The sequence below is a fragment of the Leishmania braziliensis genome, chromosome 36 (genome assembly GCF_000002845.2).
Source record: "Leishmania braziliensis MHOM/BR/75/M2904 complete genome, chromosome 36".
NCBI lineage: Eukaryota > Euglenozoa > Kinetoplastea > Trypanosomatida > Trypanosomatidae > Leishmania > Leishmania braziliensis.
In genome coordinates this window covers 1,093,588-1,202,888 of record NC_009327.2, presented here as the reverse complement: position 1 = coordinate 1,202,888, position 109,301 = coordinate 1,093,588, and the positions used below count along the sequence as shown (strand labels likewise).

Genomic DNA, 109,301 nt, shown 5'->3' with positions numbered 1-109,301 from the left:
GACTCCCACGCACTTGATATGCATAGACGCAACCCAACGCAAGCCGCTCTCTGAACTCGAGCGGAAGTGAAAGAGGGAGCACTGAGGTACGCGTTCTTCTCGCCCTACAGACGACTGCAGACGAGTACAGAGGAAGGGTGTAGAGCGCCACCAGGAGCAGCTCTGCAAGCGACATGTCTCTCCTTTGCCCCTTCTCTCTCCACAACTCAAATGGTGCGACCAACCACCACTGTGCATGGATCGTTACGGTGCTCTGCGTACAATCCTCCCAACTCTACTCCCCCGCCTGTCTCTCTCTCTCTCTCTCGCGCGCGCATCTCCATCAATGCTGCATTCATGCGCAATTCAAAAAGGAAAAGAAAAGCGCCGGCCGCTGGAAGGCGACAAGATCAATTTTTTCTGTCTTCGTGTGCGTGTGCGTCGTGAAGTAAGCGCAAAATAAAACGAAAGTGTGTAAATTCAGCATACGACACCCCTCCTCCATTCGCTCTCTGCGTTCCTGTTGTCTCTATATCAGCATACGCCAGTGCGAGTGCGACGCAGAGACGCCATTTGTGCCGGCGCCCATACCCAGACCGTTTCACCTCCCCAAATCGCTCACAGAGACGCAATAAAGCAAGACTCAGGTGAGGTTACGCCGATCAAGAGCACGCAAAAGTGGACGTGGAGACTAGCGTGCACATGAGGCACGCACACCCGCACTCGCACCTGCCTTGCGTCACTCCCCCTCCCCCCAAACCCAAAGGGACGAAGAAGTCAGTGCCATGCACGCGACAGTGCCGATTCTCACGTTGGGGCCGTACTCCCTCGCCTTTGTGGTGGGTCTCCTGCTATACTGGAACACCTCTCTCATCGTTTCGCGGGTGCTGACAGCCTTCATTGTCTCGATGATCGCCATGAAGCTGGCCCTCTTCTTTCACCTGCTCTTCAGTTGCTGCTACCGAGTCGTCTCTCTTCTGTTCCGCTTCCGCACGTTCTGGAACCCGAACGACGCCCTCGACTTCTTCAGGACTCAGTCACAGTTCTACACCATTGCTGACATGGCGAGCCTTGCACTGATGGTCGGCAACTCCCTGCAGTTTTGGACTGCCACCTTGGTGACGCGCGTCGCCCTCTCCACTCTTGCCGCTCGCACGGAGCTGAGCATGCGCTGGTGGCAGTCGCAATCGGCAGCCGAACATAGCTTTTCGGTGGTTGTGTGTCTGCTGCTCTGTACAGGGTGCGCGCTGCAGTGGGCCTACTATACACTTCTCCCACAGGAGGAGAGGACCCAGGGTGGAACAGGCTCACTTCTGATGTGGTACACGTCAATTGTGTACATTGTGGAAGCGGGGCTGCGCAGTGCCTGCATGCTGGTGACGGCGACGATGCGGATGTGGGGCTACAGAGTACTCCAGTCTCTGCTCAGGCAAATCAATCCTATCGCCGTGCGAGCGCTTGAGGACTCCGGCTTGAACCCGTTCTCTGAGGTGCACGACCTCTACATGCAGTATCTCTACTCGGTCGCATGCGCCGCCACAGCGTGGTACTACACCTTGTCCTCCACCACAATGTGGATGCAGTGCTTTATGCTGCTGCGCATCTACCTTATTGCACTGGCCTCCGGCAAACTGCGCCACTATCGCCACGTGCTCGACCACTTCCCCTCCGTCGCCGCGGACCCGACAAAGGCGTGTGGTATCTGCCTGGACGACTTTGTGGGTGGAGAGAGTGTAAAGTCGCTACCATGTGGGCACACGTTCCACGGAGCGTGTGTCCGCTCCTGGCTCATCCGCGCTGCGGTGTGCCCGACGTGTCGGCAACCCGTTGCGGAACTAAGCTATCAGCACTTCGCGGTGGCGCACCCTGAGCGCATTTCACGGCAGCCGCGTGTTTCCCTAGATATGCGTGTACCTGCAACAGGCGGTAGCTTCACTGGATCGCTGCAGCCGCTTGCCCCACGACTGCCAGCTACAGCTCCCTTGGCCCGTGTATCAAGCCAAGATGTGGTTCATAGCGGTCGTGACGTGCTGTCGCAGTCGCCATCCTTGCCAGTTGAGCTTCGAAGGCTGCCACATTATGAGGAGCTGCAGCGCGTCGATGCCAAGCGTCGGTCACTCGCCCTTCACCGCCAGCAGCAGCAGCAATTCTTCTCAGAAGGCGCCCGCGCCGCCGCGTCACAGGAAGACCGTCACGAAGCAGAAACGAAAAATCGCGTGAGAGACCAAAGCGCCGGTGTCGATGACCTTCTTTTCAAAGAGCAGTCGCTCCTTCCGGTTGAGTCAGCGTCGCTGCCGCTGCATAGCAGTACTTCATCCAGGCGTCGCAAGAGGCAGCGACCGCCGCTGGAATGCACCTCTCGCAGCGTCACAAGCAACGCGAACGCAGTTTTTATTGAGGCTCCGGAGACAGAAGACCTGCAGCCGCGACGGAGAATGAAGTAGGAGTGCTGATATGCGCGCGTCCAGTGTCGTGCAAGTGTTGTCCCTTGTTGCCCATCCTTTCCCTCCTACCTTCTCCTACGTCGTCGTTGTTTCCCCTGCCTCGGAGCCTCGTATAACACCGAAGAGAGACGATCTACTCCCTGCTTTCCCTCCCTTTGGGGGGGTACGTGAGTGTGTAGGCGTCCTTGCGCCAGTTGCGGATACTAGCCGACTCGCCAGCGTCCACGCACCCACAGGCTGACTCACTTGCTCAAGGAGGACCCGAAGAGAAGGCATCTGATCAGCATCTGCAAAGGAGTACGCAAATCACTGAAAGAGAAGGAAAGCCACCCTAACGAGGAAAAGTCTGGGGCAACGAAAAGATGCAATGACAAGGGGGAGGGGGCGATGGCGTGTGCTGGTGGAGGTGGTGCGGTAGGGTATCACTGACGAGGGCTTTCTGTCCTACAGACACCTAATCTGCGCGTCGGTGCATCGGGGGGGGGGGGGGACGGGATGCAGCGTATCCCCCTCTACTCTGTGCCCCATCCCGCCCTCGTTTCTGTGATATGCTGTTCTATCCTTGCGCAAACGGGGCACCGCGGCCGCCTTTGCTTGGGCCGCGTTGCTTTCCTTTGTTGTTGTTGTTTTTTTGTTCGCCTCTGCAGTATTCATTCCCCTATGCTGCTGCTGCTGCTACTGCTGGTGTGAATGTATAATGAACAGGTTTTTCTCTTTTGCCCTTTTTGCTTCCTCTTTTCGCTTTCGGCATGCCTCTAGCTGCCGGTGCGCTAGGATGGGGTCATGAGGAGAGAGGGATAGATGACGCTGCCCGTGTCATTCCTCCACTATCACCACCTTTTCCCATTTCGCGATTCTTTCCTCCCCTCCCCCATCCGTCCCCTCAAGAGAACTGGCCATCTTTAAAAAGCAAACGCGAAAATACTCGAGCAGAAATGATTCAGTTGATGGTCGTAGATGCGTGCGTATGAGTCGGAGTGCTCCTTGAGTGTGAAGCAGTCGCTGTCGCCGCTGCCGTTCTGCCTCGCTTCCCTCTCCAGGCCTCTCCGCGCGCCAGAATCCACCACGTGCATGCACGTGGTAGTCGTCCAGGCATCTCTGTCGCTGCCGCATCAACACGCACGGCTCCAGTGGGCGTTACTCACTTCATTGTTCGATGTGGCCGGCTATGCGCCACACATTGGCGCCACCTCTAGATGTTGGTATTCTCGCGCGCGCACTCTCTCCGCCTACACATTGCATTCAACTCTCCAGGCCCCTCCTCTTCTCTTTCCTCTCTAATTCTCTTCACCGCGCTCACCAGCATTCGTTAGTCGGCAGCTTTGTCTGTCTCGTGCTCTCTCGGGCTTCGCTGCAGCTTTCAGAGAGCGAGAGAAGAGAGGGCAAGAGCACTGAGAGTGCTGTCCACATAACCAATAACGCCTGAATTGTCGGAAAAGGAAATCTAGAACGCAGCAATGCTTCGCCACTCAAAGGACTTGCAGATGTGCCGCAAGACAGCCGGTACCGCACTCGGCTACGTGTGCCACCTGCACGAGGGTCGCTGTGTTATATGTGACCTACAGTTCAGCGAGATTGTGGACACGATGCACGAGGCTCACCTCTGCGAAGACTGCAGCGTACTCGCTACCGAAGGTGAGGAGGCGTGCATCATGTGCGGCTCTCGCCGAGTCACTGATGTGGCCTACTACTGCCACTATTGTGTAGCCTTGGAAAAGGACAGAGATGGCTGCCCACGCGTGTTGAACCAGACGCGCCAGCAGAGATTGGCCGCTCTTCGTGCCGCTGTATCGCAGTGATTCAGGTGGGGAAACACGAAGAAGGCCCCATTGCATATTGTGCGTGGGGGTAGGGGTGGGTGGCACCTGCCCCTGTTGCCCTTTCCCCGCTGAATTCACATAGGCTCCGTACCACCTTTTGTTGTTGGCCGTTGTTGAGTTTGTGTGTGCGTCTGGGGGTACTTCTCGCGCGTCCTGTGAGGGATAGCCGGGAAGCGGAGTAGCGTGCGCCGTCTTGCAGCGCGCTCCGTTACTCCGGAGGCGGCATAGTGGTCAAGCAAGCAAGTCCGTAGCGATGCAGCCGCGCGTCTCCAAAGTAGCTGCGCAGAAGCGCCGAGCGAAAATGTTATCATCACAACGTGCAAAAGTCAGCGGGTGTGTGTTGCCGGGGAATCTGCTGGACAGGTCCAGCAGATTCCCTCTATGTAAAGGTTTAGAACCTCTAACAGCGTTCGAACCCAAGCCAGCATAGAAGTGGCCACACAGTGCGGCCGCACCGCGTGGAGCCGTGAATGGAGGGAAGAGACGGTGCATGGGCCACACCTCGGCGCAGTGGGGAAGCACGCTATCACTTGCGCGCAATCCGCACCTGTCTCCCTCCCGTTCTCCGGCACTACGTCCACATCCATAAGTCCTCTGAGAACTCACCATACCTCCTTCGCGCCCCATCCCGTATTCTTCCTTCTCTACTTCCTCTCCCCGGGGCGCAAGCCCTGAAAGGTGCGCGGCTGCGAAGGTGGCTCTCCTTTGCTTCTCCTCCGTCGCCGTTGGCTCGCCAAGGCGCTTCGCGTAGCACACACACACACACACTCTGTGTGTGCGAGGACGAGGGTATTGCCGCTGTGCTTTAAGTGCGCTTCTGTGAAGACTGCTGTTCTTCTGATTGTTTCCCCCATCTCTCCTGGCCTTCGAATCAGCCTGCATAATGCAGCTGTTTAGTGCGCACCGTGGTGCATTGGCGCGGTCCACCGCTGCTCTCCAGACTCCAGCGCGCAGCTTTGGGGCCCACGCGACACGACTCTTGCTTGGGCTGGAGCAGGTGCAGGACGTGCCCACCTCAACTGACCGCAAGCCCACCGGGATGCACCGGGGTCCTGGCAAGCGCCAGACCGCTCCCAAGGAAGCGGCGCAGTACCAATTCATAAGAAAATGGGACTTGCAGATGCGCGAGACATGGGACGAACTTGAGCCGTTCAAGGGGCTGCCGAAGCCCAAGGCGCAGTTTGGGAACGAGGCCGCTGAGGTCATCTGGCCGTACGTGCTGCTGCTTGAGAACGTCATCAAGGTGCACCCGTACACCAAGTCCATTTATGTGTACTATAGTCAGCGGCAGAGCACACCGCTGGGAAAGCTGGCGGCACAGGTGGCAAAGCGTGTGTCGCAGGCGTATCTGATCCCCATCACCTTCCACAACTCGCAGGTGTACGTGGAGGCGGAGATGCTGCTCGAGTATAGCGAAACGCCCTGGGTGGTTGTCAACTGCCTCGACGGCACGCACAAGCTCATTCCTGTAAAGCCACAGGCTGGACAGACCGTGAAGGCGGGTGCTGAGGAAGTACTCGACGACATTGTGAGCGCCTGCAACAACATGGGCAACGCGGTGAAGAACCCGAAGGAGGTGATGCAGGTGCTCGGTGAGCGTCCCCTGCAGAACCAATACGTGCGGGTGAACTACCAGTGGTATGGCGACACGCCTGAGGAGCGCATGAGCCACCTCGTCAAATGGGACTACGAGCCGGAGGAGGTGGTACCGCAGTTGCGCAACCGCACGCAGCATGTGTTAGACTGGATGAACTACGACGGCCAGCTGCCGACACACAACTCCGTTCGGGTGAACATCCACAGAGAGGCTGCCCGTATGCGCAAGCCTAACATTTCTGCCGGGCCAAAGACCTTCTTCAACTCCTCCGGCTCTCGCGCCAACGCCCGCACGGCTCGATTTAATAATTCTCGCAGCCCGCAGTCGTAAGGCACGACGCCCATGGACCGGATGAGCGTATTTCAGGGCGGGCGCGAGATCGCTGATGGTGGCGGAGGATCCCCAAAGAATGGCACCCGTGATGCGTAGAAGAGTGCCTTTGGGCACCGCATCCCCAGTGGAGGGGGGTACCTCGCATGGGTATGTGTGCCGAACAAGAACGGCTGTGCGCGGATATGGTATCTGCTGCTGTTCTCTTGTGGGAGATCGCCGTTTGAGTTGTGGGATGTAAGGGGAAGAAGCGGCAATCTAGAATGCGTGCCTCAAGTTACTTCGCCCTGTGTTGACACTTTGCGTGACAGGTACCTTCCACCCAGCTTCTTCGCGCGGGTAAGTCGATGCTTGGAGTTCTTTTTCCCCTCGCTACAAACTGAATCACACGCGCATACCCACACGGCGGCACACCCACACATATCGCAATTTCTTGTGTGTTTCTCACGCGCCCTTCATCAGAGTGGAGTGTGATGACCCAGTACGGCGTACGTGTGCGTGGAGCGTTAAGTTCTTCGTCACGCTTGTTCGGTAGAAGGGGAGGCAGACAGAAAAGCTTCAGCGCGTGACATTGGCCACGCAGCCGGCGCTCCGCTTGACGTATAGTCGCCCCCCCTCTCTCCGCGCGTAACGCGTTTCGTGCGATATTAAGTAAGCTCCTATGCCCCCATTCCCTTCTCCATCCCCTTCCCCTGCATCAGTCCTGCCACTGGCTCCTCCACCCTTCTTCGCTACTCGAGAGCCTTTGATGTTTAACAAAAGGTGCGAGAAAAACACCTTGCTAACCCTGCTGAGCAACTCCACCGCCACCGCCGCACAAAGTGCCAATGAGCAGTGCACCGTTTGAGGATCAGGACCTCGTCATGGCCTCGCGTGAGAGCGCGCAGCACACTATTACTATTCGGAACGAGGCGTACCGTCAGGCGCTCAGCGAATTGGCTGGAGAGTTGTATGTAGAGGCATACAAGCATTCAATGAAGCAAGCTCTCCGCAAACACGCTGCTCAGTGGAAGATGAGCAGCGACGCCGGCGAACACGCAAAAAACACTCCGAACCTACGCACGCGCTGAGAGAAACAGAGGGAAACAGGAAAGTCCTCCTCCTCCCCTCCCCCTGACGCTGCCATGCTCGCCCTCGTCGACTAGGCCTGTCCTTCATGCGTCTCCTCGAGTGTCTCTCTCGCGCCATGGGAGTGGGGAGGAGTGTGGACAGGGGTGAGTCCCTTCCGTGTGTGTATTTGTCCGGGGAAGCCGCAATGGTCTAACAACAGCCGCACATGCGCCTCTGTATGGGACACTCTACTTCACTGCATCGAAGACGAAAAAAAAAAAAAAAAAAGATAGAAGAGCGTAGCAAGCCCGGCTGTCCATGGCTGTTACTCATTTGGGACTCGGCATCTCGTCGTTGGTGGGACTCCGCCACAAGCCTGCATACAAGCTGTCCTCACTTCTGGTAACTATTCCCCCCCCCCGCGCGCGCGCTTCCATCATGTACCCCTGTTTACTGCTCCTTCTACCCCGTTGCCCCTGGCGCTTAATTATTTGATCCGGCATATATTGAGAGACACACGCACGCATGCGCTTGTAGGCACAAATCGAAAGACGCAGAAGGAACAATTTAGTCAGCGACCAGAAATGTGCACTTCAAACCGTGCAACATCGCAGTGCGTTGCGACGTGCATCCGGTGGCTTGACTACGCCAACGCAACCCTCAACCCGGATCGACTACCAGAACACACGGTCCATCTGGACGAGATGCTTACCCTCATGCGAAACACGCCGCCGCCGTCAACGCTGGTAGATGAGTGGAGCACTCAGGTGTGGTCCATGGCAGAGGAGCCGTACCCCGTGTACCTTCTTCGCTGTCTTGCTCACCAGAGCGGCCTGACGCAGCTGTCGCCGCACTTTGCCGTGCCAGTCACCGATATCAGCAGCAACGATGAAGTGGCCGTTGCTGTGGCTGCAGGGGCCTCCGCAGGCCATTCGCCTCGCCTGTTCTGGGAGCGGTGTATGGTAGTGGGTGTGCGGATGGAGCCTACGACGAAGAACCTCCTGCAGACCGGCTGGGAAACGCAGCCATGTCCAAATTGTGCGGTGCGAGACAGAGCAGCAACAAACGTGCATGGTGATCCCAACAGGCAGTCACAACTATCGGTGCTGCCACTGCTGTACGGTGGAACTCAATGCGGTGAGTGCGGCCATACACTTCCCCTAGTGCCGACGTGGACTCGTGTGCTCTACTTGGTGCTGCAGCGCCGTGATCGCAGCCGCGCAGCAGCCGTGGCGTACGGCGAGGAGGTGCACGACTACCTTTGGCTAGGTGCGTCAATCGATACTCTCCTGTACACATCCACTACGGAACAGCAACAGCCGCTTCTCGTAGTGCACGCTGCTGCAGTACAGGCCGTAGCTGCCCAGCCAGCCATGCTGCCATGCACCGAAACTGCGAAAGACGCATTTCACCTCCTTTGCCAGAAAGAGAGTGTGAGCCGCCTGGCCCTGAAGTGGGGAGACGGCGCTGCCTTCACTGCGGCAGCCGACCTTCATGATGTGGCCCGTCGCATTGCCCCGCAACTGCAGGGCCAGATGCACGTAAAGGGGCTCCTCTTCTTGGTAGTACTGCACCTTGTGTACTACGCGAACCATCCAGCGGCGGTTGGATTGCATCGGCACCCACTGCACGTGCTACTCGTAGGACCAGCCAAGACGGGCAAAAGTGCGTTGTTGCGAGAGGTGGCGCAACTTATCGGGTATGAGGCAGAGGTGCTTGGCTCCACCGTAGTACGAACTGGCGGCAGCACCGCCGCTGCCGGCGACTCGGCGTTCTCCGCAGCCCTCCCTATGCGACGCAGTGCCGTCCTCGTGGCAGGCCCCGGCATGACCGCCTCCACACTGGTGCTTGACCAAATTCCCTCTACCGCAGCCGGGGCCGCTGCTACGGCGCCGCTGCTGGAGGTGATGGAGCGTGGGCAGGGCTGCAGTGCGGCGGGCAGTGGAGGAGGAAGCATCGCTGCTGGGGTCCCCGACGTATACCCGCTCTCATCCACCATCATTGCTGCCGCCGGTGAAGAAAGTGCAGCCGCCGTGCAATTGGCGCCTTACTTCTCGCTGATTGCCGCCGTGACGCCAACGAGCTCGCTCGATGACACTGCGATCATCAGTCAAGACGTCGTCGCGGCGTCGCGAGCGAGATCGTCGCACAGCAGGGAAACGTCGCGCAGCACGTCACGGCCAACGCAGCTGTCATCATCATCGCCGCGCCACTCTCAGCGCGGCCCATCCGCCCCGCAACGGACTCCTCACAGAACCGAGCCCAGCGTTCTATCAGAGCGACTGACGAATGACGACGTGTGGTATCTTGTCCGCCGCGCCGCTGAGCCTGCTCTGCTAAACAACGTGGTGAGCCACGAAGCGTGCTACAACACGTTCATTGACAGGCTGGTGGACTGCGCGGGGCTACTGGAGGAAGCACAGCCGTCAGTTTGCCGCGACCTCCCGCCTCCCTCTGCGTGCCGCGGACAGCATCACAGCGGGCATCCTTCGGTCACCTGCAACTCCCTGCGTGCGACGCCTCTGACCCTCGAGGAACACCTGCGCGTCTTGCGCGCCCTCTCCCGGGCTCGGGCAATGCTGGAGCCCGTGGAGCGCCTCCGAGAGGCTGGCTGGACGGCGCAGATGGGCAACGAAGTGTGGACACTCTATCATAGGCACCTCGTCGCGTGTGCTGACCTCATGCAGCACCGCAGCTGCGGTTCAGGGGTCATGGCATCGTGCGTCCCCGCTGCGGCGCCTCACATGGCTCCGTGGATGCTCTCCTCTTTTGCGACTAGCGGCGGTAGCATAGCCGCAGCGGCGGGCTATCCGTCCCCCAGTCGGCTCAGCCGTGATGCTGCGGCTCTGAAAGGGGAAGGGGAAGGTGTGATGTGGGCGATACCGTCACGCGGGGGTCGGAACCTTTGGCGCTCACAGAAGGCACCCTCGAAAAAGCGATGCAGACTGATGTTTGTCGAGGAGCTCCGCCAGCGTCAGCGTCAGCGTCTCTCAGGCCAGGTGGAGAGCACCGTTCCTCCGTCAGAAGTAGAGCACCTCTTCGAGCTCCTCGGCGGTAACAGCGCCTTTGGTGATCCGCTTGATGTCGTGATGAGTCAGATGCAAGAAGAAGGACTCCTCCTTCGCCGACCTGGGGGGTGGCGTTCGATGTAAGAGTGCGGTTTAGGCATAGTTGTGCCGCACATGCCCATCACGTCGTGCCACCGCTACCAACGCAGCTTGCCTGATGTCTGCTACAGTCGCTTCGGTTGCTGTTTCGTTACCTTTTTCTGCGGTGTGTACTGGGTGGCTCTTGCCATCTCTCTGCGCACCTCCCACCAGGCTTTGTGCGCTCACCACACATGCGGCCCTCGACCTCGTTTCTTCTCCCCTCTTCCGCCCCCTCCCCCCGCCGATCCTCCCCACCCTTTCTGCGCAAGCAGCGGGGGGGGCACACCCATACATGCACGCTCAAGTTTTCCCGTTCTCCTCCTCTTCTGCTGTCCACCCTTACCCTCCTGCTCTTGCGGCACCTCTCAGCGCAGAAACCCGAAAGAAAACACACAAGGGAAAAAAAGAAAAAGACAGGCAATTGTGATGCCCGAGAGGGGCGAGAGTGAGAAGAGGAAGCCCGAAGTACGCGTTTGACTCGCACGTCGCTCTCTACATACTCTCGCCCCTCTCCACTACTAGCACCCGCCACCGACCAGAGACGTGGACCCTTCGCCAGTGAAGCGCTGCCATGGGATCAGGGCAGTGTCGTTGAGCCAAACGGCCTCAATAACGCCGCTTGCTTCTTCAGGTGAGCAATGCTTCCTATTGCTGTCAACACTCACTCTGCTGCTGCTGTTACCTCCTTTCGACCTTCCTACGGCTGTTTTCTTCTTTGCTTGCTTTGTTGGCCACGTCTTTGCCATGTTGGCGCGTCCCTCGGTCATGTCGCACAACGGCGACACGATTGACTGCAATGTTCTTATTGGTTTCCTATCATGTTCCATGACGCTGTCCACTCACCGGCGCACATGCTCACCCACCGCTACTGAGGGCAACACCGTCCCACGCGACAACGACGATTGTCCTTTCATCCATGAAACCTATCGATGTTGCTAGAGAGACCAGCTAAGGGGTAAATGAGGCGACAGTGGACGTTACCTTCTGCCCCTTTCCATCACCGCTCCCCTCGCTACACCTTTGCCACTATCACAGCGCATACACGCGTAGAGTTTCCATAGCTGGTGAAAAGGCGTGTTGCAGTAATCACCGCACCGACTGTGCCGTTGTGTTCTTGCTTTGCTTTGGTGTATTCTTACTTTATCTCTGGCCCTGGTGGACCGTATCCGCCCGCTTGCCTGCCCACCTGCTCCAGTACAACTCATTCCTTCCATTCTCATAAACGTCACTAACCTGCCGGCACCCCCCCGTACCCGCCCTCTCCGCCACCGTTCTTCTTTGTGCTCTTTCTGTGTGCCGTACTAATGTCGTCTCCAGCGCCGCCTACCGTTCGCGCAGACGCTGGGCTGCTGCGACACCTCTCGCACACCTCGCCGAAGTCGTTCATGCCACCGCCAGCCTCCTCGCAGCACAAGACCGTGCTCACCTGGGAAGATGTCAGCTATACCATCGGCTCCACCGAAGAAGGCGACAGCCGCACCCTCATACGGCATGTCTCCGGCTACGCCCAAAGTGGCGAAATGCTCGCTGTTCTCGGGCCCTCGGGGGCGGGCAAGACGACGCTGCTCGATATCTTAGCTCAGCGCAAGATGGGTGGCAAGGGCAGCATTACCGGTAGTATTCTACTGAACGGCGCGCCTATTGAGTCGACCGCATTCCGGCGCTGCAGCGGCTACGTACAGCAGGACGATCTTATGCACAGTTACGTGACCGTCGAGGAGGCGGTCCGCTTCTCTGCCACCCTCCGCACCCCACAGACCGTCTCGACCGAGGAACTAGAGATGCGAGTGTCACGGGTGCTTCGGCAGCTGGGCATCGACCATGTGCGCCACAACTGCATCGGCAGCGCATTGGTGCGCGGCATCAGCGGGGGAGAGCGGAAGCGGTGCGCCGTAGCAGTAGAGATGGTGACGTCGCCGCCTCTGCTCTTCCTGGATGAGCCGACAACCGGGCTTGACACATTCACAGCGCTTCATCTCCTCACGCTTCTCCGCTCGCTCTCCCGTTCGGGGGTGGCTATCATCTTCTCCATCCACCAACCACGCTTCCGCATCTACGAGACATTTGACCGCATTCTGCTGCTAAACGGGGTTGGGGAGGAGGCGTACTTTGGTCCCGCTGCTGACGCGATGGGGTTCCTTGCCGAGATCGGACTCTCCCCCAGCTACCTGGGCAACCCAGCCGACTACCTCATCGACGCCGTCTCCGTTTTGCCAGTTGAGGAAGAGGAGTGGTTGTCACACCAGCAACAGCAGTCGGTGGCAGTGGAGACGATGACAGACGGGAGTCAGCTCAGCCTACCCCCGCCGCCAGCCAGCTCCAAGGAGAGATTGGAACGGCTGTCGTCGGCAGCGTCAACGCAAAGCCGCGACATCGCCGCCGCCTTTGCTTCTCTACGTCTAGCCGCTGTTCTGCGGCAAATAAACAAGCTGCAGCGCTCCTCCAGAGCGACATCACTGGCTTTAACCACGGCCGAATCCCCAGCCCGCGCCTACTACCGCAGTTGGCCCACACAAGTGTCGTGCATTGCCATGCGGTATCTGCGCAATCGTCGTCGTGACCCTGTCGCGACGTACGTCTCCATTACGTCTGCCATCGTATTTGCCTTTCTCACGGGCACCATCTACTACCAAGTTGGGAACTCGCAGGACAGCATTCGCAGTCGCATGGGCGTTCTCTTTTTCATAATGATGATCAGCACCTTCTCCTCCCTGGGCAGCTTGGAGATGTTTCTGACTGATCGTGCCATCTACGCGCGGGAGCACCGCAACGGCATGTACAGTACATCGGCCTACTACGTGGGAAAGGTCATTCAAGATATCCCTATCGGGGTGTTGGTGACCTTCGCCTTCAATGTGATCGTCTACTTCCTGGTTGGCCTGCAGCACACTGTCGCAAAGTTCCTTATCTTCAACGGCATCAGCGCCTTAGTCATGCTGAACGGCTATGCTCTTTGCCTTCTCATGTCGAACCTGGCCAAGGACTACTCCACCGCCAACATACTTACCTCGCTGCTGTTGGTGCTGTATCTGCTGCCAACAGGCGGCATGCTAGTGAGTCTGAACAACATCCCACTCGTGTGGTCCTGGATCAAGTACGTCTCATTTGACCGTTTTGCTTTCTCGGCGCTTGTAGCGAACGAGTTTGAGGGGCTGTCCCTCGTCTGCGACCCGGTGCCGTCCGACCTTGTGCCTTGCATCACATCTGGGTCGGCGTACGCAGCCTCCCAAGGCATGTACGCAAAGGACATTGGGCCGCATGCGCTGATTGTCATGATCAGCATGGTGGTCTATCTTGTACTCGGCTACCTCGTGCTGCGCTGTTGGCGGTCCACTGAAGGGAAGTGAAGGCAAACAGAGGGAGGGTGCCAAACAAGAGAACAGCCACAAAGTCGCTCTCAAGCGTGTTTCCTTAGAAAGGACTCCGACCGTGTTATAGCGTATCGAAGGTGCTGCAGCTCGGGTTTCCTTGATCTGCGCTTCCTCCCCCCCCCCTCCTCTCCCCCTTCTTGTACTGTTAGCCTAGTGGAAGCGACCGCATGCTTGGTCGCTGCACCGCACCTCTTTTTTTCGTTTGATTCGACCTCTTACGGCTGAGCTCTGCTGTGTCTTTTGCTGTGGTTATTTCTTTTCTGTTGCTGTCCCAGCTTGTGTCTCCCTTGGTACTGCGGCACAACTCATCGTCTCGCGCATCGACCTTGCGGTCTCCGTGTCTCTATTGATGCTGAGGTACGATTCTCTTTTTGTCGGGCGATTGTTTTCGCGTCAACGTGCCCTTCTACCACGAACACGTGAGCAACTACCCGCCTATAACCACAGCTCACCTAATGCCTCTGTGCCCCACCACGGCTGTGTCAAGGAGCTGGCCCAGTCAGTACCGCTTTGGCGCCGCTCAGCCCACTGGAGTTGTGCTGCATATAGCGCAGACGAGGTCCAGGATTACGCTCGACATCACTGCAGAGTAGTAAGAGCCCCCCCCAAAAAAAAAAGAAAAGTGGTGGGGTGCGTTTATTTATTGCATAGTCGGCCCGATGCGTAGTGAACTGGTCTAAGCCTGATCGTGGACGCCATGCTTCTCCCGCACAGCCGTACACCCGAGGATATTCTGCAGGCCCTCGGTTTCTCCACAAAGAGTGGGTACTGGACCCTGAGATACCACACACTGAGGTGGCTCACATCAGAAGGGTGCTGTGGTGACACCGAAACAGTACAAAATAAATGAAGAGGAAGAAAAAGGTATGCGCGGTGTCGCGTAAGTTACCTCGATCAGGGGACAGGCCTTCTCTGCTGATGCGATTCGCTGTTTTGGAGTACGATGGAATATAGGGAAGTGACGAAAGAACGCGGAAAGGGGGGAGAGACGGACATCAAAATACATCAAATGTGGTCTCTCTCCCTCTCCTCTTGGGCCGCAACGACCTCCCCCCAGTCGCTCAGGACATTGTTCGATGTGCATTTCTCCTCTCCCTTCCTCCCTCTTGTGTACTCGCATGCGTTCTCTCCTTTACTGCACCGACTTCCGCCGTGCGCGCGTCTGCTCAACTCGCAAGCGCACGCATTTTTTCTTTCCTTCTTTCTGGGTGAGCCCACACACGCACACAGAGCCCATTAACATACACATCATCCCACATCACTGAGTGAGCACGCGTCAAGGTTGTGGATCTCATCGTGCCCTTGCGCAGCGACGCAAAGAAGGGCGAAAAAAGCTCTGAAGGAAGAAGGAGAGAAGATACGCTCATCCACACAAACCTGCGCATACTCGCGCACTGGTAATCGCTGACGAAGAGCAGCAAGATGTCGGAGCTGCCCGGGAGAAAGGCGCGCCGCGAGCAGCGGCAGCGAGCCCTCGGGGTAGACTGCGTAGACCGCCTTACATGGAAGGAGTGGGAACCCGGAAAGGAGTACAAGCGCAAGATCCTTGTCAAGAACGTTGACCGTGCCTCGCAGAGCATTCAGCTTTCACTGCCAACGAACCGCAAGATCTTCCTTACTCCTTTTCCGGAGCCAATCATGCTGAGCAGCGGCGTGTCGCACGAAATCGCTATCACCTTCCGACCCACAGAGCTGGTGGAGCTGCATGATGCCGTCACCATCACTGTAGAGGGTCGAGGATCCTTCCAAGTGCGGCTGGACTGTCTTACGCCGTACGCGAAGCTGACACTTCCGTCCACCCACGACTTCGGCTACTGCGCCGTCGGCTCCACCGCGCACGCGCAGGTGCAGCTGCACAACAACGGCACCGCCCCGGTGGAGTTCAGCTGGGAAGTCCCGGCGCCGTTCTGCATTCTGCCTAGTCACGCCGTACTGGTTGAGGGGGAGATGATCCACATCACACTCCTGTTCACGCCGACAGAGGGCTGCACAATGGTGGCGCGGGCCGTGTGCCGGCTGACAGGAACAGACGACATAATCGCCACCCTCACGATATCAGGCATTGGCAAGCACCCGTACATTTGTTTCCAGGAGCCAAGTACGGAGGAGGGAACGCTGGTGGTGCAAATGGAGGCGCAGCAACACAGAGGCAGCAACAGCAGCAGCAAGCTGATCCACCTCTATAACCCCTCGCCAGTACCCGTGTCAGTGCGGATTCGGCGCGTGGATGAAAGCCTTATGTGCGCCTTCCGCTTCACAGTTGAAGGAAAGGTGGCGTTGGAGAAAGACGACCCGAATGACGACGGCACCTTTCTCGTGCCACGCGGCGCGGTGCAGCCCGTGCGCATTCACTACGCCCCTGGAAGTCCCGGAGTGATCGACTTCAGCACCTTTCACATTGACTGCGCGCACGGCAACTCTTTACAGGTGGAGCTTAGTGGGATCGCACTTGGTCCGCGCGTGACGGCGTCGAGCAGCAGCTTTGACTACGAGGCTGTGAACCTCGAGCATATGCCCACCGTGAAGCAACGCACGCGCTATATCACACTGCGAAACACGTCGGCGACGGACGCCCCCTTCACGTGGATGAACACGTTGCCTGGAGCAGCCTTTACTGTAGTACCTCACAGCGGTGTCGTTGCAGCGCAGTCAAGCCTGCAGGTAGCCATCACCTTCCAGCCCACGCACCCCATCCTGTACTACCGTCGCCTGTACCTGCTCATCGAGGGTGCGAAGGATGTGGTAGGGGTCGATGTACTCGGCAGTGCCTACACTAGTGCTCTGCGGCCGCCGACGTTGACTCTCGTGGACGTCGAAGCGGCGCGTCTGCGGATGGAGCGAGGCTTGGGGCTGCTTACCCCGGAGGAACTTGCGAGCATCGCCGCGGCGGCAGCCGCAGGGGACGAGTCGATAGACAGCTTGCAGAAGAACGGCCAGCACAACTCTGTGCCTGCCTCGACGCTGGACATTTGGCGACGTATCGAGGAAGACGTCCGCAGCCCAGGCGTTGTCATACGTGGGGCGAAACGCAAAATGCGTTTCCCGCTGAGTAGCTTGGAGACGGCCAACGGCAGCGTTGCCATCGACACACCTTTTGGGGTCGACGCAAAGCCTCTCTACACGTTTGGAGGTGGTGGCAGAATCGGCAGCGACTCGCGGGGACACCTGGTGACGGTGATGAATACATCCAGTGTGACCGCTGTGGCTACCTGGAGTCTGCCCGCCCCGCATATGTGCCCGTACATGATAGCGCCCACGCAACAAGCTGTCCCCCCGCACGGCTCTGCCGTCTTTCAACTCCAGTGCAACAGCTCTGTGAGCGACGAGCTGCCGCCCGCCTGCACGCTGGAGTGCTATGTGAACTATGAGTCTATGTCCGCCTTCTACTTGGCGCCGGATGCGTGCGTACTGCCGCCGCAGTGCTTCACGGTGACCTGCACGAGTGCCAGCATTGACGTCCTCACTTCAGCCAAGCAGAAGCCGCCGTCGCAGCAGTGCACATCCAACCAGATCAGCTACGCGCGTCAGGTCTCTCTGCCGGCGTGCCGCCTCGGCGGCTCCTCCTACCAAGTGATAGCATTCCACAATGAGGCTGCTACGCCGGTGCACTACAAGGTGGCCGGTGTCATGCTCAAGCAGGTCAGTGCAGTCGTTGCGCCACCGAACACGGCACTTGTGACACCGGAGAGAGAAGCCTCAGCAGCTGCGGTAGCGGCAAGAGCGGAGCAGCAAGAAGCCGGTGAGGCGGGCGAGGGTGTGTTCTCAGTATACCCGGCCGCCGGGGTGGTGCCAGCTCTGAGCCGCCAGCTGCTTGTCGTGAAATTCAGTCCCAGCGCCATGGCGCAGTACGCTGCAACTGCGAGGATTCTGTGGGATGAAAACCTGCCACATTCCGCCACCTCCACGACCTCTGCCGCTGCTCTCTCATCTGCCGCAGGCACCACGTACCTTTCCCTCTTTGGTGAGGTGTGCCTACCGCAGCTACAGTGGCGCCAGGCTGGCGAGGGCGTGACGACGCCGCTGAGCAGGCTTTCATTACCGCCGTGTTGCATCTCAGGCGAAGCGCAGCACCGCGCCTGGGTGCGCAACCCTACGGCACTGCCAGTTGAGTTCCGTTTCGACACGTCAACGGAGCTTCTCGGGGTGCTTCGAATGGAACCTGAGCGGGGGGTGGTGCCCGGTGGCGCGCGGCTCCCCGTAACGCTCTTCTTTAGCCCACAGCAGCCTCGTGTGTTCGACGGCTTTCTACAGTTGTACGTGCAGGACGGTACCGAGGAGGCCGCAGCGCCGAGCACGATGCAGCTGCAGTACCGTCAGCAGCTGCGCGTGCGCGGCGAAGGAGTCTACGCTAACGTCGAGGTGGAGCCGCGAATCATCGACATCGGTGAGGCCGCTGACACGCGAGAGCAGCAGGCCGCCCTCACGCTCTACAACAGCGGCTACTGCGATGTGCAGTACGATGTGCGCGCCATGTTAGTGCACTCCGGCAAGCCCGGAGGTGCTGCAACAGTGGTGCCGCGTCTTCACAACAGTCGTGGTGTCCTACCGGCGCGCACGCACACAACAGTGCTCGTGGCGGCGCAGCCTGCACCAGGCTTGACGGAGTTCATCGTCTATGCCATCGTTAGCGGCTTGTCCACAATCGTGGCGGACGTGCAGGACGCGCCAACCGCAGAGGAGGCTGAACGACACCCCCACTGCCGCTGGCGTCTGCGGGCCGCACACCCAGCAGTGCAGGTGGTGGACGTTGATTTCCCTGGCGTGCCGCGTCCACTGGCGTGGCAGCAGCTCAGCCTCAACGCCATCAATGCACAGCTTGCTACGGCTGCTGCAGAGCCTGGGGACAGAAGCAACGGTGTGAACGCCTCGTTCCAGCACTACGTTAGCGGATTGGACCCGATTTCGATGGATCTTGGCGTTGCACACAAAGGTGACTGCAGCGTATGTCTCACGGTGAGCCTCCAGAACACCGGCGACTGCCCTGCGCCGTTCGATGTGATGCTGCCAACACAGCATGAGGCAAACACCGAGCGCTGGTGCCTGGATAACGCAGAGCTGGCAAGCCTGCACTACATCATTGATCACGGACTCGTGACGGTGGCGCCGCAGCACGGCAGCATTGATGTTGGGCAGACAATTCAGCTCGAGGTGCGTTACGTGCACGATGAGGTGGGCGTACATCGACTACCGATGCTGCTGCGGGTTGGCCGCGGTGGGCGGCGCGTCGCCGTGGTGCTGGAGGGACGCACGCTGCCTGCTGAGGTACGCGCGTTGAACTTCCATCACCAGAAGGTGTACGAGTTGATGCCAGTCGCCCTGGGTGACATGGAGCCTCCGCTGCAGTTTATCACGGCAACAAATCCGTTCGATGTGCCTGTCGAGTACTCGGTCGATTTGATGGCGCTGCAGGAGCACGCACGAGAACACTACGGCTTCCCTGTGTTTCAGTGCGCCGACCCGCAGGGCATGGTGGCGCCGCACGGTACGATTCACATCGGCTTCTACTTTAGGCCGCTGGAGGCGAGAAGGTACCACGTGAGCGTGCTGGTGCAGACAGCGCAGGGAGAAGGCTACTACGTTGATCTAGTCGGCTGTGGCTACCACCCACACAAGGTGGCGGCGACGTCCGTAATGCAGTGGATCGAACATGCGCTGGTGCAAGTACCCGCCATCCCGTCCACACTCGCCGCGCGCGTGCACCCCGCGTTCTTGTCCGACGACGTCTGCACGCTCGGCGCCGTCCCCTACTTCACACTCTGCAGGCGCACCTGCACACTGCAGCTTGCTCCCGACTGCTCAACTTCCATGCGCTATACCTGGCAGGCTGATCGCCCGCAGCGGGGGGATGCACAGGTCGTCGTGCGCCCCTCCGAAGGCGTCTTGCAACCCGGTGAGAAAAAGACGCTTCAGGTACTCTTCTACGCAGGTAGCACCAGTCAAGTGCTGGAAAGACTTATGACATGCACCGTCGCGCCTTGCGCTGAGACGCGCGACGGGGAAGAAAAGCAGCCCGGCGGCGGTGGAGGTCGCCCAGGCCGCCGCGCTACGGCAACACCGCGTCCTAGCGCCAACCCCTCGCGTCGCGGAGGCAGTGGTGCCACGTCGCTTAGTCTGCTTCTGCAAGTGCGAGTGATGCCGCGGGACGACTACGAGGCCCTCTACGGATCAAAGAAGCTCAACGCCGCCTACACCCCGATTCTCTACAGCAGCCATGCTGACCCGAAATCCTTCAGCACACCGTCATCAGTCGCCTCGCAGACCACCGCGGCCCCCGCCACAACGACAGAAGTTCGCTTGGTGAAAGGGGTGATGGATGAGCTCATCCGCTCCGTTGTCGCTGCACCCGCCGTTCAGAACTCCTTCATAGCCCTGTGCGCCCCTCGCCACGTCACGTACGCCAAGATGCGCGTGCTGCATGCTGCGAAGGGCACCAATGCTAAAGTCTTTCCCACCGCAGAACCGGCAGTCGAGGCAGCACCGAGCTGGGGAAACGCCAGCTCTGCCGTGGCAACGGAAGAAGTAATCGAGGAGCTCCTCCGCAGCGTGCTTGCCAAGACAGTCGCTACCGTTTAGCACATGCGGCCAACTACATGTCTGCTAGGTGCGAAGCCAGCGATGAAGGTGAGCTGTTGCCACAAAGGGCCCCGTCCGTGTGTGTGCGTGTGTCTCTGCAGAATAAGGGAGGAGGGGGGGGGTGAAAGAGGTCATCCTTCCCCCTCTCTCACTCCACGCTCTCCCTTCTTTTATCGACTCTCCCACTTTGCCTCTATATGCCACTACGCAAACACTCTCTCCCTTCTCTAGTCTCTCTTCCGCTTTCTGCTCTGATGTAAAGCGCAAACGCTCAGCATGCACAGTCTATTACATGTAGACTTGTTCCAGTGTGTTTCTTGTTTGCGTCTCGGTGTGCAGACTCGTGCGTGCGATCGTTGTCCTGGCTGATTAGCGGCGCCTCTTTACTTTCTGGATGTTTTCTTCAGTCCCTTCTTCACTTCAATCTCTTGCTTCTCTCCCTCTCTTCTCAGGACAGAGACTGGTGCGTGAAGTAGCAGCGTTGTGCCAGCTGCCTCATTACACACTCATACCTCGTCCTCCACTCCCACCTCGTACGCACTCGCCATCTCGCGAGAAGGCAAGTCGGCGTGAAGTAGCTGGGTGGGCTCCGATAATCCGGTGTTCGTTTCTTTTCCTTGTGTGTGTGTGGCAATCACGCGCAGCTGTGGATAGAAGAGACCGTCTTGTCACGGGTTCCTGGAGAAGGTGCAACAGCCCCACAAGTGGAAGCGTGCATCCCAACAAGAACGGTGGAATGCACATGGAGAAGGGCGCATATAAACACACGCAGGTATCCTTTCTTGGCACAGCAACGAGACGATCGAGAGAGGGGGAGAAGGATTGCCCTGTAGTTTGTGGTGATCGTGCAACCTCGATGCCAGTCACAGTACCCTTCTCACCCCGCACCTACGACAAGAAGCATCTTCGCAAGGGCTATCGCTTGAACGTTGGACATGCACGCGACCGGAGATTAATACGCTTCTTTCCCATGCGCTTGCAGAGCTCCCTCCCCTTCCTCCTCGGTTGAGTAGGCGAAAGTCACTCGCAGCAGTGTCAATGATGTCAATTCACCATTGATACCGCTCTCCCCCTCTTGTCCTCTCAATCACGCCTGTGCTTTGTCCTCTGACCCTCTCCCTCTCCCCCTCTCAACGCGCGCCCCCCCCCACCCATAACATCCGTCGTCAATCATATCAACAAAACACGTGGTTGTCGCGGGCCTGCATGTATAACAGAGAAATACAGTAGGAATCATGGTCTTTCAGAAGAAGAAGGCTGAGGTGTCCATCCGCACCTCCCAGTTCAAGGTGAACAAGCTGCTCAACCGCAAGCAGTTCGTCGTGGAGGTCAACCACCCGCACTGGTGTGGTACCGTGCCGACGCAGCTGATCCGCAAGAAGCTGGCCACGCTGTACAAGGTTCCAGATGAGAACCAGGTGTCCATCTTCGGCTTTAAGACGAAGTTCGGCGGCGGCAAGACCACCGGCTTCGGTCTGATCTACGATGACTTCGCGTCCCTGAAGCGCTACGAGCCCAACTACCGCAAGACCCGCATGGGCTTTGGCAAGCCTCAGCTGCCGGCCCGAAAGTCGGTGAAGGAGCGCCGCAACCGCAACAAGAAGCTGCGCGGTAAGGCGAAGGGCAAGCAGGTGGCCAAGAAGAAGTAGAGTGACACGTCGTAGCTGCGCAGTCGCACACATTGCGCCTCACCCCTCTACCCGTTCCCGGAACCCCCTCTCTTGTTCTTACTCTCCCACACGCAGACGCATGCAACCTACCATCCACCCCAGCCGCTTTGGGTCACCGAGTGGTCTTCTCTCACTTGGATGTCAGCGTGCGTTGCTGGGCTTTCTAAAGGCTGTGAGAGGAGGGCTAAATGACGTTGGTAGCAAGGAAGGGGGTCTCCGTGGGTGGGTGTGTGGGCCTCTGCTATGCCGGCCGCAGTCCCAGCAGCCGTGACGGACACCTCGATTCCCTTCTCGTTGATTTCTCCTCATCCACTGTTCTTTTTTTGTTTTCGTTTTGTCTCTCCGTTTTACTCGATTCCCAACACAGGAAAACGACGCGCAGACGTCCCACACATCGAGGGAGAGGGAGGCACGGCGGAGGGCAACGTGCTTGCGGGGTGCCGTTACAGGAGGAGGCAGTACAGTAACTCACCCACCCACATGCGCATGTACGCCGGGAATAGTTGCACCCGCTGTACGACGGTGTGCTCTCGCCCTTTCTGCGGATGTGTCTGCCACTCACCTTCGCCCTCTTTCGTTCTACTGCTCCGAGAACGTCCATGGGCCTCCCTACTTGCCTGCGAACATGCGCTCGGAGAACACTGATCAGCTGTAGTCGCAAATCTCTTACCCTATTCATCCTCTCCCTCTGTACTTACGTCGTCTTTTCTCTTTTGTTGTTGCTGTTGCGTATGTGTGTGCGCGTGTGTTACTTCACTATTCCTCCTCCTCTCTCCTCTTGCTCCTCTACAGAACCGTTCTCCTCTCACATATCTCATTTTCTTCTGGACAGAGCCACACTGCCCTCTCTCTCTCCGGCTTATACAAGGCAACGCAAGTATCGCCTGCTCCATCACACGCACACGCTACGGTGCACAGACGCCGAAAGAAACGGGGAAAAGAGGGCAACTCGCTCCTTTTTTTCTCTTTGCGGCCTTCTCTGTCTTACGGGCATACACGTCGCCTCCCTCCCTCCCTCCCCCCTCCACTTTCTCTCTCGTCTCGTAGGCGTCTTTCTCGCCGCAGCCGGGCGGTGGCAGACCGAGCCGAGATACAAAAGTACAGAAGGAGGCTTCGACGTGAGGCGCTGAACCTTTTCGTACGCATTCGAAAAGAGGGGAGGGGAGGGGGGCAGAAATAGGAAACCACTCTCCTCATCGGGTATCACCACCAGGGTGAATAGTTGATACCTTCTTCCCTCTCGTTCTTTCCCTCTGTATAACTCAGTGCATATTTTCTCTATCCCCTGCCTTGTTAATCCTCCACTAGTTAGACACTCCACCTCCACTTTGCTCAGTCCCTCCTTGCAAGGAAATGATTCAGATGCCTAAAGTGAGGAAAGGTGTCCCGAGCCAAGGGTCGAGCGAGACACACGATTTCATCCCCACAGACCCCGCGTCAAGTGCCTACGTACCCACCACGCCGAAGAGCGTCAAGAGTGTGACCTTTGAGTGGTGTCAGGCCTGCCCCATCTACACCATCAAGGGCAACAGCGCCTGGCACAAGGGCGGTGGTGAGCTGCCGTACCGCCCTGTCATTGGTGATCTCGCGATGCGGCCAAACACTGGCAAATACTTCTTCTCCTACCGCATCAACACCGACAACGCCCGCGTCGGCTTCTGCACCGGCTGCACTTACGCCAGCGAGGAAGAGCTGCAGAACGTAGAGTTCGGAAAGGCTGTTGCGCTGGACGCGGAGATGAGTGGGTCGCTGCTGGATCAGGGTCCGGCGCAGCCGAGCTTTCTGCAGACTATCGGTGCCGTTCCTACTCCGCCTAGTAAGCGCTGGGAAGCTTACATGGATCTACAAACCTCTAAGGTGTTTGTGAACGGCGTCGATACGCACAAGCTCTGGCGTCTTTTCGTGCCTGTCTGTGGCGGCAGCGTTTCCTTCGTAGTGGACACCGATGCCGGCGCCGTGCAGATGTTTATGGACAACAAATATGTGGGTATGATGCTGGGCCCGCAGAGTGGGTTAAAGGGCAAGACCGTGTGCCCTTGTGTGGGCATCTCCGGGTTCGACATGGCCAATCGCAGCATCGGGAGTGGGTATATGGGTGCCTTTGTCGAGCCAGTCCATCCGTTCGCCTGCCTCTACTAATCACAGGTCGGCACTCTGTTCAGTGTAGTGTCGGTGCTGTGTTTGTTGTGCTTTTCCTTTGTGTGCTCGTTTCCTCTTGCTGCCGCTCTTGTCACCGCAGCCATTCTTACCTACTCCTCCTCGCCTCAGTCTCTACGCTTCTTCTCTTCACGCGTGCAGGATGACGCATCTCTACGCGTGCGTGTGTCAAACAGGAAGGAAGAAGGCAGTAGGCTTGCGTGTTGTACTTCCGAAATCTATTGTGAAGACGTTTATGGGTGTACTTCAGTGACTATCCTTGAGTATACCACATTGCAGCCAGCAAGAGACCGTGTGTGTGTGCGTGCGTTTCCCTTCAGTATTTTTCCCCTTCATATCTTGATTGTCGCCTTGGGTGGTCTGGAGAGCGGGTGTGTGCACCAGCAGCCCTCCTCACTCCCTCCCCTACCCCACCTTTTCTTTCCAACATACTGTGCATCTACTCTTGTCTAACACCATGTCCGTGCATGTGTGCGCTCATTCTCTTGGTGGGAGTGGGGGTGCATGAGCCGTGTGTGAGGGGCTTTTGCACTCGTATATGCGTACATATGCCCTGCCTGGGAGGAATTGCATGCTTGTCTCTCTCTCTCGATACTCATTTTCTTCTTCGCCTACCTTGTAGGTAAGAACGATGTACTCGCCTTTGCTTTCCTTCCACTTCGCTCCTTCCCTCCCCGGCCCACGCACGGACACGCGCACACGCTCCCCCATCGTCATTCTTCCTTCAGGAATGCAATCGTCTGTACCGGCTGTTAGAGGGGCGCGTTATCTGATGTACAGCCATCGCCTCCCCCCCCCCACTCACCCTCTTTACCTCTATTTTTGCTACTTTTGTGCGTTTCTGTTTCTGCTTTAGCTGTCGCCCTTCGGTTCTGTTCTTACTCCCAGTCCCTTAACCCACCCCTGTACACTCGCCTCTGTGGCTTGAGCTGATTGACCATGTGAAGCCACCGGCGTTTTCGAGCGACATGCGTGTATGGGTATGTGCCGCACTGTGGCGGGGGTGGTTAGCCCCTCCCTCTCTTCTGTTTACCTTTTCCTCTGTCGCTTTTCATGACTCTCTGCGGGCCTCAGGGCTTCTCGTTTTATGTTTCTCATTGTTGTTTTTCTGTGCTGATTCGGTTGTTGTCTATCTGTCTGCCTATCTTTCCTCAACCCCAATGAGCCCTCTCTGTTGGTTCTCTTGCGACACAGGCCTCTCTTTTCCCCATTCCACGCACACACAGATGCACGGTATGAGAACGCAAGCACTTCCAACGATGGCCCACTCTCTCCCTCTTTCCACTCGACGCCCCCTCCCCAACTTTCACATCATCTATTCTGTATCACGGGCGAGTGCCCGTCACTCGGTGCGAGGAGCATCTCAATCACAAAGAAAATGCAAAACATGCAGTCGAGGTCGCAGTGACCGAAATTGTAGCGGATTGCGCTTCCGGTGACACGAGCGCAGGTGCCAGCGGAATCGCCGTCCCTTCTACTATCTCGTTTGCATACTGCCGGCTGTACGGCACGCACCCACCGCATCTCTATACTTGGGATATGGTGCATATGCTACACGAATGCTCGAAAAGGTTACTCGTCCCCCCTCCTCTGTTGGGGGCGAAATGATGGAGTCAGACATCTCCACTCAAGTCCTTCTCAACCATACACGCTGACATGCAGCTCTTCTCTGTATGCACCCGTCGCCCACGTGTTCTCCTCCCTTTGCGTCTTCTCTTTCCGCCTATCTACTCTCTCTTTCTCTCTCCCTCCGTAACAAGCGTACCGGTGCCGGCGGCACTCCGAGTGTATGAGTGAGTGGATGGGTAGGTGTGTGCGTGCGTGAGCATCTGTGTCCATGTGACGCGTGGCATTGTGTGATGTCTGTGCGTATAGTGAAGATCACATTTCCAAGCGGAGAGGTCGGTTTCATCTACGGGGGGGGGGGGCGGGGAAGAGGGCACAAGAGAGGTGCAATGAGGACCAGAGAAAAGGGGAGTACACCCCTTTTTCTCTCTTCCTCACTCACCCCCTCTCCGTCCTTCATACCTCTGTCGCTAAGTGCAGTGATCTGAGACGTTTGTCGTTTTTGCTTGTGTTCATGCGTGTAGAGGCATCACTGTGGACCTGCATGTGTGGGTGGGTGCATCGCGACGAGGCCCACGCGGTCCTGCTAGAACGCTCCTGTGCTTGAGTTGCTCTATGGAAGCAGGGATTCTTCAAGGACAGTCACATCATGTCATCTTCGTAGCTTGCCTCCCTCCTCCTCCTCCTCTCTAAATTATATGCAACGGTACACTTAAGGCGCCTTTAGATAGGCTCTGTCACACGCACACACACACGCGCGCTCACATGCAGAATCCTGCCGTGTCTAAGGGTGTGTGTATATGTCTGCATGGCAGGGGGAGGGGGAGGCAAATACGTGAAGGCAAACTCGATCGATAGTCTCGATTCATCTGACGTATAGGGACTTCGAGGAGAAGGAGAAGTAATGCGTCTATGAGGGGGAGGGATGGAACGGGCTGTGGCGGGTATCAAGTGCTGCGACGGTGGCCCTATTCTGAGGGCTAAATTACTTCGACAGTTGCCGAGTCACAGATTTGAGCTTGCGTTGGAATGACGCACCCCCTCTTGTGCTGGTTCGGATGAAATGTGGTCTGCTCCTGCGAAGGTGTCCTTCTCTGTGTGTACTCAAGTGGGAAGGGGAGGTGTTGACGCCCCTCGAGGGCGCAGCGGTGCTCTTCCCCCCCTCCCCCTGCCATTTCTTATATATAACTTTCACCTGAGTAAAGCAGCTCGTACGCGTGATGCCGCGGGTTGAGGTGCGATTCAATGAGCAGCGACTCACGTGCTCTCCTTTGAATGCACCCGTCTTGCTGCTCTGCTATGGGCTGTAGCTCATATGCACGAGCCAAGGTACCTTTTGGTTCATCGCTATGGACGAGTCTCAAGGGTCCACCACTACGCTTAGAGACCCTCAGGGATCACATTATCCCACTCTCCTTCACTCACTCCTTTTCCTCGCGCCTTTCTTTCTGCCCCCTCGCTCACACTGTAGCTACTCCTCAACACCACCACCGCCCACCCACCTCGCACTCCATTCACAGTTCTTTGGATTTCCTTCCACTCCTTCCTACTGAACCTTCATCGAAGGTGAAGGAAAAACAGACTCAGCGCACACAGTAACGACGAGCGAGCTCATGAGCACCGTAGCTGAGTTGCAAGCTGAACTAGAGGCGCTGCGCGCCAAAAATGCGCAGGAAGTAGAGGCGGCCCAGGCCACACTCGCCAAACTGCAGCAGGACCTCAACTATATGCAGGAAGACACGGAGTCCCTCGAGAGAGAGGAGGCAGAGCTCTGTAAGCGATTCGGCAAAGACCGCGGCACCGACACCGCGTCGTCGATGAATCAGCACACCGACATTATCGCCCAAGGTCTGTGTGGCCTTGTAGACTGCGACGATAGCAAGTGCTGCTGAAGGAGCGAAGGACACAAGAAGCGCCACTGCGGTGAGGCTCACGTTTCCCCCTCTTCTCCGCCTCAGGCCGCTCCCGCTCTGAGATGCCCCTTCCTCTCTCCGCTTCTCCACCTCCATTTCACGCCAAGCCCCTCTCTCTCTCTTTCTTTGGGCGCTAGCGCGTTTGTGTGTTGTGGGAGACTCGATGCTTCTCCACTTTTGTGGGCTTTCTGCTGACGATGCAGCAAAGAAGTCCAATGAGAGAGGGTAAAGAAATGAAAGACGCTTTCGGAGTGCATCGCAGTGACGCTCACAGCACAAAATGCGGACGAGTAAGCACCTGTCACTCTTGTCGTGGTATTCATCAGCAGTCGCCACACCACCGTGGTGCTCTGCTTCTAGCTTTCTCACTCTCTTCGCACATTTCTCCCTCTGTCGCGTCTGATGAAATGGTCGCTCATCTCCTCTTTCATATTCTCTTTCCTCTTGTGTATCCCGGCTTCGGCATTTCCTATCGACGCTACTGCTTTGGTCTTGGATATTTCCAACTGTTTTCTGGTTGTGGGCTCGCCTGCCCGTCTACCTCCCCTCCCCACCCCACCCCACCTCCGTGCTGCATCGCACGTTTCGGTGCACCCATGCACACTGCCACAGAGAAGAACGCCATTCTCGTGAGACCGCAGAAAATTGCAAAATAACCACATAAGCGCGCACACACACACACAACGGCAAGCGCATTGTTTACGCCGTTTTTTCTTTCTCTTCTTCGTGGAAGTGTCACCACCACGGCCACAGTGCGCGCCTACGTACTTGCAGAGAGACGCCGAGGCTCTCTCTCTCTCTTTTCATCTCTCTTCTCGGTGGCAACTCGCCCCTCCCTTCCCCTTAAATTTTCAGTAGAGATAGGGCAATCATGGGTAGTGGGCCATCGGTGCAGGAACACCTGCACAAGTGGGAGACCGCGCTCGGGGAGCTCGAGCACCTCTGCTCGGCCAATCGACGCTTCATGGACCAGGACCGCATCTACGGCAGTGGGGCCGCCCTGAACGACATACAGAGGGCCACAGATGACGAGGCCACCTCCGATCGAGGAGGAGCTCGACGGCCATCGTCACTCGTTTCCTTCAGCCCAACCACAACAGCAGTCACACCAGAGGGGGGTATGGGTGTTAGCGTGGGCAGTCTTCATCGACAAAACCGCAGCGGTGCCTCAACGGTCAGCACAGCACCACTGCAGGAGAGCCGCACTGGCTTTGGATTCACGGTTTACAACGGCGTGTCTGGCACCTGCCCGGTGAACTCGAACTCCGTGCAGGGCGGCGGCATCGTGCTCTCTGGCAACGCCACCAATGACGCGACCAACAGGAGTGTAGGATCTGCCTCGGTGGGTCAGCAACCCAAGCACACGCGCCAGCAAGTTCTCGAGATTCGAAAAGCGCGCATGAGCCTCTTTCGAAGCTACGAGGCTGAAAACTCGGATGCACTCACCGACCTCATGCAATGCAGCCACTTCGGTGCTGCTGCTGTGGCTCTCTCCTACCTGCTTGGTGGTGACGCGAACTGCAAGGACCGCCGGCGTCGCGTCACTCTCGAAGACATCTTCTTCGCTACGCAGTCCCCGCTGCACATGCTGTACTCCGGCTCACCACATCTGCCGATCATGGCAGGCATCATCCGTGAGTTCCTTGACGTTGATAACCGGTTCAAGGGCGATTACAGCCTGGAAGCGGTCCACCTTGACGTGTCGCCGACGATGGGACAGGTGGAGCTCGGCCCGAACGAGGTGGGTGACCGGCAGACTCGCATGCAGCTGCCGGAATTCCAGCGCCTCATCACGCAGGACTGCGAGGACGAGGCTCAGGCGATTCGTATCGTCAACTATGACCCGTACGTTTTGGAGCAAGCGATGCTTGTGGACGCCTTTGAAGATGAAGACGACCTGAACTCCCCCCTGGCAACCTCTGTGCTAGGGCTAAATCCGCACCACACGGAGCGGCAGTACTCCCCACGAAACGAGGGTGCCTATGCAGTTGTAGTCGACGTTCGGAATGCTGTACAGCTTATGGTGACCATCGCCGAGGGCGTCGTGAACGACTCGCTGCACGTGAAGCTGAAGGAGGTACCCGTGGCGTCTCTCTTCAAGGCAATGATGACGGCCGAGGAAGGCCATCGCGCGCGCGGCTTCATTCGCGTCTTCAAGAAGGAGCTCAACCCAGAGTTCACCACGGATGAGATCAAGACGTTCTGGACGCCGGAGCTGTGCAGCGGCAAGGTACTTGGCACAACGCAGCTGGGCACGGACGCCATGGCCATCTCCCACCACATCAGCCCCCACATCGTCGGCGTGGCGTGGGCGATGCATCTGCTGGCCGGTGTTCGCCCTGGGACGCACGGGTACGGCAATGGCCTCCCAGTCTCTGACATTATCCGCACCATGAAGCTGCCCGCAGAGGTGTTCGTGGATGGCGTACTACCGCTAGAGCAGGTGTACGAGTATGCCTCCGGCTACGTGCAGCGGTCGAGGCGTGACATGGATGTGCGCCTCTACCCGGTGCTCACGAAGATCTTCCGCGAGGACGCGGTGCCGACGATTTCGGTGTTCGACCTCGAGTCCATCCTCATCAACGTGAGGGACGCGAACACCGACCCGGAGTCTCCGGTGCATGTGATGGTGATAATGTACAACGCATGCGTGGCGCACAATGTGCTGTACATCGTGGAAGAGCCGCAGTGGTGTGTGCTGGCCGGCTACGATCAGGAAATGCAAACGGCCGTGCTGATCGACGCCCACCCAAAGACATTTTCCCGCACCTGGTCATGCCCGCTGGATCGTCTTCACAAGGCCATGACCGGGAACGGATACCTCATGTTTTCAAAGCGCAGCACGAACCCGGAGTCGCGGCGCATTGGTGCTCCAGCCACGATGGCCCCCACAGTGGAGAGTCGACTTGAGCTGGTGGAGCGCCAGCACGAACTGGGCCGTGCTTGGGAAGGCGAGGCCGCGTTTGCCGTGCCGAAGGCGTTCACCTTTCCCTCGCTGCCTCTCATGCCGACGATGGTGGCCATGACGTGCACCCGACTCGGCGTCCCAACCACATTTGACGATGTGGTGCTGCGCCTCCCGTTTGAAATATCCGCCCTGGTCATTCGGAACCTGACACTGGAGATCATGCACGTGTGTCTGACACAGTACTTGCGTGTGGCGGGGTTGCAGGACGAGGTGCAAGTGAAGGCGTATCATGGGGAGAGCAACGCACGCGGGCTCCTCATGCTGCCGCTGCCACTGCTCGAGGAACTCATCCAGACATCACTCGACGGACACAATGTCCTGCTGCTGCACTTCGACCCCAGCCACCTACTCGTAAACGGGGCCTCGCGCCCGTTCGGTACCCTTGGCATGGTTGTCGGCTACGACGCGGAGCTCCGAAGCGTGCGTGTGGCGGATGCGAACCCCAACAGCTTCCTGCGCGAGTGGTCGGCGCCGCTGCTAGAGGTCTTCGAGTCCGTACTCGATAGCGACGTCACGCGGAAGCACCGCACTCGCGGTGTACTGCTCGTCTCGCGTGCCGCAGCGGCTGGGGGTGCCACAGGTCCGGTGTTTGCGCCGCCGTGCAGCCGTGCTTTCCGCCTCGAGCTACTGCCCGTCTTGAACGTCTTCCTTGTTAGCCCCAGCCCCCACTTCCAAGGGATGTCCTTCGCCTTTTCACAGCTGGGCTACTACTACAGCCCGGAGGAGATCTTCTACGAGGCGTACCTGAAGACGATGGATGATCAGCGGCGGCGTGGCAGCCAGGCCTTTGCGTGGCGCGATGTCGAAGTGTCGCTGTCAATCATCAACAAAAAAATTGATGCCTTTTTCATGGCAGAGGGGTGCCGGAAGTTCCTCGAGTCGCGCAATGGACATCAGAATGGCACCCAAGAGACTATCTCGGTGCAGGTGCTGGAGGACATCGATGTGGACGAGGAGCTGGACGAGCTTCTGGAGAAGTCTACGCAGTCCTCGGACACCGTTCTTCTTCTGAACTACGACGTACTACGTACGCACCAGCTGCCGAACCTCGGCCGCAGTGTGGCTACCGTGAAGAGCTACAACAAGGAGAAGCAGCTGGTCGAGCTGTGGGACGCCGAGTACGCCGTCTTTGGTCTCTCCTTTGTAGTCACAAAGCAGCAGCTCATCGAAATGGGAGATCTGGAGAACGTCGGCTCCAGCCCGTACGGCTTTGTTCAGTTCAAGCGTGTTGCAGCCGGTGCCGCCACCAAGAAGCTGGGTCTTATGTCTGCACCATCGACGCTGGAGGAGGAGGAGGCGGAGCTCGAGGCGGCCACCGCCGCAGCAGAGACAAAGTGACATCTTTGCAAAATCGGTCACCACTTGCTGGACGTCGCTTGCATTTGAGGTGAGTGTAGATGGTTGTTTGCTTCCCATCATCACTCCGTCCCACCCCTTCCTTGGCGCCGAGTTGGAGAGAACTTCTCTCAGTGCTCGTGGTCCTCAGTATTCTTCTCACTGATGCCATGAGTTTCTAGTAGGTTGCTACTCTTCGTCGCAAGTATGGTGACGCGTATGTAGCGCACACCATTACTCGTGCGCCTGCCCTCTCTCGCTCGCTCTCTCTTGTGGACCACAGAGTGAAATGCCTCTTCATGTATATTGAGCAGCAACGGCGATGGCACCGTGAAATGCCGCGGTAGTGTTCGCCTCTTCCTTGCGCCCTTAGCTTTTTATTCTGTCTTTGTTCTACATCGGCCACGCTCCTTTCATTATATTTTTGTGTGTGCGCGCACTTGCATCCCCTCTGATGTCCGAAGCGGGTGTAGGATGGCGGAGAGACGGAACGAGGAGAGAGGGGGGAGAGGGGGGTCGCAGCTGACGGGGTACGTCAGCCAGCTGAAGAGGAAAAAAAAGACGCTCCGCGCACGTTCTCCACAAACGCAAAAGTGTCCAGCAGAAAACTGAGAAAATGGCGTGGGTGTCCTTCTCTTTTTTTCCTCCCGCTTGCTCTTGTACGCTTACGTGGGTCTTCTTTCCGTGTTGTGTGCTTCTCTCACGCATCCCCGGCCGTCGCTTGTCCGTACACCAAGTTGCTGTGTGCGTCTTCTCCCTGTGTGTATGTGTGGGTGTGTATGTGTGTATGTGGGTGTGTGGGTATGTGCTCTGTTTTTACTTCAGCTGCCCTTCCTGTTCCCTTTTTCGCTCGTCTTTCAACGCTTCAGGGACCCTGTGAGCCTCTATGAGTGCCTCCCTCTCCTCCTCCATCTACAACCCATATCTGTTAAGTGACACTGACTCGACAGCATCAACGGAAACAATAAAGCGACACCCAAGGCAAGAGAGAGGGCCAGCCACCCCTCCCCCCCCCCCTCTAACTGTTGCGCCCCTTTCACTCTGAAACAGGGCAGCATGCTCGTCTCCATCACTCCTCACAATGAGCCCCTCTCCCTCTTCCTCTCTCTCTCTCTACAACACACCTGCTGCACTATCACCTCCCCATTCCCCATCTTCCATCCCTACCGCAGATCACCTGCTCTCTCCCTTGCGCGTCAGCGTTCTCGTCTAGGCGCAGCAGAAGGCTTTGAATTGGAGACGCAGTTGCCCTTCCTTCTTTTTTTCTTGAGTGCTTTACTCTGCTGCTGCCATCTACTACGGCCACCCCTTGTGTCACACTGCAGCAGCCCCACTTCGGTGGGTGTGTCGCACTAAGCACCTCGTCTTCCACCCACCCCCGCGCGGCTCTCTCCAGAGCTCCCATCCCATTATTCACAGACTGAGTGAGCGGGAGGGAGAAGGATGAACACTGGCGGCGATGATGACGCCGTTGCCGAGCAGCAGAACATGTCGTTCCTCATGCAGCTGCAGGAGCTGTACTGCAAAACAGCTCTTTATGAGCAGCTGGAACAGATTATGGGCCATCCCGCCACCCAAGAAGAGAGCGACGGCTACCTTGACGACGTGGAAGGGCTCGTCGAGCTCTACTGCTCTGAGAGGGAAGCGGCGAAGAAGACGGCGCCACCCGCTGAGGGGGCTGACGCCGCTGCTCAGTGTGAGGAGGCGACGAAGCAGCACATCCTGAAATCTCTCTCCGATGCTATCAACGGCGTGGCCGAGGCGGATGAGGAACCCGACATACCCATGTCAAGCATCCAGCAGCTGTACCACGTCCTCCATGATTGCCTCACCATAGATACGGTGGAGACAGGACTCGCTGTCGGGTCATTGCTGCTGGCCGATGATGCCAAGCGCAGCGCTGAGGAAGCGTCCCGCCTTGCCTACCAGCAGCAGCAGCGTCACATGCACAGCGGTGTTGACACGGCCAGCATGACCACCTCCACTGCGGAGCGCAAGAATGCCATGAAGGTCTCTCCGGAAGAAATGTTCCGTCTCGCTCAGCACGTCCGCAGTGGTCTTGCCGACGAGGCGGAGCTGCTCAAGTTGCGTTCCGAGGACAACGAGGAAGAGGGCAACGGCGAGCAGGACGTGGAGTTGAACGACGAAGAGCCCCGCTTCTTGCGCAACATGGGCTTCTCCTCGATGTTGCACCGTCGCATCAACTACCGTGCACCACTGCCGTCGCAGCAGCTGCGTGATGCCCGCACACCGCAACACCGGCAAGCCATCTTGGACAGACTCGCCCAACGTCAGCAGGGTGATACGTCAAAGCTGAACAGCATGGAGAAGGCGGCGCAGATGCAGGAAAAGATAAACATGGATCGCCGCGTCATTGCCCGCAAGGCGCAGCGTACCCAGCAGGAGTCCCGTGAGTACGACTTCGGGGCAGCCTTGAGCGTTCGAGATGATAGATCAGTGCTCGACGAGAGCCGCTACGAGTGGAAAGGCAGGATGCTAGAAAGTGAGGAGTACTCGACACAGCCCACCCTTCTGCACTCGGAGCAGAACACACTGCCAGAGGAAGGCGGCTTCCGACCACAGGATCTGCCGACGAAGCTGGCGCCATGGATGAAGCACAGCTTTGGACGCAAGCCACGCTTTGGCCTGCCTGAGACGCTGCAGACGATACAGGAGCAGCGCATCTCCCTCCCGATTTACGCGAAGAAGGAGGCTCTGCTCAACTTTGTAGATGCACATCAGGTCACCATACTTGTCGGAGAGACAGGCAGCGGCAAGACGACGCAGATTCCACAGTACCTGGTGGAACACGGGTACGCCGATCGAGGCATGATCGCCTGCACGCAGCCCCGCCGTGTCGCCGCCGAGACGCTTGCCATGCGCGTCGCTGAGGAGTACGGATGCCGTCTTGGCGAGGAGGTCGGTTACACCGTTCGCTTCCGCGATGTCACTTCGTCGCTCACAAAGATCAAGTACATGACAGACGGCATGCTGCTGCGTGAAGCGCTGCTGGACGACAGCTTCCAGCGCTACAGCGTCATCATCCTCGACGAGGCACATGAGCGCTCCATCAGCACCGATCTGCTCTTCGCCATTGTGCGGCAGGCGCTGCGGAAACACGAGGGGCTGAAGGCTATGGTGACCTCCGCCACCCTCGAGACGGAGAAGTTCTGCGCCTATTTTGGCGCCTCGGAGCCTTTTCGGATTGAGGGCCGCACATTTCCAGTAGAGACGTACTACCTCACCGACCCCACCACCGACTACGTGCGAACCGCCCTGCAGACAGTCATGATGATTCACCTGCAAGAGCCTCCAGGGGACGTTCTGGTCTTCTTCACGGGGCAGGAAGAGATCGAGCTGGGTGGGGAACAGCTGTTTCGCTGGATGGAGATGCTGCGGCGGCAGGTGAGCACGCCTTTGCCCGACTTGATGGTGCTGCCTCTCACGGCCACCATGCCACAGGAGGTTCAGTCGAAGGTGTTCGAGTCCACCCCACCGGGGTGCCGTAAGGTCGTGCTGGCCACGAACGTCGCTGAGACGTCGATCACTATCACCAACCTTTACTATGTCGTTGACAGCGGCTTCTGCAAGCAGAACATCTTCGACGCCAAGCACGGTATCGATCAGCTCAAGGTGATGCCGGTGTCGCAAGCGCAGGCGAAGCAGCGCTCCGGTCGTGCGGGGCGTATCGGGCCTGGCAAGTGCTACCGGATGTACACAGAGAAGCAGTTCACGACCGACATGGTGCCGGAGACAGTGCCAGACATTATGCGGACAAGCCTCTTCCACGTTACCCTGCAGCTGAAGGCCATGGGGCTCGATCTCCTCAATCTCGAGCTCATGGACTGCCCTCCGAAGGGGGCCATTGTGTCAGCACTAGAGAAGCTGCGCTACCTTGAGGCGCTCGACGACGACGGACTGCTGACTCCGCTAGGGAGTCGCATGGCGCAGTTGTCAATCGACCCCTCGCAGAGCAAAACATTACTCACCGCGGTTGACTTGGGCTGCAGTGAGCCGGTCCTCACGATTGTCTCGATGCTAGCAGTGCAGAAACGTGGCGTCTTCTACCGCCCTCGAGATCAACAAGAGGCGTCTGACGCGGCGCGGCGCCAGTTCATGCAGCCGGAGGGTGATCAACTCACCCTCATGGCGGTCTATGACGCTTGGGTGGAAAACGGCATGTCGGAAGACTGGAGCAAGCACAACTTCCTGAAGCACCGCATGCTGGTCGAGGCGCGTGACACACGCGACCAGCTCAAGGAGATGCTGGCACGGCGCAACCAGCACATATCGCACGAGAATGACACAAACATCGACGAGGTGCGCAAGTCCATCACGGCCGGGTACTTCTTCAACGCGGCGCGGCGCGTCGACTCACACACCCGCTCGTACGTCACATTGTCTGACAGGCGTGAGGTGTACGTGCACCCCTCCTCGGTGCTCATCGACGATCCGCCCAAGTACGTCCTGTACGATGACCTCCGCATGACGAAGCGGGAGTACATGACGGAGCTTCTGGCGATCGAGCCGAAGTGGCTGGTGGAGCTGGCGCCAGCCTTTTACGCAAAGCCGAAGGAAGGGCGACTCACCAAGGAGCAAGCTGCTGAACGCTTCACACCAATTCTAAAGTCGTGGGAGACAGGCAGTTCCTGGCGTATCTCGCGTCTAAAGAAGCAGCGACGTTGAAGGGGAAAGGAGACAACGCAGAAGGGGAGCTGCGCACAACCGTGAAAAGACAGGCTCTTGTAGGGACGTCAACGTGGAGTGCTGAAGTAGAGGGGGGACTCTGTGCACCTGATGTGGATGGCATGATGCGCCTCCGCTTCTTCCTTGTTGATTCGTCTTCGCTGCACGAGCACTGTCTCTCTCCCCCAAGCTCATACATGCGTGGGAGTGCATGCGGTTGTGAAGCGTGGGTCTGCCCCTGGGTGCTGACAGTGGAGGACAGGTGGTGGTGGTAGGTCGGCCTATCGAATGGGGGTGGGGGGTGGGGGACTGCAACTCCGGAAAGTCGCATGCGCACGAATAAAACAAAAAATTAAGGTGGACTTGGAGTGCTGCAGATGCTGTCGCCGGACATTCTTGCCAGACTCTGCCATTTATGCTTTTTCCTCATGTTGCTGCGCGACAAAACTCGCCTCCAGCGTTTTTCTCTTGCTTTCGTAAACAGTGGCCTCGCCCTGCGTTTTTTTTTTTTTACTGACTCCTCTTTCTCTCTGCCTCGCCCTCTCTCTCTCTGTCTGTCTCCGACCCCTCACCCACCCATCCGTCACGCAGGAGCACAAGCACACACAAGTACATCGACTCCGCCCCTCCTCCCCTCACTCAATCATATTATTCTGACGGGCTACACATGACTATTGTGTCATACGGCTCTTTTTCATCTGAAGATTGTTTTCGTCTGCTACACCTCGCGCCTCCCTTTCCTCTTGTTTTGCCTACCCCCTCCTCTTCTCTCCCGCCTCCCTTTGATCGCCGCACCTGCTGACCAGGCGACCGTTCCAGGTGCCGACAAGGACAGCGTTTTTTTTTGTTTTTTTCGTTTTAGCGTGTGTATGTGTAGGTGCGTGTGTGTGTGTGTGTGTGAAGAGCAGCGAATCGCGTAGTAGCAATGTTCTTTATCTACCCCACCCCGCAGTACCCGCGGCGGACACTGGAGTTCGTCTTCAAGTCCCTCTACACGCTCGCCAACGCTGTCCACTTGGCGAGTTTGGTGATCTTCATGTCTGACTTCTTCATCCGTCTGAGCAATTCGATGCCGTCATACTACCGCAACCGCAACCTCGTCATATCCGACAGCATCCTTTTGGTCATGGAGAATTGCACCTACAATGGAAGCATCCTCCTGGGCAATGTGCGCGGTACAGTGGAAGTGACGTCAGGCAACATCGGCTATGGTCTCATGACGATGGCACAGTACGTGACGGGGATTTTCGTGCTCGAGTTTTTGCTCCTCGCCAACAACCTCGTTGCTGCACTCAACTACACCAAGGGCAACCGTCACCTTCGCATCTTCGGCGTACACGTCCCTCTCTACCACATCACCGTCATGCTGACACAGGTGTACTCCATTGCCATCGTTGTGCTCGTGTGGGCCTTCGACGGCAACCGGCAGCTCTTTCAGCGCGCGCTGCAGTACTGTGCAGAGCAGATGCGGGAGACTAACTACGAACAGCTGCTGAATAGCGAGTTCGACAACTTCACCATCTTCTCTGCCATTGTGTACTTGCCGTTTGCGGCGACGTGTGTGTCCGAGCTTATTTACATATCTGCGGTCATCGTACTGTGCTACTTCTCCAGCGACGAGGGGATCATATTGCTCTCCGAGGCAGACGCGCCGTGGGAGTCTCGCGGGCTCCTGTGCAACACCTCCAAGCCGCTGCTGAAGCTGCACACGGCACAGCGCAACGCCATCATCGAAGACGCACGCAACGCGATCAAGAAGGGGCAGAAAGTGCGGATTGTCCGCTCCTACCAACTCACCACGGAGGAGGCCTTCGTGGCGCTTGTTCAGGCAATGCGAGAACAGGTGGCGCGGGCGTTGAAGGAGAAGCAATTTGAGCAGCTGAAGAGGACCTTTGGTGACAACGAGTCGCAGTTGGACAAGATGGGGTTTGCATGGAGGGAGAACCTGATGGCTGCCCGGCCCGATGAAATGAGCGGAGGCGTTGAGGGTGAGTTGCCCAGCGGCCTCGAAGCCGGGCCGGGAGATCAGTTTTTCGACGTTCCCTTTGAAGACTACTTCACAGAAAACGAGGCGAACGGCATCGATCGCGGACGCTTTGGTGACAACGACGGCGCTGTGGGTAGGTCGGAGGTGATCTACAGTGATGAGCCCCTTTCGATTCATGAGGGCGGCTTCGGCGACGACGGTGATACCTACGGCTACTGGAACAACGCCTTCACACTTGACCCTGCAGATAACAGCGGTGCCATCCAAGATGCATGGTCGCCGCAAGAAGGCGAGTACACAATGGAAGGCGCTGGCGAGATCTACGACCCGTCACAGTCGCAGCAATACTCCCAGGGCGCGTCACACACGCACCACCGGCGCCGTCATCGCCGACGACACCGCGATGACGCGAAGGACGACATCGACGACAGGGCAGAGCCAAGCCCTCGCATGCCTCTGCAGGGGCAACAAAGAGTCTCCGGCAAGGGCGACCTTCACGGTGGCGATACGTACGTAAGCCCTTCGAACTACTACAACGCAAATGATGGCATGGCGTATGGCGGCGGTGGCGACTACGCCCTTGGAACCGGCCAGGGTGGCAGGCTTGAGAGTACGAATAGCAACTACCCGCTCAGCACACGAGAAAGCGGGCAGCGGCGACAGAACCGTGGACGGCAAGCAGGGCTTGAGCAAGAGGATGACGTAGCCGACGAGCTCTCCGACGAGTTTGGCTGAGTACACTGGCAGCAACACGCACAATGTCGGCTTCTCTCTCTCACTTTGTGGACGTGGCTGTCTGTGTGCGCGCCTTTCCTTAACTTCGATCTCGCCCCTTTTTGCTTCCTTCTTCTCTACACCTTGGGTGGTGTTTTGCTCCCCCTTTTCACGTTTGTATCTCCTTCCCCCCCCTCTCGCCTTTGTGCTTTGCGCTTGACTCTCTAGATGACATACTTGCTCTTGCGTTTTCTCTTTTTCTGCCTCGCTTCGCCTCTCCCCACTCCATTCACGCACTCACTTCCACCTCCTCACGACGTTGTGGTTTCCACTTTCTCTTTTTCACTTAGATTTTGCTGACCTCCATCCCCTGCCACATGCCGAAGCCCTTCGGGTTCTGATAGGGTCAGGCACCTAAGACGTGAGGGAAGTGTGAGCAGTGTATCGCTCCTGATGTCTGCGGTCGGGTCCTGAATGACGTTGCGTCAGAGCGACCTGCAACAGTAAACACGCTTGTGCCGTCCATACGATGGGCAAGGTGTCCCCGTGGCTCGAGCGTATCCCACCCAGCCTTCGCTGCCTACTGGTGTGGAGCCTGCGCCACCGCAAGGGATCGGCCAGGTGGAGGCCGGCGAAGCGGGTGGGCAGAGTTTGAGGCAGGGGTCATGCTCCGATGGCTGAGTCGGTGTATTGCTGTAACGCGCGTGTTTACGAGTACTTCGCCCCACGCAATTGGGCCTGTGGCAGGCCGGGGGGTGGAGTGGAATTGAACCCATGTTGAATGTCAGAGAACGGGCACGTTCAACCATAAAAAAAAAAGAAAAAAAAGCAAACAGCCTTCTCCTTTCCTCCTTCACTCCTCCTCTCCTTCTTGATGGTGCCAACACCGGCGTGTGGGTGTAGGCGCATCGCATCGATGTGCACGCGGGCACACGTCCTGTATACGTTGGGGAGAGGGGGGATTTTTTTTGTGGTGGTACGTTTGCCGTTTTTTGAGGGGGGTGTTCTTTTTATTTATATATATATTTCCATTTTTCTTCTTGGCCCTTTGGCTGTCGCCGGAGGAGGGGGGAGGAGGGGTTGCCCCCCCCCCCCCACACACCTTTTCTTTTCGCTTGTTTGCCGTCCCCTCCTCGGTGTGCTTTCTCTCAAGATTAAGGCAGCAACGACAACAACAGAAAGGCGCGTCGTACGTGCATGCTCAATGTGTCACGCACACACGAGTACGTTGGTCAAGGTCGAATGTGCGGAGCGGACACACACAAATTCAACAGGCCACTGCACGAAAAAACAATGAACGGGGTAATAACGCACGCGGCAAAGGCACATGGTAACCGCACAGCTTTGGCAGCGTCTCTCCTGTGTCCCTCTCACATACCACCTATATGCTCGTTCTTTTCTCTCCTCCTCTCTGCTCACCCAACCTCTTTTCCTTCTGCGCTCTTTGACTGCATGACGTAACTTTTTTGTTTTGCCCGCTTCACCGGTCCGCCGTTCCATCAAAGGCAAGGGTGGAGAGAAGCAGCCACGTATAGCGCAAATCCCTCCTCCCCTTCTTGCCAGCTCTAGGCCAAGTAGAAACTTGAATCTCTCCTCCTTTCCGCTCTGTCGAAGTTGTAAGGCGCCACGTCTCATCGTACCCAACACCCGCGTCCATTCTGAATTTAGCGCGTCAACCGATGCGTCCTTCACTCATTCAATGCTTCCCGCACCCGTTCACCCGGCAATGGCCTGCGACCGGCAATCCAGTCACATGTGAGTGCCGGCAGCTTTACGCACTGGTGTCTGTGTGCTGCTGCGTGCCGAACACGCACCTCCTCGTACTCCACGAGTCGGCGCGCCTCAACACAAACCTCATCACATCGATGCCGAAGGGCCCAAAATACGTAGACTTCGCCATCACCCCGCGCACCACCCCGGAAGACCTGTGCGGGTTTCTTGTGAGGGCTGAGATGGCGGCAACAGGGCTTCCGCCCACCACATCGGCTGGCAGCGGCGGTGCACTCGGTGCGTCGACTTTGGAGGACGTCTCCGTCTTCTCCCCTGCGAACCTGGGCGAGAACCGAAATGAGGCGTGCGCTCCCGCAGCCGTATCTACCAGCGCCTCGCAAATCGGGCAGCAGTGGCCTCCGCCGCCGCGCAGCACGGGTGCACAACGGCAGGTGGTCATAGTGTGCCTGCACGGCATTGCCGACGCGTCAGCCGCAGTGCAGTCGGCCCTTATGGACCTGCTAATGTTTGAGCAGGTGCGAAACCATCATCGTACCGTGCGAGTGCCGACTCTGCGCATCGTCGCCTTCTGTAGCAATCGAAACTACGCCATTCTTCTCCCCGAGCCGCTGCGAGCGCTCTTCACACTTTCCACTTACGTCTCCACACACGCCAGTGATAGTGCCGTGGTACTGCAAACAGCGACTGTGTTCTCCTCGAGCATTGTGAACAAGCGCTTCATGATGGAGGTTATGACAGCGTCCGATGGGCAATCCCTGCTGGAGACAGTCACCCTCTCCAGCTCTGTCATGCGCTACTTGCGCCACCTGCTACTGGTGCTACGCGGTAGCTTTGCCGTTGGGATGTCACCAGGTACACTTGCCCTCCGTCGCATCCCGCGATGGATGACTATCTTGAAGGCACTGGCGATCCTATTTATGCCCGACGAAGAGCTGTTGCGCTCTCGAGTGCAGCACACCCGCTCGGGCTTGCTGCAGTCCTACACGCGGGTGACATCACACGTGGCTCTCGAGCGAACGCCGCGCGGTGCAACGCATCGGGAGGCGGCGGCGGTGCACCGCTCAACACCATCCGAAACACGAGCTGCACACCAGCATCCGGGAGGGTCGAAGCCTGTTGGGTCTGGCGAGCGGCAGAAGGTTGACCAAGCTGAGGCTGCTACAGAGGATCGCAGCGAAACCCATAAGAGCGGCAGCAGCAGTACGGCGATCGAATCTTTCAGCAATGTCGTGGTCTCACCGTCGGATATAGCGTGCGTGCTGCACTGCCTGGTGGGCCATCTAATGACCATACCGCGGGAGATGGTGCCAAGTGAAATCTTGTCTGCCATCAGTACCACGATGGGCAACTCCGCCGTCTCCGGAACTTTCGTGGACACGTATGGAGGGGTGTTGGACGTGCATCAATATGGCAAGGTGGGGTTCTTACTCCAAGATCCGGCCATGTGGGACGCGGTGGCGGCTAGCTGGACTCTGCGCAACCTGCATGAAATCGCTAACCCCACTGTCGACCCAGCCAACGGCCTCGACAGCTCCATGGTCAGCAGTGGCACACACCGAAACCAAAGCGTGACTCTGTGCTCTGTGGAGAGCGGGGAGGTTATAGGTGAAACGGACAAGGGTCCGCACCGCGGCCGCCGGATGCGCTCCAGCTACAGTCCGGAGCAGGATGCTCGGGCACCCTCCCCGCACACGTCCTACGAGCAGTACTTCCAAACACTGAACAACAGGCCGCTCTTCTCGGTCGCGGAGGCGTGGAAGTGGACTGCCGTAAACAAATTCGGCATACTCGACGTGGCCTCCACCCCGATGTTAGATTACTGGGAAGTTCGAGAGGCGATGCGGGCGACGCTGCTGGGTCGTAGCGCCCCTGCACCCGGCTAACAAGCGCACGGTGTCGGTGGTCTGCCCAGCGCGCATGTCTTTTCGGCTATGTGAGCCACGACATTCAATTTGCGTATCATCCTATACCACTACCAGTATCACCTGCCAGGAATTCAACACAAAGACGCACCATTCAGTGGGTGGATCAAAGACGCACACTATTTTCGCGCTATTCCCCCCCCCCACCTCCACCACCAACACCAACCTGCTCTGTCGCCACTGGTACGACCAGTCCAAAAGTGACAGACGCAGCGCTGTTGCTTCGTAACCCACTGCGCCCTCTCTCTCTCTACACACACACACACACCTTCCCCCGTCCTTCCCTGCGTGTGTAGGTGCTTGGTTCTCCTCATATGAGCCTCTTCGACACCGATCTATCGATCCCTCTCCTACCCTTCTCGCTTTCCCTGTACTCAACCTTTGTACGACGTCACACGACGGCCCCATGACGCGCGAATTGCTCGAGTGCCGACTCGATAAGACCCTTTGCTCTTACGTTCGCCTCTTTGCCCTCTTGGCTTACCAAACTTAGACCTCTTCACAGACGCGGCGCGCACACGCCAATGTACTCCCCCTACGATGCCGTATACGGCCACGACACGACGTACATCCGCCGGATGACAGTAGAAGAGTACGTACAAGAACTGAAAGAGGAGGAGGACGATATCTGCGGAGTGACACCGCCGCAGCGTGCTGCGGGGCAGGCAAGCAAGAACAATGCACCAGCCACCTCTACACTGTCGACGCCGACGCGTCGCACCACTCGCCAATATGAACAGCGCCGCTTAGCGCTCTCCTCCTGCAATCCCAATGTCGTCTTTTTCTCCAAGTATCCAATGTACGACCGGCTGGGACGGGAGTTGTGTGTGGCCTTCCAGATGCAGGACATGGCCGTTCAGCAAGAGCTACGACGTCTGGAGAAAGAAGAAGGCCGCGACTCACGCCGATCGGGTGTGCGGCTAAGCGCTGAGCTGCCAATGGAGTCAGACACGACCAGCGGCAGCCGTCCGATGTCCGTGCGTGCTTCAGAGGCCACAGCAGAGGGGCACGAACTCACACAGACGGAGGAAGCGTCGCACCTCTTGTATCCCAGTCACATAGACGGCGATACCCTTGTCGACATTGACGTCTCTGTCACCTCGTATTACCCATCCGTGTCTGCAATTTGCACCTCCTCTTGCCCCGCTTCGGCGCGGCCATCCGACTTCTCTATCTTTCGCGACAGCAGCGGGACCGCTGCGGCAGGAGCCAGTCGCGGAGGTCTTATCAAGACGCGCAGCAGCGTCCCGGTGCAGTCCGTAGTGGAGGAAGAAGGTATCCTCATCCACCGCAGTGACGGCGGGGGCGGTTTTCTTCGGGCCACGTCGATGCCTCCGGCAACCACGGCGGCGCAGTCGGACTATGCAGAAGGGCACGGCTCGCAGCGGCGGTGGAGATCAGAGAAGCGTCACCGCAGTCGCAGCAGCGGCAGCAGTGGTCGCCACAGTCGCGTCCGCTTCGTCAACGATGATCAAGTCGCCAAAGACATTCAGCGAGGGGAGCAGCCACCTCAGCAACCCGTACATGGCGCCGTACTGCTCCCGCCGCGCCCACCTACACCACCACCAGTACCGCTCTCAGAGGCAGACAACACGAGGGCAGAGGAGACGGCTCTCGAGGACGCAACGCGGTGGACAGCGACGTCACGCGCGTCCGCAGCAGTGCGAACCACCAAGCAGCTCTTTCGCAGCACAACACACATCGACACCTCCACTGCGTCGCGCGCCACCACTACCCCCTCGTACAGGCAGCCCATTGCAAGCAGCGTGTATGGACTGTCAGCCACGGTCATCGCCGCGAGCAAGGTACGAACGGCGGTGGAGCACAATGTGCAGTTGTGCGCCACGGCCATGCCACCCTATCTTTACTCGGAGGAAGAAGAAACGAGTGCAGAGACGACGCCAGAGCTTCAGTGTGGGTCGGAAATTCGACTCGGTAGCGCGTGGTATCGACTCGTGCACTTTCATCTTGTGGCTGAAGTGTATGTGGCGGTGCGAATCCGTGCCCCCGCCCGAACAGCAGGGGGTTCCAGTAAGACAGAGAGGTCTACCGAGACCAGCAACTCAGCCACCGTCAACGAGGCGACAACAGTGGCCGATTTAGAAGCCGCGCCAGGTCAGCGACCCGCTGGTAAGGACCCGACGGTACAAGTTGTGACGGCTACAGCACTGCAACAGGACTGCAGTGTCGCTGCCGCTGCGCCAGAGTTGCCACTGCAGACAAGCGTTGGTGAAGAAGAAGACCGCAATGTGGCAGCGTCGACAGCTGCGCCGACTGGCTCTGCCGCCGAGGAGGAACGAAACTACGCACAGGGCACGGATGATGCAGAGTCCAGCCCATCGCCAACGTTGATGGATGATGAATGGGTGGGGGCGGCGTCATCGCAACAGTATTTTGTGTACCGGTGGCGAGCGACGAGTCTTCCCCAGGGTGGCGATGAGGCCCGTCGGGCCGCACTCGGTCTCTCCTTGTACACATCACAGGTACACGTGCACGGAATTCGCTACGCTGATGGAGGCGGTATCACGGTGCTCTCGATCCCGCTTGGCTACCGCGCCGTCCCCATGAGCGGGCTGCCCTTGTCACTTCGGAGCTACACAACCCTTCTGCGTGTGGTGCTGAAGGCCTTCTCGACGATGGTGACACGTCGCACAGTGCACGGGAACGTGTCAGCCCTCGGGGAGCTGTTTCTCGCCTGGCCAATGGCACCTGAGCAAAGGTCTTCACCGCTGAGGGTGGAGGAGAAGCACGGCGTCGACCAGGGAAACGGCAACACTGTTCAAGGCGCCACACGGGAACCATTCATGCTACTATTTCACTGGGAACGCTGGGTGGACTTTAGCATGTTTGTGGACCGAAACGCTGGCCGCACGATCCCGTTCGACTTTGAGGGTGGCACGGCGCCGTCCCTTATCACCTATGGAAAAGACCTGTTGGGGAGTCTGCAGCTTTTCCTGGAACACCCTCTGGCCGCAGAGCTCACATCGGAGCAGTATATATTTCTGCAGAAACTTATCGTGACTGCCACAGAGCCCACACAAGTGGCGAACTACCTTATCCAGATGAAGAACCTGATGCTGTCCCTGCCGACGGACACAGAAGCGCTGCATCAGAGCTTCGATGCTGCAGTTATGCACCATGCTCTCTGAGGCGGTGCACCCTTCTTCTTTATCTTTCCTTCCAGGAAGGGTGAAGTCCAAGGAGGTGCTCGTGCTGGTGGACAAGATACGGCGAGACGCGAGCCGTTGCCATCCTTGTTTGTGTTCTGGTCAGTCGTGGCATGGACCAAACGAACACCGATAGTCGAAGAGTCGACCCTCTTCCAACCTCCTCGGCGCCCCCTCCTTTACTGGCGTCCTCTCTCTCTCTCTCAGCATCTTTTCCGTTCCCGCTGCAATCTGTGCAGATGAGACTCCTGGTCGAGGCGCCTTCGGTGCAGCTGTGTTGCTCTTTTTTCCGTTTTTTTTTGGTGTGTATGTGTGTGTGCGATGGCTTCCACTCGCCGACATTGTGAGAGCGCACGCGCATCACGGCGGGAATGGAGTGTAGAGCCCTTTACTACTCCGCCCACCACCATTCTCCCCTGCAGACAGCAGACTTAGATGCAACTCGTCATGACGGTTGATAGATTTGATTCTAGGCTAGATCTACGTTATTATTTGCTTTGCTCAATGTGCGTGTGTGTGTGTACACACACTCATGTGTTTTACAGAAGAGCTATGCGCAAGTTTACCCAGATCTTGGGAGAAGTCGAACCAAAAAGAGAAATAAAGAAGAGGCACTAGCTCACCTCCAGGACCAAGCGCAGCCTGCCCAAGAGTCTTGTGTCTAGCACGTCGTACATCCTAGTCGGCACATCCTCCACATCGCTCCCTCTCTTTGCCGCATCACTGTCAATGTGTATCCCTGTATGATCAAACAACGACACACACGTGTGCATGTTCCTTCTTCAGGTCTGTGTGTGTGTGTGTGTGTGTCAGTCGGTCTTGCTTCTCTTTCTTCTGCTTGGCTGTTGGGGACAAGCTGGCGGCACTCGCTCTCTGTCTTTCTCCATTCATCGTTTTCTTTTTCCTCTCTCTCCCCATCACCTTACACAGGCACAGTCAGCCAAGTCGACCACATAATGCGTTGAGAGAGGAGAAGAGAACCATCGTCACGGAGGAACCAGCGACCTTTTTGTTCTTCGTTGTGGACTGCGACCACGGTCTAGTTTGCATGTAAACTAGTGACAGCTGTGCACGAGTCGCTCGTACGCATTGCTGCCTGGCCACCACCACCGCCGCCGCACCCTCCACACGCAGGGCGTTTCCTCCCTTTGTTTTTTTCTCCTGCTTTGGCTCTTCTTTTCTCTTGGAACCCACGCACGAAGACCTTCACCTGCGACCTCTCCCACGTGCAACAGGCCCACAAACCGGCGCCCCCTCCCCTCCCCTCCCCCCTCCTGTAGAGAACCCACACATGAACTCCATTTTTGTCCTGATTCGGCCGCAGGCATGGTCGCCAGCTGTCACTGATCGCGTACGCACGTGCCTCGCGAACGCTGGCGCGTGCGTTGATGCAGAAGACACAGTCTCCGCGAGCTCACTACTGTGCACACCGTCTGTGGAAAGATACTTTGGCAGCACTCACTATTGGGCCGTATCTTCGACAGACGCTGCCCTTCGCTATCCGCTTTCCGCCCCGCATGGTGCCACTGGAGAAGGGGAGCCAACGTTTTGTGCAGCCGAAGAGGACCTCAAGTCCCTTTTCTACGAGTTCTATGGCGAGCTCTGGGACTCTGCCCTCGACGACGGGCGGCTGCGCACAGCGCTGGACGTCATGCGAGCAGACAACGTCTCAGCTGCTGAGTTGTCGTCGCGCTGTACAGCGACCGCCGACGACGCCGTGCTTGCGCTGCCGTTGGGTATGACTATCACAAAGCTTCTCAGCTCTAACGAAAGGGGACACGCTGCGCCGCTGCACTATGTCGTGAATGGTACCTACCCTGCTGTGCTAGAGGCATTCCTGCGAGGAGGCGGTGATGTTAATAATAGCGCTGCCGTCTCTTGCTGGTGGTGTGCCGCCTCTTGGCCCTCGCAAACCACACAAGGCGTGTCACAGGAGACACAAGAGCGAAGGATTCAGCTGTCGCGTACGCTGACAGAGATGCTTTCCACGCCCCATAGCATTGATGTCTTCACAGGGGCACTCGAGGCGCTGGCTTGCCGCTCGTGCTGGATGAATGTGCCGCTTTACGACGACCCATTTGTCCGGTTGCTGGTCCAGCGGGGTCTACCGCTCCCCTGGGTGGCGGCGCTCCTGCGTGGCCCTACACTACACGAGCACGGCCACTTTACAAGCGTGTTTGATATGGTGGCTGGCAAAGACGAAGAAGATACCGCTCTCGACCTTGTAGCGCTGTATGATGAGCTGCGTTCTCCCGACAATGGAGCACAGGAGAGAAACGCGCCGGATGGTGCCGCAGCCCTCTACGACTGGCAAAACGGTTGTGTGGTTATGTCAGCAGCAGCAGCGGGGCCAGTCGCCGAGGACTCGATCTCTTCTCGCACCTATGCAGTCGCTCTTTTTCACCCTCGCCTGTGGTCTCGCAAAGACCTTGTTCAGTCCATTGAAGCACAACTGGAGCAACTCGAAGTCCACGTCGAGGCAGTACGTGAAGTCTCCGAAGAGGAGCTGGAGGCAAAGCTGGATCTCCATCACGGAGATGTTGCCCGCTACGCGCTGGACCAGGAGGCGCTCCGTCGACTTGCAGTCGATGAGAACAAGGCCGTCGCTGCCGAAGCGATGACTCGATTCGAGAAAAACTGCGGCGTTCCCTGGGAGGTTGCCATGCAGGAGGGGCGCATTTGGAGCGCCTCCCTCGCTGAGAACCTGCTTGGTGTGAAGCTAGCTGCCGCGCTACTGAAACACTGTGCCACAAGTGCACACACGACGCACCAACTGTCTGCCACGTTGTCAATCACGGAACTTTCGCGACAGGCGCTCATGACGCAGCTGAATCCAGAGTGTCCGGTGAACGTCGTCTCGCCAGTGAGCGACTCCACGAACTTGCAAGGCAAACAGAAAGAGGCGGCAAAGGCGCACTGCCCCTACAGTCTCACCTCACAGTCATACTTTGTCGCCAACGCCGCGTACGCCGTTTACCGCCGTGACGCACTCAGGACCTCTACAATCGCATGCAGGGCCAAAGGCACCAGTGGACTGTGGCAGCTGTCGTGGCGAACCGACGCAGAGCAGCCAGACATAGCCGAGTGGTGCGCTGCTACTTCTGAAGCCCTGCTCTGCGCGGCAGAGCCGGTCGACGCTATTTCGCACGGGGAAGGCGATAATAAAGGCTTCGGCGCTGAGGGCACTGCATCCTATAAGGCTGCCGTCATGGAGTCGGTGCGTGCGGTGTACCCCCTTTTGCAGGTCTCCGCCGACGCCTTTGGTGCGATGCGCGCGCGTCATCTCTGGTGGGGCACCCCGTACGAGGATGATGTGGTCAGCCGCGACCTGGTGCGCTCACAAGGGCGATCGTGGGTGACACTTCACACGTCATTCAGTGCGTCAGCAACGGCAGAGTCTACTGTGCAGGAGGCGGTGCTCGCGCTTCTGCCGCCGGTCGCCGCCACTGCAGAGGCCATCAAGCTCACATTGGCCACACTCGAAGAAAGCGGCGTGCTCCTTGTTGAGGAAGCAGACCTTTTCGGTTATGACGCTTTCGACTACGTCTTCAGTAGCAGTACGGCGTTGGCAGTGGCTCGACAGCTGGCGCAAGAGAGCGGGCCTAGCTTGTGGGCAATGATGTCGGGCGACATGCAGGTGGCCTTCAGAGCTGCAGCTGCAGCGCTAGCAGACGGGGACCCCCAGCCGTTTACTCCCGCAAGCCTCTACGGTGGTGCCATGGTGTGTGCCGCGCTGCAAATTCCACTCAGCGCGCTGGAAGAGGGGTGGCATTGCACCAAGCCTCTCTGTGTCGGAGACAATTGCTGGCTCGGGTACCTTGCCACGTACGAGGCTTGGGTAGTGAACGGTCACATTCCACTCTTGGAGCGCCGCTACAACGCAGAGGCAGCACGTGTGCACCTGCTTCGAGTTCAGTGGAACGTATCTATCGCCTCTTGGACCAAAATGCGAGATGTGCTCGTTGGCCGATGCAGCAACGACGGCGAAGGGGAAGCGGAGTGTCGCGACAGTCCCGACGCAGGATCACTGACTAAGTTGCTCTCCCACATTGCCGATCGCAGCCCCGTAAACGCGACCCGTCTAGGTGGCGAGCCTCTGCAGATATTCTCGGCCACAGCGCACCATGCGCTAGTCGATGTACTGCGGTGGCCGCGGGCCGGCTCGAGCGGGCCCCTGAGCTCTGAGGTGGCGCTGGAGGACTGGCTCGTGTGGCAGCCGAGCGTGCAGCGCCTTCTGCAGCGGGGCGCATGCACCCTCGCCATCGTGGTTCAGCAGGTGCGCGAAACGCTCAAAACCGTGCTGCCACCGTTGTTACCGTTACAACACTCCTCACCCTTCACCCCTTGCTGGACGTCACGCTTCGCCCAGTCGCAGCGGGCTGCGGAACTTCACCACGGCTTCATCTGGCTGCATCCCTCTAGCACCACCCCTGCCGTACGGGATGCTGTCACAGAGCTGCTGCTCGCGCATCGGGTGCGCGTCCGCGCCACCGGCTCAGTACCGCTGGACGTGGCCATCCAAAGGGAGCTCCTCGATGTCTTGCACGACTCTTTCTTCAAGAACGCATACGTACGCAGAGCTGCCGAGGTGCCCATCACGGACGCCGAGGCGCAAACCTTCGCACGTCACTTCGACTTGGACTGGACGAAGGCAGTGCAGCTTGGGCTAGTGCTGAACGTGAAGGAGGCGGAGCAGAAGTATGGGACTGTGCATGTGATGATGTGGTGGGAGAGTCTGGCACCTGAGCATCAGGCGAAGCTGTCTGACTCGCTCTTTGTGGGTCACATGGCCAAGGAGGGTCTTTATGTGATGAATGCACCGTACAGCTACCGACGTGCCCGCCTGCACGTAGGAAGCCACGAGGTTGTCTGGTACGCGGTTGAGTGGAATGCCGCCAACATGTCCTGGAATCAATTCCTGAGAGAGGTGATTGGGGACGCCGACCCGGCTGCCGCGGCTGCTGGCTCTCTGCGTCAGCACTTTGGCGCGCACTGGACACGGTACAGCCTTACAGGGCAGCCGGACGAAATCGAGTGCGTGCTGCACGCTTCGGAGAGCCCCCTCGCTGCACTGGCTGAGCGCTGTCGCTGGCTCGCTCAGTTACCGAGACAGGACCCGTACGGCTGCCTCCTCCTCCAGTATGGGGTTCACCCGTCGCTGCTGTCGATGCTTCTTGCCAACCCCAGCGTGTACAGCCGAAACACCGGCGTCATCATGGAGGCATTCCACGCATTGCCGCAGGAAGACGTGCATGCGCTGGTGCGACACCTGCGCGACCTCCAGTGTACGCGTACAGCCTTGATATTGCCGGAGAGAACGCGACTCGTGCCACCAGCCACGACCGCCGCCACACCCCCACCACCGGATGCGCCACACCTGAGAAAAGCAGAAGAAGAGAGCGAGGGGTCGGCAGGCCTACAGACCCCCGAGCAGCTGCGCTCCTACCGTCATGTGGCTCTCGCAAGCGCCGTCGATCCTTTTGTTCATTGCACCTTTTCGACGGCGCACCGACAAAAGTTACCCTCTCCCTCCTCACCCTTCACGTGTTCTGCAGTCCTCTATCTGGACCCAACGTGCGTCTCCGTGGCGGAGCCTATCCCCTCCAACTACCGTGCTCTTCGCAGCTTGCTTGAGCAGCAACTGCGCGTCAATGGTGTTCATGTTGTGCACGAGCGCGTGGTAGTGTGCGCCAGCGCGGCTGAGGCGTCCGCACTCTACCGCTGCCATCACCACCGCCAGTACCGCTACGGCGTAGCCATTCCAGCCATGGAGAGCCTCGCCAACTCGATGCAGTGGCAGGTATGCTTCAAGGAGCGATTTGGGGTGTCCTATCAGCACGCCTCAGTGACCCTCTACAACACAGCAGAGATGTCGCGAGCCATGAAGGTTACCGAGCGCGAAGTAGCCGCTCTCTGGCGCCGGAGCAAAACCCGCCATCCGCGCGACACGGCCGTCTTGGGTGAAGGGTGTGTCATTCAGCGACTGCAGCCCGGCAAGCCGTTTTACGTGATGAACGGCGACGTCATGGAGGCAGAGCAGGAGTTTGTAGCAGCGCAGGCTACCGCAGGTGTGCAAGTGTGGTTGGTCACTTGGGACTCCGCACGCGTGGACATGGGGTACGAGAAGCTGCAGCACCTCATTGCTGAGCTGCAAGCGCCTTCTGGTGCAGTGCAGCAATACTGGGCATCGAAGGGCGGGGAAGGTGATCTTGGCCTTACGTCCGCGCTTGCCACCCGGGACCGCGACTCCCCTTTTCTGCACGTCTCGGAGAGCGCCCTGGCGGCGGTGCAGCAGCGGCAGCTGTGGTGGCGGCTTCCGGTGTGGTCGGATCCCACGGTGGCGACGTGGATGAACGGCGCAGCGGACGATGAGACAACCGGCGGCAACGTCGACGTCGCGCCTTTGACTGCTCGTACGGTGGCATGGGCGCTGCAGGATCCGCTCATCTCTGTCGCCTCTCGCGATGATGACGGGTCTGTGTATCTGTGGGACACCGTGGTCGGTATGGACGCGCGAAACGCATGTGCCCGCATCCGGCGCTGTTGGGCGATCAGCATTGCAGATGAGCACAACGATGAAAGCACTCGCAACACTGCAGTGCTAACTCTGGCGCCGCAGGTTGCAACGAACTGTGCCGTTCACCACTTGGTGCGCTCTGTGCTCCTCGACAAGGGCCTCCGTATCGACGCCTACGGCTTCATTGCTGATCATGGCGAAGACGTGGCGACGTCGAGGTCCACCGTGCAGTATCTGTACCCCGAAGACTGGTGCTACGCCCTCGAAGAGCCGAGGGAAATTCAACTGAACGCAGACGAGATGGAGCGCGTCGCGCGCACGTTCGGCACGCCATGGGAAGCGCTGCTTGACGCCGGCCGGCTACTGCCGGCTTCCCGCGCCACCAAGCGACTAGGCGGCATGACAGCGCCGCAGCTTCAACTTTTCGTGAAGATGGCGAAGAATTCACTGTGGGTGCGGCCGCACCTGCACGTCGCAGAGCTGAAAGAGTACGGTGTCTACGTGATCAACGCCCACGTTCCGTACCTCGCTCACACTATCGCCGGCACCATCACCCAGTACCCGTTACCGTATTACGTGGTATCGTGGAGCCCTACTCTGTGGAACTGGAAGGCGTGTCTCGCAGAGGTGTTCGGCTGCGCAGAGCCCACGCTGGCTGCGCCTGGGAGTATTCGCGGCCGCCTCTACGCGTCGTGGTCGGCTTTCGGCTTGCACTCCGTGCCGGAGAGGGCTGAGGGCGGCGGTGGTGGTGTATGTGTGAGCGAGGGGCCCCTACAGAGTCTACTGAGTCGCCTGCACGTGACGTGGCCTCCGCTGGATTCTTTCGACAGTGACGCCATTGGCAGCATCGTGCTTCGGCAGTCAGACCCATCAGGTGCCACAACGGTGCTGCACGCGTGGCTGCGCAACCCGGCTGTCACGTGCGATGGCATCAGGGCCGGCGTGTTTTCGCATCTCGCCTGCTGGGACACCCGAGAGGCGCTACAGCTTATGGAGACCGTTACGGCGACACACAAAAAGTCGGCCACGTCTGCAGCGCGGCTTCTCCCCTCTGACCTTGGCACGGCGCGCAACGAGGTGCAAGAAGCCGAAGCGCGCCGCGCTGCAGAAGTGTCGCGGGAGGCAGCGTTTCAGCAACGATACGATCTCCCCCTTCTGCTCACCTCTTCCGGTGCAGTGACGCCTAGTGTTCAAATCTCGGACAACACAGTGGAGAGCGCGCTGCTGCACCGCAACGTCAGCACGCTGCTTTTCTTCAGCCACCAGCTGGACACAGCTCAGCGCGCGCTGCTGCGCCAGCACCTGCTGCAGCACGGCGTGACCGTCACGGCGGCAGCCAAGTATGAAGACGACGAGCAGGAGTGTACGGCCGCCCTCCTTGACCGACTGTACGCCACGGAGGCGTACTTTGCGGATTGTCAAAACCTCGCAGCAGTGCTATCAAAGAGCGGTGAAGTGGCTATCGAGGATCAGGCCCGCTTCAATGCCGTATTTTGTGATGAAGTGCCATGGCTAGCGCTACTTGCACACTCGGCACGCTCACCAGAAGCGGACCACGACGCGGATCCCTACCTGGAGGTCTCCGCGAGCGACAACTTGCACCGGCAAAGGCGCATCTACAGCGCTGTCGATGCCATGAAGATCTGGGGTCTCACACCCCACGAGTTGTGGGCTGAGATGCGGCAAGGGGTGTCGATGCGGCTGTCCGAGGGGTTGGAAGTCACGCGTCTCCTCAGGGAGGGGGCTGGGTACGCGAGTGGTGCAAATGCGTGCGCTGTGGAGGCTGACACAGAAGCACCATGGAGAGGGCACTACGTGGTAAACGGCTTCTACGCAGCAGTTCGTGCCTCTCTGGAGGCGCCAGCAGCAACACCTGACACGAGTGGGGCATCCCGCCCCCATGCGCCACCGTCTCTGACGAAGTGGAATGTTACCTGGGACGCACGGACGCTCTCCTGGAACGATTTCTGTCAGCGCGTAATTGGCTATGCCGACTGCGCTCAGGCTGCCTCACCGTCTTTTAACGCTCGACTCGCCGAATCAATTATGAACACGAGAACGTCGCCTGAAGGAAACAAAGATGAGGCGCCGTCGCCGCTGTCATGCGTTGGCGTGATGGCGGCATCAGGCCCATTGGCTGCGTTCGCTGTTCGTCGCTATTGGTGCTGGAACGCGCACCATCACGACATGTACCTGCCCGATCCGTTTCTGCGTGCGGTGGGTGACGCCGGTATGGACCACGACGTCGTTCTGAACGAGGGGTGGCTTCTCAACCCCTTCATGGCAGTAGCACAGGGAACGAGGCATCTGCGTCTCTTTGACTGGACCCGAGGCTACAACACTTCGGCGGTTCTCGATTGGATGCACAGCCGCGAGCAGATGCCCAACCACACATCTGTCGATACGACCGAGGCGAGGGGTGTATCACCTGCACCAGGGGAAACGTCTCACAATTCGGAACAGAGCGCGGACACTGTCCCTGTGGCGCGAGCAGGCGCCGCAGAGCTGCGCCCGCCATCCCCTCCGCCACGAATGAAAGGTCAGTTGCAGATGGCATGGGTGCGTGATGCACTGCTGCACGCCAGCACAGATGCAGATTACGGGCGGCTGTGGGAACACTACCGCTACCTCAGCCCTCCTGCAGTCGCAGCGGCAGGAGCAGCAGGGGAGGCTGCGTCGACGCACGAGATGAGGAAGACCATTTCTTTTGCTCTTTTCTATCGCGACTTCAAGTCCCTCGATAACTTCGGCGTTCCGTGCATGCATCATGAATTGAAGCAGCTGTTCATTGACATCGAATCGCAGAGACGCGGGCGCATGTCCTACAAAGAGCTCGTCCACGCTCTCGCCCTCTACCGATCGCTATAGTCATTCAAAAAGGCCATCACACGTTGGTCCCATTGGGGATTAGAGGCGCCTGATTCCCCTCCCCCCCCCCCGCTTTGCGACGAGTCCGTGATATAATGAGATGGCGTCTCTCCCTCTCTTGGGAAGGAAGAGAGGCACCTGTTCCGTGGATGTACTCGCTTACATGTTTACGCTTCTGGGTGTTTGTTTCTGCCATCGCCGCTCTCTGTTGCTCCTTTGTTTTGTTTTTGTTTCCCTTAGCTATAGTTTTGCTGTACATAGTAACTCCGGGCAGCCCCACCCTCCTTCCCTACTCTCTTCCTCTTCGCCTTACTGTGCTTGCCCGCACACTCATCTACCTTCCACTGTTGGATGTACAATAGGAGGGTGCATTTTTCTTTTCTTTCTTTCGTTGACTTCATCAAAACTACAGACGCGTTTGACAAGGACCGCTGCACTGTTCAACCCCTCCCCCTCCCCCCCCCACTCGTCTCTGTTTGCCCAATCGCCTCTCCTCCAAGGCTTGTGTTGACGAGATGCAAGAGCTGAGACACATGGCGACCTAATGTACTCTGCTGCTTTCCTGCTCTCACTTTCCCCCCACCCCCCCCCCAACTCCTCTCTGCAATGCCTGTGTCGGCCTAGCGCATGTCTGATACGCCATTTTCCCTCTCCCCATCACTCCCTTCACCTCTGTCTCCTCTCGCCATCTGCTCTCCTCTGTGTCGATGTACCTGGATAGACACCACGATGTCCACTGCCCCCACGTCCTACAACTGCCACCGCGCGCTGTATCGCCAACAGCTGCAGAGAGACATCGAATCTCTTCTCCTCCTCTTTCTCCGCGACTTCTGTGCAGAGGGAGCGAGTCCCACCCGCAGCGGCTACCGCGCCTCTCATCTTCAGGCTATCGCCCAGACCTTCTATGTACTGCAGATAATCCAGTACAGCGCCGCCACACGGCGTGAGCAAGAGACGCCTTACCCGCTCCTCCAGACAGGCGGCGACACAACACACCTCGGCGTGTGCACGGAGCGTAGCTTATACTACCGCAACCCACCACTCTTTGCGCCGCAAGGGCAGCGTGCGGCCCACGCAAGTGTCAAGCGGTTATGCGACTGGCTAGAAGTGGTGGCGCGTGTGCCTCCTCATCAACAGCATGGCGAAGGACCTGCTCTGGCCTCGCTCTTTCGAAGTCCTCGCCGCCTTCTGTCGCAGTTGCCGAGGGGAACTCGAGGTGTGGCGTCCGCGACACCGCTCTACACGCGCGAGTCGCTAGGCATTACAGCCGCTGGCAAGAGTCTCTTGGCCGGCGCACTTATCCTGGAACTGTGTGATCCAGTGGAACTCATTGACGTCTCCGCGCGCGGCTCTTCGGGCATCACCCTGACGTACCCCCTTGCGACCCGTATGGTGGGGTGTCGAGAGGCTAGTGGCTGGCAAGCAGCACGTAACGGTATTTCGTTGAGCCGCCCATGTAAGCTTGTGTTGATTGAGAAGGAAGGTATTCATCACGCTGTACTGCAGTCCATGATGAAGAGCGACACTCCGCAGACGCACTCGTACGTACTTCTCTGCACAAAGGGGTACCCTTGTGTCGCCACGCGGCAGTGGCTGCGTCGTGCTCATGCCTTGTGGCCCGCCCTGCAGTTCTATGTCATGGTCGACGGAGACCCGCATGGCCTGTGTATCGCTCTGACAGTCATGGGACTGCTTGGCTCGAAAGGATGTCCATCGCCTATCGCGTCCTCGCAGCCCAAACCCTCCTCCTCCTTTTCTCCCCCTTCTGTGGCCACAACTGCATCTGCAGAGGCAGAGAAGCTGAAGGACCTGCTTCCGCTCCACTTCCTCGGCGTGTGCCCTTCCCTCCTGTGGAGTTGCAATTTCCAGGGCGGGCTGCCTCTTAGCGCCGGCTGCCTCGATGGCCTCGCTTCCTCACAAGGCATTCCCCTTACTACCAATGATGTCCAGGTGCTAAAGCGGATCGCTGCAGCTGTGCAGGCCGTTTTGAGGTCGGCACCAGAGACGCCAGACAGCGCTACGTCACTCAGAAGGTGCGATGCGGCCATCGTACGTCACACACTCCAGCGCATACTCAAGGAGGTGGAGTGGATGCAGCGAGCCCGGATCAAGTGCGAACTTCAACTCGCCTGTAAACCCCTAGGCCCACTGACGTTTATGGGGCAGCACGTGCAGCGATGCGATGCTGAGCTGAGTGAAGGCTCCTAAGTCTCCTTTGTGCGTGCATGTACTTGTGTATGGCTACGTTCTGCTACACCCTACTGCTGCATTTTCGTGCTCTCTTCAGTTTCTGCTACTCTACGACTTCGGAAGATCCCCATCGCGATGTCAGTCACGGTAGCTGCATCGTCTGCGCCACGGGACCTTCTCTTCGACACACACCGAAAGAGAGACAGAGAAAAGCCGAAACTGTGGGGTCAATGACTGGCAGCATACGGCAACCCTCATAGAGGTGCCCTCACATGACCTCGGCATTCTGCGCGCCCTCTCCTGCTCATCACGTAACTCAAAATACGTGTCCTCGTCACTCTCCCTGTGCTTGTCTCCCTGCCACCCTAGCCCCCTCTCTCAATTCACCCCTCAACTCCCTCTCCACTCCATTCTCCTCCCTCCTTCCTCTCTCTTACGCATGCAGTCACCTGCTACAAGGGTGCTGGTAGAATAAAGGCTTGTGGATTTGTGTGATCGTGCATGGGTTCTCCTGTTGCCCCCTCAAACGCGCCAATAGACTTGCCTAAGCAGAAAAACCTCCCTACCCGCCCCCTCTCTCCTCCTCTGCAGTTGTTGCTGCTGCTTGCTCTTGTACTTGTGCAGGTCTGGCACGACGACGACAAGAAGCGAGCGGATCAACTACGGAATGAACAGTGAAAGCAAGCTCCAGTTGACTCGCTCAGTCCTTAGGTGAAACCAAAAGGAGGCACTTCTATTCCTTGCACACACACGCACATACTTACCTGAACAAATATCGGCATTGGCGCGTCCACCCCTCCCGCCCCACCCACTTGGCTGCTCCTCTCCCGTTGCTCTATTCCTCTGGCTACATTGTGTGTGAGCGTGCCTTCCCTTTGCTCTGGTATGGAAGAATATCAAAGCACACTTCGCTCTCTCGCACCCACAGACACCCATACATGCATACAAGTACACATCGTCTCTTGGCTGTCGCTGCGAAGAAGCAGAGAGGGGGGGAGGTGAAGACAGTCGAGATATATACGAGACGGAAATAAACAACCTCGTCCAGACCTGGCCTTGATCTCCACTATCTTCCACTACCACCACCCCCTGGCATCCTCTTCCCTCCTCTTTCGACTAGCTCACACACACGCATATATATATATATATATGCGGGGCGGGAGAGAGGGAAACCCTCTCTAAAGGCATTTGATTTCGCTGGCAAGCTCCTGTACCTTTTCTTTTGCGTTTGCGGCGAATCGTTTGGGTTCTTTTTCCCTTGTGCGTGTGTTCCTTTGTTTCCCCTCTCTCTCAGTGTTTTGCATTTCTTTCTACTTCTTACTTCATTGTTTAACCGACCTGCCCCATTCATAGTCACGGATATCGTTTTACTCTTCAACCTCCCTCCCTCTCTTCTTCTTCCCCCTCTGTTCCCTCTGGTATTCTTCTTCAGGTATCACTATTGATCTCTGCCTCTCTGGCTCTCTCTCTCTCTACATACCTTCTGCTCTGCCCGGGGTCATTTCCTCCTAATTCCGTCTCACCAGTTTTGCTTTTCTTTTTATTTTTTTTTGTTGTTTTGTGGGTGTGTGTGTGTGTGTGGTGCCGCTGACGGGGGCTACGGGAGGGTTGTGGTGTACCATCTTGTTTCTGTTGTGAGAGTGTATTTCGTCAGTGGCATTCTTCACGATACGCGGAGAGTAGTCTCACAGAGCCATCACACACACAGGCACAAATACCCCGTACACTATGTCTGTAGCTCGTACAAGCTCCAGGCATCACGACCGGGCTCCGTCGTCGTCGCGTCGGCGCTACTACGCGAAGGAGGACTACGCGCAGCCGAGAGATGAGCACACGTCTCGTTCGACGTCTCATCAGCGCTACTCTTCGTCGCACCAGAGACCACACCGCAGCAACAGCGCGTCAAGCCTACCTGAAGGACTTAGTCATGTCTCGCGAGACCCGAAGTGTTACTCCAAGTATGGCTACGCGCCAGAGAATGCAGTGCTGCTTCTGCGTCGACAGAGCACGCAGCCACCACGCCGCCGCACCTCGTTCATATCTCACTCCAACGGGGAGAACGAGGGAGAAGGGGTCTACCACCGACGAGCTGTCGAGTCAACCGGTCCTCGTTGCCACTCGACGCCGCACAGGCGGCACTCGTCCTCTCGTCATGCCACATCAGCGAACGGTGCTTTAAGCACCGCTCTCGTAGTTGTTGAGGATAGCAAGCAAGCGTCCCCGCGTCGCTCTGCTCGCACCTCCACTGACGGCTCCCCTCGCCGTAGACACCACCAACACAGGGCGTCGGAAGTTGGCGACAGCAGCGTGGTGCGCAGTCCTCGCCAACATCGGTGTCGCTCTTCGGCAAGCCCGCGCCGCTCACACAGACCAACAGGCTCGCCTATTCGTCCCGAGCGCCACCACTCATCCTCATATGAGCTCCGCCATGCGTCTACCAAGCCGCACGCACGCAGCTCCCAAGGCAGTCCCCGGCGCCACCGCCACTCAGACACGACAAGCTCGACAGCCCCTGCACCAACAATTGTGGCAAAACACCGGCAGGACACGCTGCGGCACAGCAGTCCCCGTCAAGCGGGGGTGACTGCCAAGGGTGAGGCAACACCGCGCCGCACTCACCGGTACAGTCGAGCGAAAGGGGGCAGCAGCGCAGTGAAGGATGATCGTAGCCCACGTCGGCACGCCAGTGCACACCGCAGTCGTAGCTCGCGGACGGAGTCCCAACACCATTCCGAGAAGCGTCATCGCCATCATCGCACCTCGACTCCTGACTCCGTGGGTGAGGCAAGCCACCGCTCTCGGCACACGCCCTTCTTTCGCCCATCATCAGAGGACCTGTATGCGGTGCCGCCGCCTCCGACCGGCTCCACGTACCTTCGTCCTACAGCCAACAGCCATACGGCTGGTCACCCTCGCTCCGGTTCCCACATTGAGGTAATTAGCGTAAACTCGACGCGCCTGGAGTCCACTAATGGATGGTCGCACCCCCACCCCAACGCCCCTCACCCCTCTCGCCGATCCCACGAGGATGACCCACCAGTGGTGATTCCCAGCCCACGAGGGCAGCAGATTATGCAGCGCATCGACTCCACCCGTCACTGGATAGAGAAAATGAAGGAGGAGCTGAAGGACCGTGAGCACGAGTTTCAGCGGGTAGATGTCGCACGCAAGCGTGCAGCTCGGCACAGCGCACGTAGGGAGCCTTCCAACTTAGCCTCACATGCTGAGAGCGCACGGCGGCACCGCACCTCGTCCACTGGCTCGCGCCGCCACACGCGCGGAGAGACTCATGCAGCTGTCCCGCCGCCTGTGGGCGCAGCTTCCCAGGCAATAAGCCGTCAGCACACGCATGAAGCGATTCCATCGGTGGCTTCTTCGAACGGGTCTCGCCGTGTATCTGAGCAGCAAGCGCCGCCAAAGCATGAGAAGCGCCACCACAACAGTCGTTCGTCTGTAAAGGCGCCGCCGCCGCCACCAGTCACTGCTCCCCGCACCCCAACATCGGACCCGGACCCGCAGAAGGCATTGATGGACACCGTCAGCAGCTCTCGCGAGGGGGGTTTCGACTACCCGATCTTCTCCTTCATGTCCTTCTTGGACGGCAACACGTTCGATAGCACCGCGAGTCTATGCCAGTACAACGTGAACCTCGCCGAGAGCCTTAGTGACGAGCACCTCGACATCCTGCGAGCGGCCATCTTTAACCACAATGAAGAAGCGTTTGCAGAACTTCTCTACGGTGATGATGTAGAAGCGGAGATCGGCGGCGCTGCAGCGTCACTTGGACACAGCGAAAATTCAGTGGTGCAGCACGAACTGGCTGTGCTCCAACAAGCAGCTGTGCGGCGGTTCAATGACAAGTGTACGAAAGCGCTCAAGAGGCTCTTGTCAGCAGAGGGTGGCCTAGCCAAAGCGGTCCAGGTGGCTGCTTCGCAGCTGGAGCACCAAGCGTACCAAGTGGACGAATGTCTGGTGGTTGCTCCGTGAAGTCGTGATGGTGTAAGTAAGTAATGGCGACGGCTCCGTTTCGAGAGAGAGAGCGCGCGCGCATGGAAGTACACCACTCCTGCCTTCCGCAGAGGTTGCAAGAGCGCTTCTGCCGCAGCAAGCTCCGTGTGGTTGCTTTTACAGCTCTCTCTCTCTCTGCCCTCTCCCCCGCCTCCCACCTCCCAGCATTGACTCCCATGGACTTTGTGGCTCGGGTATTGCTTGTATGATTGCTTTCTTTTATAGATGTCTGCGCGCCCATACACAGGTGAACACGTCCCTCGTAAACGCGCATTAGGGAGGCTTGTACCCACATGAGGGGGAAAACGGGAGGAAAACACCGAAGCCTGTTCACTGAAGTTATGAGGGAGGAAGGAATTGCCCACGGCAAGCAGGGGTCGAGACTGATGGAAAGTGCTGTATCGCTGGTTCCTCTCCCATCTCTACCTGCGTGCGTGTTCGGTGTTGTTTTTGACATTGCTGACGCCTCTGTGCTCCGCGCTCCCCCCCCCCTTCTCCCCCCTGTAGGTAAGAGCATAGTGGCGGTTGATAACCATCGACTATCCAGTAGATGGCCATTTTCTGTTCCTGTCTGTGTCTTTGTGAATGACTGCATGTTGTCTTTGTTTCCAAATCTTTTCTGCGTCAGCCCCGCGTGGGGTTGCGGAGCCTATTCACCCGAAAACACCATTGTAAGTTACACTAGCTGAGGAAGCGCAAGCAGTACGCACAGAAGGGGCGAAACATTGAAGGAAAGTGAGTACGACTTGGCGCGTATGGCTGCGCACTTCAGTGACAACATTCGCTGTCGCTGTATATCTCGAGTACAACACAAGAACAAAAAAAAGGAGGGAAAGGGGGTCAAAGCGAAGAGGTTTGCGTGTCAGATGCGCGACGGCGTCTTTTCTCAAGCGTGTGCACATATGTGAGGAATAAATGGGGGAGTTGCTGAGCGATTTCAGTGCGACACTGTGCTGCAAAAGATAGCAAAGCGGAGGTGCTGTAGTCTGATCTGTGTCAATGATGTCAAGTCTTGCCTCTATTCCCTCGGCTAATCCCCCTCGCGGCTCTTTTTTCTTTGGTGTGTGTGTGTGTGAGGGGAGGGCTGGTGGTGTATCTCTTCTACGCTCAAACACTCACACACCCTCACCCCCACCCCATTCACACAATCACCTACATATGGCTGTTGTCTGATGATTTGGGGAGTACTGGATGGAGTAAATAACGGGTACGTGTTGAACTCTTTGCCTGTGGGCGAATTCGGGTCATACCAGTCTCATCTTTGTAGCACTGATATCACCATTTACAGTGGCATCTTTTTTGTGTTTCGCTCGTGAGATATACTGTCCCTAATCGTTGTGATTCCGCTATGCAACCGATGCCGTTTATTTCATCGTGCCGCAGGAATGTAGGCGGGGTAGGAGCATTGCTCCCTCTCCTCCTCTTCATGCTCTGCCTCACGTGCATCGCCTCTTCTTCCGTTGCCACTGCAGAGGAACTAAAGGTCACCTGCTCCTACTGCCAGGAGCGCGGATACCCCTACCTGTGTCACACTACAATGGAAAGCGGCATCTGCTTCACCCAATCGGGTGAGATGAACTGCAACGGGGTCAAGGGATGCACGTGCTGCCGCTTGGCGGACGCGGCTGGCTGCACATTCTGCAGTATGGAGACGGAGTGGGACAACTACGACGACGGTGAAGAGGATATTTGACCGCGCTGTGCACTCCATCTGTCGCATTTTTCGCTCATGGTGCACATGGGTATAATTGTCTGATGACCAATTTTTGGTCACTTCGTCTGGGCTGACATCTGACAATCGACATACGCAGTGAAAAAGACGCTGAGCTGGAGCACTGCGAAAACAGCACAAGCGGCGGGTGAAAAATGGGCCCTCGCACCCATCATTCGTGGAAAACTTCACGTCCACCCAGCACTCTCTTTTCTTGGGGGCGGGGTGCACGACGAGTGCGTTTGCCTTCCTCGTTTCCATCTGATCCCTGGTGACGGGAGGCACCTCAGCGCGCGGTATCGCAGGGCCCCCGCATCCCACGCCCCGCGGGGAAGCCAAACACCCTCACCCCTGCCAATGCCGAGCCGCCTCTGGAGGCAGGGCAAAGCGCCTGCGACGCAGGGAGGGCCGATGCGGCGTGTCGCTGCGGGTGTCGGCGAGCAGGTCCTGGACGGTGTTGCGTCAGAGCAACCCGCGGCAGCGAACACGGTTGTGCCGCCCCGGTGGTGGTGGTGGGGGCAGGGGGCTCGGCGGGGATAATGGGGGGGGGGGGGGGAGACTGCGAGGCGGCCTGTGAGGCGTGGGTCGGTGGCGCTTGGGGCGGAGGTCGCCCTCCGATGGCTGTCTCGGCGCAGTGCTGTGGCGCGTGTGTGCCCAGGGCCGCCATTGCCCCACGCGATGGGCCTGCGACGCACCAGGTGGAGTAGGACTTGGCTAATGCTGAGTGGCAGAACGGGCACGTTGAACACAAAAAGAGTCCCCATCTGATGCCCTTGCCGCTGTTCTTCCGTGTACCTCTTCCTTCCCCCCTTTCTCCTTCTCTCTGTCTCACTGCAGCGCTTTGGGGGTGTTTTTCTAGGAGAGGAGTGTATGCTACAGTGTGCATCACCTCTGCCTCAGCAGCACCCTCTGAAGTAGTAAGCCACCATCGTGCTGCTAGGGAAATGGTGAAGCACTGGAGACCGTGTAAGGAAAAAAACGAGCCATTTACCTGTGTCGTTGTTTCCACCACCACCACCACCCCCGTGTATTGGCACACCCACACATCTTTCATCTCTCTTCTTCAGCAATGGATGTATCCTACTCTTCTTCCCTCACACCTGAGACTGCTCTGCAGCCAGAGAGCACGCAAAGCTCTGCCATTACGGGGCAGCGCGTCACACTTAGTGCCAAGCAAGCTGCTGCCAACAGCGCAGCTGATCCTAATGCGGCTGAAGTTGTGCGTGTTTCCTTGTTTCCTGAGCGCGTCGTGATGCTGCGCTGCGTCGGTGACGCCTCTCCTGATTGGAATGACGTGGTAGCACAGAATAACCATTTTTGTCAGCAGTGATCTCGCTAGTATGTGTCGTCGGTGTGCGAAGGGTCCCATAGAGTAAGAAACCGTACCATTTTTGCAACCCGGCAGTGAACTGATTGCGCACTTTGTGTGCATGCCAGCAGTATTTTTTTTCCTCCTGAGAGCCTCTTCTGTGGCTGCTTTGTTGCGCGCAGCGGTGAACCAAGGAAAGGAAGGCCCGATAGTACCTTTACGAGGGTGGCGTCCAAGAGAGTGTCCGGCGTATGTCTCTCTCATGCATCCTGTGCTCGTCACTCGCTTTCCCTCGCACCCTCCTCCCCTCTTCCCTCTCTCCTTCTTTGCACTCTGTGTGTGTGTGTGACTGTCCTCTCGTTTGTTTCGCTGGTTCCGCTCTCTCTCTCTCTGGGCTCAGTTACGCGACTCTCGCTCTGTGTTCTTTTTGTTTGTTTCTTTCAGCTGTTGTAGTGAGTGATACGGTAAAGCCCCTTTTTTTGTGAACTTCGCATCTACAGCAAAGCGCAGATAACCCCTCCCAGCACATTCCTCTCTCACGCCCTCTTCCTCTCTCTCTCTCTGTGACTTTCTCGACTGGCGAACATTCTTTCGCCGCGTTTGATCACGCAAGCAATCGTGCCTTCTGCGAAGATGCTCAGCAGTTTCAAGTACACATTCAGCCAAACCAAGTACGTCGCTCACCGGGCGGCGTGTGGACTGCACGTGATTGATGAAGTGAAGCGCTTCCGTGCGCTAGTGTGCACTCTGTTCTGCAGCATCTGTGTCTCACTTGTGTTCGCTTTCGACCTCTTCAGTGATCAGTTCCAAAGCCGCTTCAACCTCTCCGATGGTGATCTCTCCACGATCAGCACAGTCGGTGTGGTGCTCTGCTACTTTGTGATTCCGTATGGTGTTCTCTACGATCATATCGGCCCACTGCCGCTGTTTGTGATTGCCGGCGTGACGGGGTTCATTGGCTGCCTTGGCCTCGGGCTCATATTCGACGGCAAAATCAAGGGCAACACTGCGACCATCTCGATCTTCTACGGCTTCATGAACACGTGCAGTGGCCTCTTCGACGCCGCGTCGATTGTCACGCTGGTGGAACTCTTTCCACGCAACCGTGGTCCCGTGATCGGATTGGCCAAGGTGATGACGGGTCTTGGCAGCTCCGTCATCTCCTCCATCAATCGCGGCTTCTTCTCCAACAACATCAGCGGCTTCATCTACTTCATCATGGCCCTCACGGTGCTTGTCTCGGTGGTGGGGATGCTTCTCATTGCGCTGCCGCCGTACTTTGTGAACTGGTGGCGCGCCCGCAACAAGACAGGGGAGCAGATTGCCGCCCTGGCATCGTTGAAGTCCATCTACGCGAAGAAGTTCGTTCCGGTGCGCCGCATTGCGTATGGCTACGTCATGGTGATCTGTCTCGTCATTTTCTTTGCCACCACAGCCCCAATACTGGCGTACACGAAGGTGTCAGACGGCGGCAAGGCGGTCATCGGTGGCATCACAATGGTGCTGTGCATGTCCTTCTGGGTGATGGCGATGCCGATTCCCTGGCTCGGTGGTGTGAACGAGCCTTTGGAGCAGCAGAGCAGCACCTTTGACGATGCCGAGGGCGAGGTCCTGGCTGTCGAGGGCCGAAAGCCGAATGGCCTGACTTCCGTGGAGCCACTGGGGACCGGGAACGAGCCTCTCGGCATATCTCCCGTCAGCAACGACGATGCGGCGCGCGACCAGTCCCTTGTTGACGTGGAGGCCGTCGAGGATGGCCCGCAGGACCCTCGCTACGGTGGCACAATCTGGGAGACGCTCATGCGCCCTGACATTTGGCTCATCCTCATTGCATTTGTCTGCCAGGGTGCCCTTGGCACAATTGTCACGTACAACGGCAGCACCATCTACGTTGCCCGCACAGGCCGCCCGCGTACCGCGGAGCTGGGCTCCCTCTACACCGCCTTCATTGGCGTGGGCAGCGCCGTAGGTCGCATCTCGATGGGTCTGTTCGAGGCGTACGTGCAGCACCAGAGCCCGGAGAACCGCAAGGTGCTTGTTACGATCGCCCTGCCTGTCGCCCCGGCCATTGCCACAATTGCCGGTATTCTGATCCTTGTGCTTCCTGGTGACGCTCTCCTCTTTCCGTACATCCTCGTCTACTTCGAGGAGGGCATCTTCAACGGCGTGCGTGCGCTCATCTTCCCCTGCATTTTCGCCGGCCACCACGGGATCCTGTACAACATGAGCTTTTGCACCAACGTCATTGGCGTCATCTGTTTCAATCGCTTCCTCTTCGGCCTCATCGTGGACAAGGAGCGCGAGAAGATGGGCAACACAGTGGAGCAGGGTTGCACGCTCCGCGCGTGCGTTCAGACACCTATCATCGTCGTCACGTGCACGGCGGCCTTAGCGACGGTGCTGGCAACCGTTGTACATATTCGCTATGCGCGCTTCGTGACGCAGTACCGCACGCCTTTGAAGAAGATGGCTTTGTAGATGCACTCTGGGTGACACTCACGAGAGGCTTGCCCAGACACCACTGCTCTCGCTCTCCCTGTCACGCATGCGGAGACGAGATAACCAGAAAGGTCTTTTCTACTTGTTTTTTTCTTTGCGTACCAGTCGCTCGCGGTACACGATTAAACAGCAGCAGCACCCTCCTCCCCTCATCCTCACAAACGTCCACCGTTAAGCCACTTATTTTTTCCCTCTTTTCGAGTTCCGCCTTTCTCTTTCTGACGATCTTTACACCCGTATGTTGCGTGGATGCCGTATCGTTCACGTGCCTCAACCTCCTTTCTTCCCACTGGTGTTCATTCCGTCCTGGAGCGTCTTTATTCCCTCTTTGGCCGGTGTGCTTCATCTTTGGTGGCTTATTCTACTTATCAGCGCTCTTCTCGCTGCTACACTTGTGTGCGCCTCCCTCTCCCTTTTCTCCTTAGTCTGCGCGCTCCCTTCTCTCCGCCAAAAAAAAACGAAATGGGAGGGGAGAGGAGAGTTGCTTTTGTGTGCCTGTGCGATTGAAGAAGTGGGATGGGTTTTGGTTCTCTATCCCGTGCTCGTGTGACTTGCTGCTGCTGCACTACAGGCTCACGAAAACCAACAACCCACCTCCCTCTCCCCCACCCTGTCCTTCACATGTGGGCGCACACTTGCTCGGCTATGTTCCGGCATGGGCAAGTCCTTTGCGTACATTTCTTGACTCTGCAGATTAAACTGGCTATTTCTAACGTGACCTAGCCTCGGACAGTTTCACTTTTCGCTTCCCAGGCAACTCTATTGTTCACTTTGATGGGAGAAGCAATGACAAAGGATCAGCAAAGACCAGGAGAGGAGCACAAGGCAAGGTGCATGTGGTATAGAGCAACAGCTTCCTTAACAATAAGTGCACAAGTCGTGCGAAAGGGTGGTAGAAAGACAGGGAGAGTCCAACGAGTTGATGTGTATATTTACGTACCGCTACGGGTAGTGCTGGTCTTTTTTTTCTTTGCTTGACGTCTTCCCAGCCGCCATCTTTCACCCCTCCACTTATCTCCCACCCACGCTCAACGCCCCTTACGCCTTTGCAGGCGGCTTCATGGCTCTCTACTCTGGTCTCTGTTTCTTCTCGTTTAATAGTGACGGAAGATGTGGGTTCTGTCCGCTCGTGTACCTCCTCATCTCACTCCCACACAAGAGACTCGGTTGAGGACTGGGACGACCACTACACACTTTCCAAAAATGCACAGTAGTAGTCGAGCACAACAATGAAAGGATAGCGAGGAAGGATATGGATAACGGGCGGCGTTGAATTTAAGAAAAAGGCACGAAGCAGTTCAAAGGAGAGGAAAGAGCACAGGTGTTCACATGGGTAGAAGGGAGAGACTTAGTCTGTGTCGTTTCAGTGGTGGACGAGTCTGTCTGTGCGCCTATGCGTGAATGAAGGACGCTTGGAGGAAGAAAGGCGAAAACGATGCAGTTGTTCCCACGGTGAAGCTGCCTGCGCTTGGGCCATTACGCCGCATCTTCTCGAATATAAAAGGGTAAAAGGAATGAATGGAACTGTTGGCTGTTTGGTGATCGTAGCGTACGTTTACAAAAGAGCACAAGTACGCTACAAAAAAAAAAGGAAAGACTTCACTGCTTATTCGCCTTCTTTTTTTTATTATTATTATTTGCGTCTCACTCATATTTCTCACTTCTCCCCCCCCCCCCTCTCTCCCCCCCCCTCTCTCTCCCTCCCACTCTCCCTCCCTCTCTCTCTCTCGCTTGTTTCTTTTTTTTTTTGGTTAGTGTCTTATTCTGTTGTACACACCCGTATTTCGAGCCTTTTTTTTCCTTCTATGCGGTGTTCTCTGGGATGTGTGATGTGCGCCGGTATATGTCTGTGTGTCTGTCTGTCTGTGTGTGTGTGTACATTTTCAAAGATTGATATGGAAACTCATACCGCACGTGGCTTCCCTTTCTTCCCGCTACCTCACCCGCCAACTCACCCCAAACATCGTCACACTCACTTTCCTTTCCAGCTCTATCCCCCCCCCCTCATTGACCCCTCATAAGCCCAGAGGAGGTCGAAAAGAAGGAACAAAGGGAGAAGGAAGAATTTGTTCGTGCCTTTTGAAGCACTCACACCTTCAAAACGAACAAGAAGATGTTTTACGTATTTTGGCCTGCCTATGATTGCGTGCTGTTGTCTCTTCTCAGCTTCGTTCTCTATAAGGGAGTGTGTGAATTAGCCTCCCAGCTCACTTTCTCGAGCAATAGCCCTCTCTCCTTTTACTTCTTTTTTTTTGTGTTCTCTTTTGGACTCATAGATTTTGTGGGGGAGTCGTTCTTCGGTGTTTTTGTGTGTATGTGCCTGGGTACGCGGGAGGGGCAGACACATCGATAAAATGCCGTGTGTGTGCGAGTAGCAGCACGGAAATTGTGAAGCAAACAGCAAAGAGAAGAGACGCGAAAAGGAAAAAATGAAAAAGAAAAAGAAAAAGCATTAACTCTGAACGCTTTTTGTGTGTTTCATGTTTTCGCTAAGTGGCCCTTTATTCCTATTTTCTGCTCTCACTGTCGGTCTGTCGCCTCTGACACTCCTCCTTTGCTGTGCCTTCATTTCTGCGCGTGCGTTGGTATCAGCATTGGGGTGAGTTTGGTATCTGCGTTTGCACTCATTTTCTGCCTGCTCTATTGCACTTTCTTCTGTCACTCTGTGTGTGCGTGTGTGTGGGTGTCACGTGTCTACCTCCTTTCCACCCTTTAACCTTTTTCCTTCCTGATAACTCGTCTCTCAAACCCCATCTTCTCCCCTCCTCCCCCCAACCCCTCTTTTTTGTCCAATGGTCGACTGCCTCGAGCAGCCGTTTTCTGTGTGGTCTCCCCCCCCCACCCCTTGCGTGTCTTACCCCTGCGCCTTACTCGTTAAGTGGCGAGGCGTGAATTGTGAGCACTTGTGACAGAACGGAAGATGATTAAAAAGGATCAATATGGAACGACCGCGTTTGTTTGTGTCTACGGAAGCCGTTTCTGTTCCCCCTCTCCCCTTGTACCTAATAGAGCGAAAAAAAAAACTGAAGCCATACCAAAGCACATCTCTCTCTCTCTCTCTCGAGTTCACCTCTTCTTCTTTTTCGGTTTGTGTGTATGTGTGTTTTGCGCCATTCTCTTCTTCTATTCCTCTGCCCTTCCGTGTGATTCAAGTTGTGCAGGAACGGGGTGTGGAAAATGAGTGAGCATGCGTCCGTGTGTGACCGAGTGCTCTACCTTTCCTGTATTTCCTTGCTCACAGCTCTCACGCTGCTATTTCGTCAACTCTCCTCCTTTAGCGGACGAGATACTGGCCTCCTTTGTAGACCGCATGTCTCTCAAATGTCCGCCTACGTGCTCAAGCGACGCTAGAGTTGGTTGATCAAGAGAAAGAGAGAGAAAGACAAGGGAAAGGAGTCGCACGCTTCTGGTGCACTTGCGCCAGTGTGCGCTATTGCCAGCTTATCTGTATTCGCACGTGAGAGTCGAAGTTGCTCGGGGCTCTTTTTCGTCTTCATTTCGCCGCTGCCTCTATTTGTTTTTTCTCTCGCTAGCCTGGACACAGTGAACCACTCCAGAGCTGCGTGAATAATAATATTAAAAAGAAATCTTCTGTTGGCGCCCCTTTCTTCTGCTTTCGTGTGTGTGTGTGTGTGTGTGTGTGTGTGTGTGTGTGTGAGCGCCGAGGTGTGTCTCCTAACGTTCTTTTCGATACCTCACGTTCTTTATCACTTTTTCGCTCCCCCTTTCCTTCTCTTCCGATAATTTCCCATCTCGACTTACGGCAGTCAAGCGTCGTCTTTTTTTTTGGCCCCTGCACCCCCTTCCTCTCCTTTCCACTCCCTCACCCTTGCCTTCGCCTGTTGGGGTTTGAAGAGGTGCACAAGGCTTGTACTGCTCGCCTGTGCATACGCGGACACTCCTCTTCTCTTTTCGTTTTTTTTCTTTTCGCTGGCTTGTTTTAGCTACCAGCTCGACCCTTCTATATACCTAACAAACCGGTGGTGTGCCTGTGTGTGCGCGCGTGTGTATGTATGTGTATCACTCAGTAAGCAGGTTTCTCTGTAAAGTGGCGGTATGCTATCATGAGGGCACACGTACGCAGCACCACACTCATTACACGGGGCATGCGAGGACATCACCAGCTTAGCATCGGCCAAAAAAAAAGAAGCAATGTCTTTGTGTAGCCACAAGCCTCACTCCAATGATTTGGTAATCCGCTCGAGAGCCGCACCGCTGCTCTGACGAGCATCCACAGTTCACTTTGAAGGGCACCCCTCCCCTCTCCAAAAGGCAAACCTCTATCAACACGCATACTGCCGCCGAGAGGCAGTGTGTTGCACATCACACCTCTATGAAATTGCTTTTGGGGACTCGCACCTCTTCTCTCTCTTTTTAGGGGGCTTTGGTATACATCGACTGCACGTATCCTTTCACACACCGCTTTTCGGCCGTTACCACCGTTGATACACAACGTCTATGCACATAAGCTTCGGAACGCGCTAATCACCTCAAACTGGCACAACCCAATAAAAAAGGAGTTGATACATGTCTGCCCCAGTCATCACCATTCGCCGCGCTCAGCGCAAGGACACAGAGCGCATGTACGACCTCATCATGGAGCTGGCCATCTACGAGCGGGCACCTGAGTGTGTGGTTGTGTCCAAGGCGGAGATGGAGGAGGAAGGTTTCGGCGAGCGACCTCTCTGGAGCGCCTTCCTGGCGGAACTTCAAGAGCCAGACGATGTGGAGCCACGTGTCATTGGAATGGCGCTCTACTACTACCGGTACTCTACATGGCGTGGGCGCATGCTTTATCTCGAGGATTTTGTAGTCACGGAGTCGCATCGCGGCCTTGGGGCAGGCAAGATGCTTTTTGAGCGAGTTTTGCAGCAGGCGAAGGAAGAGGGTTGCCATGGCATGGTATGGCAGGCGTTGAACTGGAACACACCGGCCATCAACTTCTACAAGAGGTACGACGCGGAGATCGACCCTGGGTGGGTGAACTGCACCCTCAAGTTTTAGGAGCGTAAGCCTGGCCTGGGGAACACACTACAGAGAGACATTCCGTATGGTCTGCTCAGGAAGACTGTCCAAGAGCTCTGAGTTGGTTTTTTCGAACGCCATGGCCGCAGCAGCTGCTCCCTATCTCCTCCCTTTCCTCACCTGGCACAATCTTTGCGTGCGTCGCTGTGCGTGCACATGTAGCCGCTGCTGTGACATACTCGCTGTGAGTGGGTTCCCACGCTATGCACTTTAAAGAAGACTTGCTTTTCTACTTTGCTCCTTTAATTCAACAAGCTCTTCACGAACTGGGGTCTTCTTCTCCACTGGAACTACACACGCCGTCCTCCGTCTTGGATGTGCATGTGCAAGTGTGCGCACGCTACTGCAATGTTGTAAAAAGCAGTTCACTTGAGTGCGTGCGCTTTTTTCATTTTCTTTCTCTCTGATCCCTGGTGACGGGAAGCACCTCAGCGCGCGGTATCGCAGGGCCCCCGCATCCCACGCCCCGCGGGGAAGCCAAACACCCTCACCCCTGCCAATGCCGAGCCGCCTCTGGAGGCAGGGCAAAGCGCCTGCGACGCAGGGAGGGCCGATGCGGCGTGTCGCTGCGGGCGTCGGCGAGCAGGTCCTGGACGGTGTTGCGTCAGAGCAACCCGCGGCAGCGAACACGCTTGTGCCGCCCCGGTGGTGGTGGGGGAAGGGGGCTCGGCGGGGATAATGGGGGGGGGGGGGGGAGACTGCGAGGCGGCCTGTGAGGCGTGGGTCGGTGGCGCTTGAGGCAGAGGTCGCCCTCCGATGGCTGTCTCGGCGCAGTGCTGTGGCGCGCGTGTGCCCAGGGCCGCCATTGCCCCACGCGATGGGCCTGCGACGCGCCAGGTGGAGTAGGACTTGGCTAATGCTGAGTGGCAGAACGGGCGCGTTGGAAAAAATCCTGCGTTTCTGGATCGTCTGCTTTAGCATCTGTTGACGATGATCTGACGTCAGCACAGACTTCCTCAAGGTTTGCTGCTGCTGCTGCTGCTGGCGTTCATGCGCCCACTTCCTCTCCTATTGACATGCCCTATATCGTCTTGCATCTTTTCTATCGACTTGCGGCAGCAGGAGAAGCCTGTGGTGTGCTTGCGTGAAGTTGCGGCATTTGTACGTGCGCTGAACAAGCGAAGTCATGCAGTCGCAAGAGTGAGTCCGAAAAGAAAAGAAACAATTCTTGCGTCTGGACGTTCTACTGTGCTGATGTAGCGTATCCCATAACTCAGAATTGGCGTGGTGGGACCTTGAGAGACCGGCAGTTGACGTGGGCCCCCTTCTCTCTTCCCACGCACACATGCGCACATCTCTATAGCGCATTGTGTCGTTTTACTTGCGGTGCCTTGAACCTGTCTTTTTGGGTGTGTAGTCTATTCGTGTATCTGCGCTTGCGAGCATTTTGTCACTTCCCACATGCGTGAGAAACGGCATGGCCTATTGCGAAGTATGCCAGCCCTCTTTACACGCAAATGTTTGCAGTTTAAACCTCGTCCGGACGATGCCGACCATATTGTTCTCTCGCCCCTCCCCCACTCTTCCCTGTGGATTTCTAACAAACCAACTTCACCTATCAACCCACCACTGATTTCGGTCCACTTTTTTCGGTGGCACACACATACACGCATCCTTTCTCGGCATCTGCTGTCGTGGTGAAGCATCAGGGAAACTGTACGAAAGAAAGGTTGGTCATTATGGGCCGAGAGCGGCACTAGCACTACGCTGCGTCATTCTCTGGCTATTGTTTTTGTTTCTGCTTTTACAGTGCGGCACGACGCTGACGCCCCCTCTCGGCCCTCGCGTCCGTCTGCCAGTCCTTTTCTTCTCCCCGCCACCACCACCCACTTTTGAGGCCCCAAGTTGTTTGTCGTCGTACTGTGAGTCTGCCTGCGTAGGTAAATTCATTTACACGTTTCCGTTCTCCAGTAGCGTGTCGTTAGTTATCCTTATCACTAAATGCGCAACACCATCGCACCGCGTGCGTCGAGGCGCGTCGCACTACCGCTTGCTCAGTTGGGGTTACCCCTCTCGGCTTCCCTGTATGTCGGTCTACGCCAGCGTCGCTGCGCTCACACAGGACATCGTGCCGACGTGCCGCCTCCCTTGACCGCGGCGGCGGTGCAGCGGTGCCTTGGTTCCATGAGTGGCGACCCGTCTATCGGTGGATCATGCACCGCCTCAGCTATGGCCGCCTCTGGCATCTCTGCCTCGTGGACAGACCTGCTCGCTCACACGCCGGCCTCGCCAGGCAGCAGCTCGCGCGTAGCGCTTGGCGAAGTCGCTGCCCTCTGTCTAGCGCTCGAGGCCCCCAAGTGCTATGCTGTGTACCGGCCAAGCAATCCAGGCGGCTGTGTCAACCGCCACATCTCGACTGGGCCTGCGCTCGCAACCCCACAGCACTTTCTGCAGCTTCTTGCTCGCTTGCGTGAAACACTCGGCACGCCTTCGGAAGCCGCGCGCATTGCTGAGGTCTTGGTGGACCTGCTCAATAAGCCTCCTCACCCGCACCAGCCCGGTCCATGGGACCTTACTGAGAACGAGGTGCGCGCCGTCAAAGCTACTGCTATCCAGCATGTAATGGACAGCATGCAGGGGGGCAGCGATGCACTAGCGTGGCTAGCGCGCCTCCTCCGGCTGACAGACACACGCGCAGGAGAGGGAGGGGTAACAGAGTCGGAGGTGCGGCTATTGTTGGCAGCACTCACGGAGCGCTACGGCTTGCACGGCGGGTCGCCTGCCCCTCGAGTGCACTGCGGTGACGCTGACAGCGAGTGGCTCCTCACATGTTCTCCGGGGGTACTCGCGGCGATTGCAGCTGCGATGCTGCGCAGCACAACAGAGGGGATGAAGGCGCACGCGCTGGAACTTTTGGAAACTGCCGCCCTCAAGCGCCTTTCGTGGACCTCCCTCTCATCCGACAAGGCGGTCGCCGGCTACTCTTACTGCAACGACGTGCAAAGCGGAGCATCAAAGCCATCTTTTGATGAGACAGTGGTGGTGCATTGCGCTGAAGCTGCTGCCGTGCAAGGGGACGCAGAGACCGTGACGCGTCTCATCTTTCTCCTGTACCGCGCACGTGGTGCGCTGGGGTTCGCCACGTTGGCCGAGCACCGACAGCAGCGGCGCAGCGGCCGCGGTAATGAAGGCACGCGGGGAAGGACAAGCGGTGATCTGCTACCTTGTACTTCGGCTTGGCTCAGCGCGCGGTGGTGGTGCAGGGGCGACGGTGCCATGGCGGAGCAGACGCCTACGTTGTTGGAAGGAGATGCCACCGACATGCATTTTGAGCTGGCCGTGGTGCGGCTGCTGAAGAGCGCCATGCATGCTCTCCTGTACAACCCCCAGCGCATGAGCGACCCCATCGTCTGCACGGTGGAAGAGGCGCTCTCACTGTGGGACGGGTTGAAGAGCGCCACCAGCTGGCCTGGCATTGCCGCGATCGGCGCAGAACTGCTGCGCTACCTCGCCGACCAGCACATACGGTTGGCCGTGGTGGCAGGCGAAGGTGACAAGGGTGCAGCCTCGGATGATGTGCACGTCCGGCAGGCGGCGCTACGAGTATACGGGCACCTCTGTCGTGCCGCACCGCTGCGTCAGCGCACGACAGCCGAGCATGTCGAGCTGAACTACTTCACCTTGTTGATGCTGCGCATCTTCTCCACCAGGCTCGCTATAATCGGGGATGCTAGTATGCTAGTCCCAGTGATAGCGAGCACCACCGCAGCGGAGCAGATTTTGAGGCTCTTCGCCAATCTCTCAGGGCCCCCGGCACAAGAAGTCGCGCTGCCCTATGCGCTCGCAGCCTCCCTCGTCATCCTCGCGGCGGCTGCAACGCAGAAGGACTATACCGTCTCGCCACCTCTCCTCGCCCCCCTCACCGCGTACTTTTCTGACACGAAGTCACTGCACTATTACTGCGTGGCTGCGAGATCGGCAGAGGTGCCGGCACACATTGCGGTGAGCGGCGGCCTAGTGCTTCTCCACTTGTTCCTTTGGTCAAGCGTGCCGGAAGATGAGTGGGCCCGTAGTGACGGGGAGCTGTGGCGGCTGTTTCAGCGGATACAGAAGGTTAAAGAAACCGGTCAAGGAGCAGACGCCGCCACCGCCGCGCCAGCCACCGCAGCCGCCCACCACGTCGCTGCGTGGCTGAAAGTTGCTGGCGATCAGCAGCGGTCACTTCTATGGCTTCTGTTGCTCTCCGCTAAGCAGCGTGACATGTCGTGGTGCAGGGCGGTAGTGGACGTATTTTGCAGCCCCGCCTCCTCCACCCTCATCAGCAGTACCGTTAACTCTGTCTACGATCAACTGCCGCAGGCAGAGCTAAACAGCGTAGTGGCGCTACTCTACGCGTGCGGCAACAACGACAACCCCACGCACGCCAGTCAGACGCTAGACCGTGTTGTGAGCGCATCCTTGCGACTCCCCATCTGTACCCTCACCTTGGAGGCCCTTGAAGCGCAGCTGCAGCGATTCTCCGGAGGACGCCAAGCCACCTCGGTGCTGGTACTGGGAGCTGCGTCCATACGGGCACTCGCCGAGCGCTGCGCGGCGACCCCAAAAGAGGATGCCGATGACGAAGTGGCTGTGGAGGATTTTCTGCGTGTGTTACAACCGCTACTTGTAGGGCCAACAGCGGCGCCTCCCTTGTGCTACACGGTGGTGGTGCTCACTCAAGCCTCCCTCGTAGAGCTGCAGCGCATGCACACAGATGCGAACGATGCACCACGACACGCCTCCGCATTTGTGTGTGCCCTCCACGACGCCCTCGTGAGCAGAGCAACGCCTCGTGCCTATCAAGTTCGTGCAGCATCCTCCTGGCCTCTCCTTCCATCCTTAGCGGCGACTCTTCAAGAGCAGAAGGAGTTGCAGAGTGTGGATGGACTGCGAGAGGCTACAGCAGCGGCGCGGCACTTGGAGCACACGCTCCCAAAGGAATCACGACCGGTGGTGTGCCTGTGGGTCGAAAGGGAGGCACTCTTTGACTCGCCCCACACCCTTTCCGCCAAGGCCGAAGTGCTGCGCCACTATGGCGTGCGTGAAGTCAGCACTCACCGTGCTCATGTAGAGAAGGCAAAACGAGACATCTTCTCGCTCGTGCGCAGCGACGCTGCAGGCACGGTGCACCCTACTGCTGCGCAGATGACCGGGGAAAACGACCTCGCCAAAGCAAAGGCGGCTCGTCGGACGCGCCACAACTCGCTCCTGAGTGCCGTCTCGGAGAGGAGCAGACGCCAGCGCAGGGCGTAAGCGTGTGTGTTTGCTCGTGGTGCCCTGTCAGTCTCTGCCGTCCTCTCTCGTTGGTTTGCTGCTGCTGCCCTTGGTTCTCCCACATGAAGTGAATCTAGAAAGCCCTCTGCGATTCCTCCCTTGTCGAATGTCAAACATCATGAACGGTGTCTCCGCGCGCCGCGCCCGCCCCCCCCCCCCCAAGCCTCGCCAGGAGAGGGTCCTACGTAGTACTCGTTTTTCTCTCCCGATGGAGACTCCACATGCTAGGCGTCTTGTGCCCCTCGGCGCGCGTCCGTGCCGAGTTCTGCAGCCGGCACGAAGAGAGAAACACGCCCATGGTTGCGCTCCTTCCTGTTATGGTCTTGTTTTTCATCGCCTCGCTATCTACCATATTGCCCCTTTCAAAACTGTGTGTGATGCACCCCACCGGCGAACACGGCGCTGCGTGACACATTCACACACATCAGCTAAACACTTTCACCCACTCCTGCCTACCCGCCCGTGTGCGTGCAACCGCTAGCGCTTCGCACACCATGAAGGCCGTCATCCAGCGCGTCCTGAGCGGCTCTGTCACCTCCGAAGGTGAAGTGGTGGGTTCCATTCAGAAAGGGCTCGCTGTCCTTGTGGGAATCGCACGCGACGACACGGCCGATGATATGGATTACATCCTCCGCAAGATTCTTGGCGCTCGGCTGTGGAGCAACGAGGATGGATCCAAGATGTGGTGCCGCAACGTAAAGGAGATCGACGGAGAGGTGCTGCTCATTTCGCAGTTCACGCTCATGCACGTCATGAAGGGCAACAAGCCAGACTTCCACAACGCCATGCCGCCTGAAGACGCCCTCGTCGTCTTCAACATGCTTCGCGACAAGCTGCGGTCCGCGCACACCCCTGGCAAGATTGCGACGGGCAGCTTCCGGCACTACATGGGCATCGACCTGTCGTGCGATGGCCCCGTGACGCTCACCCTCGACAGCCGGAACAGGGGCTAACGCCGGCGCCCGCTGGGAATTCCTGCGACCACCAAAAAGCCGGGCCGCCCGCCGCGAAGAGGCTTCGGGCGGCCGCCGTCGAAAGGCGCGCGAGCCCACCGCCCAGGGAAAGGCCCCAGCCAGCCCCCGCGCCACGAAAACCCCAACCCCAAGCCACCGGAACGGCCCCAGGATTTTTCCTGGCAAAGGCACCTGCCGCGCCCGCCCACCCTTTGTTTAAAAATCCCAAGGCGCTCCCAGTTCCTTTAAGCCACCGCGCCAGCGTCATGTGTTTCGTTGCGTCCTTTGAAAATCCTGAAAGGCGTTTAAGAAAAAGGCGGGAACCTTTAAGCCGCCAAACAATCCGACGGGTGGACAGGGAGCACCCTCCTCCGGCGCCCGCCACTTCCGAAAAAAACCGAGCACACCACGCATTGCCCCTTATTCCGCTGGCGGCGGGCCCCGGTGCCATGTCTTTTTTCGGGCTCCCAGATGGCGCACCGCTTACGCACACACCACCCGCACCCTGAGTGGGTAAGAGGAAAAAGAAAGGGGCGCCACAGCCCCCGCCGGCCCGGGAAATTCCTTCTTCACAGAGCGCGCCCTTAATCAACGGGTAGCATATGCGTGACTATACGAATATGGGTCGTCCCCCTGAGCCTAAAAAGAGTGCTTCAAATACGTTCTTTTTTTCTATCCCCCCCCCCCACGTTGGGGGCGACGAGGTCGATAGCCGGCGCGGCCCCCACGGATCGAATGGGCCGCCCCGAGCGAAGAAAGCGCCAGAAGTGCCTACGACTGAGCATTCTTGCCGTGACTGCGCTTCGTGCGCGGCACTCGGCAAAGTCAGGGCACCAGAGCATGTGGCTGATCGACCCACCCCCAGGGAACGGGGTCGGTGGTCAAGCATGCGGCCGGACTGGGTAGAAGAGAACGCCTAACAGGGTGCGGCGCTCTGCTTCGGCATGCGTCCGGGTTTTGGGAGGCGCCACGTCACACAGGGCCTCGCCCACCCACTCTCGAGGGGGGCGTGCGGCCGAAGAACGGGCACGCGCAGGCCCCACGTGGCCTTGTAACGCCTGGAAGTTGCCTACGACGATCCCGCGGGGTGGGCATGCTCCTGAAATCCTTCGAGCCCTGCGGGGATTTCTCGGCTTCCCGCTGACGGCGCACCGCGCAAAGCCGTCGCCTGTTCCTGCGATGGACTGCGCCAACGAAAACGATTGGCACAGTCTCCCACAGCCCAGAAAAGTTGGCCGAAGCGGGGGTGCTCGTCGCAGAGAATTCTCGACAACCCCACTTCCCCCGAACGAGCCACGGCCCCTCCCCCGCCAACAGGCCCAGCGAGGAGAGGCCAGAAGACCGATCGCCACACAAGCGGAAGAGCGCGAGTCCCCCCTTAGGTGCGCCTTCCATTCGCCAACCAGCACTCTTGCAAGGAAGGAGCGAAGGCCAATGACGCAGACAGGATGGAATGGGGCTGAGGCGTGGAGACCTTCAGCTGCCGCTTCCACCGCGGCCGTGCTGGCCACCTCGTTGAAAGGAATCCCTGCGCGCGCGCATCCAAACTGGAGGTGAGCCCCCCATCCGTTGTTCACCAAAAATGGTGGGCAGGAACGGATTTCGCTCCCAACTGCGGATGTTTGGCGCAAAGGGCCTGCGCCCAGCGCAGCCAAAAGAGACCGGCCACCGGCCACGGGAAGAAGCAACCGTTTTTCCCCCGGCACAGCCCCGCAATGGGAGGGACGAGCTTCCGAAGACCTCTGCACGTTGCAATGCTCTCCACCCTGCGGCTGCTAGCTAGGGGGCCGCAGTCCTCGGTGATGGTTCGTCGGGCAGTGGTGCTAAAAGCGTTGGGTGGCAGGATGGCGGCAGCTGGGCAGTGCTGGTGTCACCGGGCACTGCCGTCCGAAGATGTGGCGTAGGGTGCTCTAGGGAAACCACGGAGGGCGTCAATAGATGCGACATGTTTTGTAATAACACGGTTGCCCTCTGCCACAGCGTGTGAATGGTGTAAAGGCGAACGGATGCCAATGGACACGCCATGCGAAGACGCACAGCGCCAGGGTGCGCAGGGGAGATGTTTCGGGGGGTCTCGCGCGGAAGCGTGGGCGAAAACCCATTCCCAACCAGCAGCCCGGCAACAAAGCCACCCGTCCCCGCCCAGCGCGCTGGCGGGAAACGGGGCTTGGGCGGCGGGGGTCACCCAGTTTCCGCAAACCTGGATAGTTCGCGGAGCATTAATCGTCTTCGCAACAGTTTGATTTGCAGAGGGGCAAGGAGCTGGAGTCCAACAGCACCGACCCCTCATCGAAAGTAGGGGGAGGACAAGTGACAAGTCGATGAAGACGAACGCGCTGGTGAATCACCTTGGGTTTGGCCGTGTCCCTCATTGTCCCCCATCCAGACGCAGAGCCATACGACAGCTTGGCGTCGCCATGGTCGGAGACAAATTGCCTCATATCGCACCGCGCATGTCCCTTTCTCTCGTTGCATCAGTGCCGTTTCTTTTGCAACACACACGCACGTCACAAATCTGAACGCTCACAATTCACAGACACCGCAACATCGTAACTCCCCTCTTCGACTGTCACTGCTGAAAAGCCCAGTCTCAGACTTTCCTGGACGCCTCGACATTCGCCTTTGCCATGTTCATCAAGAACTCTTTCACCTTTCGGCGCTGCCCAGCAAAGTTGCCAACGATTAGGAGATGTGCATTCAGCAGCTCCTGCTGCTCCTGTGAAATCCCGGCCATTGTCAAGGATGGTGCAAGATTGGGAAAGAGCCTCACGTAGGGTTCGCTGATCCCGTAAGCCACATTTTCACGTTCGCGAGGCGGCAATTCGCCGTCCAAAGTCTGGGTCACGTACGAGACGAGCCGCGAATAGACCACCACGCGCACCTCCGTCAAGGCCGCTTCCACCTCCGGTGAGACTGTGGTGTCTGTGGTGAGGTTAACGATGGAGATGAGAAAACTCTGTGCTGTACGGTTGTCAGCGCCGCTTTCAAAAATGCTCATCGCCACCTCTGCCGCCGCGAGAAGAAGCGCTTTGTCGCGCTTCCATGAGTGGCTGTCCAGCACATGGCTCCGCATAAACTTGATCACATCTTTTGCGTAGTAGAGCCATTGCTTCGACTCCACCACATCATCACATGTATTGCGCACCCTTGCCTCCTCCACCCGTTGCTGACGCACCTGCTCCTTTCGCTGAGCGAAAAATCGGTGGAGAAGTTGAAAAATGTAAATTAGCAACGTCGGGTGCTCCTTGCCAATCGGAAGCAAGCACTTCTCCGTGAGAGAGCGAGTAACATGTGTGGGTATCTGAGCGCTGGTTGTGAGGGCAGTGATGACTTCACCAAACCGTTCCGCTGGCAAAATGGGGCTCAGTTCTCCAAAGACTTGGTATAGAGCGACACGAATATTCATAAGAATAGCGCGAGCTCCACGCAGTGCGTTGGCCAAGTGTGCATCACTCTTGCGTGTCTTACCAGGCAAAAACAGATCTCTTTCTCCCGCTTCCTGCTCAAGTATGCTGCGGTACTCAGGCGGTAGATCGCTCGGCTGCATACTGTGGATGCTCAAGAGCAGGTGGCCGATCAGTGGGAACAGTTGCGTTGCCTTCTCTACCACGTATGGTGTCATCTGGCAACGACGAAAGACGGCGGCGATCGTGTTCAAACATCCTTGCAGCACACCCCTCGCGTCCTTGTCGTCTGGTGTAGCTGCGCACATAATGTGATTGAATATCTTTTGGCTTTGGAGAGCTGGAGAAGTGGCCAGCATGTTCACAAGCGGGTTCACGATTGTCTGCAAGTAGGCGTCAGACTCGTGAGCTGGCAGAATAGCTGTGAGAGCAATAAGGGCCTCGTACAGGAGGGAACGCTCCATTCCATTCGCACGCATCAGCATCGGCTCCAGCTGTTTCATCAGAGAAGGAGTCCGTGGTACAAAGCGGCGGCTGTGTTCGACACACATTTGCACCAGAAGCGTGTGCGCCCGGCGCCGCGCAGCGGAGACGTCGATGTCGTCAGTGCATCGACTACCCTCATCGCCGATGCACTTTAGAAGGATATTAATGGTTCCCTCCCATACATTCATGTCAGCGCCGTCGCGCACCTTCCAGAAGTAAGAGAGCATGTTAAGATAGACAGGTCTGAGCACCGCGTCAGAGGGCTCATGGGCCAACAACGTCGACACACACGCGTTGACATTCACAGACGATAACTCGAAAGCGGCCGAGAGGCACTCCATCATGAACTGGGTAGCCTCCCAGTAGACGAACGTCAGGCTACTCTGTCGCACAAAGTGATTGCGGGTACGCGGGTCTTCTGGGGTACCTTGGGGGTCAGGCAAGTCGACTAAGAGGCTCAGCACATACTGATTCGTGCGCTCCGGGTACATGCGAGCTAGCTGAGTCAAGATCTTGCTGGCACCTCGTCGGAAGTCAGCAAAGACCTCCTCAAACAGCTGCACAAAGCCAAACTGCTCTCGAGAGAGCTCTTGCCCTTCTGGGCTCTTGCCTTGCGTGGGATGGCATAGGTTCTTGGGGAGCAGCAGACGCAGTCCGTTATAGATTTCAACCGCATCCACATAGCGAAACGCCTCTTCTCCCATGCGCTCCATCAGCTGCACAGCCTCCTGCCCGAACAAGATACTGGGTATGGAAAAGATCGGCATGAGGCTCTGAACCAGTAGCACACCCTCCAGCTGCACAAAGTCCTTGGGAAGCTCCAACGTTAGGTTAAGAATTTCATCCAACGCGGCAATGTCACCCTCAGCAACCAATGCGGGTATCTTCCGCAGCACAATTGTGAGCAGAACGCGCAGGACGGCCGCTTTGTTAACATCGCTGCCCGAGTAGGAGCGCAGCAGGGCGGTGGCGCACGTTAGAACCGGACGCTGCGCCGGCACCCATCGCAGTAGTACCTCCATCGTTGCTGCCAGATTATGTTCTTGCCATACACAGAACTGTAGCTGAGGGGCGAGGATACCAATCATGTTGAACGCAGCCTCGACGCACGGCCCCAAGTCCGGCGCCAGCGCCGTGGACTGCTCACCACCAGAGGCCATGTAGTACGTGTACAGACTCATGGTGACGGCACTCAGAAGCTGACTTCCCTGCTTCGTCACACTGCGCTTCAGCCTCCCGATAGACTCGCGTGGCACACGATCGAAATCAGGTTCGACCAGCGCAACTATCAACTCGCTCAGAAGCAGCATTCGACGGGGCTGGGATTCGATTCCTGCGCACAGGGACCCAAGTATTTGATCGACCACCGCGTCCTCTGAGTAGATTACGCACTCGATGAGGAGCTCCATCAGGTCCGCCCGCAACAAAGGCCCTAACGTCGGCTCATTGCAGTACCAAGAGAACAAATCCATCACAGGGAGTTGTGTTGTTTGTAGCACGCGAGCGTGCAAGGCGTGGCGCAGCAGAACCGCACCATACGCCTGAACTGCCACGCCTTCGTTCGACGTCTTAAGAAGTCCGATACCGATCCGTGCCACATCTGCAGCGGGCAGACCCTTCTCCCATTGCATCAGTTGGAGAGTGCAGTCTTTTCTGTGATCATTGTTGGTGCTCCCGTACAACCCACGCAGCAAAGTGATAGCATCGGCTAGTGACATGGTGAGCTAGAAATCAATTGCTGAGCAGAAAGGTGATACACTCTGTGCTGATGCACTCGGAAAAGGATAATTACGTTGCTGTTGCTTCACAATGAGCGTTGGCCACCTGCAGAGTTTCACCTCTACGCGTTCCCCTTCAAGCCTGTGCGGATATTCAGCAAGACACCTCAGGATCTCTCTGACCTTCAACGCTTCTGCTTCAGAAAATAAAGAGATCTCTTTGGCTCAGACAAAAGGCTGCTTCCATACAGGGATACTTGGGTTTATGTGGCTGTCTGAGTGGCGCACGCGACCATGACCCGTCTTCCGAAGGGAGAGCCCACAGAAGTAGCTCCGCAGACAAGAAATAAAACAGTAAGGAAAGACCTACCCATGTAGGTGGAAGAACTGTCAACACAAAGAGCAGAAGAGGGGTGGCCAAACTGGTAGGGATAAGTGGAAAGCAGCGTAAGACAACAGACAGGAGAAAGACAGAGATGCTGCACTCTCGACAGGGTTTTCAACATTCCTTGGGTATGGTCGTTCATAGAAAAAGGCCAGCCGAATCCTCATTCTGAGCCCATCTTTAGCATGGCGTCGACCGTTCTTTTTGGTCGTCTTCAGTCTTTTCCCCCATTGCGCTTTGGTCACTCATTTAGTTTGCCAGAAGTGTACTTGGATACGAGGTGCAGCACAAGCACTGGGCCAGGTGCGCTTCAGTCCCTGAAGTTGTGATGACTGCTGCAGCGCACAGCTACAGAGGCAGGAAAAGCACGGTGAGCCCAAATGCGATGAGAATTGTGAGTACTGGTCTCATATCCACTTCTACTTCTTTCTCAGTAATGCCCCCGTGGCAGGTTGCATGATGACTTCTCAGCAGGTGCCAATGAAAGGGCGGTTGTGGCATTTGCGTCTCCGACCACGCGGCACTCACGCACCGAGCTCCCTGGCCTCATCACCCAGTCTAAGCGACGGCAACAGCCCCAGTTGGTTGGCTTCACTACAGTTGTTTGTCCGTCCACAGACCAGCGGGACAGGTCAGATAAGGTGAAGCTGCATTGAAAGAAGGTGGCGCCAGCTGCATCCCAATCAGACAGGTCAGCCCTATGAAACACACAATGAGAGAAATGCGCCCGACGTGCTGCTGCTGCGGACGCGTCGGTAGACAAGAATGTGCAAGAGTAAAACTGAGCACCTGCCAGATTTGCCTTCCGCAAGTCACACAAGTTGAACGTGCAGTGCGCAAAGTAGGTGCCAATAAAAATAGCCTCGGAAAGATCGCTTCGATTAAAGCTAGCAGACAAACGTGTGCCGGAGAGGTCGATCCTGTGCAAGTCACGGCCCTCAAGCACAGTTCCGATCTCCTTCCGTGGACGCCACGTGGCTGAAGAGCTCAATGAGTAGGCAGACTTTTTGGCTGTCACAGAAGGATCTGCTTTGATAATCAAGAGGGATGAGGAATCAGACTGCGTGGACTCAATTTCGATAGCAGAAAGAACAGAATCGCGGAGAAGGTGCCGCGCGCAGTCTACCGCAGTTCCTGAGGTCAAGCTGGGCTTCTGCGTCGAGTACTCCGAGGAAACAGATGGCGCAGATCCATCGGTGAACGCCTCTGCCAACCGTGAAGAGCGAAGCAGGAAGAGCGCTTCGAGGATCTGGCCCATGGCTTCTGCGTTAACACGGCGACTCATGGCAGCACGAGCGCGTCGTTTATCTAGTAGAGCCGCCTCTTTGTTCGGCAGTGTTGAGAGATGAAATAGTGGAAGCCAGAATGGAAAAAATAGTCATGAAGTTGCACCTTTCATCTCTGTGCGCACAGTTCCGCTGCGCAAGCTGCGTTAAAATGAGCAGCCCACACGCTAAGCTCCAAACATTCGGTACGCAACCACGTAGAGGCCCACATGTGCCACTCTTCATCATTACACATACACGAGAAGCACTGAGAGAGCAGCAAAGGCAAACAAAGACGAGACCAGCGCGATACCTGCTGGGGGGATGCGTTCTAGAGCGCGAACAAAAGGGGTATGCATACGCTGGTGCACTTCTCCTTGTCTTTCGAACTGTTGAAAGTACAGGTACACTGACCATCCAGGTGAAGGTATACAATTTCAAGACACGGCCACGGGAAGGTGGTGCTTCCGCAGCAACCAACCGCAGCTTGCTGAACGAGAAGTACGTTACTGAGACGTGCACAGGCCGCAGTGAGTTCGCGTGCACGAGAAAAGCGAAGGCTGTGAGACCTCGACGATGAAGAGAACATTTTGCGCGAAAATGAACGGTACTTGGGTTGAGCAGGAAGAATGACGCACTGCTCATGGGCAGTGGTGCGTATGATTATCCTGTTTCTGTAATTTTTGATCCTTCTCTTTACATTCTCCACCTTGTCTTTGATGACTTCGATAGGCGGCGGAACGGTACTAAGGGGCCGCTGTCGATGGAGCGAGCGGTTTGTAGATCTGCGCACACCACAAATGGCCCTGATGCACTCGGTGGAGCGCCAGAAGATACTGGGGAGCGCGAAGCTTGGCGACGATCGTACTCGCAGTACCCCAGAGCAAAGCAGGGATGATAAAAGTTCCCTCTGGCATCAACGTGGTGCACCGGGCAAACATCGTGGGCGTGCGTGTTGCTCGGAATAGAACTATCCATGTGGACCGGCGCCACAGAGCGGTGGCGTGAATTGCTCTCACGGCTAAGGATTTCTGCTATCGCCTCCACATCCTCGTCCTGATTCTCTTCTGAGCCATGAAGTACATGCACTGCCTCGCGGTTCAAGGCGCACATGCCCCGCACAAACGCCTCCTTGAGCTTCTCACTCAACCTGCTATCCTTTTCTCTCTCCACCTCCAATTGCCGCTGGTACTCTTCGATCTGCCCAAGTAGCTCCTGCTCGCGGCAGTCACGTTTATGCATCTCCTTTGCCTCAAGCCGATTCTGACGGCGCGCTGCTGCAAACAGGCGCCACTGCGTGTACGCGTGAAACATGCCGAGTCGCCCAATGTGAATGTGAGCCTCCACAGCGAGTCTGCGACGTTCCCGATGAACGTCAGCACAGCGCCGCCATGTGTGAAAGAGGGGCTTGAGGTGAAGCCTCGCTTGCATCTGTTGCAGTGCCACAGCGGCCTGCGCCACTTGTGTCTTTGTCTTCTGGTGACGCTCCTCTTCCGCTGCCTTCGCCGCTTCGGCATCCGCAATCCTTCGCTCCAGCTGTTTACGCACCACATCGAGCTCTTGTTTGGCGTCGTCGTGCACTTGCTGAATTCGTCGCCGAAGGTACTCCTCTATCATGCCTGAAACATGGTCGTTCATGCGAGCGCAAGCGCCGCCAACGCTCTGAGCCACCTCAGCCACGAAGCGCTCATCTGTCTCTGCCTTTACGAGCGGCATTCTGCAGCTCACGATGACGCTCAGGCAGACAAGCGATTGTTGCAAAGGGAAAAAAGCGATTCCTAGTTTTTTGTGAAATCCGCCACTAAAACTTCAGAAAGGTTAAGAAAAAGTCGAAGGACAATATGAGTAAGAACTGTTTGCTTAACGGATGTGTGTTTTTCACTCGGTGGGCGAGGAACTTTGCTTTGCATTCCAGAGAAAAAGAAAAGGCGTTCTTTCAGAAAAGAAAGAGGGTCTCCCAAAACCCTCTTCTGCCTCAAGCCCTCTGCACCTTTACGCGGCACGCAAATCCAGCTTGCAAATCGAACTGGTGGGTAATGAATTTAAAAGATCGTTGAAGAACTCTTGAATAGGGCAGTTAAACACACACACACACACTGCAGAGGAGCCTGAGACGTTCCTGCGTAAAGTGGCTCAGTGGGAGAGCAAGCAGAATGTACGCACCTACACAACCACCAAATAGTAAGAGGGAGAGAAGGCGGCAAGTGAAGGGCGGACGCTTGCTCTGCCTGCCTCAGGTCGCAGACAAGGAAAAAAAACATGCACCATTTGTCTTTACCTCCAGCGTCTGGCAAGTTCTGGTTGTGCTTTCTTGTGCGGCAGGATATCCGGACGAGAGCATTGCAATGTGATCGTCCATCATGGGTTGCTTTTTCTTCCACACGACTTGAATTGTACCAAATATTCGCTGTGAAGTACGAGGCCTCAAGAGAGTAAAGAAGCGTCCTCTGCTCCAAGGAGGAACACTAGAAAGGAGTCGAAAAACGCTTCACAAGGATAAAGGGGAAAAAACTCAAAGCATTGCCTCTAGACAACTGCATGTCAGGGACCCCGCCTGTGCGCCACACCAATGCTCGGTCTTTTGAAGCAAGTGGCGAAGAAGAGTGTTGTAGAGGGAAGAGGGGCGAAGATGTACACACACTTGCTTACTTTTCGGCAAACATTTCTTTTGTGGTCAAGCTTGGTTGGGCGTCGAGGGATTCGTCATCGAGTCCACCCTCCTTCTCCTGCATCCTCGCCGCCTGTTGAGGGTTCATTGTCGTCCCGTTGACGCGCAGCTCCTCCTGCCTTTTGCGCATCTCCGTGTACTCTTTTGCCGCCATCTGCGTTCGTAGCAACGGGTTGCGTGCGACCTTTTCGTGCAGCATAGCCTCCTTGTAAAGCAATGACGTTCCATATGTATACGCTTGCTGTGCAGGGTCCTCAAGGTGCGCTTCGAGGGCGTTGATCGTGCGATCCAGCTCCCTGCGGTCAATCAAGTGTGCCATCTTCTCGCGCACCTTGGTCAGCTCCTCCATCAACGTAAGCTTCTGAGCTCGGTCACCAGCCAGCAGAATCTGGCACAAGCGCCTCAGCGCATCGTTGATGAGGCGGTGGCCTCGAATGCGCGACGCCAACGCGCACTGGGTGTAGATGTATACATATGCTGGCTCATACATGTCCCACATCCTCTGTACCTCGTCCCGGTCCTTTGGATGCACACGAAAGGCAAAGTACATGTGAGTCCAGAAGAGGAAGGGATCAGAGCCTTCGTGCTCCTTGGCGCGCCACTTAAGTATTTTGCGCCGGAACAACGTCTCTGCAGCTGCATTAAGCGTGTTGTAGTACGGAATCAGCTGTGGCGTCACAGAGCCGCCACGAGCGCGCAGCTCCATATCCTTCAATAAAAGTTCGTTTGACGGCTGCCACTTCAGACGACGGTGCACCTCCTTTGTGATGGCCTCGCCGTAGGCAGGCAGGTTTGCATGCACGACAGCAACCCGGTACGGCAGCTCGCTGAACGGCTCAATCCAGTGGCGGGGCTCACCTTGTGCAAAGAGTTTATCCACCACCGTCTCCACATCCTGCAGGTGTCGCAGTACGTGATCACCAGGCTCGTAGACACGAAGCATGTACTTTGCCTCTGTGAGTAGCGGCGCCTTCCACGACGCGGGGAGCCGCTCGCGCGCTGTGCGTACCGCCAGATGATACAAGTTGAGGCACTTCTCGCGGTAGGACCAGCTGGTCTGGAAGCGGCCCTGTCGCTGCATGAACTCCGAGTGCTCCCAGTACAAGTCGCCCATGTAGCGCAGCCACAGATGCTCTGCAGTTTCCTGAGTAAGAGGTGCCCCTTCCAAGAACACACGCGCGCGCTCAGGGAACGGGTGGATGGACGGGTGTGTCTTCTTGTTCACGTTCTCCAAGCAGCGATCAGAGATGTCTGTCGCGAGTGTGAGACGACCTCGGCGTTCGTTGAACCACATGTACTCTGTTTCGTCCGTCAAAGGGTACCAGCGTTTACTGCTGCCGGAGTGCCACAACGCTTCGGCCTTGTCGAGGTGCCCAGTGATTTCTGCAAAGACGGCATTCTCCCCATCGAGGAACTCCTTCTCATCATATTCGTAAGGCGGGTCAGAGTCGGGTACTGGAATCTGCACAATATCCTTGCTGGCCTTAGCATAGTTGGAGAAGAGCTCGATCGAGTCCTCAAAAAGCTCCTCGGCGCGGGAGCGAAAGCGGCTGTCGGCGAAGTCGATGAACATGCGATGAAACTTCTTGCCCGCGTAGAATGCCAATGCACCACGACACCACTGATAAAACGCCTCCACTGCCGCGTCACGGGACGAGTCCTTGATACCGTCAACGCGGGAAGGGCATCTGACGTAGGCATCGTTGAGGTGACGGTGGAGAAACTCTTTGTGGGTCTCCAGTTGCTCGGCACTCTGGAACTCCGTGATAATGAACTCACCCAGCTCATTCTTGATCCACCTCATGAAGGGCTGGGAAAGGGGCTCATACTTACGGTCGCGCACCATGATCGTGTAGCGCTGTACCGGGTTCTTGCGAATCGTGTCAAGCTCGAGGGACGTCATCTCCTCGACAAAATTCATGAAGTTTCTTCCTAGCAGCTTGCTCTTCGCAGATGCGCGTCGAAGAATCTCGTCTGCCTCTGCCTTAACGGTGTTCGCCTCGGTGGTGCGATTCCCCTTGAACTTGTAGAAGTCGGCGAGAAAGTGCTTCGTGTGGGCCTCGAAGATAAGGCGAAACACTTCCTCCTGCTCCTTGGGCACATCTGGATGATCGCCGATGCTCCCTTCGCGGAAGCGCTCCATTGTGTCGTACAGCATCTTCTCGCACTTGTCCTCGCTCGTCACCTGAGTAAGGTTCCCGAATTCAGTCAGAGCCTGCTGAAATGCGTCTCGATAAGCCCGCCACGTCTTCTCGAGGTCCTCCTTGTCGAACTTGACTGCATCCACGGCATCGACACCACGGTACGGATCCACAATGGAGTCTGTCTCCCACGGCAAATTGGGCAGTAGAATATCGGAGTCGTACGACAGCTTTGACTTGCGCAGCCGCTCCTGGCGCTCGAGCCGCTGGCGCTCCGACTTCTTCAGAGGTTTACCGTCCTTGTTCACAAGCTTCTTCTCCTTCATCTCCTTTTCCTGTGCCTCAGTAGCACCCTCAAGCGAGCCATCCTTCGCAACCTCGCGAAACAACGGAAGCGGCTTGTACCCGGCTACCAGCTCCGGCAAAGACTTGAGTTTATGCATCTTCATTTCATCAAACGCAGACTCACCTGACGGGGCGTCGTCCAGCGTCACCCGGTCACTGTCGCGCAGCGGCGGAGGAAGGTAGTACTCCTTTTCTGGCTGTTTCTCCTCCAGGGGGTCGTGCACCATGCTATACTGTCGAATCATCGGTTCCGTCTCGACGAGAGTCTCTCGATACCATTTCGGCATCTCATTCAGCTCTCTGGAGTGTGGAACACGAAAAAGCTCGCTTGGTACGTCTGGTTCCGCGTTTTGCGGTCTCTCAGTGATGTGGATAAACCCTGCCGACGTAGACGCCTCAACAGCTCCTGGCACTGACTCGGCCGGTGTCGCAGACGCTTTGAGGTGGGTCTGAGAAACTTCTGGCTGCACTTCCGCTGCCTCCGCAAGAAGCAAAGCCTCGATCTTTCCCACCGTCTCTCCGTCAGTCAGGGCACGAGTCGTTTTCCCGGGTTCCAGCATCTGTCGCTCAGCCTCAAGCTCCTTGACTTTCTTGATATTTGCCTCAACCTGCGCACGCAGCATTGGACGGTCGCCGTACTGCTTCGACGTTGTGTGGTGCGCCTTCACCGCTGCTACTACTGGGTCGTGGCCAGCCTGCCGCGAGGCCTCCGCCCCTTGCTCCAGCATCTCGTACTGAATGCACGCCTGAGTCGCGATAGCGGCGCCCTGCTCCACAGTAATCCCGGTTGGAAGTGGTTCCATATCTGCCTTAGGAAAGCCAGATATCGGATCGATTTGTGCGGGGTTGAGTTCTCCCTTCCCTGCCGTGAGGGCCTGATGCGCCCCGTAAGCCTGCAGTTTCATCTTTGTCTTGGCCACCTCGAGAGGATCAGCAGTACCAGAGAGTGCCTGGTATGTCTGGTCTGGATCGAGGTCAACGACACCAGAGAGAATGCCGTGGTAGACGTCGGCCATTTCAGACTGACGCTGCTCCTCTTCTTTCAACAGTGCCCAGTCCGTTTGCAAGCTCTGGTGAACGGCTTTGCGCTCCTCGCCCTCGATGAGCCACATGCGGTCTTTGTAGCGGGTGTCAGCGAGGTGCTTCCAGGAAGAGTCGGACCACCGCTGATCGGTAGGCAGCACGCGACGGCGACCATTTTCGTCGTAGTGATCTAGGTAGTCCGTGTAGCCCTGCGGCCATATCATCCGATCTTTTTGAATTTTGAAAGACCGGTCCTTCCAGTGCAGATACCACTCCTGCTCACGCTCGATAGGATCCTGGATGAACAAGTCGAAGCGATCGCGGATATCCTGAATTACCTCCTCCGAGGTCGGGATAAGAGACTTACGCCACCGAACCTCCCAGGGTAGACCATCGATGTCCTGCTGCTCCTCCAGCATGTCGCGCCGCATCTGCGGAGAGCTCTTTGTCAACCTCTCGCCGGGGCCATACTGGCCAAACTTTGCTCGCATCTCACGCTCCTTGTCAATGTCGCTGCGCCGCCGAGCCTCATCGGACATGTCAGGCAACTTGACGTGCTCGAGGTTGTTGAGTCCGAACTGAAGGTGCGGTGTAAGATCAGGTGACTCCACGACAGATATTTGGGAACCGGTGTTAGGGTCAGCGTTTGGCTGGCCACGCTGGCGGTCGCGCGACCCGCCGAGGGAGTTCTGCGACTGGTGGCGCAACGAACTCCACTGTGTTGGATATCCAATACATCCCTTATACGATAGGGAGAGGCATCGGGTAGAGCTTCCACTCCTTGCCCTCCTCATCATTCTTGAGACGTGTAGTGTGTGTGTGTAGAGCGGTGCCAAAGTCACTACTGAATCCACTGTGTTCTATACCTATTGCTCTCCTGCGAGAACTTCTAGTGAAGCGGATGGAAACCGAAGGTGGAGAAAGCTGAAGGAAGGGTTGGCCAATGAAATGAGGACCATGATGAGGAGATGAGCGCTGGCATGTGGACCAAATAAGAACTTGCTGAGCTAAGCCCGACTGCGCAGCTTCTCTTGATTTCACAGTACGCCTCGTTTTGTGTGGCCCTGCCGTTCCTGCCTGTTGCACTGAAAAAAGTACTGACATGCTGTACGTGCCCCGACCCGTTTATCTGCCGCCTCTTATTGGCTTCTTCAGTTTCGAACATTTTCATGGAAACAGACTGTGTAATACAGAAGAAACACCAAGACGCCATGGCTTCCTTGGCACTTCCACAAGCACAGTATGTTTGGCAGAGACACAGTAGCACCAGTAGAGGATTCCAGAAGATGGAAATGTTGAAAGCATTTTAGTGTCTTTCCCTGGCGAGGTATACTACACTCCTGCTAGCTAAACAGAGTGCGCAACGATCAAGCGGCACGCTGCTCTTCTTCCTATGAGAGTGTGGCCTGTACGCTTAAGAATTGCCGCCATTTTTTCGCTTGGAAAGAGAAAAGAGAAGCGCGCCCACCGCCTCTTGCATGTCTCGGAAAAGGACACGAAACACAAAAGCTCAGGAGCCACAGTGTAGACATACACACGACATACAGGAGAGAGTAGGGGGCACACACGAAAAAAGAAAATGCACTCAGCAATATGAAAACCAGAAACAGCTCTCTGAAAGCTGTCGACTGTAGAGAAACACAACAAGGCGGACAGCGTCGTGAAAAGCGAGATGCGAAAATGAGAAAAAGTTAGATGGAGAAACTTGATTAGTATACACACACACGCATACAATAGAAATCTTCCGGCTCTCAGAGAAAAGAGGTTCGGTGCGTTCCAGCGCACTGGGGCAGCCTTGCAGTGCTGTGAGCCACTCCCATGCTCAGCACCGATCTGTCACAAAAATGCTATGAGATTGGAATGGTTCTCTGACCGCTTGGCTGGTCACTGTTTCCGCCTCGTGGCGGTGCAGCCTTGCTTTCCGCAGCATGTGAGAGGCGCGGAGGTCGCTCTGGGATAGCCTCGCCCTTCAAAATCTTCTCAAGATCCTTGCCACTGAGAGTTTCATACTTGAGCAGGTTGTTAGCGATAGCCTCCAGATCGGCGCGATGGCTAAGAAGAAGCTCCTTGGTTTCGACGTAGGCCCGCTCAACAAGGCGATGCACCTCTTTTTCGATTTTGAGTTTCGTCTCATCTGATATGTAGGCGCCTTCGGCCGTATCGGGAGTTCCATAGTCGACGAAGCCCATGGCGTCACTGAACCCAAACTGTCGCACCATGTGACGGGCCATGTTTGTGGCCTGCTGAAAATCGGAACCTGCACCAGTCGTGATGTCGTCAGGGCCCAAAAGAATCTCTTCGCCGACGCGTCCCGCCACACACACCTTCAGGCGCGCTAGGCACTGGCGCTTGCTTTGACTGTACTTATCCCTCTCTGGCTGCTGCTGGACGAGTCCCATTATGCCGTTGCCGCGGGGAACGATGGTTGCCTTGTGCACAGGATCGGCACCCTCGTCCCTCAGCAAGATCGCACTCAAAGCATGGCCACCCTCATGGAACGCAGTCACACGACGCTCCTCCTCCGGCACGATCTTCTTGCTCTCGGCCCCCATCATGACGCGGTCCTTGGCGTACTCTATCTCTTCGCTGCTCACCTTCGTCTTGTTCAGCACCGCGGCCCGTATGGCTGCCAGATTCACCAAGTTGCTGAGCTCGGCACCTGTGAAGCCAGTTGTTCCGCGTGCAATGTCCATTGCACTGACCGTACTGTCTGTCTTAATCTTGTCAAGGTACACCTGAACCACCTCCGCACGTCCTTTCATATCCGGGGGGTCAACGGTGATGGTTGTGTCCAGACGACCGGGGCGCGTGAGTGCCTTATCCAGCGTTTCAGGGGTGTTCGTGGCAGCGAGAACAATAACGGCATCATCGGAGTCGAAGCCGTCCATCTCTGCTAAGAGCTGGTTCAACGTCATGCGAGAGGTGCTGTGGTCAGAACGAGAGCGGCGACCGCCTAACGCGTCCACCTCGTCGATGAAAATTAAAGCTGGCGAGTTGGCCTTTGCGGCTGCGAAAAGCTCGCGAACGCGGCGGGCGCCAACGCCAACAAACATCTCATCGAACTCACTCCCGGTGGCGTAGAAGAAGCTCACGCCGGCCTCCTTGGCAATCGCCTTTGCCAGCATGGTTTTCCCGCACCCTGGCGGACCGGTGAGCAGCGCACCTTTTGGCAGCCGGCCACCTAAGTTGTAGAACTTCTCGGGGTCCTTCAGAAACTCCACAATCTCCTCCAGCTCCTTCTTCGCCTCATCGCATCCGCGAATGCTGTCAAACGTAACCTCCAAGTTATCCAGATTAACCGGTTTCACGTCGACAGAGCCGAACAAGCCAGATATGCCAGAGCGCGCAAATCCTGACTTGTTTGCAGACTGGCCGTCCTGAAAGCGATCGTTGAACTCCTCGACCAGGCTGATAAAACAGCTAAGAGCAATTCCGAAGAGCAAGAACATCCAAAAGCGGGTGGCCCAGGAAGCCTTCTGCGGGGCTGAAACGACCACAATCGGCCTTTCCTTTGTACCCAGATCGCTTGGAAGCGGCGGCTGGGTCTGGCCGTAGGACACACCTCCTTGCGGCAGGGGAGGTGGTGGAGCTGGATACGTGACATTATATGGACTCCACATAGGTTGTGCGTAGTGCGATTGTAGTGGTGGTGGCGGCGGTGGCGGAGGATAGGCCCCAGGGCCGGGATAGTACGCGCGCCTCTGAAGGAACTCTGGCGCCACAATCAGCGTCGTTTGACAGTGGGATAGAGGCCCGACATTCACGCGAAGCACAAATGTTCGTCGGTTGACGACCAGGGTCGCATCCTTGATGTACCTTCGCATTTTCAAACAGTGGCACGTCGTCGCTGCTTGTGTAGCTTTTCTTTTTAGCAATGAAACTGCAGCAGTCGAATGCAGAGTTGAGGAAAAGGAGTAAGAAAGGGAATGAGAAACAAGTAGATACGAACGCTGGAGCACAGGAAGATAGTGTCACGAGATATCATATTCCAAAAGAGACAGGAAATGAACATAGCGGTGGCGTAAGAAGAGCCACATCTTGTTAGTTTGCCTCCTGAAAGGGGGTAGATTGACAATGAACTCGCTTTTTGAAAAAAAAAAAACATGTGAGGCATTTTGAGAACATTGGTGCGGTAGCTTCTAAGAGGCATAGGAAAAGAGACCAGCTTTATTTAAACAAGAAGCTTAACCTTCTTTTTCTCCCCTTACTGCAGCTGGTAAAAAGATACGAGCATGTTTCGGAAAGCCGCAGGAAGACCCTCAAGAATTGACTGAAACATACTAGGGCATGTCTTTCTGGCATGAAACAAAAACGACTGAATCGCTTCCTTTGTTCCAGGGTAGTGCACCGCAGCCTGTTGCCAGCTGTACACGATCTTGATGGCAGAAGAAAAGATCCCTGAAAAAATCTCTGCTGGTAGTTGAACGAGTGCTTGGAAGAGATGAATAGTAGCCTCCGACTTGTCTATTGTGTTCTCCGCCTGTGCCATGAGCTGTGACAATGTATCAATGCGAAAAAATGCCGCGCAGTTTGGAATCGCACCAAGAACGCTACATAGATCGAAAGCCATGGCAGAAAAGTAGTAAGCGGAGTCGCCAAAGACGTCGCTTCGCAACGCAGCGTTTGCAGCCTTTAGAGCTTCTGTCGCAACCGCAGAGAGCTGGCCGGGGTAGCATGACGTGGTCTTCCCAATAAGCCGCACAAGATGCTCTTTGAGTTGCGGATCCTCGGCCTCAGATACTTCGCTGGTACCCCACCTCATGAGAGTGTCATGGAGGCCGGTAGGCAGTGCAGCCGATCCAACAACGTGAAGGAGCCCGCATAAAACGGTAATCCCAGCTACCTTCACTTCGCGTGTTCTCGAGTTTGTCAGGAAATGCGCAGCAGAAACCGGCAAACCCCACAACGTTGACCTCAGCCACTCCTCAAGGATCGCTGTAGAAACTGAATTGGTGTATGCGTTGCAGATGAGCAGCGTATTGAAAATAAGGTCAGCGTCATCCGTGACGTTCCGGCTCTTGATGTCTGCAAGTACATCACTCCAGGTGCTCAAATTCCGGATCGCCACTTCGTTGCTAGGGTAGATCGAGATAAAAGCGATCATTGCACGGTCCAAGGAAAAAATGTCTTTGTCCAGTAGAACATTCGGCTCCTCTCGAATGTACATTGCTGTGTAAGACTGCTCGAACAATGATGCGCGCTTGGTCCTCTCATCCTGAAGTAGAGCAGAGAGCCTCTCAGCTGTCGACCGGTCACCGAGAAGGCCAATTAGCTTGCTCAGAAAATCAACCAAGAGGGAGAGATTGGTGGTCGAATACACTGACAGGCACGCGCAGGCCGACTCTAGTAACGATGGCAAGTGAGGCATGACCATCGATGTGCTACCGTAGTTCTCTAAGGCTCCGTAAATCACATTTAATGCGCTGACACTTGTAATCTGAATCCGCTTGCTTGTGCTCTTCAGTCTCGAGCTAAGGAGTGGAATAATCCTATCCATTGTGCAAGGCGACGAATTCAAGACAGTCTCACTTAGCCGTGACAGGGACCACTCAGCAATGCTCACGACACAGACATGCTCACATGGATTGCTGATAAACTGAAGAAACTGCTCCACCAGAGAGTCGAGCACAGCGCTCAGCTCGTGTGCGCATCCGTTAGCGATCGTGCCAACAAGGACAATGCCGGCCTCTCTCTCGCGCCATTCACTGCTGCTCCATAGCTGCTGAATAGGACCGATGAAAGCCTGGTATGTTGCATCACTCGAGAACGTGCTGAGCACATCTACTAGTTTCAAAGCAGAGCTTCGCAGCGTCATGGCCGCAGCATCATCGTCCATCATGTTATCCTCCGAAATATCTTTTGTTCCACCATTCACTTCGAAACTAACAGCTGTACTATCCCGAACACGGTAGTCGTCTGTGTCCATGATGCTTGCCACCTCCTCTGCCGAGAGCAGTGCATAGCGCACAAGAGCTGGAGCTAAAGAGAAGATCAGCTGTGATACACCAGAAACGAGGAAAGCAGCGCCTGTTTCCCCGCCGTTTCGATCATACAGATCTACGGTAGTGGATATTAAGCCGATCGCTGCGGCAACTAGTTCCTCCTTGCCATTGATGCTGTTCTGACTATTGCGAATAAGTTGAGCAGAATTAGTGATCCACCAGTTTGTGTACCTCTGCATTTCGCTCGGACTTATCTGAGTGAAAAAATCAAAGTAGTCCAGCAGCAATGAGCAGGTGCGCAAAACGAGAATCATGAACGCCGGATCCTCACAACACGAACACTCCAGCAGAGATGTGCATACACTTGATAAACTCTGACTGGCTTTTGATAGGCCTACCTGCAGTGGCGAAAGCGTGTCAACATTCCAGTCAAGGAGCGATGATTGCTCATAAATGTTGAAACACATACGAAAGGCAGCTTTTCTTATCGTCACCGGGGCACACTGGGAAACCGCCAGTTGCGAAACCCGCAGAATGATTTGTCCGCTGGATTCACCGATTTGCTTAGGTACATCTTCCATTAAGTACTGAAGGCAGTATAGTGCGGCGAGAGTTTTTAAATCACCGCATGGAAGCAGATCGTTGAGCAAAATGTTTGGAAGGTCACCAACTCCCGAGCTCATCCACCATTCAAGTGACGTCAATGCAGTTACCTTGACAACCACTTGCGCCGAAGTACGAGCAATTCGCGTGTCGGGAGGATTAGCAAGCGACTTCAGCGCAAAGCGTGCGGCTTCCTTCACCGCGTCTTCGCCAAGGGCATGGCGGACAGACGTCAGATTGTTTTTGAGTGTGATTCCAGCGAGTTGACGATACTGAGACCAACAAACTGGGAGTACCATACCCGCTACAGGATTTTCATCTGCTCCGAAAACAGCGGAGAGCAGAATGCAAAAAGCAGGATTCGACTCGTACTGCTTGAGCTGGGTGTATGCCGCCTTCGAATTGGACACCTCAACTCCATTGTTGTGAAGCAGCTGGATCACATTCACCAAATCTCCTTCGGTCGGTGTATACATGATAGTCAACTATTTTATACAGTATGGTGCTGATTACATATGAGAGACTTTCGAAGGAAAAAGGGCTGACAAGCCAGACGAGAAAAAAGACAAGATGGTCAAGAAACATCACCTGGATCAAAGTGAAAAATAAGGGCCCTCAGAGTATCCCACAACGACTTTAAACATGCGAAAGTACTGACCATCAGTACAAAATACCTTCGCCGCAAAGCGAAAACGTCAGCCACTGACAAAAAAGAACTATGCTTGATTCATTCACGGCCGTCAGAAAAACCCAGCGCTAAATAAATACATGGGACTCCACTACATCCTCCCACTTTTCACCTCGCACATTCCAACGCGCCCGTTCTGCCACTCAGCATTAGCCAAGTCCTACTCCACCTGGCGCGTCGCAGGCCCATCGCGTGGGGCAATGGCGGCCCTGGGCACACGCGCGCCACAGCACCGCGCCGAGACAGCCGTCGGAGGGCGACCTCTGCCCCAAGCGCCACCGACCCACGCCCCACAGGCCGCCCCGCAGCCACCCGGCGCATCCCTCGGGGCGGCCTAGGCCCCCTGCCACCGGGCAACGAGGGCCGGGCGGGACGCCGTCAAGCCACGCGGACCCCACCACCACCACCACCGGGGCGGCACAAGCGTGTTCGCTGCCGCGGGTTGCTCTGACGCAACACCGTCCAGGACCTGCTCGCCGACGCCCGCAGCGACACGCCGCATCGGCCCTCCCTGCGTCGCAGGCGCTTTGCCCCGCCCCCAGAGGCGCCTGGGCGTTGGCGGGGTGAGGGTGTCCAGCCCCCCCGCCCCCGCAAAAACCCCAAAAAAGAACAAGAGCGGCAGACCGCCCCGCGACGCGTTTCCCAGCGAGGCCCACACCGCCGCAGGCAAAACACAACAACCACCCCACCCCGGGCAAACAGGAAGGGATCGTTCCCGCAAAACACCCCGCGCCACATAAAAGAACCTCGGAAAGACAAGCTTTTAAAAGCGCGCGCCCGGAAAGGGCGACCCCTTTGAGAAAACCGCGCCCCCGCGCAACCTCGCGAACATGCAGAAGACCAACGGCCCAGCGCAAGGAAAACGAAACCGGCGCACCCAACGGCTCCCGAAGGCGCCCTGCCACGACAAAGTGTGTGTTTTTCCCGGCCAAACACCTTTAGCCGGCCACGAGCGCAGCGAACAAACGGGACCGCGCACCACCCAGGCCGCAACAACGAGGCACCGGAACCTGCGGCCCGCAGGAATTGCCACAGAAAGGGACCGCGCGAAACGAGCGGCGACGCGCAACGGATAGGCCAACCGCGACACAACGCAAGCCCAACCAAACGCAACCAAACCTTCGAGGCGCAGGGGCCAGTACTCCCTTTTGGTGGAAGCCGGGCTCCGGCACTGACATGGCGAGACCTTCCGGGTTTCGCCGCTAGACGCGGCCCTCTGGCAAGGGATGCCGTTGCCCCGGCGCGGTGGGGCCGAACCCAACCCTGGACCCGCACGATCGCACAGGCGAACGCGAACGACCTGAGCAAGGCTAAACAACCCACACCACCTGCAGCCGAAGCGGATCCTTACCCCTTCAGGGGGCGGAGCTCTCGCCAAGTCCTTCCAACACCTTGAGGGCGCCCCGGCGCACAACCTTTTTCAGCGCCCGCACAAACCCAGGCTGCGGCACGGCAATATTTGCACACCAGAATGAAGACGCGCAACCCCGAAGGGTCCCATGGAAGCTGCGGGATGGAGACTCGCCCGTCGAAGGGACTATCGCCGAGACGGTCTACAGCGGCCTCGTGCCAGGGATCGGAGGCATTTTGCATGCCCCCAAAAGCCCCGGCCACAGCGGGCCCCCACCCCTTCGCGGGCACCTTTAGAGGTCTCCCCTCGTTGCTCTGCGGGAATTTCAATCTTCACCTATCCCGGCGGCACCCCGCAGAACAGCCAGACACCGCCAACCAGCCCGCGGCCCTGTTTAGCGATACGGGCTTCATGCTGGGGAACGCGCCGGGTATGCCAGCATATTCCCAGAGCGGCACAGACGGCGCGCTGAACTCGGCGTGGCCCCGGACGCCGGGGCGGCCCGCTGGCGCACCAACCGCACAGCGGATAGCAAAGATAAGTTTCCCACTTCTGCTATCACTCCGGTTTGTGGAACCCTACTAACCCCGTCAACCCCACGTTCGCGAGGGTGTTTTACAGCCGGAAAGGGGCAAATTGAGGCCATTTCGGAGCTAAAGCACGAAAAGCTGCGAGACCGTTGGGAAAAGTCACTCCGGACGAGCACAAAGGATCCCCCACCTCTGCCCGCAGTGCGCTGTCAAGCGCAGTTGTCCACATGGCTGTCGAACTCATGGGATTGTGCGGTGGCCTGCCGAGACGGACACCGCCGACGAGCAAGCCGCAGATGCACAATCAGCTTACCACGCCAACCCGAACAACCACACCTTGTTCACACACCAATTACGCAAACATGAGGGGAACCACTTCATCAGGGAAGTCCAAAAGGACACCTGGCGCTGACGGATGTCAAAGGTTGATCCCAGCCACTCTTCACCATGGCTGGTGCTGCGAACAGTGCGCGTTGCACAAACTTTCCCTCCTGTCCATCAGGCGCCTCCCACCACTGATGGTCGCCCTGAATACACCATTAGTTGCAACCACCGCTTGCTAGCGCAAACCCTATTCCGCCGCCCCGCGAATCCCCCAATCCCTGGCATTTTCACCCCACCGACTGTTTTTCCCTTCCCTGCCATGATTACACGCAGGCCGACTCCTTTCCCATTCCAGAGGCGCCCACACACCAGCCCGCCCATCATCCCTCTTCTTTCCGCCCGCCCTGCCAACGCACAAGGGCCACCGACTTCACCACCACCCCCTTACCTTTTCCCGCCGAAGTTGCGCCAAGCACGCGCGCTCGCTCTTTTCTATCCGTCCCGCCGGGGTATGGCGTGATAGCAAATTGAATGAACACAAACAGGCGGGAGGGAACAGACCACCTGCCCTCGGGCAAAGAGCCCGAGGTGGCCCCGGAACGTCTCGAAGACAGCCTGGGAGGATGGGGTCCTCAACGAGGCGCTGCACCACCTTCCCCATAAGGCAAAACGCACATTTTAAACTCCCATTAACTGGATGTGGGTCGCCAACCTTGTTCCCCAACAGCGGAAGAACGCGCACGTTGTAATACCACCAAAACCTGGGAAGCCACAAGAACAACCTCCGTCGCACCAGTCAATTGGTCCCACCTCTTGCGTCTCCAAATTTATGCGGCACATGGCGTTAAGGTGCTTATTTCATGCGCGGCACCCCCATCTACACCAACATGCGCATGGGCGTAGCTGCGCCAAGGAAATGGTGCTTTCCAGGATCACGGACACGGTCGAGATGCATAGAAATATCCATTGCCACGTGATGATCGGCAAACCCCGGGAAGAGAGCAGCAAGCAACCCACCGAGCAATGCAGATGTTAATAACCGTGGTGGATTCCAGAAAAGCCTTCGACACCATGGATTCCCCGATTCTCGCGAAGAAACCTCAGAGTTTCCCTAGCACCCGCCTGAAGCACTGGCTCCGAAACTTCCTTGCACACCGCTATGCGCAAGCAAGGCTCGGAAACCCATTAGGCAAACAGTATGCCCTAATGGCTGGTGGCCCCAAGGCGCCGTTCTTGCACCACAACTGTCCCCCCTGCAAGCCACTCCTCTCCCGGAGTTGTTGGTGGCCTGATTTCCTGACACCCAGTTCGGCATGTACGCAGACGACCTGGCATCGCTATTCCATGTCGTGGGCGGTATTCTGATGTAAGAATCGGCAACGCGGTCCTTGGAAAAGTGGCAGTGTGATCGAAAGACAGCAGCGTGCAGATAAATCTGCAAAAGTGCGAAGCCCTGTTTCGCACACCCCTGGGCCACATGGGCGAAGAGAGGGTGTTCGACCCGCCTCTCCTCGGAGGGCGCAGGGTCCCTGTTTCCCTGTTCGGTGTGGGCATGGATCCAAAGCTTCTTGGCCACCAACCGGGAACACAAGCCAATACAACCCCAAATCGACGCAAGCGCAAAAGCAAGCACAACCACAAGGGACGCGGTTTTGTCGTATCGCAAACTGTCGGTTTTTGTCCTCCCCGCATGAAATAGGGCAATTTGTCTCCGACCATGGCGACGCCAAGCTGTCGTATGGCTCTGCGTCTGGATGGGGGACAATGAGGGACACGGCCAAACCCAAGGTGATTCACCAGCGCGTTCGTCTTCATCGACTTGTCACTTGTCCTCCCCCTACTTTCGATGAGGGGTCGGTGCTGTTGGACTCCAGCTCCTTGCCCCTCTGCAAATCAAACTGTTGCGAAGACGATTAATGCTCCGCGAACTATCCAGGTTTGCGGAAACTGGGTGACCCCCGCCGCCCAAGCCCCGTTTCCCGCCAGCGCGCTGGGCGGGGACGGGTGGCTTTGTTGCCGGGCTGCTGGTTGGGAATGGGTTTTCGCCCACGCTTCCGCGCGAGGCCCCCCGAAACATCTCCCCTGCGCACCCTGGCGCTGTGCGTCTTCGCATGGCGTGTCCATTGGCATCCGTTCGCCTTTACACCATTCACACGCTGTGGCAGAGGGCAACCGTGTTATTACAAAACATGTCGCATCTATTGACGCCCTCCGTGGTTTCCCTAGAGCACCCTACGCCACATCTTCGGACGGCAGTGCCCGGTGACACCAGCACTGCCCAGCTGCCGCCATCCTGCCACCCAACGCTTTTAGCACCACTGCCCGACGAACCATCACCGAGGACTGCGGCCCCCTAGCTAGCTGCCGCAGGGTGGAGAGCATTGCAACGTGCAGAGGTCTTCGGAAGCTCGTCCCTCCCATTGCGGGGCTGTGCCGGGGGAAAAACGGTTGCTTCTTCCCGTGGCCGGTGGCCGGTCTCTTTTGGCTGCGCTGGGCGCAGGCCCTTTGCGCCAAACATCCGCAGTTGGGAGCGAAATCCGTTCCTGCCCACCATTTTTGGTGAACAACGGATGGGGGGCTCACCTCCAGTTTGGATGCGCGCGCGCAGGGATTCCTTTCAACGAGGTGGCCAGCACGGCCGCGGTGGAAGCGGCAGCTGAAGGTCTCCACGCCTCAGCCCCATTCCATCCTGTCTGCGTCATTGGCCTTCGCTCCTTCCTTGCAAGAGTGCTGGTTGGCGAATGGAAGGCGCACCTAAGGGGGGACTCGCGCTCTTCCGCTTGTGTGGCGATCGGTCTTCTGGCCTCTCTTCGCTGGGCCTGTTGGCGGGGGAGGGGCCGTGGCTCGTTCGGGGGAAGTGGGGTTGTCGAGAATTCTCTGCGACGAGCACCCCCGCTTCGGCCAACTTTTCTGGGCTGTGGGAGACTGTGCCAATCGTTTTCGTTGGCGCAGTCCATCGCAGGAACAGGCGACGGCTTTGCGCGGTGCGCCGTCAGCGGGAAGCCGAGAAATCCCCGCAGGGCTCGAAGGATTTCAGGAGCATGCCCACCCCGCGGGATCGTCGTAGGCAACTTCCAGGCGTTACAAGGCCACGTGGGGCCTGCGCGTGCCCGTTCTTCGGCCGCACGCCCCCCTCGAGAGTGGGTGGGCGAGGCCCTGTGTGACGTGGCGCCTCCCAAAACCCGGACGCATGCCGAAGCAGAGCGCCGCACCCTGTTAGGCGTTCTCTTCTACCCAGTCCGGCCGCATGCTTGACCACCGACCCCGTTCCCTGGGGGTGGGTCGATCAGCCACATGCTCTGGTGCCCTGCCTTTGCCGAGTGCCGCGCACGAAGCGCAGTCACGGCAAGAATGCTCAGTCGTAGGCACTTCTGGCGCTTTCTTCGCTCGGGGCGGCCCATTCGATCCGTGGGGGCCGCGCCGGCTATCAACCTCGTCGCCCCCAACGTGGGGGGGGGATAGAAAAAAAGAACGTGCTGTGAAGTTCGTATGGAGGAGCGAGGTGGGAAAGTAGAAGGGGTAGGTTCCTGAGGCTCGCTGATTAAAGCGTGGTGCTGTGGCGTACACATGTGAGACTATCTGCTGTCTGCAGACTCCTAGGATGAGTTTGCACCGCTCCTGCGCCTCAACTCTTTCTTAGAAACCTCTCCACCCTCTTCTGCCTCGCAGATGTTCCGTAGCATGTGCGTTAGTTTTTTCTCTGTTTGGCGAAGACGCCGGATGAAAGCTACTCGTGGATGCTTTTTAAATCCTCCTGGCGCTGTGTGCAGCCGTCTTGCCTGTAGTATCCCACGATCACAGCCTTTCCTCCTTTTCTCCATGTACCGCCACTGCCCCCTTTTTCCCCTTTTCCTCTCCATACCCCTCAGATATCCGTGCGAGGGTGAGGGCTGAAGTTTGCTGTGTGCGCGCTCGCAGTGACGGGGGTCGCCACTCTATCATCCGTGAGGCTCCATTTTTATCCCTCATCTCGTCCTTAGAGAGAGTCGTCGCCTACGTGAAGCATGTGGCTTGGGCAGGCACGCCTAGAGTTCGTTTCCTGTGTATTCTCTGCGTCGTCATGCCTGTGGCTGCTGCGGCACTATGCGAATATTACGGCTACCTGCCGAGGCTTGTCCGCCGTACGGCGCGACTTCCACCGACACGCATCTCCGCAGCTTCACCGATTGCCCCGACACCGTTGCACTCGTCCCTCTACGATGCGAACCCTCCTACCATGCAGAATGGCGAGGTCGAGCACCCTTCCACCTACTCACTGCGCAACGCGTTGGTGTATAACATCGCTGAGTTGCCACCCAAGCCGGTCTCATCCTTGCGTCTAGTCATTATCAGTGACACCCACGAACGGCATCGCGAGATGAATGTTCCAAACGGCGATGTGCTTGTGCACTGCGGCGACATTCAGGAAGGTTTGAACTTTGTGCGGGACGTCAAAGCGATGCTGGCCGACTTTGCTGCCTGGTTCACGGATAGCACGTTGCACCCGCACCCAGTGAAGTTGATCATTGCGGGCAATCACGACAAGGCCATTGCTGCAATGTCTACGGAAGAGGTGCGCCGACTCTTTGCACCTGCTGTGTATTTGTGTGACGACAGTGTGGTGGTGGAGCCTTCCGGTGTGCGCTTCTACGGCTCACCACGCTCCATCTCGAACTCTTGCTGGAGCCCCAATACAGCATATCAGGACAAAAAGGCGTGGAAGCCCTTCATGTTCGCCTCGGTACGAGAAAATGATGATCCCACAGGCTTGTCCACTGCTCCTCGATGCTCGTCAGAGCAGCATCTTTGCACGCGGCTTGAAGGTGCCACTCCAGGTGGTTCTGTTGATGTCTTGATTGTTCACCAAAGTCCAGACATACCCAGGGGCTGCCATAGTGTCGAGGAGCAGCCAATTTGCACTTACGCTCAACAGGTAGCGCCGCGCCGCGTGGTTCTTTGCGGGCATCTCCACGGTGCTCATGGCATGCATTGGCTGCCGGTGCCTGAGGTTGTCCGGAAATTGTTTTGCGTGGAGACGCGAGATGGCGGCAGCCAGCCGGAAGGGGTGGCAAGGTCGGAAGAGATTCCTTTCCTTCCGTGCATTAACGCCGCCATGATGATGGGCCGCTTTGGCCAGAATGTGCTGCTGCCTTCGAGCGTCGTGGACCTAGAAGTATGAGGACGTTGCATAGGAGTCAGCCCCCAGGGACCTTCATGATTGCTAAAGCCCGTGTGCACTGCAGCCCCGGATCCTCGTCGCGCCACCGAGTGTGTAGGGAACACTACTGCTCTGTAGCCTTTTTTTTTCACTCTGCCGTTTCCTCCTTTCTTGATTCTCTTTGCTGGCTCTGGTCCAATGGGTGCATTTCAACGACCGTTTCTCATGTTCGTGACACGTGTCCCTTTGCAGGCGCTGATTCTAGACACTTTTCTTGAACCACCGTCAAGTTGATGTACCCTACCATTCTCTCGGCGTGCAGGCCAGGGAGTCATAGGCGTGCTCTCTCTCTGCAGCGTTGTATCCGTCTGTGAGCAGCACGGCCAAGAGCATCCGCGAAGACTGAAAAGTACAAGCGACAAACAAAAAAAAATGGATTAGCCACTTTCATTTCGTAAAGGGAGCCAACTCGTGCAAAAGGAGGAGTTTGCTTGTTCTCGCTTTGCCCACATGTCATGGTGCACATGCGGTGAGTTTGCCACATACGCGTCCAGCCTCTCCCTGTGCTTGTCGCCTCGTACCTCTGCTCTCCTGCCACTTTCCCCCTTTCCCCTGATCACTCTTTTGCGATTGCGCCTCTCTCTCTTATTATCTCCATCTTGCTGGCGCACGTGTGTCCAGTCACACCTTTGAAAAGCAAAAAAAAACGCTTAGCGGAGTTCTCACTTGTAGGACGGTTTCATTCTTAGCACATCATAGCTCGAAAGGGGGACTTGAAGACCACGTGGTGACGCCTCTTCCTTTCGTCCCTTTCCTTCACAAAAAATAAGACAGTCTACGGGCTTCTTTACCCCCTCTACTGCTACTCTCACTTTCACAGCACACCCGTTTGTTCATCATGTTTTGCTGCCGCGCCTTCCCGAAGGTAGCTGCGCTGACTGCCCTTCGCTTCTTCACCATCACGCCTATTCCCATGCCCGCGCTCTCCCCCACGATGGAGAAGGGTAAGATTACAGAGTGGTGCAAGCAGCCTGGTGACCCCATCTGTCCCGGCGACACTTTCTGCAATGTCGAGACCGATAAGGCTGTCGTGTCGTACGATAATGCGACCGAGGAGGGCTTCTTTGCCCGTGTCATTACCTCTGTTGGGGAGGAGACGGTCGTTGGTCAGACGGTGTGCCTCATCGTAGACGAGAAGGAGGGCGTCAACTCCGATGAGGTCAAGAGCTGGAAGCCGGAGGGCGAGGAAGCTCCTACTGCCCCTACTGCTGCGAATCCTGTGGCTGTTGCCACTGCTGCCACTGCTGCCACTGCTGCCCCTGTTGCGGCCTCTGGCGACCACGTGAAGGCTTCGCCGTACGCTCGCAAGATGGCTGCGGAGAATAATGTGTCACTGAGTGGCATCAAGGGCACAGGTGGTGGTGTAGGTCGCATCACGTCCAAGGACGTGGCTGCTGCAGTGGCGAGCGGAACCGCCGGCTTGGTTGCGAAGGCGGCTGCGCCGACCAAGGCTGCTGCTTCGCCGACTACCCCTGCAAAGCCCGCGGCCGTCAAGGGAACTCCTCCAGCGAACCCCAACTTCACTGACATTCCAGTGACGACGATGCGGTCTGTCATTGCGAAGCGCCTGCACCAGTCCAAGAACATGGAGGTTCCGCACTACTACCTCTTCGACGACTGCCGCGTCGACAACATGATGGCCCTCATCAAGCAGCTGAACGCGAAGGGCAACGGCGAGTACAAGATCACCGTGAACGACTACATCATCAAGGCGGTCGCGCGCGCCAACACCTTGGTGCCGGAGGTGAACTCCTCCTGGCAGGGCGACTTCATCCGCCAATACGCCACCGTTGACGTCTCGGTGGCTGTTGCTACGCCTACTGGCCTTATTACCCCGATCATCCGCAACGCGCAGGCGAAGGGTCTCGTAGAAATATCGAAGGAGGTGAAGGCTCTAGCGAAGAAGGCGCGCGACGGTACGCTGCAGCCCAACGAGTTCCAGGGTGGCACGTGCTCCGTGTCGAACCTCGGTGCGACAGGCATCCCCGGCTTTACGGCCATCATCAACCCCCCGCAGGCGATGATTCTTGCCATCGGCTCCGCCAAACCACGCGCTGAGATCGTGAGGAACGAGGGGACGGGTGAGTTTGAGATGACCGGCAAGGTAGAGACCGTTGTGAACTTTGCGGCGTCTTTTGACCACCGCATCGTCGATGGCGCACTCGGCGCTAAGTGGTTCCAGGGCTTTCACGACGCCATAGAGAACCCGCTGTCACTTCTGCTGTAGGAGCAGACACCAAGCTGATCGATTTAGCTATGATGGAATTGGGTAGTGTGGTTGCTCTACAGCTCCTCTACCTCCACCGTTGTTTTGCTTGATCGTTGTCCCTAATGGGCTTTGATGTTTAAGGGGGTGCTGGCCTGTGTGTCTGTGCTCATTTGTTTGAATGACAGAAAGAAAGTGGCAGTGTAACGGCAAACGAAAAAGTCAAAGCGAATAGCAATCTTATCTTTCTCTTCCCCTCGTTTTCATCACCTCCATTGATTCGTGATGCTGTGCGGGTGGGGGGGGGGGAAGGGAGGGAGGGGCGGAGGAGTGTAGAGGAAATCAAGGGAATTCTGTGAGGGAGAGCTGCCGACTTCAAAAGAATTCTTTTCTCTCTCAATACGATTTTTTTTCTTACGCTGAGTTTTAAAGTCTTTTCCTTCCTTATGTTTGCTTTCTCTTCAGTTTTTGCCATGCCTCGCGTGCTTGCAGCTGCGCAGCGTCGTCTTCCCGGTCTCATTCTTTTTTTCTTTGCCTCCGCTGGTGCTGCTATGCTATAGAGA

At 57.2% G+C, this 109,301-nt stretch overlaps 29 protein-coding genes across 29 annotated transcripts; 23 read left to right on the top strand and 6 right to left on the bottom strand.

Annotated features, from left to right (window-relative positions):
* Positions 1-764: 764 nt before the first annotated feature.
* LBRM_35_3150 (conserved hypothetical protein) lies at positions 765-2,423 on the top strand (the record flags this gene model as incomplete). Its single annotated transcript, XM_001568884.2, has 1 exon — positions 765-2,423. One exon carries the CDS (start codon positions 765-767, stop codon positions 2,421-2,423), a length of 1,659 nt encoding a protein of 552 aa, XP_001568934.2.
* A 1,457-nt stretch (positions 2,424-3,880) lies between these two features.
* LBRM_35_3140 (conserved hypothetical protein) lies at positions 3,881-4,222 on the top strand (the record flags this gene model as incomplete). Its single annotated transcript, XM_001568883.1, has 1 exon — positions 3,881-4,222. One exon carries the CDS (start codon positions 3,881-3,883, stop codon positions 4,220-4,222), a length of 342 nt encoding a protein of 113 aa, XP_001568933.1.
* Positions 4,223-5,126: 904 nt separating this feature from the next.
* LBRM_35_3130 (conserved hypothetical protein) lies at positions 5,127-6,170 on the top strand (the record flags this gene model as incomplete). Its single annotated transcript, XM_001568882.1, has 1 exon — positions 5,127-6,170. One exon carries the CDS (start codon positions 5,127-5,129, stop codon positions 6,168-6,170), a length of 1,044 nt encoding a protein of 347 aa, XP_001568932.1.
* Positions 6,171-7,804: 1,634 nt separating this feature from the next.
* Positions 7,805-10,372, top strand: LBRM_35_3120 (conserved hypothetical protein; the record flags this gene model as incomplete). The annotated part of the gene is made up of 1 exon (XM_001568881.2): positions 7,805-10,372. One exon carries the CDS (start codon positions 7,805-7,807, stop codon positions 10,370-10,372), a length of 2,568 nt encoding a protein of 855 aa, XP_001568931.1.
* Positions 10,373-11,673: 1,301 nt separating this feature from the next.
* LBRM_35_3110 (putative ATP-binding cassette protein) lies at positions 11,674-13,716 on the top strand (the record flags this gene model as incomplete). Its single annotated transcript, XM_001568880.1, has 1 exon — positions 11,674-13,716. One exon carries the CDS (start codon positions 11,674-11,676, stop codon positions 13,714-13,716), a length of 2,043 nt encoding a protein of 680 aa, XP_001568930.1.
* Positions 13,717-15,162: 1,446 nt separating this feature from the next.
* Positions 15,163-20,313, top strand: LBRM_35_3100 (conserved hypothetical protein; the record flags this gene model as incomplete). Its single annotated transcript, XM_001568879.2, has 1 exon — positions 15,163-20,313. The coding sequence occupies one exon, from the start codon at positions 15,163-15,165 to the stop codon at positions 20,311-20,313; it is 5,151 nt and encodes a 1,716-aa protein (XP_001568929.1).
* Positions 20,314-21,548: 1,235 nt separating this feature from the next.
* S24E-1 (40S ribosomal protein S24e) lies at positions 21,549-21,962 on the top strand (the record flags this gene model as incomplete). Its single annotated transcript, XM_001568878.1, has 1 exon — positions 21,549-21,962. The coding sequence occupies one exon, from the start codon at positions 21,549-21,551 to the stop codon at positions 21,960-21,962; it is 414 nt and encodes a 137-aa protein (XP_001568928.1).
* Positions 21,963-23,336: 1,374 nt separating this feature from the next.
* Positions 23,337-24,122, top strand: LBRM_35_3080 (conserved hypothetical protein; the record flags this gene model as incomplete). The annotated part of the gene is made up of 1 exon (XM_001568877.2): positions 23,337-24,122. One exon carries the CDS (start codon positions 23,337-23,339, stop codon positions 24,120-24,122), a length of 786 nt encoding a protein of 261 aa, XP_001568927.1.
* Positions 24,123-27,319: 3,197 nt separating this feature from the next.
* Positions 27,320-27,598, top strand: LBRM_35_3070 (conserved hypothetical protein; the record flags this gene model as incomplete). Its single annotated transcript, XM_001568876.1, has 1 exon — positions 27,320-27,598. The coding sequence occupies one exon, from the start codon at positions 27,320-27,322 to the stop codon at positions 27,596-27,598; it is 279 nt and encodes a 92-aa protein (XP_001568926.1).
* Positions 27,599-28,490: 892 nt separating this feature from the next.
* LBRM_35_3060 (conserved hypothetical protein) lies at positions 28,491-31,925 on the top strand (the record flags this gene model as incomplete). The annotated part of the gene is made up of 1 exon (XM_001568875.1): positions 28,491-31,925. One exon carries the CDS (start codon positions 28,491-28,493, stop codon positions 31,923-31,925), a length of 3,435 nt encoding a protein of 1,144 aa, XP_001568925.1.
* Positions 31,926-33,365: 1,440 nt separating this feature from the next.
* On the top strand, positions 33,366-36,608 carry LBRM_35_3050 (putative pre-mRNA splicing factor ATP-dependent RNA helicase; the record flags this gene model as incomplete). The annotated part of the gene is made up of 1 exon (XM_001568874.2): positions 33,366-36,608. One exon carries the CDS (start codon positions 33,366-33,368, stop codon positions 36,606-36,608), a length of 3,243 nt encoding a protein of 1,080 aa, XP_001568924.1.
* A 925-nt stretch (positions 36,609-37,533) lies between these two features.
* Positions 37,534-39,330, top strand: LBRM_35_3040 (conserved hypothetical protein; the record flags this gene model as incomplete). The annotated part of the gene is made up of 1 exon (XM_001568873.1): positions 37,534-39,330. The coding sequence occupies one exon, from the start codon at positions 37,534-37,536 to the stop codon at positions 39,328-39,330; it is 1,797 nt and encodes a 598-aa protein (XP_001568923.1).
* Positions 39,331-40,988: 1,658 nt separating this feature from the next.
* LBRM_35_3030 (conserved hypothetical protein) lies at positions 40,989-42,923 on the top strand (the record flags this gene model as incomplete). The annotated part of the gene is made up of 1 exon (XM_001568872.1): positions 40,989-42,923. The coding sequence occupies one exon, from the start codon at positions 40,989-40,991 to the stop codon at positions 42,921-42,923; it is 1,935 nt and encodes a 644-aa protein (XP_001568922.1).
* Positions 42,924-43,486: 563 nt separating this feature from the next.
* Positions 43,487-46,111, top strand: LBRM_35_3020 (conserved hypothetical protein; the record flags this gene model as incomplete). Its single annotated transcript, XM_001568871.1, has 1 exon — positions 43,487-46,111. One exon carries the CDS (start codon positions 43,487-43,489, stop codon positions 46,109-46,111), a length of 2,625 nt encoding a protein of 874 aa, XP_001568921.1.
* Positions 46,112-47,420: 1,309 nt separating this feature from the next.
* On the top strand, positions 47,421-55,514 carry LBRM_35_3010 (conserved hypothetical protein; the record flags this gene model as incomplete). Its single annotated transcript, XM_001568870.2, has 1 exon — positions 47,421-55,514. The coding sequence occupies one exon, from the start codon at positions 47,421-47,423 to the stop codon at positions 55,512-55,514; it is 8,094 nt and encodes a 2,697-aa protein (XP_001568920.2).
* Positions 55,515-56,141: 627 nt separating this feature from the next.
* LBRM_35_3000 (conserved hypothetical protein) lies at positions 56,142-57,722 on the top strand (the record flags this gene model as incomplete). The annotated part of the gene is made up of 1 exon (XM_001568869.1): positions 56,142-57,722. The coding sequence occupies one exon, from the start codon at positions 56,142-56,144 to the stop codon at positions 57,720-57,722; it is 1,581 nt and encodes a 526-aa protein (XP_001568919.1).
* A 1,710-nt stretch (positions 57,723-59,432) lies between these two features.
* Positions 59,433-61,691, top strand: LBRM_35_2990 (conserved hypothetical protein; the record flags this gene model as incomplete). The annotated part of the gene is made up of 1 exon (XM_001568868.1): positions 59,433-61,691. One exon carries the CDS (start codon positions 59,433-59,435, stop codon positions 61,689-61,691), a length of 2,259 nt encoding a protein of 752 aa, XP_001568918.1.
* A 3,674-nt stretch (positions 61,692-65,365) lies between these two features.
* Positions 65,366-67,210, top strand: LBRM_35_2980 (conserved hypothetical protein; the record flags this gene model as incomplete). Its single annotated transcript, XM_001568867.2, has 1 exon — positions 65,366-67,210. The coding sequence occupies one exon, from the start codon at positions 65,366-65,368 to the stop codon at positions 67,208-67,210; it is 1,845 nt and encodes a 614-aa protein (XP_001568917.1).
* A 4,548-nt stretch (positions 67,211-71,758) lies between these two features.
* On the top strand, positions 71,759-72,235 carry LBRM_35_2970 (acetyltransferase-like protein; the record flags this gene model as incomplete). The annotated part of the gene is made up of 1 exon (XM_001568866.1): positions 71,759-72,235. One exon carries the CDS (start codon positions 71,759-71,761, stop codon positions 72,233-72,235), a length of 477 nt encoding a protein of 158 aa, XP_001568916.1.
* Positions 72,236-74,425: 2,190 nt separating this feature from the next.
* LBRM_35_2960 (hypothetical protein, unknown function) lies at positions 74,426-77,488 on the top strand (the record flags this gene model as incomplete). The annotated part of the gene is made up of 1 exon (XM_001568865.2): positions 74,426-77,488. One exon carries the CDS (start codon positions 74,426-74,428, stop codon positions 77,486-77,488), a length of 3,063 nt encoding a protein of 1,020 aa, XP_001568915.2.
* Positions 77,489-78,003: 515 nt separating this feature from the next.
* On the top strand, positions 78,004-78,462 carry LBRM_35_2950 (putative D-tyrosyl-tRNA deacylase; the record flags this gene model as incomplete). Its single annotated transcript, XM_001568864.1, has 1 exon — positions 78,004-78,462. One exon carries the CDS (start codon positions 78,004-78,006, stop codon positions 78,460-78,462), a length of 459 nt encoding a protein of 152 aa, XP_001568914.1.
* A 2,590-nt stretch (positions 78,463-81,052) lies between these two features.
* LBRM_35_2940 (conserved hypothetical protein) lies at positions 81,053-84,070 on the bottom strand (the record flags this gene model as incomplete). Its single annotated transcript, XM_001568863.2, has 1 exon — positions 81,053-84,070. One exon carries the CDS (start codon positions 84,068-84,070, stop codon positions 81,053-81,055), a length of 3,018 nt encoding a protein of 1,005 aa, XP_001568913.2.
* Positions 84,071-84,885: 815 nt separating this feature from the next.
* Positions 84,886-85,740, bottom strand: LBRM_35_2930 (conserved hypothetical protein; the record flags this gene model as incomplete). Its single annotated transcript, XM_003723192.1, has 1 exon — positions 84,886-85,740. The coding sequence occupies one exon, from the start codon at positions 85,738-85,740 to the stop codon at positions 84,886-84,888; it is 855 nt and encodes a 284-aa protein (XP_003723240.1).
* A 676-nt stretch (positions 85,741-86,416) lies between these two features.
* Positions 86,417-87,436, bottom strand: LBRM_35_2920 (conserved hypothetical protein; the record flags this gene model as incomplete). Its single annotated transcript, XM_001568862.1, has 1 exon — positions 86,417-87,436. One exon carries the CDS (start codon positions 87,434-87,436, stop codon positions 86,417-86,419), a length of 1,020 nt encoding a protein of 339 aa, XP_001568912.1.
* A 929-nt stretch (positions 87,437-88,365) lies between these two features.
* On the bottom strand, positions 88,366-92,694 carry LBRM_35_2910 (conserved hypothetical protein; the record flags this gene model as incomplete). The annotated part of the gene is made up of 1 exon (XM_001568861.2): positions 88,366-92,694. One exon carries the CDS (start codon positions 92,692-92,694, stop codon positions 88,366-88,368), a length of 4,329 nt encoding a protein of 1,442 aa, XP_001568911.1.
* A 1,050-nt stretch (positions 92,695-93,744) lies between these two features.
* On the bottom strand, positions 93,745-95,346 carry LBRM_35_2900 (putative mitochondrial ATP-dependent zinc metallopeptidase; the record flags this gene model as incomplete). Its single annotated transcript, XM_001568860.1, has 1 exon — positions 93,745-95,346. The coding sequence occupies one exon, from the start codon at positions 95,344-95,346 to the stop codon at positions 93,745-93,747; it is 1,602 nt and encodes a 533-aa protein (XP_001568910.1).
* Positions 95,347-96,101: 755 nt separating this feature from the next.
* Positions 96,102-98,918, bottom strand: LBRM_35_2890 (transportin2-like protein; the record flags this gene model as incomplete). Its single annotated transcript, XM_001568859.2, has 1 exon — positions 96,102-98,918. One exon carries the CDS (start codon positions 98,916-98,918, stop codon positions 96,102-96,104), a length of 2,817 nt encoding a protein of 938 aa, XP_001568909.1.
* A 6,477-nt stretch (positions 98,919-105,395) lies between these two features.
* LBRM_35_2880 (conserved hypothetical protein) lies at positions 105,396-106,493 on the top strand (the record flags this gene model as incomplete). The annotated part of the gene is made up of 1 exon (XM_001568858.1): positions 105,396-106,493. The coding sequence occupies one exon, from the start codon at positions 105,396-105,398 to the stop codon at positions 106,491-106,493; it is 1,098 nt and encodes a 365-aa protein (XP_001568908.1).
* An 877-nt stretch (positions 106,494-107,370) lies between these two features.
* On the top strand, positions 107,371-108,759 carry LBRM_35_2870 (putative dihydrolipoamide acetyltransferase precursor; the record flags this gene model as incomplete). The annotated part of the gene is made up of 1 exon (XM_001568857.1): positions 107,371-108,759. The coding sequence occupies one exon, from the start codon at positions 107,371-107,373 to the stop codon at positions 108,757-108,759; it is 1,389 nt and encodes a 462-aa protein (XP_001568907.1).
* Between the last annotated feature and the right edge of the window lie 542 nt (positions 108,760-109,301).